The 144,179-nt window shown below is 37.0% G+C and overlaps 2 protein-coding genes across 3 annotated transcripts; one reads left to right on the top strand and one right to left on the bottom strand.

Annotated features, from left to right (window-relative positions):
• The first annotated feature begins 16,372 nt into the window (after positions 1-16,372).
• Positions 16,373-16,795, top strand: LOC131155864 (uncharacterized). The gene has a single exon (XM_058109314.1). The coding sequence runs from the start codon at positions 16,373-16,375 to the stop codon at positions 16,793-16,795; it is 423 nt and encodes a 140-aa protein (XP_057965297.1).
• A 10,938-nt stretch (positions 16,796-27,733) lies between these two features.
• On the bottom strand, positions 27,734-85,546 carry LOC131156544 (probable receptor-like protein kinase At1g49730). 2 transcript variants are annotated; one of them, XM_058110315.1, is made up of 9 exons: positions 85,342-85,546; positions 58,058-58,609; positions 33,226-33,516; positions 32,833-33,091; positions 32,229-32,281; positions 29,513-29,580; positions 29,292-29,381; positions 28,850-28,934; positions 27,734-28,766 (listed from the first exon to the last, which is right to left on the bottom strand). In XM_058110315.1, exons 1-9 carry the CDS (start codon positions 85,415-85,417, stop codon positions 28,222-28,224), a joined length of 2,019 nt encoding a protein of 672 aa, XP_057966298.1. In that variant the 5' UTR covers positions 85,418-85,546; the 3' UTR covers positions 27,734-28,221. The 2 variants fall into 2 exon arrangements, with proteins under 2 accessions (XP_057966298.1, XP_057966299.1); XM_058110316.1 differs by lacking the exon at positions 85,342-85,546 and adding an exon at positions 78,069-78,113.
• Positions 85,547-144,179: the final 58,633 nt, after the last annotated feature.

Consider the following 144,179-nt stretch of genomic DNA (forward strand, 5'->3'; position numbering starts at 1 on the left):
TACAATAATTCCTACCTCATTCTTATATATATATATTTTCAGTGTATCAAAGTTTAAATCCTGATCTTTCAATTTCTCTAGTTTTCTCGCCCACCCACTTAGTTTCTTGAAGGCAAATTAAATTAATTTTTCTTCTAATTATTGTGTCCATAATTTCCATGTTTTTGTTCATAAGTGTCCTAATATTCCAAGTTGTTAATATATTCCTAGTCTCTCGAAGTAACTTCTTTACCAGCCCATGTCCAAAATGATGCAGGAACCCTCACATATTTGACACCGTACCTAGGCGTTGATATAGCACGTCACTTTGAGACAATGACCTAGTCCACCCTTACTCACTTTTCACTACATCCTAATAAAATAAGTGTAACATGTTGCTTGCAAGGGACGCCTCAATGAATAATTGGTTAGGATTCATATCATAGTGATGGGATAAGTTTTACGCTGGTTATCAGCTACTTAATGCAACCCTCCTCCTTTACTTGGACTTGGGATTGATTGTGTGTGAAAAGATTAGTACATTAACTGCATCAAAGTAAAGTTAGAACCTAATCCATTCATTTTGAAAATTTTCCAATATGTTGCCATGATTAGAAGAATACACCTTGAGGAGTCTTAAATTTAACAAATAAATTGTTGCAATGCGGCCATATTGTTTCCATAATTGATGCTTAATGCTTATTCGAAAAAATATAATGATTAGAATGAATTTGATAGTTTATAAAAAAATTTATTAAACTATTAAAGTAAATAATAATACAATTTTTTATTAATTTATAATAAAAAAAATAGACAAAAAAATGTCTTTCTCCATTGATTATGAAAATATCTATTCCTATCATATTTTATATTGACTATAATAGCACAAACTTTGGGTGAGTTCTTTTCAAATTATTATATTCTATTTTACTGTGTTCTCATCTACATCTAATTTCTAGAAAATTGTCTTTGCAAACCAAACATGACTTAGTCTTTTTTATGTGCATGCATGGGGTATTGGTTTTTGTCCCACATTGATAGAATAGTTCCTGTAGTAACCCGATCAATATATATATATATATATATATATATATATATATATATATATATATATATATATATATATAAATATATATATATATAAAATAAATAAATAAATAAATAAATAAAGAGATATTTTGGAGGAGATATTTTGGAGAAGATATTTTGAAAGGAGATATTTTGAGATATTTATATATAAATATCTTAGAAGAGATATTTATTTTGATTATTTAAAGCTAAGTTAGGTTTTTCTTTATAAACTCTCATTCGCACTCTCTCTCTCTCTCTAGACACAAACTCCACTCTCTCTCTCTCTCTCTAAGATTTTCGGGTCGTGTGTTGCTAGAATCGCCGATCCGACGTTGCTACATGGATTAGGGAAGGAATCTCTACAGGTTCTACGGATCAGAATTTCATTTCAGAGATTTTCAAGTTTTTCTCGAGAATCAAGGTAAGGGTCGATTTTTGCTTTTGGTCTAGTAGACTTGTAGTATGCGAGATTATACTGAAGGTTGTTCTTCGAGTATTAGGTTTCGGGGTTTTCATGCCGTTGTTTTGAACCATTTAGGTTCGGGGTTCGGAAAGCTAGGGCTTGAGTTCCGGGTCATTTCGGACTCTGATTCACACGCAAGTAAGGGGTTATGTTAATATAGTGATTTATACAAAATGAATCGATTGAAATGTTGAAATAACTTTTAGATAATGAGTTACAGTGGTTTTAGGGTTTTCGGGCCTCAATTCGGTAAACCGGCTTTATTTTCAAAACCAATCAGTCAAATTCAAATGTTATACTTTTAGAATATTGTACTTGTCATTCCGGACCTTTTCACTAATTGGAAATATTGTTTTCGTTGTTTAAAACCCGTACTGTGATATTAACTGTTTATATTTACTTTCAGGTTGTTTTCGAATGTGGAAAACTGTGTGGCAGGTGTTGATATTGTGAAATACTGGAACTATTGTGAAAATGCAGGAAGTTTATTTGACGGCTATGGGCTAGATTTCACGTAATGATGTGTTTTGTGAAATGATTTCAAAAGAGTGTTTAAATTGCTTAAATTGCACGATAGGCTTTAGAAACCCTGGGGACTGATAGTGTAGGCACGGATCTGTTGCCAGTGAGGGCACCATACTTTTGATCTATATGAACCCAGGCTGTATTGAGACAGTAGGGGCAGTCAACCCCGATTGTGGGGATTTATACATGGTATAGAGTTTGAGGGCGTTTCCTATCCTGCATATCTGTACATTTATATAATTGTTGTTATAAACTATGGGGTTGTTCATATGATGAAAATGGGCTACGTATTTTACAATTACGAAAACGATGATTATATATGTTTATGTTTTTGTTAAACACTTAAAGCATGTTGGTCACACACTGTTATTAGCTTAATCGTCCCTTACTAAGAGGTATCTCACCCTATCATACAAACTATATTTTTAGGTCCTTATCGAGGTTGATATTAGAAAGGACTGGGGCAGGGTAGCGATCTGTTTTTGAGTGAGCGTCTCCACGAGCTCGATTTTTTAGGTTATGTTATAGGTTTTTAGAACTTGTAAAATGTTGTAAGACTCGAGGATGCGTCAAGTATCATACAGTATTGTATATGGATGTTGGAATAGCTGTATGTATCTATCAGGCAGTTAGAACTCTGGTAATAGTTTGATGGATGTTTATGTTTTCCGCTATGTATATATTTGTTGAGAAGTATATTAGGTACACATACGTCACTATAGTAACACCCGGGCCGTAAGTTGGGAATAGGGTGTTACAAATGGTATCAGAGCCTAGGTTTGCTAAGTTCCAGACTTTGACGGTCAATGAGTGAATTACCAGAGTATTGGCTATAATGAGATAGAGTTAGAGAGTTAGTTGGGTTTTAGTCTGGAGTCTCGGAGGGGGGAGTTCCTTCGACGGTCTTCTGTGCTTTTCCGGGAATGACGATTTCAGGAAAACCATGGTAAATCCATCGATGGTTTCGTTTCTAGGTTAAGAGACTTGACTCGGATGTCGAGATGAGAGGTTAGACGGTCTAGTGTGTATGGGCTGTCGGTGTCTCGAATACGTGTTGTTTAATCTTCTTCTTCCATATTTTCATTTATTGTGTTAAATGTGGAATGATTAAGTCCGCTTTTATCTATGTACAAGATGGAGCCCAGAGGAAAGGGGATTATGGTAGGAGGCGATAATCACCTAGATGCCTCCAGTGAGGATAAGACTAAGGCTCCTGTGTTCCTCCGCGATATAGCGAGGCAGGCCTAGAAGGAACCCAAGAGGGGTTCAAGGGAGCAGGATCAGATGGTTGCAAATAAAGGCTACACGTACCAGCAGTTCTCCAAAACGAATCTGTCGGCATTTTTGGGAGAGCCGAACCCGATTGCGACGAAGGACTGGTTACAAGAGATGGAGGATTTGCTGGAGGTGTTTGAGTGCACAGAGGAACAGAAGGTTAAATACGCCGCCCTCAAGCTGGTGGGGGAGGCTAAGAGATGGTGGTGGTCAACTAGGTTGTTCGAGGAGCAGCGCCCAGGGTACGTGTTGACTACCTAGAGTAGCTTCAAGGAGGTGTTCTTCGCACAATACTTCCCCTTCGCCACCTGTGAGGCGAAGTCCGAGGGGTTTCTCCACTTGACTCAGGGATCGATGCCGATGCAGCAGTATGTGGCTAGGTTCATGGAGTTATCTCGATTTGCGCCTCACATGGTTTCGGATGAGCCAAATAAGGCTCGTATGTTTGAGAGGGATATGAAGCAGGCTATATGCACGCAGGTGGTAGCGTTGATGGTCCAGGGCTTTTACAAGCTTGTGGATAGAGCCATGGCGACTGAAGCCGGCATCTAGGAGGGGGAGAGAGGCGAATCAGAAGAAGTGGCCTTTTCCCCAGAATTCGCAATCAGGCTCCGGCAAGAGTTATTGGAAGAAGTCTGGTGGTTCTTCAGGCTAATAGTAGCAGCAATTGAGATCTCAGGCTTCCTAGGGGAGTTCGGAGAGGACAATGTGTCCCAAGTGCCAGAAGCAGCATTGGGGCGAGTGCAAGTCTCGATTCATGAGCTTCTATAGGTGCAGGGAGTCAGGGCATCTGATATGAGACTGTCGGGCGACAGTAACTCTCCCTTCAATATAGGCTTAAAATCGAGGTGGCAACTAGGCACTTTGAGGTGGTCACCAGGGAGGCACTGCTCAAGTTAGGGTGTACTCAATGACGCCAGGCGATGCAGAGAATGTCGGCAATGTGGTTACAGGTACCATTTACGACTTATCATATAATGTTGTAGTTTTTTTTGATTCGTGTGCAACCCACTCCTTTATATCTCAATAATTTGTTGAACGGTGTGAAGTGGAGGCTCAACCATTGGAGGTCGAGTTAGTTGTGGATATGCCATCAAGGTTAGTGATGGTATGCAGTAGAGTGGCCAGGGATTACCCAATAGAGAGTTAGGGGAGGAGGCTGCCTGCTAGTCTAATCGTGTTTGAAATGCATAGGTTTGATGTAATCCTAGGAATGGATTGGCTGGCATCCAGTTTTGCAAGCATTGACTGCCATAGGAAGTAGTGTTCAGGCCTCTCGTCGAGCAGGAATTTCTATTTGTTGGGTCGTGTGTGCGTTTTGCACCATGGATCCTCTCGGCGATGCAAGTGAGACAGCTGCTTCTAGAGGGTTGTCAGGAATACTTGGCGAGTGTGAAAGAGTCACCTAAGGAGGGATTGAAGTTGGAGGATATCCTGGTGATAAAGGAGTTCCCCGATGTCTTTTGTGAGGACTTTCCAGGGATGCTTCTAGATAGAGAAGTGGAGTTTGCTATTGAGTTAGCACTGAGGATGACACCAATCTCCAAGGTGCCTTATAGGATGGCTCCAGCTGAGTTGAAAGAGTTAAAGGAGCAATTGCAAAAACTTTTGGACAAGGGGTTCATCAGGCCAAGCATTTCACCCTGAGGTGCGCCTATGTTGTTTGTGAAAAAGAAGGACGGGTCGATGAGGATGTGCATCGATTACCGGGAGATCAATAAGGTGACACGTAAGAATAGATATTTGTTGCCTCTGATTGACGACTTGTTTGACCAGTTGCAGGGCACTCAGGTCTTTTCAAAAATCGTTTTGAGGTCTGTGTATCACCAATTGAAGATGAAAGCAGAGGATGTATCGAAGACTGCTTTCCAGACCCGGTATAGCCATTACGAGTTTTTGGTTATACCGTTTGGTTTGACGAATGCATCTGCTACATTCGTGGACTTGATGAACAGGGTGTTCCACGAGTACCTAGATCAATTCATGGTGGTGTTCATCAACGACATCAAAGTGTATTCGAAGAGTCTAGCAGAGTATGATGCTCATCTTAGAGTAGTCCTTTGGGTACTTAGAGAAAAGGAACTATTTGCTAAATTCAAGAAATGTGAATTCTGACTTGAGCAGGTTGCATTTCTAGGGCACGTGGTGTCCAAGGAGGGGATTTCATGTGGCGACCTCAATTTCTAAATAAGAAATATAACATAATAAATGGAAAAGTCAACTCGAACCTGTGGGTAACGGGGACACCTGTCAATCACAACGGACACCTAAGCAGCAGTAAAATAAAATCTCAATCATTCAACCATGAAACATAATACCAGAGTTATTTACATTCCCAAAATATTGTATTTATTTACAATTTTCCAAAAATTCAAAATAACACTAGGATCGTACAACAAAAATCTCCTAATCCTAGTTCAACGCTTACCCTTCTAGTAGGGAAGCTAAACCCACTTAACGGCGGCACTGACCCGCCGGTCCCTCTGGGTTTCCTGAAAATCATTTAATATTCGGGGGTGAGACATTTCTTAGTAAGGAAAAATAAACTAAATACAATTGTGTGGAAACATGAATATATAAGGCACTTATACGTATACAGTACATTTCATAACTCTGTAAACATTCATCATATCATACTAGATAATCATATAATTTCATATTTGCTAATAAATCATAACATACATAAAACATCTGCTAAAACTGTAATATTGAAAATATACCCAGGATGAATAGCTAACTGGTATCATGTATTATCCCCCATGACAGGTTGTGCAGCCCGAAGGCGGGACCTGACAATGGCTGGCCGACCATTGCCAAGTCAAATATGTCTGTAAGTATGATGAGCCCGCCACGCCCTAGTCCGGACTGCCAGGTGAACGTAGACACTCTACTGAAAGCCACATCGACTATCCATCTCCCATCCCCTCGTGGGATGGTTAGTACTAATCTGAACGTAGATATCTGATCTACATATAGCTACGGTACCGAGCTCCTAGAACTGAACTAAACTAATATCGGGGTTCTGATAACATATAATACATGATATAATAGCAGCCTCGTGCCGATCATTTCCATAAGTACGGCCTCGCGCCGAAATCATAAATATGGCCTCGCACCAAAACATAAATATAGCCTCGTGCTGATAACATAAGTATGGCCTCGCGCTAGAATCATTTCAGGTATATACATTCTGAAAATAAATCATTTATCTTATATTCGTCAAAATCATCACAACATAATTCATCTTTCCATAATACCTAAAAACATGCTTTGCTCGTAAAATCTTTCATATCATAATACATTTCACGTAAAATAATAATCATGCCACACATGTGCTGTTAAAAGTCATACTTTATATTCTAAAATCGTGATTTTCTGGCATCTCATACATACATATACATTTTAATCATCATAGCAGTATTTTCCCAATCATACATTTCTTTCATAATAAACAAATATAACATATGCTTTTCTGAAAATAGATTTACTCATAATTAATAATTTACATGAAAAATAATTGCTTTAGTTTATTCCCTTACCTGGCTACTAAGAAAGCCCCTAAATATCCTAGCCTAAATATCCTAGCCTGACCCCCGTAAGATTTCCTAGTCAATACCTTGAAACTTAAAATTCCCAGTATTAAACTTCAGTATTTCCATGTATACATCATTTCTTACAACTATCATAAGATCAAATTTGGCTTTAAAAGCCTTACCTCAACTCAAGGATGATTTCCAACTTGCTTTCACCAACAATCCACTCCGGAAGATTTAGAGAGAACTTCCCCAGGAGCATCGTGGTGACTTTGGTTTGTCGATTCGGCATAAAATTGGCCCAAAAAAAAAAAGAGATAAAGAGAGATCCGAAAGGGAGAGAGAGAGGGCGAAGTTAGCTTAACAATGAAGTTAAAAATCTGATTTTTCCATATTTATAGAACTAAATTCGTCGACGAGCCACGTCCTTCGTGGACACATTCTTTATTAATTTCATTGACGAAATTCAGTCTTCGTCAACGAAATTCAGTCGGATGAAAACGCCTCTCGGTATTTCCTCGTCGACGAAGCCCTGTGTTCGTCGACGAAATCCTTAAAGCCTTCGTCGACGAAACCCTGTGTTCATCGACGAAGCTTGACAGCTTTCCTTTTGTTCCTGTTTTCATTTTTCTTCCCTCTTTAATATCTAAATTCCACCTTTTATTCGGGTCGTTACATTCTCTCCTCTTTATAAAATTTCGTCCTCAAAATTTACTATTCACATGGTTTATCATCCCTTAGGAAAAATGGTCTACTTATTTTATTACTTACTCTCACTTGTGGCGGAGGAATCCTGTGGTTACATTCCGAGTCCTAGGAGATTACATATACAAAAGAAAACTTCTCCGAAAACTAAAATACTACACTAATTAAACCATTACATATACCTGCAAAAGAAAACTACCTAACCACTTGCATTTTATCCAATCAAACTTCTTGGAATAGATGTGGATACCTTTTCCTCATCTGCTCCTTGGATTCCCAAGAAAGCCTCTTCAACCGCATGATTCTTTCACAAAACTTTTACTAGAGGAATTTTATTACTACGTAATTCCCGTTCCTTTCTATCCAGAATCTGCACTGGTACCTCCTCATACCCCAGTGAATCACTAAATTCCAACTCATCATAACTGATGATAAGAGAAGGATCTGGAACGTATTTCCTCAACAAAGCAACATGAAATACATCGTGGATCTTGGATAACACAGGGGGTAAAGCTAGCCTGTAGGCTACCGGTCCCACTTTATCTAAAATATTAAATGGACCGATAAACCCAGGACTAAGTTTACCATTCTTTCCAAATCGCATAACCCCTTTCATCAGAGCTATCTTCAGAAACACATGATTACCCACATCAAATTCTAGATTCTTGCGGCGATTATTAGCGTAACTTTTTTTTCGGCTCTGAGCTGCACTGATTCTCTCCCTGATAAGCCGAACCTTATCGTACGCCTGATGTACCATCTCTGGACCCACAACTCGCCGCTCACCTACCTCATTCCAATACAAAGGAGATCAACATCTACTACCGTATAGTGCCTCAAACAGTGCCATGCCAATACTAGACTGGTAGCTGTTATTATATGCGAATTCTTCTAGTGGCATGAACTGAGTCTAGCTACCCCCAAAATCTTAAACACATGCTCGGAGTATATCTTCTAGTATCTGTATCGTCCTCTTTGTCTGCCCGTCTGATTGAGGATGGAATGTCATACTAAATGATAACTGAGACCCCGGAGCCTCTTGCAAGCTCCTCCAAATTTGTGATGTGAATCGCGGGTCTTGATATGACACAATAGATACAGGCACCCCATGAGAACGAACTATCTCCTGAACATAAATCTCCGCTAAACAGCTGACGGAATAGCTGATCTTGATAGGAAGAAAATGGTCGGACTTGGTCAATCGATCTACTATCACCCAAACCGCATTTTGACCATGCGATATCGATGGCAGCCCTAAGACAAAGTCCATGGATATATGATCCCACTTCCACTCTGGAATAAATAGCGGCTGTAACTGGCCTGCTGGCCTCTGGTGCTCAGCTTTTACCTACTGACATGTCAAGCACTGGACTACATACTCGGCAATTTCTCTTTTCATTCCACTCCACCAGTAAAACTCCTACAGATCCCAGTACATTTTCGTACTACCAGGATGAACTGTATACAAGGATCTGTGAACCTCATCTAAAATAGTCCTTTTAATGTCAGCATCAACAGGAACACATAATCTAGAACGGAATCGTAAAGCTCCGTCATCTGTAATGCAGAATTCTTCTCCCTGGCCACTCTGCACTCTATTCATCACCTCTACTAATTCTAGATCTTCTTTCTGGGTGTCTTTAATTCTTTGTTACATAGTAGGTTGTACTACTAAGCTGGAAATACACACTCGAAGATCACTCTTCACCAATTCTATGCTGAGTCTCTCCAGATCCATCATGATCGGATGCTGGATCTCCATAGCTGCCAACACTGGTTCTTTGGATTTCCTGCTCAACGCATCAGCGACCACGTTTGCTTTCCCCGGGTGATAACTGATGGTATAATCAAAATCCTTAATCACCTCCAACCACCTTCTCTGCCTCATATTCAGTTCCTTCTGCGTGAATAAATACTTTAAGCTCTTGTGGTCGGAGAAAATCTCACACTGCTCATCGTACAGGTAATGCCTCCAAATTTTCAATGCGTGTACCACTGCAGCCAACTCAAGATCGTGGGTAGGGTAGTTCTTTTCATATTCCTTCAATTGTATAGATGCATATGCCACTACCCTACCATGCTGCATCAATAAACAGCCAAGTCCCTTTAAGGACGCATCACTGTAAATGGTATAACCCTCACCCCCAGACGAGATTATCAGTACTGGTGCTGTGACTAGCCTATGCTTCAGCTCCTGAAAGCTCTGCTCACAGCTGTCGTCCCACTCAAATCTGGAATTCTTTCTAGTTAGTCGTGTCAGAGGCCCTGATAAAGCTGAGAACCCTTCGACGAAACGACGGTGATAACCGGCTAACCCCAAGAAACTCCTGATCTCCTGGACATTCCTCGGTCTAGCCCAATTTACTACCGCCTCAATCTTACTGGGATCTACAGAAATTTCATATCCTGAGATAACATGTCCCAAAAACACAACTTTCTCGAGCCAGAACTCACATTTACTGAATTATACATACAGCTTCTTCTCCCTGAGCATCTGTAAAACCCGCCTCAAATGTATCTCATGCTCCTCATAGCTCCTCGAATAGACCAGTACATCATCAATAAAAACAACCACGAATTGGTCTAGGTATTGGTGGAAGACTCTATTCATCAAGTCCATAAATGTCGTAGGAGCATTCGTCAGATCAAATGGCATAACAAGAAACTCATAATGCCCATACCTGGTCCTGAAAGCCTTCTTCGATACATCTTCTGCTCTCACTTTCACCTGATGGTAACCTGATCTGAGATCGATCTTCGAATACACCCGTGTACCCTGGAGCTGATCAAACAAGTCATCTATACGGGGTAGAGGATACTTGTTCTTGATGGTCACTTTATTAATCTCCCGATAGTCGATACACATCCTCATAGTCTCGTCCTTCTTTTTCACAAATAGCACTGGGGCTCCCCACGACGATGCACTAGGTCATATAAAGCCTTTATCTAGAAAATCCTGCAACTGATCTTTTAGTTTGGCCAAGTCTGCTGGCGTCATTCGGTACGGTGCTCTAAAGATCGGCGTTGTACCTAAAAATAAATCAATGGAAAAATCTACTTCACGATCAACCGGCAAACTGGGTAATTCATTTGGGAATACATCTATAAATTCTTTCACCACAGACGTATTGATAAGCTTCAATTCATTTTCCAACATTTCCTTCACAAAAGCCACGAATCCCAGACAGCCATTCTGAAGCCGTCTCCTCACCTGAACAGCTGAGACCATCTGAGGTAAGGATTGCACTCGTGACCCTGTAAATCTAAATTATGGTTTCCTTGGAGGTCTGAATATCACTTCTCCAGCACGACAGTCTATAATAGCAGAATTAGCCGCTAGCTAATCCATGCCAAAAATAATGTCAAACCCGTGCATATCTAATACTACCAAATCAGTAGATAAAATCTTCCCCTGAACATCAACTGGACAACCACAGAGTACCCTACTACATCTCACCGCTGACCCGGTTGGTGTAGCCACTAATAGCTCGACATCTAATGATTGCGTTTCTGCCCCACATAATTTTACACACTCCAAGGATACAAACGAATGTGTTGCACCAAAATCAAAAAGTGCAATAACTTTAAATGAAAATATACTAAGAGTACCTGTCACCACGTCGTCAGCCGCCTCAACGTCACCCGACATCAAAGCAAAAACTCTGGCTGGGGCCATATTCCTCTGCTAGCCTCCTTGTGGTGCCTGGTAACCTCCTTGTGCAGGTCTAGGAGCAGGAGTAGTACCAGTCTGTGTCGGACACTCCCTCATCATATGCCCTGGCTCTCCACACCTATAACAGACACCTCGCCCGACACGACACTCCCCCAGGTGTATCTTCCCACGAGATGGGCAAGCTAGAGGTGGCTGCACACCCTAGAAACCGCAATGACCGGTCTCCTGTCTCTGATCTCTATAATAGCCACCTCTCTTCCATGTAGCACGACCGACTTCCTATTGGGAACCAGAAGGTGTAGACCTATTCTTCTGCCTCTGCTCCTTAGCCTCTAACCGCTCTCCAATCTCTGCTATAGTGGCTCTATCCACTAACTCAGCAAAATCCTACAACTTCATAATCGATACCTACTTATAAATTTCTCTCCTCAAGCCTCTTTCGAACTATCGTACCTTCTTTGCCTCATCGAGAATGATGTACGGGGTGAAGCAAGAAAGCTCGATGAAACTTGCCGCGTACTACTGCATCGACAGCTGTCCCTGCTTTAGATTCATGAACTCCTCAATCTTAGCCTCCCTAGACGAGGCTGGAAAATACCTGTAGAATAAAATTTCTTTAAACCGTTCCCACATCATCTCCACATGTACAATCCTCTGCTGCTCTAATAATCTCACCGCCGATCACCATCTCTCGGCCTCTCCAGTCAATTTATATGTGGCAAATAGTACCATCTGTTCCTCAGAACACTGCATCACTGCAAATATCTTCTCCATCTCCTACACCCAATTTTCAGCGATTGCAGGATCTATACCTCTTGAGAAAGCTGGAGGACTCATCTTAATAAACTTCTCAATCAAACTACCGTGGCCTTCCGGTGGACCACCTTGTTCCTTCGAACTCCTGGCAATCTCTGCCATAACTTACTGTGCTATGCTGCATAAAATGGCATCTGAATCACTACCTGCAGTGCCTGAGGGTCCAACACCCTCACTCCCACAGGCATGGGCACTATTGCCACCAAGGTCCATCCTGAAAAACACGATAACTTAACTCAAAACCCCTTCACTATACATGTCACTTAACTCATATAGTATATTCTCCTAATTAAATCATCTCTCTTAATCCTAATTCAAGGTTTAATCTTGCAACCTAGATACCCAACTCGACGATAGTTTACAATGAATTTCCTGAAATCGTCACCCTAGGAAAATCACACAAACCACCACGGAAGTCCTACATCTAGACTACAAAACCAGACCTCAAATTCCCTTATCCTATACTCTGGTATTATTACTGCCGCACTCTATAGTTTACAAAACCTAGTATCCTAGGCTCTGATACCAAATGTAGCGACCTCAATTTCTAAATAAGAAATATAACATAATAAATGGAAAAGTCAACCCGAACCCATGGGTAACGGGGACACCTGTCAATCACAGCGGAAACCTAAGCAGCAGTAAAATAAAATATCAATCATTCAACCATGAAACATAATACCAGAGTTATTTACATTCCCAAAATACTGTATTTATTTACAATTTTCCAAAAGGCAAAATAACACTAGGATCGTACAAAAAAAACTCCCTGATCCTAGTTCAACGCTTACCCTTCTAGTAGGGAAGCTAAACCCACTTAATGGCGGCCTTGACCCGCCGGTCCCTCTTGGTTTCCTGAAAATCATTTAATATTTGGGGGTGAGACACTTCTCAGTAAGGGAAAATAAACTAAATATAGCTGTGTGGCAACATGAATATTTAAGGCACTTACACGTATACAGTACATTTCATAACTCTGTAAACATTCATCATATCATACAAGATAATCATATAATTTCATATTTTTTAATAAATCATAACATACATAAAACATCTGCTAAAATTGTAATACTGAAAATATACTCAGGATGAATAGCTAGCTGGTGTCATGTATTACTCCCCATGACGGGTTGTTCAGTCCGAAGGCGGGACCCGACAATGGCTGGCCGACCACTTCCGAGTCAAATATCTCTGTAAGTACAATGAGCCCGCCACACCCTGGTCCGGACTTCCAGGTGGATGTCCACACTCTACTAAAAGTCACATCGACTATCCATCTTCCATCCCCTCGTGGGATGGTTAGGACTAATCTGAACGTAGATATTTGATCTACATATAGCTACGGTACCGAGCTCCTGAAACTGAACTAAACTAACATCTCGGTTCTGATAACATATAATACATGATATAGTAGTAGCCTCATGCCAATCATTTCCATAAAGACGGCCTCGTGCCGAAATCATAAATATGGCCTCACGCCAAAACATAAATATGGCCTCGTGCCGATAACATGAATACGGCCTCGTGCCGATAACATAAATACGGCCTCGTGCTGATAACATAAGTACGACCTTGCGCCAGAATCATTTCAGGTATATACATTCTAAAAATAAATCATTTATCATATATTTGTCAAAATCATCACAACATAACTCATCTTTTCATAATACTTGAAAACATGCTTTGCTCGTAAAATCTTTCATATCATAATACATTTCACGTAAAATAATACTCATGCCACATGTGCTGTTAAAAGTCATACTTCATATTCTAAAATTGTGATATTCTAGCATCTCAACATACATATACATTTTAATCATCATAGCAGTATTTTCCCAATCGTACATTTCTTTCATAATAAACAAATATAACATATTCTTTTCTAAAAATAGATTTACTTATAATTAATAATTTACATGGAAAATAATTGCTTTAGTTTATTCCCTTACCTGACTACTGAGAAAGCCCCTAAATATCCTAGCCTGACCCCCGTAAGATTTCCGTGTCAATATCCTGAAACTTAAAATTCTCAGTATTAAACTTCAGTATTTCCATGCATACATCATTTCTTACAACTATCATAAGATCAAATTTGGCTTTAAAAGCCTTACTTCAACTCAGGGATGATTTCCAACTTGCTTTCACCAACGATCCGTTCTAGCAGATTTGGAGAAAACTTTCCCAGGAGCGTCGTAGTGACTTTGGTTTGTTGATCCAGTATAAAACTGGCCCAAAAACTAAGAGAGAGAGTGAGAGAGTCGAAGGGGAGAGAGAGAGAGGGCGAAGTTAGCTTAACAATGAAGTTAAAAATCTGATTTTTCCATATTTATAGAACTGAATTCGCCGACGAGCCACGTCCTTCATCGACGAATTCTTTATTAATTTCATCGATGAAATTTAGTCGGATCAAAACGTCTCTCGGTATTTCCTCGTCGACGAAATCCTTAAAGCCTTCGTTGACGAAACCCTGTATTCGTCAACAAAGCTTGGCAGCTTTCCTTCTATTCCTATTTTCATTTTTCTTCCCTCTTTAATATCTGAATTCCACCTTTTATTTGGATCGTTACATTTCAATTGACCTAGGTAAAGTCGAGGTGGTAGTTGACTGGGTGAGACCAAGGAGCATGCATGAGGTTTGTAGTTTCTTGGGTCTGGCCAGGTATTATTTCCGGTTCATCGAGGGCTTTTCTAAGCTGTTGGGCCCTTTGACGCAGCTTACTAGGAAGGGTAGCAAGTTTGTGTGGACTGGAGACTGCAAGAAGAGTTTCCAAGAGTTGAAGCGGCACTTGGTCACGACTTTAGTGTTGACCATTCCATCAGGGGATGGTGGCTTCATGATCTACAGTGATGCGTCCCTAAAGGGACTAGGTTGTGTTTTGATGCAACAGGGTAAAGTTGTTGCCTATGCTTCTCGTCAACTCAAAGTGTACAAGAAGAATTACCCTACATATGATTTGGAGTTGGCAGCAGTTGTGTTTGCTTTAAAGATCTGGCGGCACTATCTGTATGGTGAGAAGTGCGAGATCTTTACAGATCATAAAAGTATTAAATACTTCTTCATCTAGAAGGAGTTGAATATGAGGCAACACAGGTGGCTTGAATTGATCAAAGACTATGACTGTACCATTAACTATCACCCCGAAAAAGTTAATGTGGTAGTTGATGCGCTGAGTCAGAAGTCAATGGAGGCGTCGGTTTCAATAGTTGTGGGGCAGCATCAGATCAGGATGGATCTAGAGAGATTGAGGGTAGAGTTGGTGGACGGGGATCCCCAGGCCTTCGTTGTGGGGTTGGTGGTTCAGTTAACCTTACGAGAATGAATCAAAGTTACTCAATTGAACGATGTGGAGTTGGTAAATATTGTGGAGAAACTACAGAGCGAACCACATTCAAACTTTAATGTCTCTGAGGATGGAGTTCTCAAATTCCACAATAGGCTGTGTGTACCAGACGACGCAGAGATAAAGAGGATGATTCTGGAGGAGGCTCATCGCTCTCTCTATACTGTTCATCCAGGGAGCACGAAAATGTATAGAGATCTACGAGAATCGTTCTGGTGGAGTAATATGAAGAGGGAAGTGGCTAGGTTTTTTGGGCATTGCCTGACATGTCAGTAGGTGAAGTCTAAGCATCAGAGACTAGCAAAACCACTATAACCGCTTGACATTCCCAAGTGGAAGTGAGAACACATCTCAATGGATTTTGTTTTGGGGTTGCCTTCAGCAGTGCATGGACAGAATGCTATCTGGGTGGTGGTGGATCGGTTGACGAAGACGACACACTTCATTCCAATCAGAGTCAGCTATTCTATGAATAGGCTGGCAGAGTTGTACGTACAGGAGGTAGTACGGCTCCATGGCATCTTGGTGTCTATCATTTCAGATCGAGACCCACGTTTCATGTTTCACGTTTCGGTTCTGGAAGGGGTTGCAGGATGCCTTAGGGTCACAGCTCATGTTCAGCACTACGTTTCACCCGCAAACGAATGGGTAGTCTGAAAGGACGATTCAGATTTTGGAGGATATGCTGCAAGCATGCATGTTGGATTTTAGTAATAGTTGGATCCGGTATCTACCACTCGTAGAATTTGCTTAAAACAACAGCCACTAAACTAGTATTGAGATGACACCATATGAGGCCTTGTATGGTCATCGGTGTTGAACTCTATTATACTGAGATGGGGTAGGTGAGCGGTAGATTTTGGGATAGGAGTTGGTTTAACAGACCTCTGGGAAGGTCGAGCTTATCAGAGAAAGGATTAGATTAGCTCAGAGTCGTCAGAAGAGTTATGCCGATACTTGCCGATGAGAATTGAAATTTGATATTGGAGATATGGTATTTCTGAGGGTTGCTCCTATGAAAGGAGTGATAAGGTTCAGGAGGAAGAGCAAGTTGAGTCCTTGGTACATTGGGTCATTCGAGATCTTGGAAAGGACAGATCTAGTTACTTATCGGGTAGCCTTACCCCAGACCTTATCTAGGGTGCATGATGTGTTTCACGTGTCGGTGCTGAGGAAGTACGTTCCAGATCCGTTGCATGTGATTAGTTATGAGTCCTTAGAGATCAGTGAAGCACTAGCTTATGGTGAGATATCAATTCAGATTTTGGATCAAAAGGTACGAAAGTTGCGTACCAGGGAGATACCACTGGTAAAGGTGTTATGGTGTAACCACGTGGTTGAGGAGGCTTCTTGGGAAGTAGAGGTCAAGATACGTCAGAAGTATCCTCAACTATTCAGAGATGTTCAGAGTTAGACAGGTCATGTAGATATGTGAGTGTATCCCTTTTTTGCTTATGGTAAGGGTATGTGGATTGTCTCTGTGAGAGTTTGTATATGTAATGTGAGCTTTCGAGTATATTCTATGTAACCACGGTATTCCTACACCATAAGTGAGGGTAGGTAATAAATTTGAGACGGGGTTGCTATATGGGTGGCCGCCGGCTCTTCCTAGAGACAGAGTAGTTAGAGTTCAGACAATGTGATAGGAACAATTAGCAAATTTCGAGGACGAAATTTTATAAGGAGGGGAGATTGTAGTAACCCGATCAAAATATATATATATATATATATAATAATAATAATAATAATAATAATAATAATAATAATAATAATAATAATAAATAAATAAATAAATAAATAAAGAGATATTTTGGAGGAGATATTTGAAAGGAGATATGTTGAGATATTTATATATAAATATCTTGGAGGAAATATTTATTTTGATTACTTAAAGGCTAAGTTAGGTTTTTCTTCATAAACTCTCATTCTCTCTCTCTCTCTCTCTCTCTCTCTCTCTCTCTCTCTCTCTCTCTCTCTCTCTAATATTTTCAGGTCGTGTGTTTCCAGAATCGACGATCCGACGTTGCTACGTGGATCAGTGAAGGAATCTCTATAGGTTCTACGGATCAGAATTTCATTTCGGAGATTTTTGAGTTTTTCCCAAAAATCAAGGTAAGGGTCGGTTTTTGCTTTTGGTCTAGTAGATCTGTAGTATATGAGATTATATTGAAGTGTTTTTCTTCGAGTATTAGGTTTCGGGGTTTTCGTGTTGTTGTTTTGAACCGTTTAGGTTCTGGGTTCGAAAAGCTAGGGCTTGAGTTCTAAGTCGTTTCGGACTCCGATTCACACGCAAGGGAGTTATGTTAATATAGTGATTTATACAATATGAATCGATTGAAATATTAAAATAACTTTTAGATTTCGAGTTACGGCGATTTTAGGGTTTTCGGGCTTCGATTCGATAAACTGGCTTTATTTTCAAAACCAACCAGTCAAATTCAAATGTTATATTTTTAGAATATTGTACTTGTCATTCTGGACCTTTTCACTGGTTGACAATGTTGTTTTCGTTGTTTAAAACTCGTACTGTGATTTTAACTGTTTATATTTACTTTCGGGTTATTTTCGAATGTGGAAAACTGTGTGGCAAGTGTTGATGTTGTGAAATACTGGAACTGTCGTGAAAATGCAAGAAGTTTATTTGACGTGTAAAGACCTAAAAATTTAAAAGGATTAAAATAATTAAAAAAATATAAATAAATAAAATAGCAGATAAATAAATAAAAGGAATGACGTGGGAAAAAAATAAATTAAAACTAAAGAAATTAAATTAAACTAAGATAAATTAAATAATTAGTAATTAAATTAAATATTTTTACATTGGATTTAAAAAAAAACTAATTAGAATGATATATATATATATATATAAGTAAGTTACTATAATATATATATATATATATATATATATATATATATATATATATATAAAAGTATCTAACACAAGAGATAAGAAGAGAAGAAAGAAGAAAGAAGAAGAAGGAAGAAGATATTGCAGAGCTGCACGCCCCCCCCCCCCCCCCCGAAATATTTCCTGCGCTCCGTCTCCGTCTCTCTCATTCTCTCAATTTCTCAGCGAGTTTGTGACGGATTGGGAAACGGAAGGTGCCGTTAGAATCCTGGTTCTGCTGCCGATATTTCTACTGGAGCAGATTTTTCATGGGAACGGCTTAAGCACTGCTCCTAGGGAAATGTAATTTTTCTCCATTTTCTCAATTTCTCCGTTAATATGTGGTTAAATCAACGAACGGACACCACCATGGGGTCCTAGTCATCGTCATCATCATTTTGACATAGGTAATTTTTCAATAGGGATTTTCTAGGCCCTACTCCAAAGCGAGAGTGCAATTTGAGAATTTGGTTAAATTTAAGGATATTGTTATTTATTTAGGAATTATGGCCTTAGGAAATATTTAAATAATATTTTATTCAAGAATAATTTATTGAAACTAGGAATCTAATTTCAGGGTCCGGGTGAGCGTTGTAGGTATTTTTCGGAGTCCCTGTTGGCGTAGTTCAAGAAACCAGGTAAGGGGAAAAATATATATTAAATCAGAATTTTTATGAATTTAATGAAAAAATAAATTGTGTTATATGTACGTGTATATGTTTCAGTATGGGTAAAATGCCAACTGTTTAAAGTATATTTTTTTCCGAGTTTAGGGCCGTTTATTAGATATGTATATGTGAAAATGAACTGATGAAAGTGAGAAATATTTTCAGGATAATTAAGTAAGAAATGAAAGGTATTTTCAGTATATAAACATTAATGGTTGGCTTATTTTACAGACAATGTATGAATTTTATTGCTAAATTGTGTGGCATGAGATTCTGTGCAAATATATGTTAAATGTATGAGATGCAAGTTAAGTAAGTAAAACAATGAAAATAAAATATGATATGGACAATATTGTCTGTGTATGTTAAATGCAATCATGTAAATGTAAGACAACTGAAAGACAGTCATGTTAGCAGATCTAGCACACTTCTGTGTAGACTAACTGATGATAGCTAAAAGGAGCTGTGTTAGCAAATTTAGAACGTTTCTATGTAGACTAACTGATGATGGCTAAAGACCAGCTGTAGTATGAAATGAAATGTTATGTAATGAAATGATGATGAAATGACAATGAAATGAAATGACAAAGGTAAATGATGTAAATGGGAAAGAGTCACTTAAAGTGAAACGAAATGCAAAGTTAAGTTATGAACAGGAATGAATGTGCATGAATGTATAATGACAGAAAAGAATGAGGTATTATGATATTAGAAGTATGTATGTACGTAGAACATGTTATGATTGGGCGAGGCGTACCTTTCGCCCGAGGGCTTGCTAAGTAAGGCAAGTGCACTAGTAGCTACAGATGTGGCAGTAGCCGCATAACGAATTAGGGCAGAGGGAACCTACTTGTATGGGCGGATAGATTTTCCTATCCTTAGGGCCTTTGCCGGTAAGCTATTGTTGAACAGTGTGAGTACGAGATCAATTTATCACTTGAGGGCTTACTGAGTAAAGTGAGTGCCCTGGTATGCTTTAGCTGCGACCTTTGGGTTGTCAAAAATATCAGAGCAGAGGGGTGCTACTTGTATGGGCGGGTAATCACCCCTATCCCCGGGTAATCTCGTGGGTTAAACATTTGCATGTGTTTGATTAGGATCAAGGAATGATTTCGGAAATTATGTTAAGGATTTTCAAATGTTAAATATTATGTTATATATAAACTCATGTTGGCCACACACTATTTTAATATATGGTTTCTTCCCTTACTAAGATGTGTCTCACCCGAATATGAATTTTTTTTTTTTTTAGGATTTCTTTGAGATCGAGCTTAGAGAGCTCGACGTTTTTATAGCATTATTAGGAGATATAAGAAAAAGGGTATAAATATTTTAATTATGTTTTTGTAGAAAGTAAATATTTAAGTTTTATGTCTTTATGTTTTGACGATATTGAATAAGGAATAATTGTGAAAATACTGAATTATTTTGGGAGTTATGTAGATTTATGGAAATGCAGGTGATGAATGGATAATATGGATTATAGATAGATTTTAGAAAACTCTCATATTATAATTGGAAGATTATATTTATGTTTTCCGCTGCGTATATGTTAATTATGGATTATGATTATTAGGGATATGATCAGGTATAACGCACCGAGCCCAGGTTTAAGGGTTCGGGGGGTTACATTTGGTATCAGAGCAAAGGGCTAGTTACCCCGATCCTAGGGAACTCTCGCTTATGAATGATTGTGGCGAAGTAAGACTCTTCGCCCGAGGGCTTACTAAATTGAGGGACGGCGATACATAACGCCTTAATCTCAGTGAGTGCTCTGATAGGTACCCGTTGTTGCCATGGGCGCAAGGCCCCTAAGGGAAAGTGACAACGCCCGAAAGGGGGGTCGTTACATGACGGTTTCGGGCCGGATTTAACGTAATGATTTGTTTTGTGAAATGATTTCAAAAAAGTGTTTAAATTGCTTAAATTACAAGATATGCTTTAGGAACCCTAGGGACTGATAGTGTAGGCACAGATCCGTTGCCAGTGAGGGAACCATACTTTTGATCTATACGAACCCAAGCTGTATTGAGACAGTAGGGGTGGTCTTAGTATGAGTTTGCCTCTTGATCGTGTACCCAGGTTGTATTAAGACAATAGGGGCGGTCAACCCCAATTGTGGGGATTTATACATGGTATAGAGTTTGAGGGCGTGTCCTATCCTGCATATCTGTACATTTATGTAATTGTTGTTATATACTATGTGGCTATTCATATGATGAAAATGGGCTACGTATTTTACAATTACGAAAACGAAGATTATATATGTTTATGTTTTTGTTAAACACTTAAAGCATGCTGGCCACACACTATTATTAGCTTAATCATCCTTTACTAAGAGGTGTCTCACCTTATCATACAAACTATCTTTTCAAGTCCTTATCGAGGTTGAGATTAGCAAGAACTGAGGCAGGGTAGCGATCTGTTTTTGAGTGAGCGTCTTCACGAGCTCGATTTTGTAGGTTATGTTATAGGTTTTCAGAACTTGTAAAATGTTGTAAGACTCGATGATGCGTCGAATATCATACATTATTGTATATGGATGTTGGAATAACTGTATGTATCTATCGGGCAGTTAGAACTCTGGTAATAGTTTAATGGATGTTTATGTTTTCCACTGCATATATATCTGTTGAGAAGTATATCATGTACACAGATGTCACTACAGTAACACCTGGGCCGTAAGTTGGGACCAGGGTGTTACAGTTCCACATTGGTAGAAAAAGTTGTTTTGAATTTTTTCTTTGTTTGTCCCACATTGGTGAGAAGTGTTTTTTGGACTTGAGGTTAAATCTATATAAAGAGCTCAACTCTCCATTTGTAAAATACACATCAAAGTTGTACTTGGTCAAGAAATAGTAGATTAACCGTCGGCGCCCGACATAGGTAATTTTGTACCGAATCTCGTTAAATTCTTATCTTGTTCTTTTTACTGTCTTTTATGATTAGTTTCTACATTACTTTAGTTTCTTATATATTCAATAGCATTAGTAGTTGTATTGGTGTTTGGCACAAGTGGGGTGCCCAACACAACAATTGGTATCAGAGCTAGGTTGAATAGTGTCGATACGGAGGTGTTCTTTTATTAGGATCATTGATTCCACGTTTGATGCCTAAGAAAGACCTTGTCTAAGTGAGTGCTTAGAGACCATTGTGGCTCAGTCGCTCCTAAGAGGTCGGTCTGGTCAAAGTGAAATTTCATAGGATAAAACAGAGTAGACACAGCTGGTACGTACTATTCATCCTAGGTCTTTTACTTTGTTGGTTGTTATTGAATATATGGAAGATGACATAAACTAGTGCAGCAGTAGAAGAAACTTTGTCCACACGAACTCCAACCCCTTCGGCTTCGACATCATCATCAAAGATGATAGCTAATGATCGGTTTGAGGTGGAGAAATTTGATGGTACCAATAATTTTGGTATGTGGCAATTTCAGGTGATGGATATCCTATACTAGCAAGAATTGGATATTGCTTTGGATGATCAACCAATGGATATAGGTGATAGAGATTGAGAAAAGATCAATCGACGGGAATTTGGTACAATTCGTCTGTGTCTCACTAAAAATCACAAATATTGTGTTATGAGGGAGACATCTGCAAAGAAATTGTGGAAGACATCGGAAGATACATTTATGACCAAGAGTTTGGAAAAGCGGCTCTATTTGAAAAAGAATTTTTTTCGCTTCCAGTATCCACCATGTATTTCGATTAATGACCACATAAATGCTTTCAATAAAATTTTGGCCAATTTGTTAAATTTGGATGAAAAGGTGAAAGATGAGGATAAAGTCATATTGTTACTGAATTCTCTCCCTGATGATTATGAACATCTGACCACCACTTTATTGTATGGGAAAGATAAAGTTACTTTTAATGTCATTTTTTACTGCATTGTTTAGTAATGAATGCAAAAAGAATAATCAGAGGGTCCATAAGGAAACAACAGAAGCATTAACAATAAGGGGACGTTCTCAGAGTCGTATGCTTGGAAGGAGGAGTAAATCTCGTGGGAGACCTGCTAAACATGAATGTGCCTTTTATCATGAGAAATTAAATTGGAAGAAAGATTGCCCTAAATTACAGCAAAAGAATAAGGGCAAAACACATTCTAATGTCAATATAGCCAATGATGATGGAAGTGAGTTAGATTTTTCTCTTGTTGGAACATCTTCGTCACATTATTTTGGTGAGTGGATTTTGGATTCTGGTTGTTCCTATCACATGTGTCTCAATAGGGAATGGTTTTCTAATTTTGAAGAATTAGATCGTGGGGTTATTTTTATGGGAAATGATAACACCTGTAAAACAAGTGGAATAGGATCAATACAGTTGAAATGTCAAGATGGAACTATTAAAACCTTGATTGATGTTAGGTATGTTCCAAGTCTAAAGAAAAATTTGATTTCATTGGGTGCCTTGGAATCTAAAGGGTTCACTATCACTTTGAAAGATTGAACCTTAAAGATTAAATCAGGTGCACTGGTGGTGATGAAAGGAATAAGGAAAAATAACTTGTATTATTTACAAGGTAGTACAGTTATTGGCTTAGCAGCTATTGTTTATGAGAAAAATGCAGGTTTAGATACAACCAGGTTATGACATGCAATTGGCACATGCAGAAGAAAAATCTTTGCAACAATTAGCTAAGTGAGGTTTGTTGAAGGGTGCAAAGGTGTGCAAACTTGAATTTTGTGAGCATTGTATTCTGGGAAAATAAACTAGAGTGAAATTTGGGACTGCAATCCACCAGACTGAAGGTATTTTAGACTACATCCATATAGATATATGGGGAGGGGGCACAAAAACAGCTTCATTGGGTGGTATGCATTATTTTGTCACTTTTGTTGATGATTTTTCTAAAAGAGTTTGGGTTTATTCTATGAAACATAAAAATGAAGTGTGTGACATTTTCCTTAAGTAGAAAAAATTAATTGAAACTCAAACTGGCAGAAAGATTAAACAGCTTAGATAAGATAATGGTGGTGAATACATGAGGGACCCATTTATGAAGGTATGTCAAGATGAACGTATTGCTCAACACTTCATAGTTAGAGATACGCCACAATAGAATGGGGTGGCAGAGCGCATGAATCGGACTTTGCTAGAGAGAGTTCGATGTATGTTGTCTAATGTTGGGTTAGACAAAAGGTTTTGGGCAGAGGCTGTTAGATATGCATGTCATCTTATCAACCGTCTACCATCATCTACAATAGGAGAAAAAATACCCTATGAGGTATGGTCTGGAAATCATGCTAATGATTATGATTCTTTACATATTTTTGGTACTATGGCTTATTATCATGTTAAAGAATCTAAGTTGGATCCAATAGCCAAGAAAGCAATATTCTTAGGAATTAGTGCATGAGTAAAAGGATATTGTCTTTAGTGTCTAGAGATGAAAAAAAATTATTTTAAGTAGGGATGTGACTTTTAATGAACTTGTGATGATGAAGAAAACAATACACAAGGAGTCATGAGTTGAAGAGAAGACCAGTGGTACTCAACAACAGGTGGAGGTTGAGACAATTTTGGGAAACCTAGTGAGAAATGAGACTACACCAGGTAACTCTCCAGTTACGGTGGGGAATAGCGTACAAGAAGAGGAGATTTCAATTTGAGAATTTTCATAGCAACAAGAATCAATTGTTTCTTAGAGGCCAAGACGAGAAATTTGAAAACCTATTCGGTATACTGATATGGTGACCTATGCACTTCCAGTTGTAGATGATGGTGTTCCTTGCATTTTCAAAGGAAGTAATGAGGAACTCTGAATCAGACAAGTGGAAAAGAGCGATGAATGAAGAAATGCAGTCTCTTTATCAGAATCAAACTTAGGAGCTAGCCCAGCTGCCCAAGGGTAAGAAAGCAAATGGTTGCAAATGGGTTTATGTAAAGAAAGAAGGATTTCTAGATGCAAATAATGTTCGCTTCAAATCTAGATTGGTAGCTAAGGGCTACGCACAGAAGGAAGGGATTGATTATAATGAGGTATTTTCTCCAGTTGTTAAACATTCTTCCATTTGAATTTTGTTGGCTTTGATAGCACAATTTGATCTTGAACTAGTTCAGCTCGATGTAAAAACTGCATTTTTACATGGTGATTTGGAAGAGGAAATCTATATGACTTACCTAGATGGATTTCAGGTTGCTGGAAAATAAAATTGGGTATGTAAATTGGGTAAATCGTTGTATGGTTTAAAACAGTCTCCAAGACAGTGGTACAAACGATTTCATCAGTTTATGATGGGTCACAAGTACATCAGAAATAAACATGATCATTGTGTTTATTTTTGCAGACTATAAAATGGATCTTTTATATATTTACTCTTGTATGTTGATGATATGTTGATAGCTTCAAAGAACAAGGAAGGAATCAACAAGCTGAAAAATCAGTTAAATCAAGAGGTTGAGATGAAAGATCTTGGTGAAGCAAAGAAGATACTTGGCATGGAGATTCACACAGATAGAATGAGAGGAAGAGTTAGTTTGTCTCAAAAACAGTATTTGAAGAAGGTAGTACAGAGTTTTGGCATGTATGAGCAATCAAAACCACTAAGAACTCCTCTTGCTCCTCATTTCAAACTTAGTACGACTTTATCTCCTAAATTAGATAAGGAACGTAAGTATATGTCACACGTTCCTTATGCAAGTGTCGTTGATAGTCTGATGTATGTAATGGTTTATACGAGACCTAATATTTCACAAGTTGTTAGTATGATGAGCAGGTATATGCATGATCCGGGTAAAGGACATTGACAAGCTGTGAAATGGATTTTGACATATATTATGAATACGATTGATGTTGCTATAGTATTTGAGAAAAATAATACTATTGATCAACGTGTTGTTGAATATGTGGATTATGATTTTGTAGGTGATCTGGATAAACGTCGATCAACTACTGGATATGTTTTTACATTTGCTAATGGTCCAGTGAGTTAAAGGTCTACCTTACAGTCTACCATTGCCTTGTCTGCAATAGAAGTAGAGTACATGGCAACTTCAAAGGCTGTTAAGGAAGTTATTTGGTTGCAGAATTTACTTAAAAATTTGGGAGTTGTTCAGAAACACATTGTTGTGTTCTGTGATAGCTAGAGTGATATTCATTTGGCAAAAAACCAAGTCTATCATGCACGAACGAAGCACATCGACGTTCGGTTTCATTTTATGCAGGATATTATTGATGAAGGCAAGATACTTCTTAAGAAGATTACTACAATTGAAAATCTCGCATATATGTTGACCAAGATTGTGACAATAATCAAGTTCAAACGTTGTTTGGACTTGATCAATATCCTACAAGTCTGAATATTTTTGGAAGGGGCCGATGATGTGGAATTGCAGAAAATTTTGATGACTGAAAATTTTGTTGAATTTATCGTCAAAGTGGAGATTTGTTATTTTTTGTCCCATATTGGTAGAATAGATTCACAGTGGTAGAAAAAATTATTTTGAATTTTTTCTTTGTTTGTCCCACATTTGTGAGAAGTGTTTTTTGGACTTGAGATTTAAGTTATATAAGGAGCTCAACTCTCCATTTATAAAACACACCTCAAAGTTGTACTTTGTCAAGTAGTGGATTGATCGTCGGTGCCCGAGGCCGTAAGTAATTCTGTACCGAACCTCGTTAAATTCTTGTCTTGTTCTTTTTACTGTCTTTTATTATTCGTTTCTGCATTACTTTAGTTTTTTATATATTCAATAGTATTAGTTGTAATATTAGTGTTTGACACAAGTAGGATGTCCCACACAATATAGGGCAGATAATATTTTTGTTTTTTCTTGAGACATGAACGTGCTTGAGATGGTCATTCACTCTCTTCTCATAGTTACTCATTTTGAGACACTCACCTGGAATGGGATGAGAAGAGAAATTATGTAATAAATATGTAAAATTATAAAGATTTAATTCTCTCCATTCCATTTCGTTACATTTCATTCATAAATATTCCTTACAAGTTAGATTTTAGTCGAATCATTTGAATGCACCAGTTCGCATGGAAAGTTGGTATATGCTACCATACTCAAATCACAGGTGGAGGGAAAGGAAGAAGCAGAAAATTGAGCGCAGCAGAAAATTTGAATCATGCGATCAGTAGTGTGAAGAGGGCATAGCAGCTGCAGTGTACCAGCTCCGACTGCAAAGAAGAAGAAAGTTGAGCATAATTCGAAAGCAGTACATTTGGAACTTGAAAAAATATTAGGGAAACAAAGAAAAATGTGAAAGAATTCGCTTTTTTATATTTAATTATCAAGAAAAGTGAGAAAAAAAAAATGAAATACATAACAAATTAATTAACAAAATTTTAATATCATACATAATTAGCATTTGATTTTTCTTAATTTCTATTTATATTAGATAAAAAAGTTTAATTTTTAATAGTACTTAATATAGAGAGATATGATGGAAAATGAACTATGTCCTTATTGTCCTTTTTTTTTTTCAAATAAAATTCTTGATCCAAATATATCCTGAAGTTTATGATCGCCATCTACTTAGTGATTCTGCTACAAAAAAGAGACGAGCCATCAAATGGATGGTGATGATGTGTCATGACAGCACTGAGCACACCCAAATATTTTGCAAGCTTGACTGCTGATGTAGATCGTCCCGGTTGTTCATTCTGTTAACAGTTTCTGAATGAAAATTTGCAGTTTATACAAAATACAAACAGGAATTTCTACGGAATACAAACAGAGAAGGCAACCAAAAGAAGGAAACAGTCGTCATTACAAACTTCCATGATAAGACATTCGAGGAATTTAAATGTCAAGCATAGTTACATCATTGATAAATGAAAGAAAATCAACCTCATCATTGAATTTTTTGGTGGCATTGCTGACAAAATTCTTACAGTTTCATAATGAATGTAGTCTAATATCAATTACACTAACCAAGTAAGAATGATTCATTTCTCTCAAAATCTAACCAAACAAAATGGAATAGCATTACCACTGTCACAAAATCTATTTTATCCTTTTAAGATGGCTGGTAATATTTCCAGAGGCTTTGATGTGCTCTATATAACAAAAACTTTCAATATGTAGAGATGGAAAACCTTGCATACTCATCAAACTCTGAAGTATGCAATCTCATGCTCCTCAAGAATGGCTTGTCCAATAGCCACAGCCCAAAACTTTGCAACTGCCTCAGTTGAGCAAAACTATCCAATCAGGCACTTGTCAGTTGCCAGTACTTAGTTGTACAAAACTCAACAAAAAGCATCAGTGCCTCAAGCAGATTAACAATTTGCCAACCACAGAATACAGTAGGAGGAGATCAAACAAAAAGAGTACCACGAGGAGACTGTGGAGATCCAGTTTCAAGTAAAAAGCTTCTACTACAATGTGACCTAGAAGTGCTTGAAGAAGAAGCAAGGCATCTACCCTCCCCACTATGAAAAATTACCTCACTCCTTTGTGTTTTTCCCTTGCTGGTCCTCCCCCTCCCTTCAGCCCCCTCGTACTCTTCGTCTTCCACTGCATGTACAAACCCACTATGCATCGGGTCTGAACTCTCGTACAAAAGCCTGAGGACCTGTTTAATTGAAGGCCTTGCCCGCCCTTCCTTCTGGGTGCACCATCTCACAATTGTCACCACTGTTTGAAGCTGATCTATGTCAAAAGAGTCTCTGATGCTTGGATCCACTAGCTCAGGTAGCCTTGATTCTGATGCCATGAAAATTTGGGACCATTCTATCAAATTCTTGCTGTCCTGTATAACTCGTCTTGCAGTAACTAGCTCCAACAGCAGCACCCCATAACTGTACACGTCACTTTTTTCAGTGAGCTCTTGAGTGACCACATACTCAGGATCCATATAACCTGGAAGCCATCAAACATTTAGGCTGCTTCAGCACAAATACAGCAAATTCATCTATAAGCTGTCAAATTTTTTCTACTCTGACCTGGTGTTCCCCGGATATCAGTGTTTACAGGTTCAAAGCAAATGGAACCATATTTTGAAGCATGTGCAAGGCCAAAATCAGCAAGCTGGAAGTCAAGAGAGGGAGAAATTATTTCAATAATGCATAGCATCATTACTGGATGCATGTGCAATGCCAAATTTTTTGGATTGAGGAAAGTAACTCTTTAAAATTGAGTTAGAACAAAAATGCATTGTCCTCCCAAAAATTCAGTTGAATAGCATAGAATTGAAAATCAAACTCAAGAAGGCTATTGCAAGCATTTTAAAGACCATCTGTTCCCAGAACAAAATGTTTTGATGACATAGCAACAAGCAGCGTTGGTAATTGGTACTATTTAGCAATTAATGTAAAAAAAGAGTCATTCTAACAGCATCAAAGTTGAGTTCAAACAAGTACATTTGCATCCAACTGGGGACACTACCTTTGCCACAAAAGTCCCATCCAGTAAAATATTGCTGGACTTAATGTCCCTGTGGCATAGAGGAGGATCACAATAGAAATGGAGGTACTCCTGCAAGTAGAAAAGTAGACTAGGGTAATTTATCCACTAGATAACCATTTGAATGTCAACAAATCTAAAAAAAAAGCTGAAAGTTGAAACTGGACCAATTGGTCTAGAATTAGGCATTTTAAGCAAAATACCAAAGCATTTGCCACATCAATAGCTATTTGGATTCTAGTCTGCCAACTCATAGGAGTTCTACCTGGAGCTGCACAATACAAACGAAGCAAGAAAGCGTTCTTAGAAAGAACTCAATTCATAACATAGCTCTTTTCCATAGTTTCTCAAATGCAAGAAACAAGTGTTAAAAGTGAATCAAAAACATAAGTTTGATTTGTTAGAAGATTTCGGCCACACAAACACATGTCATTAGTGACCCAACAAAAGAACAAGGACAAATACAAATTGCTAGCATACAAAGTGTTAGCGTATTTTAATATTATTATTTTATTTATTATCTTGGAAAAAAGTATGTATCTTGGAATGGGTTATGTATCTATATTTAATTAGGTTATTCATTCATGTATTTCATAAATTCATAAGATTATTTATGTGAGTGTATCTTAAAATTAGGTGTGTACCTATTTAATATATATACATTTTATTTATTAAGTGCATGGAGAATGAAAGGTAATTTTGTGCCTATAAATATACCCTTAAGGCATTGGTACTGTACACCAATCTCTTCACATCATTCTCATCATGTCATCCTTCTTTCAAGTCTAGAGAGTTTGACAAGCAAAGAAAGGTTTTTTTTTGTGGAGCTTTGGACTCCTCCATTTGTGCAGAATTGGAGAGTCATACGATTCAAATCGGGCTGTTGTATCCTAGATTCCTAGGGGAGACAAGTCTTGAGGAGTTCTGCTGCACCGATTTGTGGGCTAAGCTAAAAACCGTAGAGGACGTGAATCTCCTTAAAAAGAGCGAGATATCCGTGCCTCAACCTATTGTGAATCGTGTTTATATTTGTATTTTTATTTGTGTTTATGTTATATTATTTTTATTTTATTAAATTTCCTAAAAATTTTAAGGAGAATCAAAATGTAGAGCCTACAGCTGAGAAACCGAATGAAAATGTTGGAGATCTCAACAAGCCTTTTCGGTTTAAAAAAGCCCACTTCAAGAGATGGAAAGGCAAGGTACTTTTTACCTTAGCCTTGTCAATGTTGCTCATGTTCTCACTGAGAAGGATCCCAAAAAAAAACCGATACCGAAAAATGAAAGAAGATGAGTTGGTTGATCACAAAAAAAATTGGAACAATACGTAAAAAATGAGTATAAATAAAATCTGGAAGGCTTTACATAATAAGTATGATATCGAGGAGGCAAGAGGGCAAGATGCAATTATGCAAGAAGGTGGTAATACCAATAACAGTAATACCACAAAGGTAATTTAATTGGTTCTGAACATAATACTTTGCCCAAAGGTCTTTTTCCTAAAAACCCTAAATTAAAACCTAAGAGAAGAAATATGAAGAATAATAGTAGACCTCACAAAATGAATAGAGGAACCTAATCAAAAGAATTTGAACCAAGGATAGGGTCTGGAATACATCGAGGGGGATGGGATTAAAGCCCGTAAAATCATAAACCACATATAAGGATACCAACCCAAGGACCAGAGATCCTGAAATTGGGTTCAATGGGAAGAACGAATCATATGGTGGTCGTAAGAAATGCATTATTATTTTTAAACTCATCCCTATGGTGTAAGTGCATTTATCCTGTAACAGAGGAGGTTGAGTTTTTAAAACTCTTAATGATAATATGTATCTCTTATGAGTGGGATGTTGGAGTTACAGGAGCACCCTTGACAGATTTCACCTATGTGAGCATAAGAGTGGGGCCACTCTCTATAAGAATTGGGCTTATTCTCAAATATGCTCATGAAACTAGGATTGATACAAGGCTGAAACGTGCTAGCTGTTAAAGCTCATGTCAACACCTAAATGATTATGTGTGAGCAGTAATACTTTATTTCACTTAAACAGTCATAGTTCAAGTTTGAGACCACTACTGACTCTGGAGTAAAGGTTATTGTTCACTAAGTGAAGGTTCAATGCAGAGCACACCTTCATTATGCATAATTATTCATCTTTGATTGTTAGACTCTCAACATGCATGGTACATGCATAATATTAAAATGAGGGGGGAATTGTTAGTGTATTTTAATATTATTATTTTATTTATTATCTTGGAAAAGAGTATGTATCTTGGAATGTGTTATGTATCTACATTTAATTAGGTTATTCATTCATGTATATCAAAAATTCATAAAATTATTTATGTGAGTGTATCTTAAATTTAGGTATGTACCCATTTAATATATATATATATATATATATATATATATATACATCTTATTTATTAAGTGCATGGAGAATGAAAGGTCATTTTGTGCCTTTAAATAGACCCTTAAGGCATTAGAACTACACACAAATCTCTTCACATTATTCTCATCATGTCATCCTTCTTTCAAGTCTAGAGAGTTTGACATGCAAAGAAAGGTGTTTTTTTGTGGAGGTTTGGACTCCTCCAGTTGTGCAAAATTGGAGAGAGTCATACGATTCAAATTGAGCTATTGTATCCTGGGGGAGACAAGTCTTGGGAAGTCAGCAGCATTGGTTCGTGGGCTAAGCCAAAAACTGCAGGGGGCTTGAATTGCCTTAAAGAGAGGGAGATATCCATGCCTCAACATATTTGTGAATCGTGTTTATATTTGCATTTTTATTTGTTTTTACGTTATATTGTCTTTATTTTATTAAATTTCCTAACACAAAGCAAAAGCAAGACATATCCATAAAAAGATTGCCACCCCACCCATGAGAAGCAAACTGAAGACATGGGAAAACTTACAATGAAGATGGTCCTTTAAGCTTCCATTTTCCATATACTCATATATCAGAAACCTGCCATGAAACAAGAAAATGCCCTTGATTTTTCCAGCACATCCATTTAGGTATGCATGCAAACATATGAATTACCAATGTTACTTAGAACGTGGAATGTTCTGGTACATGGAACAGGAACAGGATCACAGTACGGGACATGCTCTAAAATGTGGAATGTTAGGGGCGTGCTTGAAAACGTATTTTGGTGAAAAAAGTGTAATGTCACATGTAAATTTTGGAGAGACTCAGGTGTTTCTAAATGCAGAAGAGATTTTCTATAGCAGAATAGATTAATAATGATAGATATACTTAATATGTGATGATTCAATGTTATTTTATGTGAAAGACACTGAACTTTGGATCGATAGATTTAGCATTCTAGAACGAAAATGTACCATGTTTGGGAACGTCTGTACCAATACATGGTACGCTAGGGTGTTAGCATTTTCTGGTAATTATGGAATTAACTCTCATGAAAACACATGATTTTCGCAGAACACATGCAGACATAGATACACATGCAAACCAGAACATGTAAATTTAGATACACAGGCAAACATATGAATTACCGCTCATGTTTTTCAATGCAAAAGCCTCTTAAAGCAACAAGATGGCGATGATGAAGTCTTGCAAGAAGCTCTATCTCTCTGCAAAACTCATCCTCACCCTGGCCCAAAACTTTATCCATCCACTTTACAGCTGCAACAAAACCATCACTGAACTGAGCTTTATATACAGTTCCAAATCCTCCCTGTCCAATGATGGTGTTGAAATTTTCCGTTGCCTTCTTTGTTTCCTTGTAGCTGAATTTTCGAAAGGTAGATGAACCTGCATAAAGTTTTAAACAGCACACCACCACCCCAAAAAAAAATAAATATACAAACAAAATATCTAGACAGAATAAAAATAGTTCCATATATGCCAGCATCAAGAAAGAAACCAGAGGGAAAGCAGAACACTACCTTCCTGAAATTTTCGTGGAGGCTGACTAGTTGGGAAGGCTTTTGAAGAGGGCATATTGGTATTAGAATTTTTTAGCTCCTTGCTTTTCCTGTGAATAAGAATTACTAGGACAACCAGCATCAGGAGGGCTACTGTTGCAACTGCAATTCCAATGCCTGGAATTAATGTGAGGTGGTAGGAACGGTGGTCTTTATTTTGGTTTATGCCAACCATGAGATCACTTGGGCTGGCAGCATTCAATGGACTTGGAGATGCCTCAGCTGTAACTGAAGATGGGGGTGACCGTGAAACTAGTGCCACCATTTGCAACAAGGTTAAAATGGTAAAATAGAATAACACTGACAATCATGTACATTATATTGAAGGTAAAATCTAGTGACAAGAAACTATAACGAAAGAAATCATAACGAATATATGATGAATCCCACATAATTTGTAAGTTAATATAACACATCAAATTGAGAGAAGTTCAGAACAAAAAAGTGACATTGAAAATAAAAAAGTATTTTAGTGTTATTCATAGCTAGTAAAAAAATTGTGAGTAGAAACAATAATGCAATTTTGATTGGCGTATAGCCCAAGAACAGCCTACTCTTGTTTTAAATAAGAATAATGAGTCCACATCACGGGCTAATTAAAATGTTCGGTGCAAAGGAAGCAAAACATAAATCAATAAAGAAACCATAAGAATTATATGATGCATCTCACATAATTTTAAGTCCATATAACACGTCAAGTTGAGAAGTTCAAAACCAAAAGAGCGACATATCAAAAATAAAAAAGTATAGTATTATTCATAGCAAATAAGAAATTTGTGAGTAGAAACAATAATGCAATTTTGATTGATGTAAAGCCCAAGAACAGCCTACTCTTATTTTAAATAAGAGTAACCATGAGTCCACACCAAAGGCTAATCAAAATGTTGGGTGCAAAGGAAGAGAAACATAAATCAATAGCCTACTCTTATTTTGACTATACATATATGATGTGATTTCCCACGGTGAAACGATTCTAGAACGTGTTGTTCAAGTATGTAGGTTGCTGGGATCTGCTTCAACGGAACACATCATTTGATGTGGAGATTTATCTCAATTGTTGTTCAATTGGTTTGGATAAGAAGCCATTACGGGGGCCATGTGGTTCCATTAACTGAACCACACAAACAAAAATTTTAAGGCCTATTTACCCAAAAAACTAACCAAACCGGATGTTTAGTCCACCAAAGACTGAACTAAAACCAACAATTTCCCTAAACTTTGTTAACGAACAATTTGGGCCATTATTAAATGATTAAACCAACCAAACCAATTAGTTTTAAAATAAATATTTTTCATGCTAAAAGTTGTGTATATTTTTTTTTTTAAAAACACAATTTTACAATATTAAAATCTAGTATTTTCTAATATATATAAAGCATCCATTTGTATACTACAACAACAACAACAAAACCAAGCCTTAGTCCCACTAAGTGGGCTCGGCTATCTGAATCCTTTTCCGTCAATTTATGCAATCATGGACCATTTCTTTTGATAGATTCAAGGATATTAAATCCTTACCATTTGTATACTAGATATTAAAAAATATTTATAAGATATCAGTTCGATTCACTTGGCAAAGTGTTTGGTTAATAGCTAATTGATTTGAAACCAAACCAAAACAATAGGTTAATCAATTTTTTTTAGCTTGGTTTGGTTTTACTTTCAGATTGGTTTTTCAGTTTTCCTTCCTACCCCTACAAGCTACTATGATGCATGTGGTTCATCTATCCAAGCATGGTCATGAAAAATCAGTAAGCATGTGATGGTAAAATATTTTCCCTATACTTTAATTGGTTGAACTTGGAAATTCTTGTGAAAGTTGAAGTAGTCAAGTGAAAAAAACAGGAAGAAGATCACATAATTTTTTTTGTGACAAATGACCAAATAGTAGAGCCCTAGGAAAAAAGGGAAAGAGAGAGAGAGACAGAAAGACAGGGTAGCACAATAATTCGATTAAGAACTTTTGTAGGGGAACTTTTTGTTATAACCGGAGAAGTCCCTAGGTGTGCTTGATACATATGGGTGGGTGAGCACCAACTTGACCCAAAAGCTTAAGCCTATTGGGTCTTGGGCTACACCATGTATATAAGTACCCATCAAATACTCACTTTTTCCAATGTGGGACAAACTTCACAAGTGAAATTCTCAACAATCTCCCCCTCACTTGTGAGTTCAAACTGTTCCCCCTTGAACGGAAGTCATCTTCTCCCTCATGGGACAAATTCTCCAACAGTTTGCTCAAGTGGGTCATCTTACATGTCTCAAATTCTATTCCAAATGGCACCTCCAAACCAATCCTACCTCCCACGTCTTGACCCAATTTGAATCCATCTTGGCAGCTTAGATGATCCTTCTTAGTCTCGGCCACACACTCCCACACCCAGAGTTATGAACCGTTGGCTCTGATACCACTTGTTAGCAAACTATTGGAGAATTTGTCCCATGAGGGAGAAGATGGCTTCCGTTCAAGGGGGAGCAGTTTGAACTCACAAGTGAGGGGCATGGTCTTAAATTTCCACGAAATTGTCGAAATTTCGGTCAAAATTTTCGATTTCCATCACCCTCGAAATTGAAATGGCAGTCGATTTCTGTCTTGCATAATTTCTGTCAAAATCTCAACAAAACATCCAAATTTTATCGAAATCTCGAAATTTTAGTGAAACTTGTCGAAATTTGAACTATGTAATGAAATTTCCTTGGAATTCAAATGAGGGATTTAGTAGTGAAATGAAATTTCTCTTTTAATTTATTTTTATTGAAACAAATGATTATAACAAGTGCTTTTGAAATTATATGAAAAAGTAAACTTACAACAACATTTTATTTAACCACTCATTTCAAAATTATCATTATTTGTATAATAAATAATATTTAAATGATTTATGAATTTCATTTGTATTAACTGATTCACTAAATAGGTTTAATGTACATTATCTTACATTTATAATTGACGCACATATTATATTACAACTTATCCACCTTATACACATCATAGATGTATTTACTCGTAATATATTAGTCCTAAAACTTACATTATTATGTCTATTAATAATTTCTAAGACTTCATAAAATAATTCCATGTTCTACTACTCGTTTCCGTTATTTTTTCAAATCGAAATTGAAATTGACATTGAAATCGAAATTTTTGTCAAAATTTCCGTACTTTTGGAGCTTCGAAATTTGAGTCGAAATCGAAATTTAAGACCTTGGTGAGGGGGAGATTGTTGAGAATTTCACTTGTGAAGTTTGTCCCACATTGGAAAAAGTGAGTCTTTGATGGGTGCTTAATAGGCTTAAGCTTTTATTTATTCAATAGCATTAATTGTAGTATTGGTGTTTGGCACAAGTGGGGTGCCCGGAACAACAATTGGTATCAGAGCAGTCAAAACCAATAAGCACTCCTTTTGCTCCTCATTTCAAACTTAGTACAGCTTTATCTCCTAAATTAGATGAGGAACGTAAGTATATGTCACAGGTTCCTTATACAAGTGTTGTTGGTAGTCTGATGTATGCAATGGTTTGTACTAGACCTGATTTTTCATAAGTTGTTAGTATGGTGAGCAGGTATATGCATGATCCGGGTAGAGGACATTGGCAAGCTATGAAATGGATTTGAGATATATTATGAATACGATTGATGTTGGTATAGTATTTGAGAAAAATAATACCATTGATCAACGTGTTGTTAGATATGTGGATTCTAATTTTGCAGGTGATCTGGATAAATGTCGATCAATTATTGGATATGTTTTTACATTATTTGCTAATGGTCTAATGAGGTGGAGGTCTACCTTACAGTCTACCATTGCCTTGTCTACAACAGAAGCAGAGTACATGGCAACTTCAGAGGCTATTAAGGAAGCTATTTGGTTGCAGGATTTACTTGAAAATTTGGGAGTTGTTCAGAAGTACATTGTTGTGTTCTGTGATAGCCAGAGTGCTATTTATTTGGCAAAGAACCAAGTCTACCATACACGAACAAAGCACATCGACTTTCGGTTTCATTTTATGTGAAATATTATTGATGGAGGCAAGATACTTTTTCAAAAAATTGCTACAGCTGAAAATCCTGCAGATATGTTGACCAAGATTATGACAACAATCAAGTTCAAACATTGTTTGGACTTGATCAATATCCTGCAAGTCTGAATATTTTTGGAAGGCACCGATGATGTGGAACTTCAGAGAATGTTGGTGACTGAAAAATTTGTTGAATTTATCGTCAAGGTGAAGATTTGTTAATTTTTTGTTTATCCCAAATTGGTGGGAAAGTTTTTTTTAAGTTTTTTTGTTTGTCCCACATTGGTGGGAAATGTTTTTTGGACTTGAGGTTGAAGCTATATAAAGAGCTCCTCACTCAATTTGTAAATCACACCAAAATCTAAAAGAGTTACAAATAGTATTTGTACTCTAGGGTATTTCTTATTACTATTGGTAATTTGAAATTTGTCCAAGTTGTAATTTTTTTGGAAGTAGTGAATTGATCGTCGGCGCCCGAGAACGTAGGTAATTTTGTACCGAACCTCGTTAAATTCTTGTCTTGTTCTTTTTATTGTCTTTTATTATTAGTTTTTGTATTGCTTTATTTTTTATATATTCAATAGCATTAGTTGTAGTATTGGTGTTTGGCACAAGTGGGGTGCCCGACACAACAATTGGTATCAAAGCCGACGATTCATAACTCTGAGAGTGGGAGTGTGTCACCGAGGCTAAGAAGGATCATCTAAGCTGCCAAGATGGATCCAAATAGGGTCAAGACGTGGAAGGTAGGATTGGTTTAAAGACCCACTTAGAATACTATCCAAGACACGTAAGACACAGTGGTAAGGCCCACTTGAGCAAACTGTTAGAGAATTAGTGGAGCTTCCGTTCAAGGGGGTGTAGTTGAAACTCGCAAGTGAGGGGGAGATTGTTGAGAATTCCACTTGAGAGTTTGTCCCACATTGTAAAAAGTGAGTGGATGATGGGTGCTTATATACATGATTGGACTCAAGACCCAATAGGCTTAAGCTTTTGGGTCAAGTTGGTGCTCACCCATGTGTGTCAAGCACACCTATGGACTCCTCCGATTTAACATTAGTTTGATCCATTTTCCTATGACCTTCCTTTAGTCTAGGCTCTTGACCCTTTAAGCTCACCTCAGGTTGAATCCCACACCTCTACTCCCTCTTTCTAACCCAAGACCTGAGACACTTGTGATCCACCTACAGACCTACCACACCCTTCCTTCAATTAACATGTGCCTGCCTAATCCCAATGACTTCGCTCCTCGTCCTCTCAAGTGAAAGACATTCCTATATCAGGACTTCTTCAAGCAAACTATGCCTCCCACTCCACTCTTTCTAGTTGAATGTCCTACCTTTGCTTGGGGCAGTTGGATCACAACTCATGGTTGACCCTAGTTTGCTTTATGTCACTCCTCTTGTGACGTGGCCATCAACCATTCCATAGCATTTTCAAGGCATGATTTCAATTGAGGAGGCATCACAATGAGACTAGGTGGTGGTACTTTTATACATGGGTGGAAGAGCAAATATTTCTTGCTTTCGGCACTCTAGGTCTCAACAATCCCTTGATATGATCTCCCCCCTGCAAAGTGACTAATCACCTTCTTATTTTCCTCGTCCTTCCATCATGGAAAATTCATCTAACTTCTCATATTTTTGTAGCTTAGCAAAAGGAAGCTTACCCCTTCTTTGAGTTAGCAGAGACTTAGGTACTCAATGAACTGCAATTCTTAGCAATACACCAAGGAGTTATCCAATACCAAGAACTTATCCATGAATCTTGTTAACACCGGAGGAGTCCATAGGTATGCTTGATATATATGGGTGAGCATCAACTTGACCCAAAAGCTTAAGCCTGTAGGGTCTTGGGCTCAACCATGTATATAAGCACCCATCATCTACTCACTTTTTCTAATGTGGGACAAACTCACAAGAGGAATTCTCAACAATCTCCCCCTCACTTGTAAGTTCCACCTGCTCCCCCATGAACGGAAGCCATCTTTTCCCTCATGGGACTAATTCTCCAACAATTTGCTCAAGTGGGCCTTACCACCGCGTCTTACGTGTCTCGCATTGTATTCCAAGTGGGCTTCCAAGCCAATCCTACCTCCCATGTCTTGACCCTATTTGGATCCATCTTGGCAGCTTAGATGATCCTTATTGGCCTCGGTCACACACTCCCACACCCAGAGTTATGAACCGTCGACTCTGATACCACTTGTCTGATTTAGAGTTCCTCATTGCTTCTTTGAAAGTATAAGGAACATTATCATCCACAACTGGAAGTACATAGGCCACCATATCAGTAAGGTTTTCGAATTTCTCGTCTTGACCTCTGAGAAACAATTGATTCTTGTTGCTGTGAAGATTCTCGAATTTAAATCTCCTCTTCTTGTACACTATTCCCCACTGTAACTGGAGAGTTACCTTGTGTAGTCTCATTTCTCACTGGGTTTCCCAAAATTGTCTCAACCCCCACCTGTTGTTGAGTACCACTGGTCTTCTCTTGAACTCATGACTCCTTGCGTATTGTTTTCTTCATCATCGCAAGTTCATCAAAAGTCACATCCCTGCTTAAAATCATTTTTTTTTTTTTTTTTTTGTCTCTAGACACCAAAGACGATATCATTTGACTCCTGCACTTATCCCCAAGAATATTTCTTTCTTGGCTCTTGGATCCAACTTAGATTCTTTAACATGATAATAAGCTATAGTACCAAATACATGTAAAGAATCATAATCACCAGCAGACTTTCCAGACCATACCTCATAGGGTCTTTTCCCCCTATTGCAGATGATGGTAGATGGTTGATGAGATGACACACATATCTAACAGCTTCAGCCCAAAACCTTTTGTCTAACACAGCATTAGACAACATACATCAAACTTTCTCCAGCAAAGGCCGATTTATGCGCTCTGCCATTCTGTTGTGTTGTATCTCTAACTGTGAAGTGTCGAGTAATACCTTCATCCTGACAAACTTTCATAAATGGATCACTCTTGTATTCACCACCATTATCTAATCTGAGCCGTTTAATCTTTCTGCCAGTTTGAGTTTCAACTAATTTTTTTTACTTAAGAAAAATATCAAACACTTCATTTTTATTCTTCATAGAATACACCCAAACTCTTCCGAAAAAATCATCAACAAAAGTGACAAAATAATGCATACCGCCCAATGAAGTCGTTTTTGTGGGCCCCCATACATCTGTATGGATGTAGTCTAAAATACCTTAGTCTGATGGATTGCAGTGCCGTCTGTTTTCCTAAAATGCAATGCTCACAAAATTCAAGTTTGCACACCTTTGCACCCTTCAACAAACCGCTTAATTAATTGTTGCAAAGATTTTTCTCCTGCATGTGCCAATCGCATATGCCATAACCTGGTTGTATTTGAACCTACATTTTTTTCAGAAACAACAGCTGTTAAGCCAATAACTGTACTACTTTGTAAATAATATAAGTTATTTTTCCTTATTCCCTTCATCACCACCAGCGCACCTGATTTAATCTTTAAGGTTCCATCTTTCAAAGTGATAGTGAACCCTTTAGATTCCAAGACACCCAATGAAATCATATTTTTCTTTAGACTTGGAACATACCTAACATCAGTCAAGGTTTTAATAGTTCCATCTTGACATTTCAACTGTATTGATCCTATTCTAGTTGTTTTACAGTTATTATCATTTCCCATAAAAACAACCCCACTATCTAATTCTTCAAAATTAAAAAACTATTCCTATTGGGACACGTGATAGGAACAACCAGAATCCAAAATCCACTCACCAAAATAATGTAACGAACATGTTCCAACAAGAGAAAAATCTGACTCACTTCCATCATCATTGGCTATATTGGCATTAGAATGTGTTTTGCCCTTACTCTTTTACTATAATTTAGGGCAATCTTTCTTCCAATGTCCTTTCTCATCACAAAAGCCACATTCATCTTTAGCACGTCTCCCACGAGATTTACTCCTCTCATAAGATTTACTCCTCCTTCCAAGCGTACGACTCTGAGAACGTCCCCTTATTGTTAGTGCTTCTACTGTTTCCTTATGGACCCTCTGATCCATCTTTCTACATTCAGTTTTAATCAATGCAGTATAAACAACATCAAAAGTAATTTTATCTTTCCCATACAATAAAGTGGTGGTCAGATGGTCATAATCTTCAGGGAGAGAATTCAATAAAAATATGGTTTTATCCTCATCTTTCACATTTTTATCCAAATTTAACAAATCAGCCAAAATTTAATTGAAAACATTTATGTGGTCATTAATCGAAATACCTGGTTGATACTGGAAGAGAAACAATTTCTTTTTCAAATAGAGCCGATTTTCCAGACTCTTGGTCATAAATGTATCTTCCAATATCTTCCACAATTTCTTTGCAGATGTCTCCCTCATAACACAATATTTCTGATTTTTAGCGATACACAAACGAATCGTACCACATGCCTGACGATTGATCTTTTCCCAATCTCTGTCACCCATATCCACTGGCTTATCATCCAAAGCAATATCTAACTCTTCCTGATACAGGATGTCCATCACCTCACATTGCCACATACCAAAATTATTGGTACCATCAAATTTCTCCACCTCAAACCGAGCATTAGCTATCGTCTTTGACAATGGTGTCGAAGCCGAAGGGGTTGGAATTCGTGTGGACAAAGTTTCTTCTATTGCTGCACTAGTTTCTACCATCTTCTATATATTCAATAGCAACCAACAAAGCAAAAGGCCTAGGATAAATAGTACGTAAGAACTGTGTCTACTCTGTTTTATCCTATGAAATTCCACTTTGACCAGACTGACCTCCAGGGAGCAACTGAGACGCAATGGTCTCTGAGCACTCGCTTAGACAAGGTCTTTCTTAGGCATCAAACGTAGAATCAAGGATCCTAACAGAGGAACACCTCCGTATCGACACTATTCAACCTAACTCTTATACCACTTGTTAACACCGGAAGAGTCCATAAGTGTACTTGCTACACATGGGTGAGCATCAACTCGATCCAAAAGCTTAAGCCTATTGGGTCTTGGGTTCAACCATGTATATAAGTACCGATCATCTACTCACTTTTTCCAATATGGGACAAACTCACAAGAAGAATTCTCAACAATCTCCCCCTCACTTGTGAGTTACAACTACTCCCCCTTGAACGGAAGTCATCTTCTCCCTTATGGGTTTAATTCTCCAACAGTTTGCTCAAGTGGGCCTTACCACTGCGTCTTACGTGTCTCGGATTGTATTCCAAGTGGGCTTCCAAGCCAATCCTACCTCCCACGTCTTGACCCTATTTGGATCCATCTTGGTAGTTTAGATGATCCTTATTGACCTCAGTCACACACTCCCACACCCAGAGTGATGAACCGTCGGCTCTAATACCAATTGTTGTGCCTGACACCCCACTTGTGTCAAACACCAATACTACAACTAATGTTATTGAATATATAAGAAACTAAAGTAATGTAGAAACTAATAATAAAAACAGTAAAAAGAACAAGACAGGAAATTAACGAGATTCGGTATAGAATTACCTACGTCCTCAAGCGCCGACGATCAATCCACTACTTCTTGACAAAGTATATTGGTGAGAAGTGTTTTTTTGGACTTGAGGTTGAAGCTATATAAAGAGCTCAACTCTCCATTTGTAAAACACACCTCAAAGTTATACTTTGTTAAGAAGTAGTGGATTGATCGTCGGTGCCCGAGGACATAGGTAATTCTATATCGAACCTCATTAATTTCTTGTCTTGTTCTTTTTACTGGTTTTATTATTAGTTTCTGCATTGCTTTAGTTTCCTATATATTCAATAGCATTAGTTGTAGTATTGGTGTTTGGCACAAGTGGGGTGCCCGGCACAACAAATCTAACCTCACCCCTTACGGACTTAGCCCTATAATCAAAGGTCTCTTGCGTTTACATGGTATACATATATTATCATTTGTGCATATGTACTAAATAGTAATTCTTACTACTGATTTCAAGGTGCAAGACCTAGTGGACTTTAACAACCTTTGCCACCTTGCTCAACTAAAGAAGAAGTGGGGAAGCCTTCTAGCAAGAAGAGGAGCTCTCCTCATTCTCTTGTTGCTGCCCCAGGGTAGGAGGCTATTCATCCCGTAATCCTTGAGGGATACACCTCCCAGCTTCCCTCAATGTATGCTCTTCACAACTCCTCCATATCCTCCGCACAAGGTAGCACACCCAGCCTCTAGTTTCAACATTAGATCTTTGATTCTTGCCACACCATGTAACAAGATCACCTCCCAAAAATGTAGAGTATCCAATTATAGGCCTTCAACCATAAGCGAGCCAGCCCAATTTGCATCAAAGTATGCCATGATCTTAAAGTTTCAATTCCATTTGTTACCAAATCTCTACTAGTAGATCCTTTGAAATACTAAATAAGTCTATAACTAGCATCCCCAATGTGGCTGTTTGGGATTTTTCATAAATTGATTCACGAGCCTCATAATGAAGGATATGTCAAGGCTAGCGACAATCAAGTAGATCAACTTGTCAACCCACTCCCTATATCGACGCTTGTCTTCAAAGTCCAGTCCAACATTCCTAGACAACTTCATGTTGAGATCTATGGAGAGTATCAACTAGTTTAGCTCCCAATATACCATCCTTATCTTCGCAAGTCCAAGGTATATTTTTGTTAAGAGAGATTCAACCCTTTCTTACATCATACAATTTCATTATCAAGGAAGTAGCACAAAGTGTCAAGTCCTTGATTTGAATTTTCTTGAAGTTATTGCTTGACATTTGCAATCCTGTTCTTTTTTTTTTTTTTTTTGGATTACGCACCAGGTATCCACGCATCCGTTTTACGGTCCATATGACTAATCCTGTGCCCCTTGAAGTTGACCCCACAACTCCAAAGGGAGGGTAAATTCAGGAGTCCAGAGGCGAAAACGAGCCCGGGAGGGTTTGAACACCTGACCTCGTGAGAGGCACTCCCGCAGCCCGCACTACCACCTGAACCACACCCTGGGGGTTTTGCAATCCTGTTCTTGCCACTATTAGTGATGGTGATACTATCAACATAAACAACTGGAAGCACCATGTATTTCTCCTTTTTGTGGACAAAGAAAATGATCAGAGTAGCACCAGATAAAACCAAAACTATACAAAATTTGTCAAACCAATTGAGGAGATTGCTTGAGACCATAAATGGCCTTATGAAACCTACATACCTAAACATCCTCCTCGTAAGCAACAAAACCAGGAGGTTTCCTCATGTATACCCCTTCTTGCAAATCTTTGTGTACAAGAAGGTGTTCTTCCCATCTATAGAAGGGCCAACTAAAATTATCTGTCACCGAGATCAATACACAAAACAAAAAATTTAGTCAACATGAGAGGACGTCCCCTTGGCAAATAATCAAGCCTTTAACCATTCAATAGAATCATCCAAAAGATATTTGCTAGTGTAGACCCAATGGCACATAACAAACTCCTAACTACAAGGAAGATCCACTACGTACAATTTCCGTCGAGTGGTCAAGGCATCCATTTATATATCAGTTGGATGCTTTCACCCAAGCATAGCATGCACTTCAACATTTGAAGAAAGGGATAAAAACAAAGCAACACAAGCAATAGGACAAGAAACTAAGGACTACAAAGTACATGATTGAGTACCTACATAAAAGTAGGAAAAACATAAATAAAATTTGAAAGAAGGCAAAACCAATTCATGCTAGGATGGATCTCTAGAACCAAAATTTGAAACAATAAAGGGAAAAAAATGTGGTTGACTGGCAATAGTGATGTCTTTGCCTACTCCGTCATTCATAAACCCTCAATAATTTATCTGGGTTGGTAAATGATGGATTCAGAAAAAAAACAGAAGATTTTTCCATGGGGATAAGGGTACAGGAGGATTAACACATAAGAGGGAACTAGAAATCATTGAAGGGCTCAATATATATTCACCGAGGACAAGAAACTAGAAAAATAAGACGTGCCCTTTAAAAAGGTAACATCTACCCTAATATATTTCCTAGAAGTGTGGGGATCATAAAATCTATATCCTTCCCAATTCTTAATTACCTAACAAAAACACGTTAAATAACACGAGGAGAGAACTTGTCTTGACCAGTACGAGGAATATGAACAAAACATGCGTGCCAAAGACACAAGGCACAACAAAGAACATGGATGTTTTCAGGTACATGATAGAAAAGGGAATTTGTCACCCTAGAACATGAGGGGGCATCCTGTTAAGCATAAAACAAGTTGTGCAAAGAGCACCAGTCCAAATGATTTTAGGAACATGCATTTGAAATAGTAGAGACCATGCTATGTCAAGTAAAAATCTATTTCTACATTCAACTACTCCATATAAAGTACACATGATGTTTGATGAATAATCCCTTAGGCCAAGCAATAAAATTGAAGCTTGTTTTGAACAAATTCAAGTGCATTATTACATCAAAAAAATTGAATTATAATGCCAAACTGATTTTTATTTCTCAATAGAATTGACTAAATACATTAAGAAATTCAAACCAATTTTTAAAAGGTGTATCCAAATCCAAGTCATACAAAAAATCATCCATAAAAGACAAAATGTGGGTAACTAATAGGGGTGTAATTGGTTCGGTTTTCGCTGAAACTGATGACCGAACCGAACTAAACAGTTTTCAATTTTTACAAATCAATCCCGAACCACAAGCCAACCGTTCATCTACAAAATAAACATGTAAATATGTTGATTTGGTTTAGTCAACTTATCAATTTACCAAATTTAAAATGTTAAACTGCTATTCAACAAGAATCATCATTGTTCAAAGATCAACAGTTGAAAGGCTCTCAAACTCCTGTCGTACACATAAGCTTGGTTAAGCCCACGTGGATGTGTGTCATAGTGGCCTAGCAAGTTTTAATAAAGGAGAGAGGGTTCCCCCATCAGTCGAGCAAACAATGTGGGAAAAACCCACTCACAATGGGAATGAACGTTGCTATTGCAAAGTTGTAGCTTGCAGCAGACTAATAGTCCGACCAAGGACTTAAAATTTCGATTTCAACGGAAATTTTCATGGTCTCAATCTACAAAAATTTCAATTTTGATTTCAATTTAAATAAATTAAGGAAATTTATAGTAAATGAAGGAAATTTACAATGAAACCACGAAAAATATTAAAATAGATGATTGTGCTTAATAATACATAAAAAATGCATATATGACAAGTTTTTGGTATATAGGGTATATAAACTACATTCATGAAACAAGCTACGAAGTGAAGAACATTCAGATAATCATAAAGTTCTTGAGTTATTCATTTGATGATTTAAGCTAACAAATTTATTATTTTAAATAAGTAAATTGTCAATAATTATCATACATTTAATGATTTAATACCACATGGAGTTTCTGGGTGGCCCATAACCATCTCACCTAACCCTATCATTAGGATTGAGATGACATATATTGTTCACAATAATCACTCCATGTCATATAATTTCCTAAATATTAAGTGTATGTGCACTATTCATACTCCTCCATAGTCATTTGATTCATGGTAGTTTCTACTCGACCAAAAGATCTTCTTGTACCATGATGTCTTCTTGCAAGTTTTATTTGTTGTGTATGTCCATAGGATTACCCTACAGTTGCATACCCATTTTCTTGGCATGTTTGTCCATACCATAGGTATGTTGTTGCCAATTTCATATTGTTGTAATTGCGCATATGCCTATGGAAATGATTGGCCATATGATGATTGTAAAAACTATCCTCAGTAGACTCATAACCACTATAACTACTAGGCCATGCTCTGTTCCTACATTCACAAATTCCAAACAACGGGAAAAGGTCTCCTCTTCTATTTGATGCATCCTCTTTTTTCCCTTTTTGTGACTCTATTGCCTGTCAACTACATGCATTTCTCTTTGTATACCCTCATCTTCCAGTTGGAGAGGATGTGAATATTTCACACATTTGGTCCATTATGTTATTGCTCGAATGAAAAAACTCCATAGGGTTACACAGATATATATAGGGTAAGGAACCCTACCCTATTAGGCATGTAAAAAATCCCAATCCAAGCCCTTAATGGACTCAATCCTCATTCATTTGGAAATTCTAACACATTAAATAGAAATCCTAATTGATTTTGGAATCATAACATTATATAGAAATCCCAATTGATTTGGGAATCCTAACACATTAAATATAAATTTTATTGATTCGGGAATCATAACATTAAATAGAAATCCTAATTGATTGGGAATCCTAACACATTAATTAGAAATCCTAATTGATTTGGAAATCTTAATAATAGTACAAGAAGATCTTTTGGTGGAGCAAAAATTACCATGAATCATATGACCATAGAGGAGTATGAACAACACATGTACAAAGTTTACGTGGAGTCATTATTGTAAACAATATATGTCATCTCAAATTCCCAATGATAAGGATAGGAGAGATGATTTGAGCCTCCAAGAAACATTATGCGGTATTAAATCATTAAAATGTATGATAATTATTGACAATGTACTTATTTAAAATAATAACTTTGTTAGCTTAAATCATCAAATGAATAACTCAAAAATTTTATATTGATCTAAATGTTTTTCATTTCCTAGCTTGATTCGCACTATGTAGTTTATAAGCCCTAGTACCCTACATACTAAAAATTTTCCAAAGTTTCATTGTAAATTTCCATCATTTAATAAAAATTTGAGTAATTTCTTTAAATTGAAATCAAAATTTCTATAAATTGAGACCATCAAAATCAAAATTTAAGTCCTTATTAGCAACAGAGTCGATAACCCAAGGACTAGGGGAGAGATATCAAATGACATACAAACTACAGGATGGCCCTTTTCAGCAAAAGATGTAACATGATGAGAAGCTTGCTGGGATGTCTGATACTGCAAAAACCTTGAATACTCTTCCTCTGAAACAGTTATAGTACATTGCTCACCCGAACAAGTGACTGACAAGAGAAACACACTTTTGGGGTTTGGGGACTCCGTCCCAAAATGCACAACCTACAACAACCCGAGCAACCCACAAGCACACAATGAATGAATCACAAACACAACAAGCACCGCTCTTTCAGGCCCCAATGAACTCAATAAACATTCACAAACAATTTCGAGCATATTAACAAACAATCATTCCCAGAATGCTACACATGAGAAACTAAAAAAAGGTGAGATCTTCGGACAAAAAACATGAGAAACAACTTCATATAATGTCGTGGGGGAGGATTCAAAACATTCGGGAGGAAATCAGAGCAAAAAGGCTGCTCAATACACTCTCATGCGCAGGCACGTGAAGTTGGAGCTATAGGCTTCAGCCAGCGCATGGTGGCTCCTCTGGTTGTCAAATTTTGCAGGCTAGCAGATCAACATGTTCCGTGGCTTGTTATGTGGTTGGTTTTGCAAAATATGAAGTATTTCTTGAGGTTTTGAAGAGGATAGCAGCATCCAGGATTTTTCCAGCAACTGCAGTGTTTTTCAGCAACTCTTAAACCTGCTTCTGGTCTTTGGTGATGCTGATGATCCTTCTACAGCAGCAGGTTTGCATGGGATTACAATGTTTAAGATTTGGTTTGGCGGCAGTTATACAATTAGGGTTTAGGTCGAATCTTGCTCTAATGCCATGTTGAATAACTGGGTAAAATGGAAGACCTAATCACAGCGATAGGTCTCCCCCTCTATTTATATAATATTTGTCAAGTGCACACCAATGACCATAATACCCTTACTGACTCACGCTTACCAACATAAAAGGAACACATACTAATAATGCTAAATAACCATTAACAGAATCCACTACCACTGCCATCCTTCTTAAGCCCTCCACCAATCCTCTTCTTTGTCTTAAGATGCTGAATGAAAAGGAAAGGTCACATAAAAGTTACGGGGTTTAGCTAATTGACAAACTGAAAAGAGGTTCAAAGGAAATCTAGGCACCTATAACATAGAGGAAAGACGAACAAAAATAAATGAAAAAATATTACGACAACCAAAAATTGAGACTACATGTTATATGGGTTTCAAGAGCTGAAAAATTAGGAGTTCCTATTATATGGGAGGAGGCACTATAACTAACAAACCAGTGTAGAAGGATGAAGGCAAGAATCTTTGCCTATACTTGAATGGGCCATAGTAGCAATAGATGCAGAAAACTAAGTTTGGAGTTGTTGAACCTTGCAAGCAAGAATGTTGTGAGACTGCTTTTGAGACACTATAGATGATGTGCTCAACTCCCTAGTGGAGTGGCTGGGTGCATTTGAAGTGTCAACAAATAGAATCACCTTCAGCAAAAGACTTATTGGACAAATTTGGTTTCTTATGGAGATTCCAACAACAATTATCAATATGATTGTCCTTGCTACAATGTATACATTTACAAAAATTGCCACGGTGAACTCTTCACCCTAATACACTACCTCTGCCATAACCACCATCCAAACCTTGTATTCGTCCTCCAACACTTCCCCTTCCACGGTTAGGGGCAATGCTAACCACGGCTGAACTATCACAAGAAAAAGCTTAAGAAGAAGATTGAGAGCTATTTTGGTGATCTGCTGGATTCTAGCATATGTTCCATTCATGGATGGTATGGATCCACCAGCGCAAATCTGCTTGCAAAAGGGTTGAAGCTCAAGAGTCAAGACTCAACTAAGGCAAAAACTTGGCAGCCAAGAACTTGGCTCATTGCCATCTCAACATCAGAACAAACTCGTTGATAGATGTTTAGTTCCTCTCATATACCCTTCAGAGTCTATAATATTCACCAATGGACCTTCCTTCTTGGTCATTTTTGAAAAACTTCTCAAGGCCAAAAACACGACCTCGATTTTATCTTGTCAAAAGCTTTCACAAGAATCATCCCGTATGGCCTCAACTGTTCTATGAAACAGCACGTTCACAACAATTCATGTTTCCATGCTATTCCACAACCACATAAGAAATATGTCATTGTCTTTCATCTGATCTTCATAATCCTTGCAATTTGAAGACAGTAGAAGGCGGAAAAATTCAGATTTCCCTTTTGTGTTGATATATACACGTACTCCCTCATACCATACCAGGTAGTTGGATGACCCAACCAATTTGATGGTTGTGATCAGCAAGTAAACATTATGAGTTGAAACTCTCTAAAAAGACGCCATCTATACTGCCACCAGAGCACATCAGCATAGGGAATGAATAACACAGCAACAATGTGCAATCTGGCAGCACATGCTAGCACAGAACAACACTTTAGAACTTACATCACTTCAGAATTACAAGAGGCATCTATGACCACATAACTAAAGTTATAATATCCTAGGAGGAATTGCTTGACTGCAAATAATAGGGCAAACGACAACAAAGCACTGCAAGAACTTAATAAACAACCTAGCAGCAGGTATATGCATTATGCCCAGCGACAACTAGAAGCAAGTGCACGCAAGAAAGGAAAAAGAATTCATTAAACACCATTCAAAACCACGCAGCAACTGAGACAAGATTGGAAGCAATCAATCACAAACACAAGCAACATCATCATGGGGCAGCCAGCTTGTGGAACTGTGGAACAGCAGTAGCAGTGTACCAGAAACAGACTACAATTGACTTCAGATCAGCAAACCACCACGAACACACCCAGCATCCTACCAAGGATCCGCACAGCCTAAACGAGAGGAAGAGTGTCCCTAAACAATTCTCAAGCCAAACAGGATTAAAGATTTGGGAACAGTTTAAGTAAAGATAAAAGCCAAAATCAACAAAGATAATAAGAACTAGAGAAGATCAACACTCACATACCATGTTGTACATTAGAGATAGGGGGGAGAATAAGAGAAAGAGAAGCTGAGGAGAAGAGGAGAGGAAAAGAAGAGGAAAAAATCAGGCAGCAATTTGAGTATATGTAGCTCTAGGTCTACCTCTTATATATAAATGATAAAAAGGCAGAAAGACAAAAAATGTCCTCGCCCAAACCACATAACTACTGAAATAACATTGTATTCTAATAGCTGCCTACTATGATACATTAACACAATATATTTTTAATTATTTCTTAAACTAAGAGGAGGATTGTGGTGATATAAATTAAGTTTTGAAATGAGATACCCATTACTTTTTTCAAAATTTTTTCCTTTTTTTTTTTTTTGCGCCATTTTCTAGCCATTACTTCAAGTGGTCATTGACTTCTTTATTATACCATCAAGAAGCCATTGCCTTTACTTGTAACTAATGTAAGTGTCTATATACATGAGCTAGTCTTTGATCTTTCTAGCTACCTTTTATATAAGAAGAAAACTATATGTATGAAAAAAGGACATATCTCTTTCACATTTTCATTGAATCTAACGTACATTCTATAAATATGTAGTGTTGAGAGTATTTGGGCTAGAAAAGGTGGACTACTCTGACTACTGAACCTTGTGTGGGCCTAAGTAGTTGGTTGGGATTTTGTAGCCAAGGAAACAGCATCCAAAGTCTATCGCACCAGTTCTACACCAGCAGTCTGGCACAAAACGTCTTATAGAGAGCAAAGACTTGTCCATAACTCATCTCAGCGACATGGTTAAAATAAATAGCATTTGTCTATTTAAAAATATTCCACATCAAGGGCATTATCTCCCTTCCATATCCCCGATTTTCTTCTCTCTCTTCTATTGCCTATCAATATTGTCCTCTGTAAGCCAATCTCCAAAAAGAAATTAGTTTTTAGACTTAATTGCTTCTAGCTCAATAGAAATCTCTTGCTTCCCTTCAAAACCATACAGAAGCACACTTCTCCAAATCTGCAAAGCAATGCTCACCACATTTCAAAATGAAAGAGGTCAAGACTCGAATTGTAACTACCACACCATAAGAATACATTGGTCCAATCTAATCGCCATCAACAAACCCCCAGCAAACAAAAAAAATTCAAAAACATGCAATAGAAAGAAGAGCTGGTCCAACAAAAAAAATAAAGAGCAATAACGAAGATAACAACTTATCAGCCACCTAAAGTTCCTGTGAGAGCTTTGGTCTCGCCTTGCCAAGGTCAGTCCCATAGTATTAACCTTGTATTCATAAAATCCATTCACAACCACTTTTACTAACTTTGACATCATAAAATATGAAAAGTAAGAATTGTGAAGGGAATAATACAATAATTAAAAATATTCTCTGGATGATATAGAAATTGTTAGGGATTGGGGATGATCCAGAACACAAACACAAGCAAGTAATCACAAGGAACACCAGAGTTACGTGGTTCAACCAAAATCGGCCTACGTCTTCAGGAGAGAGAGAGTTTCACTATATCAATAGGAAATACAGTGGAGGAGAAGTAATACACTCAAACTCAACTCTCAGCTCAACCTCTCTACCTCTTAATCACAGTTTACAACACACAGCTCACTTGCTTACACCACCGATTACTCTTGTGTCTTATTTCTCTACAATACACAACCCATTTATTGAGCCAAGATTTGCAAGCTGCAAATCCTTAATTATGGAGATACAATCTTCTCATTTATTGCAACCACATGTGTGGCCCAACAAATAATCTCCTCCAAACATGTGGGGGCAACTAAGTGTCAGCTACTCTGGTGGTGCAACACTGTGTCCTCGCCCTAGTCTCTAGGCGACCGCACCCTCTTGTGGGAGTGCCCGCACCCCCTTGTTGAGGTGCTCGTGCAGTGATCATCTTCTAGATGGTTTCAGTAGATCTAGGCGACCCACTAAATCTGAGCATAGCTCTAATTTCTCTATAGTCACTATCAAGGTCTTAAATTTTGATTTCGACTCAAATTTTGAAGCTCAAAAAGTACGAAAATTTCGATTTCGATGTCAATTTCGATTTCGATTTGAAAAAATAACGGAAACGAGTAGTAGAACATGGAATTATTTTATGAAGTGTTAGAAAATATTAATAGACATAATAATGTAAGTTTTAGGACTAATATATTACAAGTAAATACATCTATGTTGTGTATGAAGTGGATAAGTTGTAATATAATATGTGCGTCAATTATAAATGTAAGATAATGTACATTAAACATGTTTAGTGAATCGGTTAATACAAATGAAATTCATAAATCATTTAAATATTATTTATTATACAAATAATGATAATTTAGAAATGAGTGGTTAAATAAAATGTTGTTGTAAGTTTACTTTTTCATATAATTTCAAAAGCATTTGTTATCATCATTTGTTTCGATAAAAATAAATTAAAAAATAAATTTCATTTCAATCCTAAATCCCTCATTTGAATTCCGAGGAAATTTCATTACATAGTTCAAATTTCGACAAGTTTCGCTAAAATTTCGAGATTTCGATAAAATTTGGATGTTTTGTTGAGATTTCGATGGAAATTACGCAAGATAGAAATTGACTGCCATTTCAATTTCGAGGGTGACGGAAATCGGAAATTTCGACAGAAATTTCGACAATTTCATGGAAATTTAAGACCATGGTCACTGTCTTTGTCAACATGTCTGCCGGGTTTTTGCTGCCAAGGATCTTCTCAACTACTAACAACCCTTCATCTAGAAGAGTTCTGATGAAGTGATAGCAGAGTCCGATGTGCTTGGTCTTTGAGTGAAATGCTGAATTCTTCACCAAGTGTATGACGCTTTGACTGTCACTATGCAAAACACTTTTCACCTACTTGAAACCCAACTCTGTCAACAAACCCTATTGCCAAATCATCTCTTTGCCAACTTATGTCATGGCTACATACTCTGCCTCTGTAGTGGATAGTGCAACGATCTTCTGTATCTGTGATACCCAACTAACGGCAGTAGCACCTACTGTGAAGACATATCCAGTAGTGCTTCTTCAGTGATCTATCTCGCTGGCAAAGTCTGCATCTATATATCCCTGCAGTGTCAGATCACTTTTGCCAAAGCATAAACATTTGTTAATTGTACCTCGGAGATATCTTAATATCCATTTGACTGCTTCCCAATGGATTTTTCCTAGATTCGACATGAATCTGCTGACGGTTCCACTGCATGACCGAGATCTAGTCGCGTGCAAACCATGCCATACATCAAACTTCCTACAGCTGAAGCATATGGGATATTGTCCATTTCTTTCTTCTCTTCCTTTGACTCTGGAGATTGAGTCGTTGATAATTTGAAATGCCGGCTAATGGTGTGTTAACTGCCTTAGCATCACTCATGTTGAACCTTCTGAGAATCCGCCTAATGTACTCGGCCTGAGACAACTGCAAGGTTCCCTTTTTTCTATCTCTAGTGATTGTTATCCCAAGCATTTGTTTTACTAGACCCAAGTCTTTCATCTCAAAATTCAATGGACAACTGCTTTTTCAGTTTTCTGATCTCGTCCATATCTGGTCTTCCAACTAGCATGTCATCAACATAAAGCAACAGAATTATGTAACTTGATTTATACCTCTTGAAATAGCAACAATGATCAGCGTTGCACTTGCAGTAGTCATTCTTTTGCATGAAGCTGCCAAATTTCTTAGACCACTGCCTTGGAGCCTATTTCAAACCATATAGACTCTTATTCAACCTGCAAACAAGTTTTTCTTTGCCTTTCTCTGCAAAACCTTTAGGTTGGTGCATGTATATCTCCTCCTCTAGATCACCATGGAGGAAAGCAGATTTTACATCTAACTACTCAAGGTGTAGATTCTCTACTGCAACAATGCTAAAAACCGACCAAATGGTCTTGTGTTTTACAACCGGTGAGAAAATTTCTGAGTAGTCAATGCCTTCTATCTATTGGAAGTCTTTGACCACGAGTCTTGCTTTGTATCTTCTCGAACCATCATGCTCTTCTTTTATGTCGTGCACCCATTTGTTCTAAAGAGCTTCTTTTTCCTTGGGTAACCTAGCTAGCTCCCAAGTCCTGTTGCCTGCGAGAGATTTCATCTCATCTTTCATAGCAAGTTCCCACATGCTAGCCTCATCCGCCTGACATGCTTCATCATAGTACTCTGGTTCACCTGCATCGGTTGGTAACAAGCAATCCAAATATCTCCTATTCGGTATATGAGATCGGGAAAACCTCCTCACTACCGGAGTCGAGGTCTGTGCTGCTTCAGTGCACCCCTCTATGATAGATTCCTTTGTTTGGGAATTATTATTAATTGTCTGTTGTGCCATGTTGCTATCAGTGGTATCATCCAACTCTACAATATCGGGATCATTTTGAGCGAGATTACTTGATGATGTTGCGTCTTTGTACATAGCCTTTTCATTGAATACAACACCTCGACTTCTGATTATTTTCTCGTTTTAGTCATCCCAAATGCGGTAACCAAACTCATCTTCAGCATATCCAATAAGCGTGCATTTATTTTTGAGATTTTGGGTCAAGCTTGCCCTTAGCATGATCACTAATATGCACATAAGCAACACAACTGAAAACTTTTAAATGTAAAAGTTTTACCTCCTTTTTGCATCATACCTCCTTTGATAACTAGAACTGCAATGGTACTGATGGACTTTAGTTGATTAGATAAGCAGCTATACTAACCGCTTCTGCCCAAAACTGCTTTGGTAAACCTTCTTGTAATCTCATGCTTCTGGCACACTCTCAGTCAAGGTTCTGTTCATTCGTTCTATCATGCCATTATCCTAGGATGTACCTGGCACGGTTCTTTCAAGTCTGATCCCATGCTTGTAGCAAAACTTCTTGAATTTTTTGTCTTCATATTCACCACCATTGTCTGATCTCAACTTTTTTATTTTCAAGCCTATTTCACTTTCCACCATGGCTTTCCATTTCCTGAAAATACCATACACTTTAGATTAATGTCTCAAGAAATAAACCCATACCTTCTTGGAATGGTCGTCAATGAAGGTGACGAAATAGGATTTCCTGCCAATGGATGAGATTGCGCTTGGTCCCCAAATGTCGGTCTGCACCAACTCCAATTTTCCTTTCTTTGGAGTTCTGTCGCTCGTCTGAAAGCTGACTCTTTTCTGTTTACCGAGGATGCAGCTCTTGCATTGGTCGATATTAGCTATCTGGAGACCTAGTATCTTTCCCTTTGAATTCATGATTTTCAAGCTTTTTTCACTCATATGACCGAGTCTCTGGTGCCATAGGTATGAATCTTATTTCCCTGCAACAACTGAAATTGACATGCAAGCATTTGTGGTCATATAAAGACTACCTGTTTTCTTACCACACAAGTATGTCATTGCGCCTTTGGAAATTTCCCAACTGTCGCCACAAAAGGTTGTAGTACACCTTCACTTGCAAGCTGTCCAATAAAGATTAAATTTTTCTTGAGATCTGGGATATATATGACGTCAGTCGAACTCCAAGTGGTAGCTGTAAAATTTATTTTTGCTTCTCCTTTTCCTGCAATTTCACAAGGTTTGTCATCACCAAGATAAACATTGCCAAGGTTACCGAGTATATACCTATCAAGCATTTCTTTATTGTCTGTCGTGTGAAATGAGGCTCTAGAGTCTAATACCCAAGACTCTCCCTTCCTTTCCAAAGAGCATAGCAATACATCTCCTTCTCCTAAAGAAGAGGCGACATTTGCTTCAGTCTTATTTTCTGGCTCGTTCTTTTGGGATTGGCCTTAATTTTTGTAGTGTCCAATCTTGTCACAATTCAAACACTCGATCTTCTTTTTGCTCTAAGAGTTGTTAAAATTTCCTGGAGCTCTTGATTTGGACAGTCTACTTCTCAATCTTTCACGGTTGTGAAGAAAATTTCTATTTTGGTTTCTGCCCTTAGTCTGTTTATTACTTTGTGGGACCAAGGCATACCCTTGGGAGTTAACGATTGGCTTTCTCAGGGTGTCAATATTTTGTTGTGAAGTCATCACTTCTTCTAATTTCAAGGTTTCCTTCCCAACAAGCAACGCCATGACAAGACTATCATAAGAAGGTGGTAAAGATGCTAGGAGAAGAAGCACTTTATCTTATTCTTCAACTTTTACACCAAGACTCATTAACTGGCAAAGGTGGGATCCGTTGCTGATGTGGCAAAGTGGGACCTGTTGCTGATGTCTTCTTCAACCTTGAGAAACTACACAACGCATAGTGGGCTATAGCGGTGGTGCGTGTGTCTTCGTTTGGGGTCTGTTTTTGACATCGTTTTCACTGTTGTGACTATCTCGACACGATCTACGCAATGATGTGATCGAATTAAAGTTTTGAGCAACTTTGTCAGAAACCCCCAACAAAGCTTTGATACCAGTTGTTAGGGATTGAGGATGGTCCAGAACACAAACACAAGCAAGCAATCACAAGGAACACCGGAGTTACGTGGTTCAGCAAAACTCGGCCTACGTCCACAAGAGAGAGGGAGTTTCACTATATCAATAGGAAATACAATGGTGGAGGAGTAACACACTCAAATTCAACTCTCAGCTCAACCTCTCTGCCTCTCAATCACAGTTTACAACACACAGCTCACTTGCTTACACCACCGATTACTCTTGTGTCTTATTTCTCTACAACACAACCCATTTTTATAGGGGGGAAGAAGAGACATGGAGATAGCGTAGCATGCATAGCATTTATTGAGCCAAGTGCATGCGTAGCATTTATTGAGCCAAGCACAAGCTGCAAATCCTTGATTGTGGAGATACAATCTTCTCATTTATTGCAAATATATGTGTGGCCCAACAGAAATTCTCATAAACACTATAGTTAGCGGTCTCTTTCAAACACACGGAAATGAAGTTACGAGTTCTTTTTTAAAAGGTAAAATGAAGTTCCAGGCAAGGAAGAAAAACCAGAAATGAAACTGACAAAAAAATTGTTATTGTAGATAATTTTCAATGCAAATAAAAAGAAAATTAAAAATTCCATACCTGGAAGTATACTAAGCCCTGAAACTCCAAAGAAGCAGCTTGCAATATCTATCGCTGATACATTATCAACTTGGCTTGCAAGGGCAGCAAAAGTTGCATCACGACATGTACTCAATGTAATGTTATCTTCTGTCCCTATCAAATGATGGAGATAAGAAATGCCAACATTAATACAGTTCCTGCAATCGCTTTCCTTTGAAAGTGGCACTCCACAATTTTTAGTTACATCTTCAAATTTTGGAGATTGCAGCATCTGTGTGACATTTGTTCGACCCTCGCACTCATAATTAACTGGAACTTTACTGCCAAATCCACAGAAAACTGTTGCATTTGGTGGAACACCATAATGTTCAAAGGTTTCGGATATGGAGCGGAGGCAGATTGCAGAGAAATCTGAATTAACACCAAGGTAACCTGTTGCATTTGCATAACGAGCAATAGAAACTGCAACAAAGGCATTAATGTAGCGGCAGCACTTCCCTCTGTCATCCCCATTGGAGCAAACATAGGATAGCAAAGTAAAATTTGACATACTCAAATCTAGAGGACAATCTGCAAAATTATAGAAGTAATCATCAGTCAAGTTGCAGCCTTTTCTTTTCGTTGAAATTCATTAATTGCCACATAGACAACTGGTTACCCATTTCATGCAGATATTTACATTCACAAAGCTCAAGCAATAATTAATCTGATTTTTACAACTAACCATAAAGATTTAAAAGATATTCAGTATTTCTACAAACCATTGTTAAAGAAGAAAATGCTCATATAACTAGGAAGCTTCACACACACACACACACACACATATGCACACACAGAGATAAATCTAAAGGGCAACATCCATAATGCACAAAATTAAGCAACCACGTAAATGGTGAGGGCTGTGCAGGCAAGTATGTCTTCTCATTAGTTTCCCAATACATGGCATCATGACAAGCTCTGGTGTATGGACGAAAATGTAAAGAAAGCTCTCTAGAAATATGAAGATGTCTTCAAGGCCTTGATGTTAGGATGATTACAAATTCCGAAAATTCAGTGGCTTCGAGGTAGGAATAAATCACAATCTTTAGGGTGATATTTGCCCTCACTAGAATGAGTTTGTTGTGGGAATTCATTGCAGATCACCTCCAAAAGATAAAACAAAACCACCAGAAAACTGTAGTCAGCAAACCTGAAGTTCATAACTTCTCTGGCAACACTGTATTTGACTAGGAAAAGAAAAGAGTAAAAAGAATAATTTTTTAGAATCTTTTATTGTTTTAACCTTTCCTTAAGTTCTCTTATTTATAGAATTCAAAGAGTTATTAGTTCAAAGAAACATGACTATTTAATTTGAACTTAAGTTAATTTCTAGTAGTTAGGTCCTAATAATCATATTATTTGAATTTTAAATAGAAATCAAAGAGTCATTAGAAACATATTTTCAAACAAACATGACTGCTTAATTTGAATTTTGGTTAATTTCTAGTAGTTTGGTCCCAATAGTTGTACTATTAGAATTTTAATCTGCACCTCTGCAGAAAATTCAAAAAGTTAAATTTCAAATATGGGTGTGCATGTGCCACATGTCCGAATGCCAAGTGATTCAATATGTGTGCGTGTGTATTAAAATTATTAGGCATACACTCATTTCTGTCCACATTGGGTTTTAACTTGCAGTGCAAGTGTTGCTGTATAAAGCTATTTGAACCTTTCAAAACATTTCATGTGGGACAAAGATTTTAGGAAGTAACTCACTCTCAGGAATACAAGTACATTACAATCTAAATCCAATTTCAACAAACCCATACTTAGACCATAATTTATAATTCAATTCAAATACTTTATAGTTAAAACACACAAGTAGGTATCTTTCCAGTTAAACCTCCTATTAGTACAAATACTTCAAAATTCTAATGAAATCAATGCGACACAAGCTTAAACCAAAATTTCTTTGTATTAGAACCAGAAATATCACATACAGGACCCTATCATACTTCAAAAGGAAGTTCACTTAAAGTTTTAGCACTGTTATGGCCTTGTGCCACCTCCTATATTTTTATGAACATTTACAAAAGTCAACTCCGACATTTTCTAGGCAGCACCACTTCTTTTTATTATAGGTGAAGTTGTTAATTATGTCTCTATTACTATAGGCACATTATAAATAATAGGTTCGGGGTATTTTACTCATCCTCTTATTAATGTAACAGTATCCTGCAATGGTTTTGAAAAGTTGCGACTTGAGACAGGTTTTGTACCCATTCCAATTGAAGTGGTTTCAACATATCTATGGCAAGACATTTATTAGTGAATAGATCCTTTCTCCTTATGTATTCATATCTCTAGCTAACATGTCCAGATTACCATTACAGACTTATTAAATGCTCGACATAGAGTTGTTTGACCATGACAATGCAAATAAATGGCTGGCATTAGTTATGGCCACAATCTGTAGGCTTTGGAATTTTGAGTACATCCTACAAAAACACTTCTCAAAGCCCTTAATATTAACTTTGTTCTTTTAGGATCTTGAATTCTATAAATGGTCAAATCCCATACTCTCAAGATATTCCATATTGGGCTTTCTTCCTCTCCATAACTCATAAAAGACAGACATTGATTTTCCTTTGCAGCAAATAAGGCAAGCACAAGGCAGGCAGCAAGTAAGGCTTCTCTCAAATATTTAAAGGCAAAATTGCATTTAAAATCTTATCATATCAATTAATGTCCTATATTTTTCTTTCTGCCAACCCATTCTATTGTGGCTTATATTGTGCACTAATTTTCTGTATAATTCCATTTTCTTCACAAAAGTAAAAAAAAAAAATAGAGGGATGCAAGAAAGACACGCCTGAATAAGGGTGACCCTCCCACCCAGAGAGAATAAAGCACCCTTCCAATCACCTAACCTCTTAGGCACCTTATAATTCCATTTTCTTCACAAAAGTAAAAAAAAAAAAATAGAGGGATGCAAGAAAGACACGTCTGAATAAGGGTGACCCTCCCACCCAGAGAGAATAAAGCACCCTTCCAATCACCTAACCTCTTAGGCACCTTCTCCACCATAGGATCTGAAACCCAAATAATCCAGGGTTACAACCCAAAGGCACTCCTATTTAAAGTTAAAGGCCAACCTCAAACACCTCACCCAGCTAACAAAGATAGCTCAGTAGATCTAGAATCACTCAAGTTAATACAAGCTAACCCACTCTGTAGGGTAAGTAATGTCCCAAGAGCTTCATCTCCTATAACTTGATTTATAGTTGAGGAAGCATCTCATAGTTAACTAATTTATCTTTGAAATATCAAGGCGCAACCATATTTACTGACTGCACTTGAATAAAATACCATCTAGGAAACAAAACTTAAAAGAATGCAGCAAGAACCAGAAGCCAATCCAATAAAGGAAACTTGCTCTTATACCCAATTTGATGCAGCATGCATGGTCGAAATGGCCAGTAGGATCTATCACATTCGAAATCTAACATAGTAGGATTAGTCCCAAAGATGTTCAGAGGGAAGAGAGAGAACTTAGTTCCAAAGTGAGATCATCTCGTGCAGAAATGCCATGGTGGAGGATATGGAAGCTGCCACTAGATGAATCGTCAACCCACACTTCCAGATCTCAGGAAAATTCTGAGGAGATCAGAAATCATGAGCAAATGGAATGGAAAGTTATGTACTACCTTCTTCATTATCTAAACTGAGATTGATGCTGGCCCAATTGGCACAAGAGAAGGATACAGGAAAATAAGAGAAACAATAGGAAAATAACTAGAAAATTGAGAGAGAGAGAGAGAGAGAGAGAGAGAGAGAGAGAGAGAGAGAGAGAGAGAGAGAGAGAGAGAGAGACTGAGAGAAAGAGAGTAAAAAGCTGAAGACTAAACCCAATTTAGGGCTTAATGCTCAATATTCCAATCTATTTCTCATGGTTACACATCAAGTCTTTACATTTCTCCTAATACTAAATAAGGTAAAATAAGTTGGGACACGAGCAAATCCTTAAACAAGAAAAACATAATTTGGAAAATCATAGAAAATTCTTGATAAAAGAACATAGGTGCACATCCATAAATGCTGGAAATTACATAGTTAAATCCAATTATCCTAAATTATGCCTACGCATATGATAAATGCAAAAATCTCCAAATTCCTTGATCTTGTTCATATCTGATTTCTTGATGTTCCTTATCAAACATATATATATATATATATATATATATATATATAAGTACATGACAGCCCAGGGCACATGCCTAGGAAAATGAATACTGAACAATTATTTTTTTACTTCACTTGAAAAACCTCAGAAATGAACAGTAGCACTAGATACATTAATGAACTTTGTAAATAATAAATTTCAACTTAGGAAATGACACGCTTCACTAGGCCAAAACAATGACACCTTGATAACAGTAATTTAATAAATAGTCAATACTATTGCAATTAACAAGGGAAAGAGTGGACTGATTACTAGAGAATATGCATGAATAAACATATGTAGATCTTCAATGACCAACCAGTAGAAGTTATGAAGTTCCTATTCCCACCTTGACATATATCAATACTAACAGTTTGGTGCTTCTTTCTACTTTAGGAAAAGGCTTCTTTGTCATTTTAACTTGGATGCATACTTCACATTTCTTTGTATAATCATGGTCACGTCGTCATTAAACTACAGTTCTAACAATTTGGTATTTCTTTCTACCTCATGCAAATGCTTCTTTGTCATTTTAACTTGGATGCATATTTCACATTTCTTTTAATCATCATGACTGCATCGCCATTAAACTATGCTTAGCCATAAACTCAACGATCTATAATTTACATGTTGTTAACACCAGGCTCGGGTGGCCTGTTTTTGTTGCCAACGTATTTGGTGACTATTTGAAAAACAAGTAGAACAACCACACTATTAGTTCTTCAACTTACCAATTTATTTTAGAAACGGAGTCATTACTTTATTTTTATTTTGAAAAGGTGAAATAAAGGCAACCGTACTTATCTTGTGTGAGTCTCCCATTTTGAGGTTTACTTTTTTAAGGAAAAGATCGAAAAAAATGGAAAATACCAAGCTGCAGCTGTGGCCGGTCAACCACCTATGGAAGTCTGTCGACCGCCTATTGTAACTTTCCCCTTCTTTGCTTGTTTTTTGAAGAAAACTTTTGGACTATTAACCTCTTTCGAAAACACTTTTGTAAAGTCTACACAAAGGATTTAACATCTTGAAAACTCCACTATTTTATGTCCTTTTAAAATGCACACAATCATGTAATAAAAGGAAAAAAATGAAGAAAAGAAATAAGAAAAAGAAGGAATCTTTTAGTTTTTTTTTTTTTGTTGTTGATATGGCTGAGTCTACAAGCGTAGAGTTGCTTACATATCCTCCATAGAGGAATCAAGCCATATGTAGTTCATCAAAACATTTTCAAAATAACTTTTAGAAAACATTTTGATGGAATCTTTGAAATCACTTGAAAACACTTGAAAACCCTTGTTTTTTTTATTAAAAAATCTATGTTTTTGTTTGAAAACCCAGACTCATCAACAATTTTTTTTGTAAAAGTAGAGATTTAAAACCAAGTTTAAGTTTGAAAAAAACATTTTTCCACCCTCAAGCCACGTCATAGGTGATTATTTTGAAAAATGGTATTTACTTGCTTAAACTCGAAAAAGTGTGGATTTTTGGTGCGAGAACCACATGCCTGCCTTGAAATCTTGTTTTTATAAACCTTGAAAATTTTGGAGGATACCCAAAAGCCACATCGTAAGTATTGACTCCAGTTTTTAAAGTAAAAAATATGCAAACACTTGAAAACCCCTTTGAAATCCTTTAGAAAATAAAATCTTAGTTTTTTATAGGAAAACCATGCAAACCCACATTCTAACTTGACCAATACACTATAGAGAGTGTCTAGACTCAAGAGCAACATGAAAAACCAAAGAAAATCTAGAAAAAATAGCCAAAAACATGGCCCCTGGATATGCCAATCGACCGCCTGCAAAGGCCAATCATCCGTCTTTTGTAGCCCAACAGCCACTTTTTTTGAAAACAAAAGGGCGATCGACCATGCCTGCAGGTCGGTTGACCATCTGCATGCCCATTTTTGCAAAAATGGGCTTTTATACTATTTCAACCAAATATTTTAATGCATTTAATCATTATTACGTTATAACATTTCAAGATAACATGATCCACTCAAGGAAATGTAAATTACATGCATGGAACAAACACCAACATCATATGTAAACATACATGCCTCACATATAAAAAACACAAAACAAACTTAAAAACAATGAAATAAGAAGGTTAGATGACTGACCTTGTGTTACTGCAACTAGGGTAGATCAAGTGGGGATACACTCACAAATGCACACACCCCAAAGAACATTCAAACAAGACCTAGAGAGATGAAATTCTCTACCCAAACCCCAAGTTAAAACTCTTTTCCTTTAACCCCAAAGAATGCACTAAATTTTCCTCTTTTTACCCCCACTTGGATGTGTCCCAAAGGATCTAGTCACAGACCTCTCACAGAATGGAGGAAAACAATATTTGAATTTGAAAAAATTCAATTCCAAACTACCAACTAATAACAACCAACTGCACTAGTCATTGCCTGACACGTAGCAACTTCTAGGACACTTGGCATGCCCAAATCCATTAGTCAATCAAATAAAAACGACTCAAATTTTTGAATTTTTCACTGGCCTATAGGCAGTCAACCGCTATCAGGTGGCGCCAAACCAAAGAAGGAAAAAAGGGGCCAGTTGACCGCCAAAAAGTGATCGGTCGACTGTCCTATACTGCAACCCTTTCCTTCGATTTTCAGCTTAATTTTTTTCATATATTCACTTAGGTCTTGTTATTTTGTTGGGTAAATAATGACTATCGACACATTTTATAAACAACCAAGCCACAAAGATAAAGAAGAATTATCAATATTATCATAAATATTAATACTTAACTAAAACATCCCATCACAAGAATACCTCTTTTCAGTAAATACTCCATTCTCATACTCTCTAATAGCTTTTATTCCCTTCTTGTAAAGTAGATTTGCGGGTATAAGGTTCTACCAATTTTTTGGAATGTGGGAACATTAATGAATATAAGTTTCTTTGTATAAGTAGACTGAAGGTCAACACTTCCGCTTCCAATAACTTTTGCAAAACTATGATATTCCATTAGCACTTCCTGTTCTTCCACAACATCTTGGTATTCTTTGAATCTAAACTTCTTGCAAAGATGGAGAGTAGCACAAAAATAATAGTCAATGCCATATGCAATTGTGTAATCATGCCTATTTGCAGTTAAGAAATCAGTGAACTAGATTGTTAGTTTCCTGTTCAACCATATTTGCTTTGTTTGCAATCTCTTTCTTCTATGTTTTCAAGAATCTGCATTTATGCCCTTTCTTACCACAATGATAGCACATTAAGCTTTTCTACATTTTGTTGTTATAGTTGGAGCTTTTGGATTCTCAATGTTCCCTTTTATTTTCACCCAGTTTTTTACGATTATTATTATTCTCAGCAATATTATTCATTTTACACCCAACAGAACAAAATTTAGGAATTTGCAAACATTTCTGAATTTGACTTATAGTCAAGTCCTCTATGGTATGCAGGAGTTTATTTGAGTAATCATTCCACTAGATAGATTTTGGAAATTATAGGCCCCACTTGCAATGATTCAAGAACATCAACTTTCAAATTCTTATGCTTTGACCATAGAATTTGCAATTCATTCATTGATAAGTAGGAGAAACATTATCAACCATAGCCAATTTCAAAGTATTTCCTGGTTAAATTTTGTTTGCAGCTTGTTTCTTTGTATCATTTGAATTCCAATGAACACCAAATTTCTCTTAGTGAGTTGATTGAGGTATACAGCTCATACTAGTTAGAGTTTTGTTGGGTCTGGTCTACAGCAAGATCATAGCCAAGGCTGATGAAAGTTGGTCAATGCCACCTGTGTGAGAGAGGCCCAGAGATTTCTTCTCTTCGAAGAGGTATGAAGGTTGGGTTGAAATGCTGGTGACATAAAGAGAAGTTAAACAAACCTCAATCACTCAATTTCATCGCAACTTGGGAGGCAAGCAGTTGAGGCCTTCTCCAGTAGGTCTTCAGAAACTATCTGATAGGATCCTGTCCTGGCGGTGGCTTAGATGTGAAGCAAACACAATGAGGCTGTTCGCGATGGAGGATTGGGGTGGTGGAACAACCTGGGGGGAGGGGGTTGGAGGGCAAGGAATAGGCTGATCCAATACCTTACATCCTCAGAGGATACATGATAAATCATAGCAACTCAAACTCAATACATAATATTCAGAGGATACTTAGAGGCATACTATGCTTAGGAATCAAGCAATAAACTAAAGAAACCCAATAAACTAATCTATATGGCCTAGTATGAATAACACTAGAAAATATCACCAACATAATTACAAAAACAACTTTGAAATGGATAATTGACTCCAAATGCCTTCATCTGCTCATTATCAACTAGAAAGCATGCATAGATAGGGGAGGTTAGAGCTTTCTATAGAACAATGACCAAACAACCAAAATGACAGACTAGTCAAAAAAATGAAACTGGAAATAGTAAACTCCGAAAACTAGACAAACATCCAAGGACATCTTAGATATGACTTGGTTAGAAACCCTTGCCATTATAGACACTGAAGAGAACTAACCAAACATGAAATAGCCCCACAAATATATCTAAAAATTATGCTTTCAATAAGCACGAAGTACAAAAATCTTGCCTTAAAAAAATGGAATTGCAGCATGAACAGAACTAGTCTATGAATTGTTGTATGACTATAAGCTGCAGCATGAACAAAATTTAACTTCAAATAATTTGTAGTGTGAATATTGTTAAGAGGTTATTTACATCTTTTAGTATAATTATTAAGTTTGTTAGTATGTTAATTAGTGAGAGTTAGTAAGGGTATTATTGTCATTAGAATGTATTTGATTTGCATAACAAATAGAGGGAGAGACCTATCTTCAAGTTAGGTCATTCATTTAATCAAAATCTCAACATGGTGTCAAAGCGTGATCCAACCTAAACCCTATCATACTCGGCCAGTCGGCCGTCGCCAGAAAACACCTTCCAGTCGCTGCCCTTCTCAGATCCACCTCCACCCTTCATTATTTCACAAAACCAGTGTTTTAAAAGGCTCAACCAAGGCTCGCCCCAAGGCAAGGCATGCTTAAAACGCCTTGAGGCTCAATCTAATATACCAAATTCCAAAAAGGCTAACGCATTACATGCTGAGGCTTACGTATTTTTACAAAAAGCACACCTTTTGCTTCTTCTTAGTTGAGGCTTACGCATTTTGGGTGTGTGATTCTCAAGTTAGAATTGGTTAGAAAATTTTAACTACATGTTTGTACAAAAGGAATGTCATAATATGAGTTTATTTTTAAAATTCTTGAACCTCAACCTTTCGAAAATAACTGGAATTGAATCTTATATCATGAAAATAGTTTGAACTTTGTAATGGTATAGCTTGAAAATAGTTTGAACTTTGTAATGGTATAGCTATCTCTTGTCATGATTTATGTCATGTATTCAAGTTAGCAATTTTTGAATGGCCAACAAGTATTTTGCGAAGTACATCTAGTTTTTCTTTTTTACACTATATTTGTGATTTTCTTAATTTTTTATTTATTTTAAATTTATATAATTTATTTAACAAATTTTTATCTTAAAAAACAAGTTCTCAAAAGGCTTACGCCCCAACGCCTTAAGACTTACGCCTTGCCTTTTGAGGGTTAAAATGCCTCACCTTACGCCTTCGCCTTTTAAAACATTGCACAAAACCAATATAGCCAAAAATAGAACCCTCTGAAGCCTACCCCAACAAAACCCCATTGCTGGCAATTGCCCCACGCACTGCCACACGCTGGCCAACTGCCAGCAGTGCTGACCCCATGCGCCGGCGTGTGAGAGAGTTTCCAGCCACCTTTTTCTGATTTTCTTTTCCTCTGCCATGTTCTGATTCCTTCTCTAGACCATATTATCAAGTTGTTGGGCATGTTTTATGCTCAAAGATCCAACCTTTTTCAACCATGCACTTTTGGTAATACATTAGTTGTTGTTCAGTGTTCATAAAGGCTTCTTTATGAGTTTCTTGGAGCAGTGGCAGTGTTCATAAGTCGAGTTGTGCGGCTGTGGCAATGCTATATCAGTTGTTTGTGAGTATTGGGAGGGAGTCTATGAATCCCATAAACATGTTTCCTTCATTGCTGCTACAAATAACAACTCAAAAGTTGGACGGAAAGAATTATGTTCCATGGTCAAAGGCTGTTCGATTTTATTTAGCAGGATTAGGAAAATCTGACCATTTGCTCCAATCTGATCCTTCTGATGAGAAGAGAAAAAAAGTGCTGATTCAAGAAGATGCCTTGATTGTTTCCCTCTTATGGAATTCAATGGAGCCACAGATTGCACAAATGTGCATGCATCTAGATACGTGCAAGGAGATTTGGGATTATGCCAAACTTCTATACTCCAGTAACATTACATGTATGTATGATTTACACCAAGAGTTCTTTCAATTACAACAAGGAGATAGGAGCATTGCAGATTATTTTGGAGAGATGAAACGTATTCATGAGGAGCTTAACGTCGTGCAACCTATAACCACCAACGTTCATGAGATGCAAAAGCAGAGGGAGTGGATGACAGTTCTTCAGGTTCTAGCGGGCTTGAGACCCAAGTTTGAGGCAATCCAATCCTAGATACTCAGTAGTGCAGAGTTGTCATCATTTGCTAACGTTTATTTTTGTGTCCTTCATGCTTTCTTTAGCACACATTCTTTGAAATCAGAATAATGAATGATTTCTGTATTTCTTGAATTAATTATGTACAATCACAACTCTATAAATAATACCGTTATTTGTGGCTCTTATACTTCTGTTTTGATAAGCAAAGGCAGGAGGAAAAACATGAAGGGGGTAACACAGCAGGATTCGTCGACGAGGAGCCTATGCTCGTCGACGAGGGAACAGCAGAGGTTCGTCAACGAAGGTTCTGAAGCTCGTCGACAAACAATTACCGAGAGCAGGAAACTTTCAAAATTCTGGCATCGTCGACGAGAGCCCTGTATTCGTCGACTAAGGATCTTCTTGGTCTTATAGATGAGGCCCTGTGTTCGTCGACGAGAGGCGCCTGGGCTGCAGCAGTGTTTTTCTGAATTTTGAATTTTTGAACGTTGGGTGGTTGGACAAACTAGGGGAAACCTCCGTGGAACTTCTATATATGTCATCTGGGCATATTTTGAGAGTAGAGATGATCATTAGAGAAGTGTATTGTGTACATTTTGATTTCCTCAGTGAAATTTGTGTGCCATTGCTTCCGTGGACGTAGGCTTTGCCGAACCACGTAAATCTTTGTGTTGATCTTGTTCTAGTTGTGTGTGTGTGTTTTACATTTATTTTTTGTTGTTTATTCTGCTGCGTATCTTCATTATACGATCCATATCACAACAAATTGGTACCAGAGCGAAGTTGTTATGGCATCGGGATCATCTTCTGCAAGATTTGACGTTGTCAAATTTGATGGAACCAGAAACTTCGGTTTATGGCAGAGGAGAGTGAAAGATATTCTAGTGCAACAAGGAATGGCTAAAGCATTGCTTGATACTCAACCGGAAGGAATGGATGAGACAAACATGGGTAGATTCGAAAGCAAAGGCAGCGTTAACAATACGCTTGTGTTTGGCCGACGAAGTTCTTTATCAGGTGATGGAGGAGGATTCTCCAGCGGCTATCTGGCGAAAGTTAGAAAGTCGGTACATGTCTAAATCCCTCAATAACAAACTTTTTCTTAAGTAGCGTTTATATTGGCTTAAGATGGTAGAAGGATCTAGTCTAGATCAACACATCAATGCGTTTAATCAAATCATAAGTGATCTTATGAGAGTTGATGTGAAGTTTGATGAGAATGATAAGGCTTTGATGCTGTTAAATTCTTTGCCCTCAACTCATACCTATGAAAATCTTGTGACCACTCTTACATGGGGAAAAGAAACACTTGATTTGGAAGAAGTAACCAGTGCCTTGTTAAATTTTCTTCAAAGGTTGAAAATATGTGATGAAGGAGAAGGACTTATGGTAAAAGGCATTAATGAGCGAGGCAAAGAAAAGTTTAAAATTGGGTCTAATAAAAAATTCCAAAATCAATCCAAGAAGAAGAAAGAAATCCGGTGTTATAAATGCGGTAAAAAGGGACATGTGAAACCAGAGTGTCCAGATTGGAAGAAGGGAAATGCTAATAAGCATGAGGGGATTTTTAAATCTGTAAATGTTGTTCAAGAAGAGGATTCAGCGGATGGCGATGTTCTATCAATTTTAGCGGAGTCGAATAATCTAACGGACTCTTGGATACATGACTCGGCATGTTCTTATCACATGACTCCAAACAAGGAGTGGTTCAGCACTTACAGGTTAGTAAATTCTGGATCAGTTCTTATTGGTAATGATGCTTCTTGCAAGATCGTTGGCATAGGAAATGTAAAGATAAAGATGTTTAATGGTGCTATAAAAACATTGTATAATGTAAGACATATACCTGAGTTGAGAAAGAGTTTGATATCTCTTGGCACTTTGGACTTGTAATTGTAATGGCTTTAATTACAAGTCCAAAGGTGAAGTCTTGACGGCATGGAAAGGTAATCTGACTGTGATGAAAGGGCGAAAGTTAGATGGGAATATTTACACGTTGCAGGGAACTACCGTTGTAGGTGGAGTTGCAGCCGTGGACATGGTTTTAAATAAAGGTCGCGACCGTTACGTAACGCCGTTACGTAAAGGTTTTTTGGGTTATCGGTACCGTTACACACCGCGAAATCGGTGGGAAGAAAAATCGCGGCCGTAGCGGCCGTTACGGACCGCGACCGTTACGTAAAAGCCGCTACAGCCGTTACGTAACCACTACAGGACTGTTACACCAAAAAAATATTTTATTTTTTACTTTTTCTTCTCACTTTTTCTCTCTCTTTCATATATCATTCTCAATATACCAAGTGGCAAGAGGGGGAAAAGATTATAATGAGGATGACAATGATACAAAATTTACTATTTCATTAAATACTCACAATAGATGCATTAATTAACAATTTCAAAATACTAACTAGTTAGGAAATTTTTTTTTTTTTAATAATATTAGTAATGTGATATTTATGTTCTTTATTTTTCAACTTCAACCTTCTTTCTTTTCTAGCTATTTTATATTTATATTATTCGTATGTCTTATGTGTCTAATAGATTAATGGAGTGTATAATGTATCTTATTTTATTAATTCATTTAGCACACATAAGAATTTATCACAGATAATAACAATGAGAAGTATAAATATGCGCACACACGTAATTTTCTATCAATGATGGTTTAAAACAAATGTAAACTTGTTGCCCTTACCAAATAACTTAGTTACTTGAACTAAAGGGTCCAAAATACACTAAAACCCTTTCTAAGAATGGCTAAAAGCTTAAAACATGCAAGTACACTAATATGCACAAGGTTGTGTGTGCTTCAAAAAAATTCACGGCCTTTACACCCACTTCCCGTTATGTAACATCCGCTACTCCTGCTTCCCGTTACCGTTACGTTACGCTACCCGCTACCGCGATTTAAAACCATGGCCGTGGATGCTAAATCAGATGAGACAATCTTGTGGCATATGCGTCTTGGGCATATGGGAGAACATGGCATGAAAGAACTACACAAGAGAAAATTGTTGAAAGGTTTAAAATCATGTCAGTTGGAATTCTGCAGAGTTTGTATTCTTGGAAAACAAAACAAGGCAAAATTCAGTTCAGCTACTCACAAGACAAAAGGAATTCTTGACTATGTACATTCAGATGTTTGGGGCCTAGTTAGAGTTGCATCAAAGGGTGGACATGTGTACTATGTAAGTTTCATTGATGATTACTCACAGAAGGTTTGGGTTTACTTCATGCGTCACAAATCTAGTACGTTTGCCAAGTTTAAGATTTGGAAGGCTGAAGTGGAAAACTTGACAGGGAAGAGAATCAAATATTTAAGGTCAGATAATGGGACCGAGTACGCTAATTCTCGGTTTATGGAGTTTTGTGCGGAGCAGGATATCAAGAGACATTTTACAGTTCGCCGGACACCTCAGCAAAATGGTGTGGCAGAACGGATGAACCAGACTCTTGCTAATAGGGCTCGGTGTCTCAGATTGAATGTAAGGCTACCGAAGAACTTCTGGGCCGAGGCAGTTAGTATGGCTTGTTTTCTGGTTAACCAATCACCAAGGGCATCACTAGCGGGTAAAGTGGCGGAAGAGGTTTGGACGAGAAATGCAGTAAACTACTCCGAATTGAAGGTATTCGGGTGTCCAACCTATGTCCACATGTCTAGTGAGGAGAGGTCTAAGCTTGACCCGAAGTCTCGTTGTTGCATCTTCTTGGGATATCCAGAGGGTGTGAAGGGGTATAAGCTGTGGGACCCAGTAACAAACAAGGTGGTGATCAGTAGAGATGTAATTTTTTATGAAAAGGTTATAGTGAAGCGTACTCAAGAGTTTGATGAATAGAAACAGGAGCCAGAAAGCCGGGACAGTGATGAACATGTTATGCAGGTGGAGTTGGAAGCTCAAGGCAACGAAAATGATCATGGTCCCGTAGTTGCAGGGAGCTCTAGCTCGGGAAACCAGCAAGTTGACGATATTCCTATATGGAGATCCGGACGCACTATCAGGCCTCCATCAAGGTATGGTTTTGATGAGTTAGTTTCTTATGCTTTCCTTACTTGTTGTAACGATCTAACTTCTTTTCAAGAGGCAGGGCATAGCCAAGAGAAAGATAGGTGGATGAGAGCGATGATTGAGGAGATGGAATCATTACATAAGAACCTAACTTCGGATTTAGTGGAACTTCCAAATGGGAAGAGACCGATAGGCTACAAATGGGTGTATAGGAAGGAGGCAATTTCAGAAAAGGAATGAGAGAAATTCAAGGCACGGTTGGTAGCAAAAGGATACTCACAAAAGAAGGGGATAGATTATGATGAAATCTTTTCTCTAGTGGTCCAAAATACTTCTATCAGAGTTGTGTTGGGGTTGGTAGCTTATTACGATATTCATTTGGAACAAATGGATGTGAAGACGGCGTTTCTTCACGGTGACTTGGAGGAACAAATCTACATGGTACAACCGGAGGGATTCATTGAACCAAGAAAAAAAAAATTTGTTTGCAGATTGAAGAAATCTCTTTATGGGCTGAAACAGTCTCCAAGGCAATGGTATAAACAGTTTGATTTGTACATGATGAAGATTGACTACAAACGGTGTAAGTATGATTGCTACGTTTATGTGAATAAACTTGAGGATGGTTCTCTTGTTTTCTTGTTATTGTAAGTCGATGACATGTTGATAGCTGCAAGAGATTTAACTGAGGTGAATCAGTTAAAGAATCTGTTGCATAAGGAATTTGACATGAAGGATCTTGGTTCAGCCAAGAAAATACTTGGGATGGAGATTCACCGAGACAGGACTGCCAATAAGATTATGGTTATCTCAGGGCGGTTATGTGCAGAAGGTGTTGGAGAGATTTAGCATGACTGTTGCAAGTTCGGATGAGGAAATCCGGGACATGTCAAAGGTCCCCTATACTAGTGTTGTGGGGAGTTTAATGTATGCCATGGTATGTACGAGGCCAGATTTGACCCATGCGGTAAGCGTGGTGAGCAAGTTCCTCTCTAATACAGGAAGGCAACATTGGGAAGTTGTCAAATGGATACTTAGATACTTGCGAGGTACATCAGGATATGGCATCATGTTCGGCAAGCAACAAGGTTGTCCTTCAATTATAGGGTTAGTTGATGTAGATTATGCTGGAGATATGGATGACAAAAGGTCTACAATGGGATATGTGTTTACCCTTGTAGGAGGACCGGTATGTTGGATATCCATGGTACAGTCTCTAGTTGCATTGTCCGCGACTGAGGCGGAGTATATGGCAGTTGCCGAAGCTGCAAAGAAAGCCTTATGGCTTACTGGTTTAGTCAAAGAGCTGGGGTTACAGCAAGATAGTGTGGTGCTGCATTGTGATAGTCAGAGTGTCATTTACTTGGCGAAGAATCAAGTATACCATGCTAGGACCAAGCACATCGATGTGAGGTTCCACAGGGTTCGGGAATTGATTGCTTCGGGTGAGCTTGTGTTGGAGAAAGTTCACACATCTGATAATGCGGCAGATATTCTGACCAAATTAGTTACTTCAGAGAAGTTCAAGCATTGCTTGGACTTACTCCATGTCTCTAAGTGATAGAAGGGAGATATACCCAACCAAACATTTTTAAAGTTCAAAGTGAAGCAATTCATGTTTTTTAGATTCTCCTAAGGGGCGTATAATCGCCAAGGTGGAGATTGTTATTTGTGGCTCTTATACTTCTGTTTTGATAAGCAAAGAAGGAAGGAGGAAAAACATGAAGAGGGCAGCACAGCAGGATTCGTCGACGAGGAGCCTATGCTTGTCGACGAGGGAACAGCAAAGGTTCGTCAACGAAGGTTTTGAAGCTCGTCGACGAACAATTATCGAGAGCAGGAAACTTTTAGATTTATGGCATCGTCGACGAGAGCCTTGTATTCGTCGACTAAGGATCTTCTTGGTCTCATCAACAAGGTCCTGTGTTCGTTGACGAGAGGCGCCTGGGCTGTGGCTGTTTTTTTCTAAATTTTGAATTTTTGAAAGTTAGGTGGTTGGGCAAACGGGGGGAAACCTCCGTGGAACTTCTATATATGTCATTTGGGCATATTTTGAGAGTAGAGATGATCATTAGAGAAGTGTATTGTGTACATTTTGATTTCCTTAGTAAAATTTGTGTGTCATTGCTTCCGTGGATGTAGGCTTTGCCGAACCACATAAATCTTTGTGTTGATCTTGTTTTGGTTGTGTGTGTGTTATTTACATTTACTTCTTGTTGTTTATTCCGCTACATATCTTCATTATACAATTCATATCACAACAAATACAAACCATATATCAACAAGGAAAGAATTGCCTAAAATAGGAGCATGAAATCTGCCCAAGTATTAGGCTAGAAATCCCTATACAATCTATAGTATCATTGACCCATTATTCTCGGGATTTCTACACTCCCCCTCAAGTTGGATCATAAATGTTGACCATATCCAACTTGTATGTGAAATCATCAAAACTTTGTCGAGGTAGTCCTTTGGTGAAGATGTCAGCTATTTGTTCTTTGGTAAGAACATAAGTCATGCAAATGGTTCCTTCTTCAACCTTTTCCTTGATAAAGTATCTATCCACTTCTACATGTTTGGCCTTGTCGTGCTAGACTGGATTGAGAGAGATGTTAATGGCTGTTTTGTTATCACAATTGAGTTTGATAGGGAACTTTACCGTGACATGCAACTCCTCCAAGAGTTTCCATAACCACAGTCTTTTACATATCCCTTTGGCCACTACTCTAAACTCTGCTTCAGCACTACTTCTAGCCACAATATTCTGTTTTTTGCTTCTCCAAGTCACCAAGTTTCCCTATACAAAGGTGCAGTACCCGGAAGTGGACCTTCTATCTTCTGCTGATCCTGCTCAATCAGCATCTGTGAAGACTTCAATTTCTTTGCTTTCACATTTTTTGAAGAATAGTCCTTTGCCCTTGGTGAATGCATCTGTTGACTCACCACACTTATTGTAAATGCGATGTCGCGTCTAGTGTGTGATAAGTAAATTAGTTTGCCAACTAATCTCTGATACCTTTCTCGTTCGACAAGTTTTCTGATGTCTTCTCTTCTTTTTCCTGCTTCAATGGGGGTATCGCTTGGTTTGCACCCAAGCATGCCGGTTTCAGTTAGGAGGTCTAGGACATACTTCCTCTGAGAGACACCGATTCCCTTCTTTGATCTAGCAACTTCCATCCCCAAAAAATACCGCATGTGTCCCAAATCTTTTACCTCAAACTTAGTGGCCAAGACTTTCTTCAACCTATCCATCTCTGCTATGTTGTCTCCAGTTAGGATGATGTCATCGACATATATAGTTAGAATTGTATTCTTCCCATCTTTAGACTGCCGGAAGCACATAGTATGGTCTGATTGTCTTTGTCGATATCCTTGGCTCCTAATCACCTTTGTAAATCTATTAAACCAGGCTCTTGGAGACTGTTTGAGTCCATACAGGGACTCTTTGAGTTTGCATACTCTGTTTTTTTCACCCCTTTTACAAAAGTCTAGTGGTATTGTCATGAAGACTTCTTCTTCTAGTTCGCCATTCAAAAAAGCATTCTTGATGTCAAGTTGCTGGAGTGGCCAATCCAAGTTGGCTGCCAAGGCTACGAGAACTCGGACAGTAATCAGTTTTGCCACGGGTGCAAAAGTCTCTGTGTAGTCAATGTCATAGGTTTGAGTAAACCCTTTTGCAACAAGGCGGGCTTTGTACTGTTCCACTGTCCCATCAGCTTTGTATTTCACAGTAAACACCCATTTGCAGCCCACTAGTTTCTACCCTCTTGGTAGATTCATCACATCCCACGTCCATTTTTTTCCAAGGCCCGCATTTCCTCCATAACTACCTCTCTCCATTCAAGGATCTCAAAGGCTTCCTAAATATTCTTTGGAATTTTTATCCTGTCAAGTTAAAGGTAAAAGCACAACACCCTATAGACAAAGTATTGTAAGACATGAATTTGGAAATGGGATGGAGAGTACATGACCGAGTTTGTTTCTTGAGAGCAATGGGTAAATTGAGATCAACTTGTGCAGGTTTATCAAAGGAGGACTCAAGATTACTTGAAAACATTACTTGATCAGGAGTGGATGAAGACTAATGGTTGCTTGGATCTATCACCGGTTCCAACTCTTTTGGTGCCTCAGGTATGAGATTCTCTATGTCCTTTAATTTTGGCTTTCTTGAGTAGACAAGCATCTCCTTGTCATATTGTTTTCCTGCACCTCCCTCTGAATTCAAGTTTTCTTCTGTATTTGGCATATTAGAAGCACTTTTCAAGACAAGCTCAGTGTTTGGGACATGCTCAGGTTCAGTAATAAAGGTATTGAAGTCCAAAACTTGAGCTTCTTTACTACTCAAAGTCTCCCCCGGAAGCGAGGGCGTTTGGAAGTGAGGAGTAGTTTCAAAGAAAGTAACATCAAGACTAAAAAATACCCTTTTTGTTGCAGGATGGATAAGAGAATAGCCAAGAAAGACACTTGAGGGCGCATGGATCTAGTTTATGTCAATGATGTATATGGACAAAAGCAGTACAACCAAACACTTTGAGAGAGAGATTTGAGCTGAGACGAGAGTTTGGAAAAAATGCCTGGAATTTTTGAAGAGATGAGGCAAAAGAGAGAACTCGACTAGGCATTCTATTAATGAGATATGTAACTGTGAGAATGGCATCACCCCAAAACATTTTTGGCATATTGGTAGTAAACAGCAATGCAAGAGCTACTTCAAGGATATGTCTGTTTTTTTGTTCGGCAACCCCATTTTGTTGGGGGGTGTCAACACAGGAACTTTGATGAATTATTCCATATTCTTGGAGATAATTTCCCAAAATACAATTAAAATACTCTGTGCCATTATCTGGACGCATAATTTGAGTTTTCGTGTGAAATTGTGTTTGAATCATGGAATGAAAATTGATAAACACAGAACGCACTTCAGTTTTGTCTTTCAACAAGTATACCCAACAAATACGAGTGTGGTCATCAATAAAAGTAACAAACCATTTTGTGTGGGTACGATTGAGAGTGTTAGACAGGCCCCATACATCACTGTGAATCATAGTAAACGTTGAGGTAGGTTTGTATTTGGACTTTAGGAAAGAAGTACGTTGGTGTTTTACAATTTCACAAATCTCACATTGAAAATCAAATGATGTTTTATTCGAACAAATGGAAGGAAATAACTGTCTCAAATTCTGGAAATTGGGATGACCCATTCTAAAATGCCATAACAAAATATCAGTATCCTTAGGAACAGATGTAGAATCACATATAGCAATTTGACGTTGTTCACTCACATTAGCCTCCTCAAAGTAGTAAAGTCCCTCACACTCCTTAGCACTGTCAATCGTCTTCCCCGATGATAGGTCCTGAAAAACACAATAAGAAGGAAGAAATTTAGCAGAACAATTGGAATTCTTAGTTAACTGGCTAACAGATAGTAAGTAGCAGGATAAATTAGGAACATGAAGAACAGACTCCAATGTGATGGAGTCAGAGAGTCGGATATTCCCTTTGCCTGCAACAGACGAGAGTGATCCATCTGCAATTTTAACTTTCAAATTTCCAACACAAGGTGAATATGATGAGAAAAGATGATAGGCATTGGTCATGTGGTCAGAGGCACCAGAATCAATAATCCAAGGAGTTTTGGATCTAGAGGTTATACTCAAGGCTTGCAAAAAATTACCTCTTTGGGCTAAAGAACCCGAAGAAATATTTGTGGAAGACTGACCCAAAGTCTGAAAGGAAGAGAACATATTGTAGAGTTGTTCCAACTGCTCAGAGTTAAATGCACCGCTTGAATTGGAACTATTACTACTTTTCTCCCCTTGAGGTCTCTCGGCTTGATTATCAACCGTGGCTTGGTAGCCCCGATTTTTGTTACCTTGCCGTGGCTTCCAATCAGTTGGTTTCCTGTGTTCTCCCAACACGTCTCCTTAGTGTGGCCAGTTTTTCAACAGTGTTCACACCAGAGGCGCCCCTTCTGTTGTCTTGAACTAGATCCTGGAAGAGTCCCTTGAGACACCAAGGCAGACATTTCTAGTCCAGTATGGTCAATAGAGACTGTCTCCTTCGGCATCACCTTATGCCTACTTTCTTCTCCTCTCACTTCTGAGAAAACTTCGCGCGTTGATAGAAAGGGACAACGACCCAAAATTCTTCCACGAACATCATCAAGGACCCAATTTAAACCAACAAGAAACTCAAACACCCGTTCATTTTCGAGGCGTTTTTTATATCGGACACTATCTCCCAAGCATTCCCACTCTTCTTCAAAACTTAGATCGAGTTCCTACCAAAGAGCAGTCATCTCTATATAGTAATCCGTAACATCCCTTTCTCCCTGCTTCATCTGCCATAGTCGTGTCTTAAGCTCAAAGATTGGGGAGGAGTTCTCGACATTGGAGTAGGTCTCTCAGAAGGCATCCCAGACTTCCTTCGCTGATGGCAGGAAGAGATAAGTCCTCCCGATCAACGGCTTCATGGAGTTCACCAGCCACGTCATGACCATGGAATTCTTCGATTTCCATTTCTGAAGGGCAGAAGCTTCGGTTGGGTCAGGTCTCCTTGTCTCGCCGGTAAGAAATCCCAACTTTCCCTTGCCATCGATCACAAGTTTGATCGATTGTGCCCATTCTCGGAATTCTTGCCATTCATCTTCTCCACCGTGAGCTGGAAGGACGAGTTGTCGAGTCCTGTAGAGCCCATGGTGGAGATAGCTTCGTTCTGACCCTCATAAGATTCAGAGGTCATCAAACCTCTGCTTTGGCCGGCAGTTTTCGCCATTGATAGCTAGGTTTAATCTCCTAGCTCTGATACCATGAAATCAGAATGAATGATTTCTATATTTCTTGAATAAATTCTGCACAATCACAACTCTCTATAAATAATACAAACCATATATCCACAAGGAAAGAATTGCCTAAAATAGGAGCATGAAATCTGCCCAAGTATTAGGCTAGAAATCCCTATACAATCTCTAGTATCATTGACCCATTATTCTTGAGATTCCTAATAATTCTCGGGATTTCTACATTCTTCTACTCTTGCATCTCGCTCTAAGAGGAGATCCTTTGCCACACGAGGTTATTCTAGTTCTCTACCAAACAATTGCAAAAGTTATCGAAGCGATTCAAGGAGTCGTGGTGGCAGAGAAGGAAGAGGTAGAGGCACTCCTCACAAGTGCACTCATTGTGAAAGAGGTAATCATACTATTTAGTAGTGTTGGAATCTCTATGGTAGACCTTCACATGTTGCCAATGCAGCCACCACTAACCTCACACCTTTGGGACCAGCCAATGTAGCCACCACTGACTCCACACCTTTGGGATTGAGTGGGGGCAACATACTATATCCATGTCGGAAGAGAATTCCAAGTTCCAGTAGTATCAAGCCTCACAACAAGCTTCTCTTCCTATTGCATCTCTTGCCCAAATAGGTAATCCCATAGTATGCCTGTCACCCAATACTTCTCATCCTAGTCATTGGGTGATAGACTCAAATGCCATTGATCATATCACAGGTATACCTAATTTCTTCCCTACTCTTCAATATCCTACAAATTTACCTTATGTTACTCTTGCTGATGGATCCATCACTGCCATCAAAGGAATTGGGACTGTAAATCCCACTTCTTCTATATCTCTTCCTTTGGTTTTGTATATTCCCAAGTTTCCTTTCAATCTTATGCCTATTAGCTACATTACTAAATCCATGAATTGTTTAGTAACATTCTTCCCTGATTCTGTGGTTATTTAGGATTTGAAGACGAGTAAGACGATTGGCAAGGGCGTGAACCTGGTGGACTTTATCACTTTGAGCTGCTATCTTCTTCTACTGCCTGCACTGTTGTTGCCACACCTCTCCAAATTCATTGTCGCCTTGGTCATCCTTCACTGAAAAAATTGAAACGTCTTGTTCTTGATTTGAGTTTTGTGTCTAGTCTTGATTGTGAGTCTTGTCAGTTGGGAAAGCACCATCATGTCCCTTTTGCTTCCCAAGTCAATAAACGTGTTGCAAGTCGTTTCATGTTTAGTCTCTTCTGATATTTCGGGTCCTAGTAGAGTTGTGTCCAAATTGGGTTTCTAATACTTTGTAACTTTGGTGGATGACTATTCAAGAATGACTTGACTATATTTAATAAAAGATTGTTCCGAGATATTTCATATATTTTGTTCCTTTTGTTATGAAATAAAGACTCAATTTGATTTGCTAGTTCGAATACTTCAAAGTAATAATGCTAAAGAGTGTTTCCGTTTACAATTCACTACTTACATGACTTAGTTTGGTATTGTCCATCAATCATCATATGCCCACACTCCTCAACAAAATGGGGTTGCAGAGAGGAAAAATAGACATATCCTTTAAATCACTCCCACCTTACTTTATCAAATGCATGTACCTAAAGTGTTTTGGAGTGATGTTGTACTTATCGCTTGTTATCTTATCAATAGGATGTCATCCTATGTTATTACTAGTAAAATTCCCTACTCCATTCTCTTTCCTAATTCACCTTTATTTTCTCTCCCTCCTCATATATTCGAATGTGTGTCCTTTGTTCATCAACTAACTCTTGGGGTGGATAAGTTGGATCCTTGTGCTATAAAATGTCTCTTTCTAGACCACTCATATACTCAAAAGGGATATCAATGTAATAATCCTGCACTGCATCGCTTTTTCGTTCTATAAATGTTACCTTCTTTGAGTCTACACCTTACTACACCCAATCCCTGAGTGCTTCTAAGCTCAATGAGTCTTTTCCTTTGCCTAATCTTCCATATTCTAGTTTATTGTCCTTGCCTAATCAACCATCTAAGTCTCCATTTAGTTCGATACCTTCTCATCATCTTGATCGTCCTAATTTGAAGATGTATTCATGATAGCGGCTCCAAGGAAGAGAGTTCACTCTAGCTTCCACTACTGCGTCTTTGGTTTCCTTGTCTGCTGATCACATTTCCCATAATGTTGATCCTCTCATTGTTCTTCAGAAAGGTAAACACGCACGTACCTAACATCCCAATTCTAGCTATGTTTGTTATGACTTCTTATCACCCTCCTATTATTGTTTTGTTACTGTTGTATCATCTACTACCCTTCTTAAATCTGTTTCAGAAGAATTAGCCCACTCTGGGTGGAGGAATGCTATGGTAGAAGAGATCAATGCTTTATAGGACAATGGGTCTTGGGTTTTGGTATCTCTTCCTTCTGACAAGTTTGTGGTTGGTTGTCGCTGGGTATACACTATGAAAGTTGACCCTGATGGTTTTGTGGCTCGTCTGAAGGTCCATCTTGTTGCTAAGGGGTATACTTAAGTGTATGGTTTAGATTATTCTGACACTTTTTCTTTGGTTGCCAAACTTACATCGGTACGTTTGTTCATCTCCTTGACTATCACTTGTCAATGGCCTTTCCATTAGTCAGATGTGAAGAATGCATTTTTGCATGGTGATCTTAAGGAGGAAGTCTATATGGAGCATCCACCTGGGTTTGTTGCTCATGGGGAATCGGGCTTAGTGTCAGCTCAAGAAGGCACTATATGATTTAAAGCAGTCTCCTAGAGCATCGTTTGGTTGTTTCAGTGATGTAGTACTTGAATTTAGTCTTTGACGGTGTGCAGCGGATCATTCTGTGTTTTATCGTCATACTTCATTGGGTAGGATCCTTCTTATTGTGTATGTGGATAATATGGTTATTATAGGTGATGATGATAAAGGTATTCAAAGTCTCAAATTTTTTCTACAAACTAAGTTTCAAACCAAAGATTTAGGACAATTGAAATACTTCTTGGGTATGGAAGCATCTAGATCTCGTATAAGAATTGTTCTGTCATAAAGGAAGTATGTTATTGATCTGTTATATGAAAAAAGATTGTTGGGACTTGGGATCCAAATCGGTTGACACACCCATGGATCTAACAGCAAGTCAGTATCAAATATGGGCGATTTGTTGCCTAATCCTAGACGATATCGGAGACTTGTTGGAAAGTTGAATTATCTTACAATCACTAGGTGGGACATATCTTTTGCAACAAGTGTTATGAGTTAATTTCTAGATTCTTCAAGGACAAGTCATTAGGACGCAGTAATTCACATCTTGAGATATCTCAAAGGTGCATCTGGGATAGGTCTTTTATATCGTGGTCAAGATCACACTTATATGCATGGATATATAGATGCAGATCAGGTTGGGTCACCTTTTGACCAAAGATCCACAACCGGGTACTATATCTTGCTTGGTGGTAATTTGGTTTATCAGAAGAGTAAGAAACAAACTATGGTGGGCAGGTCAAGTGCTGAATTAGAATATAGAACTATGGCTCCCACTATCAGTGAACTTTTCTGGTTGAAGAACATGTTAGATGAATTAGGTTTTTCACATTCTCAGCCTATGAAGTTGATGTGTGATGCTCTTCATATTTCCTCTAACCCGGTCTTTCATGAACGGATGAAACACATTGAAGTTGATTGCCATTTTGTTCAAGAGAGACTTGTGCAGAAGCTCATTACTACCTCTTTGTGTGAAGTCTGATATGCAGCTTGCTGATTTGTTTACCAAAGCTTTAGGGGGGGTGCTCATGTTAAATTTATTTGTAACAAGCAAGGAGCATATGATATTTATGCTCCAGCTTGAGGGGGGGTGTTAGATGTTTTGTCTTCTAGTGTTATAATTAAGTTTGGTAATATGTTAATTAGTGATAGTTAGTAAGGGTATTATTATCATTAGAATGTGTTTGATTTGTATTATAAATAGAGGGAGAGACCTATCTTCAAGTCAGGTTATTCATTCAATCAGAATCTCAACAAATATGAATTGCACAAACATGCAGTTATAGTTGACAAAATGCTGCAGCGCGCACTAGAACCAGCTAAATACAATAGCAACAGCAGCACTGATAATTGTCGTAGCAGCACAAGCAAAACAAAAACCACATTGAGAATTCCTCTAGAATGCAAGAGTTGCTCCCTCCACAAATGGTGTCTACAGACCACCACATGTGGTATTTGATCAATAAGATAAGCCCAAACCTATTACTCCTCTTTATACTCCCTCATTCTCACTCCCACCCCTACCTTAACCAGTTTATACCTCGTTGCATGTCCCTTTCCAGCTAAGAACTGTTTAAACCAGTCCATTAAATACTTAATTTTCCCTACATCTTTCATCCACAGTTTCCCAAACACCGTGATACTTATTCCCAACTCCACCCATTACCCCAACTCCCATATCCCTCTGCTATGTACCTTTGACCCCTTGCTCTATTACATGCAGGGACATTTAATTGCGCCCCAACTTTGTGTTCTATCTAGTAATAAGGAAGCAAAGGTGAAAGAAAGGTGAAGGAAATGTGAAAGTGAGGTAACAATTTCTAGAATTGGGATTTTGAGCACAAGAGAGCCTCATTTTATTAGGAAAAGCAAAAGGAAGTGGAATTCTGTGATAATCTTAAACAGATGAGTAATAATATCAAATATGAATTAGTATAGGTCCATGCAAAGCAGCAATAGATTTTGATCTAAATGCAGCCTTTACTCAAAAGCAGCATTTTTCCAAAATCTAAAGAACCAGCTTCTCCAAAGGTCCGTTTTCACTTTCCACTTAGCATAATGTAATTCTAGCATAGTGTTTAGGAGCAATCAAACGCAATTTTAGATTGTGTTTTAGTCTAGTCATGCATTTGTAAGATTTAGATGCAATGCCAAACAGGCACTATGGAAATAACCTTCTGGAACCAAACATACAAGCCCAAATCAAGCCACACGCACACTCACAGATCACACACAACTAATTAGAAGAAACATGACAGCTTCCAATCTGCATTTTTTGGGTTATTATATTTCCAAAAAAGAAAATTCTACATCATTCACATCTTTCTAACATTCAAAAGGTAAATATTCAAAAGAAGGGTACATGAGTAATTTAATAAATATTTCACTAAAAAAACTAGCATTTAACCACTTAAAACAAACCAATTACATTTGTAACCGCTTAAAACTACTCCTAATTACAGAATTTCTTAGAATTCTTTAAAATTTTGAGATTAAAAAATGTATAATAATTGCACACACAGAGTACCGCTAGTACATACAGAAAGAACATCCTCCAATGCATCAACCGAAAATCAAGTATATGATCAAAGCCCACGAGATCCCAAATGCAAAGCCATCATTTTCACCAGCATTCATAACACAAACTAGTATTTGAAAAAGGAGTTTAAGCTAGAATGCAAAAGCTATCAGATTATTTGAACAATGCACTGCATTCTATGCATATAACTAAGCTAAACAGTACCCACTTCCAGATTCAACTTCTAACACCAAACAAGAAGTCTTAAACCCCACCCCCTAACACTCCCCCCCCCCCCCCCACCCAACCCCCCAAAACCACAAAAGCATTCACATTTTGCATGCCAATGTAAATGAAAGCACAAGTAAGCCACAAAAGTCAAAGTCCCCCAATCAAACCCATCTCTAGAATAACCATTTGCACGCAAAAATCATTCCAACAGAGCCCCCAAAACAAGCTAGAAGTGAAAATCTAAAGGGAATGAAAATAGAAACAAGACCCAACCTGCCATTATTAGCGGGAGCTGCATTCCAAGAACAACCAGCGAAAGCAGCAGGGCGACATGGCCGTACACCACCATAGCAGTGAGAGAGAGAGAATTTTAGCACATTTGGGAAGGCCGCATATGATTGCTGAGTAAGAGCGAGGGAGTGACATGGAGCTGTCCCTAGAACCTAAAAACCTCCTTTGAATTCCTTCAATTTGATTAATTGCACCTGACAGGGGAAATTGGGGCCCAGTTTTTTTCCCCCATTTATCCTCTTTTTTTTTTAAATATATATTAAATAATACCTTTTTTAAGAAAATAATTCCTAAAATGATTCTTACGCAATCTCGCAACTTCAAATAGCGAGATTTGCCGCGTGTCATTTCGGTAATTATTTTTCTAAAAAAGAAATTTTTTAATATATTTTTTTTAAAAATAATAAATCAAAAAAAAAACTCCTACTCACTCATCATCTCCTCTCTGTCATGTTCAACAAAGATTTTTGTTATTTTATGACAGCGATGAATCTTATAACAATAATAAATAAATAATAAAATCTCCTACGTAATTTTTTTTTATCTATTGATTTACTTTTGTTTTCGTTGTCTTGTTCCAATGCCTTGTTCAGTCAAAAGTAATGACTAATGAGTAATATATTAGTTGAGACATGAAGAGAGAGAATAAACAGTGACATGAAGCAGCAATTATCCCAATCTTTTAGTTTCAGTCATGATCCCAATCTTTTAACAATCCAAATTAATGGAGGCAGATCCTCATGAGTTACCCTTCTCAAAGTTAACTAAATTTGAATGGTTTCACTGTAGTAAGAAAGAGACGGTGTAGGAGAGAGGGACAAAATCTCTGTAATAACCCGGATAATTATTGGAATTACATAATAAAGAAAAGAGGGGGGAAAGAATTTTAAAAAGGATCGCAGCAGGGTCTCGTTGACGAAAAGTCTTCTTGAGATCATCGATGTGAACGCGTGTCTCGTCAACAAGAAGTTACCGAGAGGGCGTTTTCAGGGTCTGAATCTCATCGACGAGGAGTGGGCGCTCGTTGACGAGACTACAGCTTGGACTCGTCGACGATGTGACGTGGCTCGTCGATAAGGTCACGTGGACAGCATTTTATATATAGCCCTAAATTTTTGACGAAAAATTCATTTTATAACTCTTTTCTCTCTCTCTAAAACAGTTTCTCTAACTTCTCTCTAAGATTTCGATTCCATCTCTCCCCGGTTCGACAATCAGAAGCTACCACAATGATCCTAGGGAGATTCTCTACAACCTAACTGGAGCAGAAATTCTTTTTGAGCAATTTGGAAACCATCATAAAATTTGGGTAAGTGAATTTTTAGGTATTTTCAATATTACTAGTATTATTTGGGGGCAGATTTTGTATACTATGAAAATATACTAGTGTTTTGTAGAATAAATTTTGGGTGTCATATTTTCAGGAATAAGGTGTCTTGAGCCCCTATAATCATGGGTTGAAGATCCCAGCAAGTATCTATTTGGGAATCCAAGTAATTATAGTTCAATAAATTATGAATAAGTAATCTCAGGAAATATGGGTGCATTGATTTACTGGAAAATTTGTATATGTAATTACAAGTTTTTGGGGTTAATACATCGAGGGTACGAGAGTTAAATGGAGGCCAGCCTCCCAATCAGAATGGTAAAGGAAACATGCTATGTTAGGGATTTTAGAAAGTTCACCAGAAATTATGTATATAATAGTTTATTATTCAGTTTTACCAGAATATTATTATTATATTAGGAAATGCATATTTGAGAGCATGAGAATAATTTAATTACTTAATTGTGTGGCATGAGTTCATAACAGTTTAATATAGTATTTATACAGTTTTAAAAATATCATGTTTTATAGTATACTAGCAGAAGTTATCAGTGTGCTGTTTTCAGAAAATATGTTTTATAGTATTTTTCAGAATGCCATGACTTCAGAACCATAACACTCGATTATTAAGTTATTCAGTCAAATATTCAGATTATATAGATGAGTTTAGAAATATTATGGTTATTTCAAGTTCTTGGTAAAAAAATAGTAAGATAATTATAAGTATTAGTACTAAATAGTATCAGACCCTGTGAAATTATTCACCCCGATTCAAATAGCAGAGCACGGTACCGTTGCTATTTCAAATCAGAGTGTAACCACATATCTCAGATAGTATGTGAATTCCGTCTACTGTGCCAAGAGAGATTGCAGTCTCCCTAGAGAGCTGAGTTGAGGTGGCCAGTTTGACGAGGTAGAGTAGTATCGTGCCCGGATAGACTGCAATGGGCCGGATTGTTAATTGATAGAGTTTCAGATTGACTTACCTGGTAGACCAACCAGAGTTAAGTCCCGCCTAGGGGCCGCACTACCCTGTCATGAGGGGTTAAATCATAACATTCAGTTCCTAGGGTATTATCACAGTTATTTCTATAAATTACAGATTTATAGTACAACAACAGATTTATTATAATATAAGAATTATGTGTAACTAGAAAACTCAGATATACAGTTGTATTTTAAACTATAATAAATGTAATATGTACGGTATATTAGACTATCAGTTTTACAATTTCAGTATTATATCAGTATATTAAATGTGTAACTCAGTTGCCACACACTAGTGATAGCATATCTTATCTTATGGAGCGTTGTCTCATTCTAGTGACTTAACATTTTTCAAGTGATCCAATTAGGCGATCAAATCAAGCTCGCAGGTAGAGAGGTTCTTACGCAACCTTTTTGGAAGGGTGAGTGTTTTCCTGGGTGTTGGTTGTTTGGGGTAGATCCCAGGGTTTTTAATTGATGTCACTGAGTATTTTGGGATGTATATTTTGGGATTTTTTAGATTTCTAGTATTGTAAATACAGTTTACAGTTTTATGTTTACCGCTGCCTAAAAATATAGTGTGAACGAAGTTTCCTCGGCACTCCCTTGGGGCCTGAGATGTTTTTAGAAAGTAATAGAGAGAGAATTGCTATATATGTTTAAGTGGGAAAAAAATTTGCATGAAAAATAAGGTCGTGACAATCTCAATTACACAAAAATCCACAAAAAAAAAAAAAAAACTCTAGAGGATTCGTTGATATATGCTTTGGGTGGTTGCCGAGATTACTAATTTTGCAACAAAAATTGATTAATATTTTAATAAATGGGTTTTTCTTTGCAGGTTTTGAAATCCGGGAAAATTAGAAACTTTACTTCGGTATTTTACATACGAAAATAATCAAGATTTTATCCTCTACTCTTCATTGTTTCAATTTTCTCTACAATTTAAAAAAAAACGATTAATCCTTAACAAAAGAAAATCGAAACACCCATATAAGCAAAATAAAAATGACATTAGAATTTATAGGGAAAATGGTGGAACAGAAAAAGAGAGAGAGAGAGAGAGAGAGAGAGAGAGAGAGAGAGAGAGAGAGAGAGAGAGAGAGAGAGAGAGAGAGAGAGAGGATAATATGTAACGCCCTGACCCTTAACACAGCCCCAAAGTGCTACTATATATACCTATCCCGTACAAATTCTGATAACATACATAACTACCTGCCCTAAACAGGGACATGCAGGTATTTCATAATGATCTGTACTCACATATATTGCGGAAAACATAAACATTCATATGGATTCTAATAGACATACCAGAGTATCTAAATGTTTCTTCTATATATCAACCGTACGTAAAATATAAACTGAATTACATTCCAAAAACCAACTAGGCTAACAACTCAGTACTCGTACAAAAACTAACGCTAACTAACAGGACCCTACCCTCCACAGCCTCTCTAGACGACTAGGATCGATTTCCTGTAGCTCCTGAAAACAAGGTTGTAAGATTGAAATGAGACACTTCTCAACAAGAAGGAAGATATTACATCAGTGTGTGATTGTACAGTTATATTCTTGTTTGAAAACAGTTACACAAATTACACATTCTCAATACTATAATATATATATATATATATATATATATATATTTCTGATAATAGATAACTCAGCATCATTACAAGTGAGAGTTTCCGAGGTTAGGGTAGGGTACAGGCCCATACACTGTATAATTCCTCCGCCCGGTACTCAGACTCGTGACTTTGCTTAGTAAAGCTTTTAAATCTATATGCATATTTAGAACACCGTCCAGCTTGAAACTATCATAACTATGCCAGTAACTCCCCGTGGCAAGGGTTGTGTGATAAGAAAACACTGATCGAGCCCTATACATACAGACATCGTCAGACATCATAACATACTACAGTCCAACTTGGCCATCACCACCCTCATCCCTTTTGACCAGTGACCCTTCTTACCAAGCCTACTACTAGGTACCCACACTGAACAATAACTACGTGTGGTTGTACTGTACCTTTATTTTGGCAATGGTACCGAACCTACATAATATAAGCTTTTTAAGGCTTCATATACTATTGAGACAAGTTGCGGTCTCAATATCATATATACAATTTACATTAAAACATAATACCTGTGCAATTCCAGTATTTTCACAATCTCATTCATGCATACTTTCATTCATACTATGGTAAAAATCGGCTCATAACCTCTCGGTTTACCCTTTTCTCATACTCGGCATGGTATCTAACCGACACATGTTTTTCTGCATTTTCTGATAATCACTTGGAACCTTAGTCCCCATAGTTCATGTGCATACATCTCAAATCAGTATAAATTCAATTCATATCCTATGTCACACTTATATCATATATATACATTTCATATAAACTGGTTCGTAAAATATAATTTCTGCTGCTATTAAGAGTTTCAAGCATCTCCCACTTTAGTTTTAGTGCAAATAATGTAGTTTAAGAAATTTGGAGATCATATCCCAAAAACCTTACTTTTACCAAAACCGTAAAATCGTGAAAACCATAAGAATTGACATTTATACCAGGTAAAATTTTGTAAATAAGCAGTCAATAAGTACATATAAACATAAGCTACATATCCTGTGGTTTCGTTTTCTAAAAAAATACTGATGTAAACAAATCCCCTTACCTTTATCCCAAAAACTGAAACACGAGTATATTGATATAAAATTACGACATGAGATCCTTAAAACCTAAAAACCGAAGAACAATACTTCAGTATTATTCAATCTACTATAGATCTACCGAAACGAAAACGAATTCAGATCCTTACCTCGATTTTAGGGAAAAACCCGAAAATCTTCAAAATGATGATCTGATCCGCTAAAACTGAAGAGATTCTCCTTTTGATCCATGCAAAAACTTCCGATTGTCGAAACGAACGACTAACGGCGAAGAATCATAGAGAGAGAAAGAACTCACTAGTTCTAGAGAGAGAGAGAGAGCTTTTGGGTTTTCTTACCCCTTAAGCAACCAAAAATGATATTTATATAGCCTTTGACCGAGTTAAATTCATCGACAATGTGGCGCCTTCGTCGATGAACCAGCCACTCAGTTTGTGGACGAAGCTCTACCTTCATCGACGAACCCCATTCGGATATTTTCTTGGTTCGCTCGGTATTTCTTCGTCAACGACACTTTGAATTTCAGCGACAAAGAACTGAAGGGACTTTGTCGACGAATATACTGGCTTAGTCGACGAACCCTGCTGAAATTCTCTTTTTACCATTTTCTTATTTATTTTCCTTATTTACGGGTTTGGGTCTCTACATAATAAACGAAAAAACCCAAAATAGGAAATTCCATAAATGCGAAAATTAAAATCCTACCTCCATCAAAGGGAACAGGATCACTAAAACCCATTGTCATAGAAAAACAAATGAATAATGGTAAAAGAAAACATGCATGGCGCTAAATCAGAACGGAAAGAGAACCAAAAGAGAATAAAAGAAGCTTTATGCTTCTATAAAAAATAGTCAAACTTGACAACGTCAACAGCAGCAGCAGCAACTTCTGGGCTACAGAATTAGATTCATCGCTGCCATAAAACAACAAAAAACTTTGCTGAACACGACAGAGAGGAGAGGGCGAGTGAGTAGGAGTTTTTTCTCGGTTTATCATTTTTTTAAAAATATATTAAATAATATATTTTTAGAGAAAATAATTACAGTATTGACACGTGGCAAGTCTCGCTACTTCAAGTAGCGAGATTACGTTAGAGTCATTCCATGTAAGAACCTAAAATATGAAAAATGGGTTTAAATATTAAGAGAGGGGCAAAATTGGAAATTGCCAGGTCTAAGGGCTATAAAAGGAAATTTCCTTTGCTTCCTCATTAAGAAATCTCAAATATCTCTCTCTCTCTCTCTCTCTAAACCTCTCCCTACTCCTTCTCTTTAGAATTCTTTGACGAAATTGGAAAACAGAAGCTACCACGAGGATCGTGGAAGGATTCTCTACAACTTCTACGGATCGGAATCTCATTTTGGAGATTTTGGGGTTTCGGCGTAAAATCGAGGTAAGGCTCGGTTTTCAATTCTGATCCTGTAGGTTTGTAAGTAACTGTCTTGTGAACATATTCTATATTATGATTTGTAGGTTTTGGAACTCGGTTCGCTATTTAGGGACCTTTGAGTTTGGGATTTGCTTACGGGGATAAGGTAAGGGGAACTATGTTTATATTGGTTATTTTTGAAATTGGACTCGGTGGAACCTTGGTCCACGGTCCTGTGTGTGTTTTGGCTACTCATTTGGGGGGATCTTACACGAAAAACTATGGGTTTTCCATTATTACAGTTTTGGGAAAAAGGGGGCGACGGGCTGAATCCTGGGTTTTGTTGAAAATCGAGTATATGTGTGATTTATACTGTGATATTGGGATGGTCATGCCTTCACTTTATTTAAACTGTATTTGTTTGGAAAACCATGATTTAGATTACCAAATGAGTGCGGTTTGTTTGGTTATATGAGCATGCATGTGTGTGTGATATATTGAAATGCTAGTAGGAATGCGGTTCCGAAATTGTCCCAAGTACTGTGAGTGTCCGGCTCTATATCCGAGGGCGTGTTATCGCCTGCCATGTAGGCAAGAGTGTTCGGCTCTATATCCGAGGGCGTGAGCCTATTCCGGTAAATCAGGCCGAAGGGTGTGGATCCACGAGTTTAGCGTCGGTACGATGTCATAGGAGTCGGGGACTAGCCATGTGTCGGTGGTGTCATGTTCACGGGTTGGCTACGGGCCAATGCCGTATGTCGCGGGCCGGCTTCGGGCCAAAGAGTGTAACGACACTGAGGATTACTGATCATGTGTATGTATTGTGACGGGGCTGCGTATAAATGGCCGTCGTATGTGTGCGTGTATGCACTGTGTAAATTAGTACTGGAATGCATTTAACTGCGTGTATGTTGTATCATGATAACACTCAAATGCCACACACCGATATAACCTGTGTTCTTCCTTACTGAGAGGTGTCTCACCCCTACTGTACGTATATTTTTACAGGTCCTTTGAGTAACCGGAACTAGCGTCCTGGTGTAGGGAGCGTAGTGGCCGGTGTACTGCGTTAGCGCTTGGGTAAGTGCTAGGACTGTAGTTTTGTTGGGTTGCCATTTTGAGTTGTATTTGGGCACCCAGTTTGTATGTTTTGTTAGAGCCATGTTCTGCTCTTGTATAAACTCTGGTATGGTACTCCATATGTTGATATAGAATGACTTTTTTCGCTGCGTATATGATTATAATTAGATGTGTTTAAGGTGTCTGGGAACCCCACGAGGTCGGACCCTCATCTTTTGTACTGTATCTGTGATGATTTGTATGATACAGGGACAGGTTAGATTATATTTTCACCCTTAGGTCCCATTTCCGGGTTCGGGGCGTGACATTCTAGGAATTATTTTTTCAAAAAAGGTATTATTTAATATACTTAAAAATAAATAAATCAAGAAAAAACTCCCTAATGCCATGTCTCAGTGGGGATCCCCCCTGTACCTTGTTTGTTGATATTGCTATACCGAAAAAAAAAATTCTTAAAAATATAATATAATATAATATAATAAATTATTTTGTATGATAATTTTTTTTTTTTAAAACGATAGTGTTCGGAACTCTTTGCACGCTAGACTATTTCACTGAAATAATGAACATGCTTCTCTATCCTTCTTCATTTAAATACTAGCATGTTATTTTAAATGAAAAATTATATCTTTCAAGAGTCGAATATAATATTTTTAAGTTAGAAAGTCTTGACCAAAAAAAAAACTAACAGGAAATTAATAATATGATTAAGAAAAATACTAAAGGATATGAGCAATGCTTAACTTCTTTATTTGGCAAACAAAAAAGTATTATAAATAATTAAGATTAATTTTTACTTGAATTAAATGAATTATTGCCACTTCATTAATGGTTTGCCTACACTCATATTTAATACTCAAAAATTATTATAAAATTACATAAAATATTAATTTTTGATTGTGTTTGTTCTTTCTTCAATGCTTGAGGGACTTCTTTTAAGCTAGGCTTGATATCGATTAGTTGTCTTACATGCGTTTTCTCTTATTTAAAGGAGCTATTCTATTGTAGTTTTTCTTAGAAAAAAATATAATTATACTATAATTTTAAAAATAATTTTACCTTTGGTTATATTTGTGGATGGTTTAGAGAGACGCAAATCCAAAAACCAACAAATTCTTTTAAAAAATTTTCTTTCGTATGGTCATCAATAATATAAAAAAATCCCACGCAAAAAAAAAAATTTATTTGAAATTTTCACTTTTTGGCAATATTGTAACATTTGATTTGATTTTAAATCCAAACATTTTATTATTAGAATAGAACAAGCAAAACTCATAACTGTTCTTCAACTTATAAGCCCCCTTATGATGATAGAAATTTCTAATCGTAATATTTATAGTCTGAGATATGAGAAACTTTCTTCATTACTATACCAACTTTTTGTCCCATTTACATAAAAAACCAAGTAGAATTGTAAGAGCGGTCTTTTAAATAATTAAATAAATAAATCATACCACAGAATTCAAATATAAACCCCACCAAAAAATAAAATAGAATGATTCTCAATAATAAACTATCTAAACAGAATCCATAGAGAATATGAATCAAACTTGTCATACATATTATATCATCCAAATTAACATAACCCACATTAAAACCAGCCACCTCTGTTAAACTAAAATGATTCTTGGTAATAATTAAATTAAACTACGTGAAGAGAATCCACATGGGTAGTTCCATAACCTAACGACGGCCACGAGAATCCATGGGTGATTCATTGGGTGCTGGCCTAGACTAGAAGCCCTAATAGTATGAGACAGCTCAGACAGGCTGTACGACAATGGACACTAGTGGACGCTAAGGGTACCCCAGTAGGGGGAATGGGAATGCATGTATGTGTGGGACACATACCCTAGGGAAGGGCAGCGGGGTTGTCGCTGCCCTTGAGAAAGCCACAACGGCCAAAAGAAGAAGAGCCCTGCATGGCCCTCTCTGCACGAGGAACAGAGTCCCCTCTGCTTTTTCGTGTTTTGGGGTTTTTCTAGTGGATCGATATGAGGAACATAAATCCCGACGTGTGATTTTCTAGTCTGGGGGTAGGGCTCGACGACTCGGTGAGTGAGCCAACTGAGCTGTGAGTTGAGAAGCCCGTGGGGGGGCCGGGTCCAGTGGGGTTGGACCAAAATGGGCAACCGCACAACGAGAAGGAAAGCATTGGTTCCACCGTGATTGAATGATTGATCGTCTTTTCGGATGGTTCACGCTACATCGAAATGATTCGCACTGGAAAATGACACTTCAATTTTCATCCCGTTAGGCCAAAGCATGATTAATGAATTTGCAAGCAAAATGATTACGACTCTCCTGAGATGATTTGCATCTGGTTTAATAATGTTTTAGTGTAGTGAAATTAGAAGTGTGTATTTGTATGCCCACATTTATAAGATGATTAAGTAAAACATGGGGTGATTTTTTTTTTTTTTTTATTCTTGTGGGAACTCCTACCACCGATGAGCCCTTCGGACCCCCCGGTACAGCATGAACCCATGGGGTGGAGACCTTCCTCCCTAATGCACCTCCTATGTTAATTCAGATGCGGTCACGATTTCCAGGCACCGATTGGACGTTCGTCAAATCTGAGCATAGAACCCATGTTAGGTTACATGTTACAGGATCCGGTCAAATCAGGTCAATTGTTGGTTCTATTTGTGCTGAGTGCGTCTACTAGGACTCGAACACAAGATGCTCTGTTCTTACGTGTCAACGCCTTTCTACCGCGCCATACCCGTGGAGGCATTGGGTGATTTATTTAATTATGTATATGGTTGGATTTGAGAGTTGACAGTTTAGATGTTTGATTAAGTTGTTACTCGCTCATGTATATCATGTGCACGTAAAATTTTTCTAATTTGAACAAGTTTTATCTGTTGAGGATCACACAAATCATTCCATCAAGGCTTCCTAAATATAACTGCATTGACCCCCATGATTGTAGATAATTTCATTCATTCTAGAATATTAGTTTCCATTATACATACTTCCTCATTTAATTGTAATTATTATTTGTAATTATAAATATAGTATCCACACCCACATTAATGTGTGGTGGTTTCTCATTACGTTCTCATGGTATCAGCCTAATCCCGATCCTTCTTTCCTTCTTCCTTTCAGCGCATAATTTTTTTTTTTTCTCCTTTACCTAGTTGGGTCTCTCGTCAACCTGCGATCCTCCCCATCAACGATCCCTGATCCATATTCCTCCGCTGCCCTCCTTCCATGCATATTATTTTTGGGGTCGTTACACAAAATATTTTATAAGTTCTTAATAAGGAATAGATAAATAATAACTATTTACAAATTTCACCATATAAATGTATGTTTCTTTTTAAAAAAAAGTTAAATCAAATAATAAGAGATATACAAAAATATATATTATCTATATTTTAAAATTTCTTATTATATTTCATCTTATTCCAAAGAATACTTATCTACAAATCAAATGTAATCTTCGTAGGGGCATGACACGATGGAAAGATATCAGCAAGTAAGAAAGAACATCGGGAGTTCAATTCTAAGTAGATACACTCATGAAGCTAGCGGTACCTATAGATAGTGAGAGTTTACTCTGTGAGCCAGCGGAGATAGTGGATGGTGAGAGTTCGTTCTGTGAGCCAGCGGAAACTGTGGATGGTGAGAGTTCTTTGTGAACTAGCAGGGACCGTGGATGGTAATGGAGATGTGTCCCGGGGGTTGGGTTGGCCGAACGTCCAACTGTTGCACAGAAGTCGTGTCCGCATTCCTGACTTTGCCCTGATCAGCGAGACCTGGGGACGGAGGATGCTGATCCGTAGGTTTGGTGCCGCACCAGGGGGTCCGAAGGGCTTGTTGGTGGCTGAAGTTCCTATGTAATAAAAAAAAAAAAAAATGTAATCTTCGTAGTTTCAGTATTTCATAATTCTTAGAGGTTAACAAAAGCAAAACCCTATAATTTCTTTTAATGGCTTTCCAGAGTTCATACTTACGTATTTGGTGATTGCAAAAAGTTATCATAATTGCCGCATGTTTCACAACAAGTGAAAAGGAAATTAAAAAAAAAATACACCAAATTTTATGAACAAAATTTTGATTATACTCATCATTAATATTTAATTTTTCATATTTTTAATTATTTTAAAATAAACTTTCATTTTTAATAATATTTAATATAGAAAGAAAATACAATGAAAAATGAATTTCTTCCTCCTTTTTCTTTCCTTTTCATCTTCCAAGTAAAATTTTTCTTACAAACAGACTCATAATTAAATAAGAATAGAAAAAAAAAGTAAATTTTCTTTGTGTACACATTTTTTTATTTATTCTATCACCAAAGACGGCGAAAACATAATTACAGTTAAATTGATTTAACTTCCAATCAATGCTAAATTATATCTAGATTGTCAATCATAATAGTGAGACCCTTATATTTCAAGGAAGAGATCTCAAGTTAAAATCCTCCAATCATACTAGCGTCAAGGAATCATCCTGTAAGGTGCAATGTCAAACTCAAAAAAGGGTGGGATTATTAAAATCATTTAAGGAAGTTTCAATCCAAATTTCCAACCAATTTCCTGAAAATATTAAGATCATGCTTACTTATGAAAAATAATAATAATTTTTTATTTTTAGTTTTTAAATAATTATAAAACTATCACCTTATTTTTTTTTTTAACTTTCCCAAATTTATGTAAAAAATATTTTCACTATTTTGTAGGATTCCTATTTAAATTTGATATTTTTATAATTATCTAAAATTCTAAAAATGAAGAATAAAAATTATTCCCATAATTATACATAAAAATTATTAAAAACAACATAATATTTTTTATAATTATTTAAAATTCTAAAAATATAAAACAGATTTTATTTTTCATAACTAGACATGCCTTAACTATTCCGAACATATATATCTCAAGTCACATCTTATACAAGCAAAAAATGGACTCCAACCCTCTTGTGGATTCTAGGCGTAGAATCGATTTCCTATTTGTTCAAAGTACAACCCGAAAAACACATCCGAAACACGCGACCTAACCCAAATATAATTATCTAAAATCTAATAAGTGCAACATTGAATTCTCCATGGGAGGGAATTTAAAACACCAACTTAAGTTGGTAAGTTGTCATATCAAAGGAACACAAAATTAAATTTTCTAGTACATTGAAGCACCTAACAGCTACTCAAATTTAGGCCAAGGGGGCAGAGGGTGGATGGTAGCTGCAGGCAGCTGGGAACCAAGCAGGGACTTGGGTAAGGCCAGGGCACCAAGTAGCAACAAATGGAAGATGAAGGCGGTGTGTCATGTGGGTGTGTGTGAGGAAATGTACTCCAAGACAAGTCACATTCATTAACAAAACCCATAAAGCTCAACCCTTCACCAAAAATAATGCTATTCCATTAATAAGATGAACCCCAATAATGCCATATCCATGGCCAAATGCTTCCAAAAATCCATCTCTCTCTCTCTCTCTCTCTCTCTCTCTCTCTCTCACACACACACACACACAATTGGGTAGTTTTAATTTATTCCTACTCTTGCCTAGTAAAAAGAATCGTCATTAGATCAAAAGACAATATCATGAATTAGTCAAGCTAATGGACAAAAAAATTTCAAAAAGTGTTATGACATTGACTACCTTCGTACACATCTAATTTTGCTTAAGCACTCCATATATAAGCCCTCAAGTAGGTTCTTAATTAATTTTATTTTCTATTTTTGACCTAATGTTAGAAATTTCAAGATATATAAAATGTATGCATGCTCTCTCTCTCTCTCTCTCTCTCACACACACACACACACACACTCTTTATTTTAGGCAAAAGACACTAACTTTTTTGGAAGTTTGTAGAAAAACACAAACCTTACTCAAGATTTCAAAAATTCTCAAAACTTCGTTTGATGTTTGGCCAAAAAAAAAAAAAACCTCCATTAATAATTTCTTCCCCTAAAATTTGACCCAAAAGAAATGCAACTTTTTCTTAAGATTTGGCAAAAAGGCCAGATTGATGAGGAATATAAGTGTCAAAAATTAACTCATTTATCACTTGAACATAATGACATTTAATAGTTGGAATTGAATGTGTAAAAATGAATGATGCCCCAAATTAGGGCAACCTACTCGAGAGTGAGACTTGAACATTGCATCCCTTTCAAATATGGAAAGATGCAATTAGTCATATGGTAGTTAGTCCCATAAAATGGTGTGCCCAATCAACTTTTGACCTTTCGATATTTGAAATTTCTAAAGGCAAGGTCATGAAGATCTTAATGCTCTCACCCTTGACTTAAAGAGGTCAACAATGAGAGTGTAGGGCATTTGATAATTTAAAAAATAATAAGTTTAGCCAACAACCTAGAAAGTTGGTCATAGAGGCTGCAAATGAGTTGACCACATAGAACTTAACTTGACAATGACTTGTAAGTTTGAATCTATATTTGAAGCTCACTAACTAAAGAAGTCGAGCTCATGATTAATCATGTTTGACTCATTAAGCTCTAACTCTTTTAATATCTCGTTTAACTTGCTCATGAGTTGACTCATTAATTGCTCTTAATTGTAGCTAGGCTCATTTAGTAGGCTTGTGACTAACTTATCAAATAAATCCGTGTTGTAGCTAGAGCCAGGAGACGTTGAGCTAGAGACGCGTGAGGAGCTGGAAATGCGTTGCAAGCTAGAGCAATTATCCAACATTTATCCACCATTTAATTTAAATGGATGAAACTTTTCTTTTTTGATTTATTATATTTAATTTTAATTAATTCCAAGCCCTATAAATAGAGGTGGAGTTGTGAGAAGTACAAGAGAAGCACGGAGAGCAGAGAGAAGAAAGAGAGGAGGAAAAGAGTGAGAGGAAGAAGAGAGTTGTATTTTTCCGGCGATTTTAGTGAATTTGTGGTGTGCTCGGTGGATGTAGGTCGATCTTGACCGAACCACATAAATTTCTAGTGTTCATAATTTTCTAGTTGCTCACAGGGTCCTAACAAGTGGTATCAGAGTCCGGTTGGAGCAGAAAGGCCAGATCGAAATTGTACACTGAAAATAGAACTTCGTTCAGTGGCTTGAAATTATTTTTTAAGGTCACCATCACCTTCACCTCACTGAGATGAAGCCAACCATGTAAGTCGGAGTTCGAAAGGAGCTCAAACGAAGCTACACGTGCAACCACGCGCCTCATCGGAGCAGGATGCCTCGCCACGCGCTGAACATGCATCGATGACCTGCCGCTCATGCGCCACATGTGCACCCACGTGTCTTCCTCACCCGAATCGTCTCAGCTCGACCCAAAAACCCGATACCGATCTGGAAACCCGACCTGGACCTATATCCGACCCGCCGCCTCAGGACCCAGCCACATCAATAGCGCTGAGTCAGCGCCACGTGAGCAAGTGGGCCCCAGTTTCACGGCAGCAGGTGGGTCCCAACGCCAAGTCAGCACTGTCACGTCAGCGTTGACCAATTTGACCTAAACTTTGACCAAGTTTTTTGGAGTCGTTTTGGGTCCATTTTTTTAATGACTTGAACCATTTCTAAGATTTTCGACCATTTTGGATCCAATCGTGTTATTCATTTGAGCTAATTTCATCTCTAGATCAGCGAATTGAGATGTTGAATGAAAAGAGCTCAAAAATTGAAATGTCAATGGCAACAATTTTGGTTTCTGGAAGATGCAGATAGAAGATTATTTGTTTAGGAAGGAATTGTACTTACCATTGAAGGGTAAGCCATCATCTATGAACAAGGATGAGTGGGAGTTGCTTGATCAAAAAGCTCTCGGAGTCATCAGAATGACGTTGTCAAAGTCTGTGACATTCAATATCAAGCATTTATCATCCACTAAGTCTCTGATGGATGTGCTTTCTAATATGTATGAGCAGCAGTCAGCCGCTAACAAGGTACATCTTATGAAAAGATTATTTACTATAAGCATGTTAGTAGGTGAAAGTTTTAGCAGACATTTGAATAATTTCAACGAGTTGTTGGATCAACTCGCCTCAGTCGGGATAACATTTGATAATGAGATTCGTGCCCTACTGATTCTCAGTCATTTGCTCGAAAGTTGGAATGGTGTTGTTACTTCCATCAGTAGCTTTGTAGGAAAATCAAAGCTTGTATACGATGAGGTCGTCAACATGATTTTGATGGAGGAAATCATAATGCAGTCACACCATGGCTCCACTTCGAAGCCTTAAACATAGAAAGTCGAGGCAGAGGAAACAGGCATGGATGATCAAACAACCGTGGCAGATCTAGGCCCAGGAGGTTTAAATCCAAAAATCCCAAAGGTTCTTAAGACACGGGTTCCCAGAGCACAAAAATTATTGAGTGCTAGAACTGAGGAAAAACTAGTCATTAGAAGAACCAGTGTAGAAGTATGAAGAAAGAATATGAGACGAGGGTAAAGACAGAAGCCAATGTTGCTTTAGAAAATGATGATTTGTTGATATGCTCTTTGGAGAGCAAAAATGAGTCTTGGGTGTTAGACTCTGAAACTTCATTCCATGCCATTTGCAGCAGAGATTGCGTAGAGGAGTATACATCAGGTAATTTCGGTAAAGTATATTTGGGCAATGATCAACCTTGCGACATTGCTGATAAGGGGACAGTGAAGATCAAAATGAATGGGTCAGTATGGAAACTGAGAAATGTCAAGTATATTCCAAACCTGAGAAAGAATTTGATCTCAGTCGGTCAACTAGTAGATGAAGGATATAACACATCTTTTATTGGTGATGAATGGAAGATTTCGAAGGGTGCATTTACAATTGCTCAAGGTAAGAAAAGTGGTACTCATTATGTAACTCCTGATGCATGCATGTCTATTACAGTTGCTATGGGAAATGATGATAGCAACTTATGGCATCAACGACTTGGACACCTGAGTGAGAAGGGACTCAGGGTGATGAACTCAAAAGGTAAGTTGAGTGATTTACAGTCGGTGAAGATTGACACATGTGAGGATTGCATATTTGGGAAATAGAAGAGAGTTATTTTCCAGACAAACATCAGTACCCCAAAGAAGGAGAGACTTGAGATAGTCCATGCAGATGTATGGGGACCAACAACCATTTCATCCATAGGTGGGAAGCATTACTTCCTCCCATTTATCGATGATCATTCACGGAACGTATGAGTTTACTTCTTGAAGTATAAATATGATGTTTTGATGCTTTTAAAATTTGGAAAGCAATGGTAGAAAACGAAATTGGTTTGAAAATCAAGAAGATGAGAACAGATAACGGTGGTGAGTATGTTGACACCGAGTTCAAAAAATTCTACTATGAGCATGGTATCAGAATGGAAAGAACTGTGCCAAGTATGCCTCAATACAATGGCGTAGCCGAGCGGATGAACAAAACGTTAACAGAAAAAGCTAGAAGCATGTGTATGCAGTCAGGCTTGCCAAAGATGTTTTAGGCAGAAGCAGTCAACACAGCAGCTTATTTGATTAACAGGAGTCCATTAGTACCATTGGACTATAGTCTACTAGAAGAAGTTTGGAGTAACAAAGAGGTAAGACTTTCACATTTGAAAGTTTTTGGTTATGTTGCATATGTACATATTAATGATCATGTCAAGAATAAGCTAGATCTGAAATCTGGAAAATGTACTTTAATCGGTTATGGTGGAGATGAATATGGATATAGCATTTGGGATAACGAAAACAAAAAGGTGATCAAAAGCAGAGATGTGATTTTTGATGAAAAGGTAATGTACAAATATAAACACACAACAGAGTCTATAGAGTCTGAAACACCTTTATAGATGTGGATGATGTTTTAGAAGGTGCAAGGACACGTTAGTAGAACACCGAGAATCCTCAACAGAATACCGAGATTCCTCAGGTAGAGGAACATGTGGAGTAGATTGTTGCACCACCACCTACTACTCCACCACCAGAGCTTATGAGATCTTTTCGGTAACATGTACCCAACAGAAGGTATGTGAACCATTTATTTCTTACAAATGGAGGAGAACCTGAATGCTATGTTGAAGCATGTCAGGCAGGAGGTTTGAGCAAGTGGGAGCTTGCAATGAAAGAAGAAATAAAGTCTTTTAACTCCAACAAAACATGGGAACTAGCTAAGTTGCCCAATGGTAAGAAGGCTCTTCACAACAAATGGGTTTATAGGATCAAAGAAGTGCATGATGAATCCAAAAGGTATAAAGCTCGGTTAGTAGTCAAAGATTTCGAACAGAAGGACGGAATTGACTACACTGATATTTTTGCACTAGTTGTCAAGTTGATAACCATCAGATCTATTTTTAGTATTGTTGCCTCAAAGGGTTTACATTTTCAGCAGTTTGACGTGAAGACGACATTTCTTCACGGTGATCTTGATGAGGAAATTTATATGCAACAGTCAGAAGGTTTCTCAGTAAAAGGTAAAGAGAATCTTGTATGCAAATTGAAGAAGAGTTTGTATGGTCTCAAACAAGCTCCTAGACAGTGGTATGTAGAGGAACAATTTTCAGAAGTGCAATGCCGACCACTGTTGCTACTTCAAAAGGTATTATGCTAGCTATATTATTCTATTGATATGAAAGACTTGGGTCTTGCATAGCAGATTCTTGGGATGTGGATCTCTAGAGATAAGTAACAAGACACTTTGCAGTTATCTCAGTCAAAGTATATCAGTCGTGTTTTACAAAGGTTCAACACGAGCAGCATGGTCATTTCTGTCTCTCAAAGGATCAGTCTCCCCAGACAGATGAAGAAAAAGACTTCATGGCTAAGGTACCATATGCCTCAGCCGTTGGAAGTCTAATGTATGTTATGGTTGTACCAGACCAAATATTGGCCAAGCAGTGGGAGCTGTCAGTAGGTATATGTCAAATCCAGGGAAGACACACTAGTAAGCAGTGAAGTGGATTTTGAGATATTTACGTGGCACTATTGATAAGTGCCTATGTTTCGACAAAAGCGGTTTGAAAATCCAAGGATTTGTAAATGCTGATTTTGCAGGTGAAATTGATCATCGTAGAAGCACCATTGGGTATATATTCACTGTTGGCACAATAGCTATTAGTTGGATGTCACAGATACAGAAGATTGTTGTTTTATCCACTACAGAAGCTGAGTATGTAGCAGTGACAGAAGTTAGTAAAGAGATGATTTGGCTTCAGGGTTTGTTAACAGAGCTTGGATTAAAACAGGAGAGGAATGTTTTGTACAGTGACAGTCAGAGTGCGATACATCTGGCAAAGAACTCCGCATTTCATTCCAGAACTAAACATATTGGATTGCGTTATCACTTCGTCAGATCTTTGATAGAAGACGGCGTGTTGACACTTGAAAAAATCCAAGGTGGTAAAAATCCAATAGATATGTTAATTAAGGTGGTGACTACAAAAAAACTGAAGTTGTATTCAACTTCAGTTTGTCTTCATGTTTGAAGACATATTTTGAGCACATCATTTATTCATGATACTGGTTGAGGAGGCATCTCAGTCTCCAAGTGGGAGATTGTTGTAGCTGGAGTCAGGAGACGCTGAGCTGGAGACGCATGAGGAGCTGGAAACGTGTTGCAAGCTGGAGTAGTTATCCAACATTTATCCACCATTTAATTTAAATGGATGAAACTTCTCTTTTTTTGATTTATTATATTTAATTGTAATTAATTCCAAGCCCTATAAATAGAGGAGTTGTGGAGTTGTGCGAAGTACAAAAGAGGCACAGAGAGCAGAGAGAAGAAAGAGAGGAAGAAGAGAGTGAGAGGAAGAAGAGAGTTATATTTTTTCAGCGGTTTTAGTGAATTTGTGGTGTGCTCCGTGGACGTAGGTCGATCTTGATCGAACCACGTAAATTTCTGGTGTTCATAATTTTTTGGTTGCTCATAGGGTCCTAACAATCCGTGACCAAACTTGTACATATGATATTTTTTTGAAAATCCAAGGATTTGTAGATGCTGATTTTGTAGGTGAAATTGATCATCGTAGAAGCACCATTGGGTATATATTCACTGTTGGCATAATAGCTATTAGTTGGATGTCACAGATACAGAAGATTGTTGTTTTATCTTCTATAGAAGCTGAGTATGTGGCAGTTACAGAAGCTAGTAAAGAGATGATTTGGTTTCAGGGTTTGTTAACAGAGCTTGGATTAAAACAGGAGAGGAATGTTTTGTACAGTGACAGTCAGAGTGCGATATATCTGGCAAAGAACTCCGCATTTTATTCTAGAACTAAACATATTGATTGCGTTATCACTTCGTTAGATCTTTGATAGAAGACGGCGTGTTGATACTTGAAAAAATCCAAGGTGGTAGAAATCTAGCAAATATGTTAATTAAAGTAGTGACTACAAAGAAGCTGAAGTTGTATTCAACTTCAGTTGGTCTTCATGTCTGAAGCAATATTTTGAGCACATCATTTATTCATGATACTGGTTGAGGAGGCATCTCAGTCTCCAAGTGGGAGATTGTTGTAGCTAGAGCCAGGAGATGCTGAGTTGGGGATGCGTGAGGAGCTGGAAACGCGTTGCAAGCTGGAGCAATTATCCAACATTTATCCACCATTTAATTTAAATGGATGAAACTTCTCTTTTTTTGATTTATTATATTTAATTGTAATTAATTCCAAGCCCTATAAATAGAGGAGCTGTGGAGTTGTTAGAAGTACAAGAGAGGCACAGAGAGCAGAGAGAAGAAAGAGAGGAGGAAGAGAGTGAGAGGAAGAAGATAGTTGTATTTTTTCAGCGGTTTTAGTAAATTTGTGGTGCGCTCCGTGGACGTAGGTCAATTTTGATCGAACCACGTAAATTTCTGGTGTTCATAATTTTTTGGTTGCTCATAGGGTCCTAACAATCCGTGACCAAACTTGTACATATGATATTTTTTTGACTCATTCTTTGGGATTATTTAAAGGTCCTTTTAAAAAAGCAACTAATTAATACTCATTAAATTGACACCCAATTACATACTTAATTTTAAGGTTTTGAAACTTATATGTATACTTTCCTATACCATTTGTTAAAACCTCCAAGTAAGTCATATTTAGTTTTAAAAGTTTGAAATACATTTCACTCAAATTAATGTTTGTTAGAAACTTGAAGTGATGAGTTAAGTACGAGTTCTTTAGCTCAAAATGAGTGTTTGAGCTATACTCAATCTCAATTAATTTATTAATATGAAATGAACTCTAATAAAGTAGTTATTTAGACACTAAATAAGCATCGAATTTAAATAGTACCTTTTAAGTTCAATTAGAGTTCGAGTTTCTTTCGAAACAACTGAGCCGAGATTGAGTTGGAAAATACTCAAACAGCTCCTCAACTCATTTGCAGGAGTAGTTAGTTTGAACCAAGTTGTTTAACGTTGTGACTATCTGTTAGCGAGTGACTATCTGTTGTAAACAACGTTGTTTAACGTCCTAACAATCAGTGCCTATTAACGAGTGGTAATGGACCATGGTTGGCAGCTTGGGCTGGGCCAGTGGTTTCTGAACCCAGTGGGCATGCAAAAGAGAGTTGACTCAAAAAGAGATGGCAGCTCGGACCAGCAAGAGATTGAGGAGACCCACTGGGCCACACCGATTGCTTTAATTCCTTCGGGTTTTTTTTTCAGCTTGAATGGGCCGGAGACTTGGTGTCAAGAACAGTTTCATATGGACCTACATTACAGTAACTGTCTCTTCTTACGAATCCCAACAAGCAGGCCCAAACACAAGATGGGCTTATAATAAATAATCAGTGAATCGGACGGTCTGAGACCAGCCACGCGTTGCGGGCGATTAGGGTGGGACCCAGAGGGTTGCTTTTTCCCTAAGGAGGCAAGAAAACGACGTCGTCAGAAAACGTGAACGTCTCTTTCGCGTTTTGCATTAAAAAGGTTCAGGGGACCTTCGTGGTTTCTGACTTCATGCCATATAAGCCATGTGAGGTAAGTTAGTAGTTAGCATAGCTTGAAAGAAACGAAGAGAAAACACGTCGTTTTGTCAATTAATTAAGACCCCCAAAAATGGCATATATGGAAAATCAGTTTACGGAATATATATATATATATATATATAGTTTGTCAAAATTCTGAAATGTGTATTTGATTGTTGTCTCAAATAGATATAGACTTTGAGGGCGCCTATATATAGGGTCTATTATTTTCTATTATTTGTCGAGAAAAAATAGTCAAGATATTATATTTTAATTATTTTCTTAAGTAAAATGTGTACTTAATTAATTGTTCATCTGCCTCTTCCTTTCTCACTTTTTCTCTTTTTGAAAAGGTCAATTATAGAAAAGTTAATTTTTGTAGTATGTTAAAATGGGAGTAAAATGAAATGAAAAATTACATAATAAATATGCAACATTATAAAAATCGAGTCTGTTCAATTTCGTTACATTTTTGTGTACTGAACAAATCACAGGTTCGTATAAAATTTTAAACTTTATTACTTATAGGGTTGTATTTGTAAGTATAAATTTCAACCTTTTAACTCACATATATATATATATGAATTTGTGTTGAGAAACGTGTAACAATTATGATGAATAGTACGGAAAAATAAAGAGAAAAAAATAAAAACATATGGATTTAAAGTGGTTTGACAGTATGCCTACATCCACAAGAGTGAGCGGCGGTTGAATTTCACTATTATAGAAAGTAGGGTTACATTATATATATTTATACTAACCTTAGCCGTACATAGGTATTAGAAAAATTCCTCAAATACCGATGTACTGTATCGCAGGACTGTTGCCCCCGCACCTCCAACTCATTAATCGTCCCAACTAATAAAATAATAAATTTCAAACCCAAAAGGCAGATGCCGAACAAAATCGTTAACGGTTTTATCAAACCGTGGATGGTTTTCTTCAAGTCCACTTCCTAGTTAGCTTCTAGAAGAAATTGTTGATGTACCTACAAAACCATCGACTGTTTTCTTCAAGCCAGCTTCTTAGTTTTCTTCAACCTGCTTTTTTTGCACATGTATTCCACCTGATATGAGCCACATACTATAACAATTTAGATAAAATTTAGTAAAATTTTATACTTTATTTCATCCAAACCCACATAAATCCAAATATAAAATACAAAATTTAAGCTCACTCTAAAGTTTTCAATCCAAATTAAGATTAAAATTTGACAAAGACACATGAACAACAGAGGCATTCTCTGAAGTGAGGTGCAATTAATGAAATTCCCTTAGAAATGTAATTTATGTTTTCAGAAATTGTGTATTCACATTTCACCTACTCTATATCCTTAGCTTATATATAAATTAATTATACCCACTTTAGCTAATTACTTTTTCTAATTACCCCTTGTTTTCATTGGTGGTTTGAATGCTTATAAAAATTATTATATGGTTTCTATAGACTTATTTCAATTAAAATGTCAATTTTATCATTTTCTTTGCATTTAACAATAAACTTAATCACAATTTTTCATATAAATTAAATCGTGGATATATACATGCATGCGTATTTATATAGTGCGGCTTTGAACATTTGCAATATCTATATATACATGTATTACACCCAAGTATTAACAAGTTTGAGTTAAATTCACATATTTTTGTATTAAACTTAAATTTTAGATGGGTTAAAATTAAGATCAAATCGAGCAATTAATTTCGGAATTAGCATACTTTGTCCAAAAGCGACCCTTTTATTTATAGATGTCTAAAATTACTAAACATTAAATTTGCACATGCATATGCAAACTTTATATATATATATATATATATATATATATATATATATATATATAATGTATGTGCACACTAGATATGAGCATGTTCTAAAAATGAGCGAAACTTATCAAGTGCACAAGCCTCTAAATGGAACCTCTACGAACGCTCCTTTCAACAAGCTTCTTTGGGCTTCCTTAGAGTTTCAACCTTCGCACAATAATGTTTGGAATAGAAAGAAAGACTCAAAGAGAGAGAGAGAGAGAGAGAGGTTTAGAACTGAATAGACTTCTATTAATATATCTTAATTTTCCCTCCCCGAACACAAGGATCGGAGCTCCGTTATATAGGCAAGCAACTACTAATGGATAAGCACAACTTGCTTTCTCAAAAGTAGATGCCAAACTGATGCCAACAAAAAGAAAAAGTAAAAGCTATTTTAAATAAAGCAAAAGAACAGCACATCAAATCTTGCTGACTGTTTTTACAAAACAACAAAATATTGACAACTTTTAATAAAACAACTTTTAATTAAAGCATAAGAATACAAATACAAAAGTAATTAATATGACTAGACAAATTTTCCTTTCGGCTAGGCCTGGGATATGACATGGTTCTGGACAAATGTTTGATATGAATCTTTTGAGTAGTCCACTCAGTCTGGCCTAGGATATAATGACTCCTGAACTATCATCTGAATTGTACATCTGACAAAGATCTCGTCCTTCTTTCAGAGATATTTCAAAGGTCTAATGATTTTTTCATCGTGCTCTTTTCTTACTAATTCTGTAAGTACAATTTGTAGATCACTCTTCATGGCATGGGTTGAAGGAAGATGATGCTCCCAATTTTTAATTTGATTTATTGTTTTTTTGGCTCCAATTGCAAATTCTGCTAAATTTGCTTCTTCAAATTTCTGGAGGTACTTTCCTTCAATAGCAATTAAAGTTTTATGATCTGCGAAGAATATGCAATCTAAAGCCATCCTTGCTTCAAAAAGATTAATTCCCCACAAATTCTGAACCAATTCATAGAATTTTCTATGTTTCTAGAAATCCTCTCAGTTTGGTTTTTCTTCATGAAATTCTGAAATTGCTCCGTCTTTCCAATCTTCTGGAAAAAGATTCCAAAACAAAACTCTTCCTGATTTCAGCTCAATTGGTTCAATGTATCTAATCCACCATAACCGTCTTGGATTAGTGAAATTTAACACATGTCTTACCATTGATGGTAAGAAATCAAAAGCTTGTCCTATTTTGCTGAATTAAAAAAACTGGACTTCTCTTGATCTTAAGGCCTTTTGTACTACAATTAACATTTCAGGATTTATATTTCTAGGAATGTGTAATTTCAGAATACACAAACCACTTTTCATCCAAAACTATTTTAATTCTAGATACTCCAAAATACTCACTATCGCTCTGATAGTGAAGTTGTATTTCTTAAGCTGGATATCCATTTCAACTTTAAGCTTAATCTGTTGATGAATGAGTTTTGTTGTACTTTCCTTGTTTACAGTCCTGAAATTTTCTAAAATAATGACTTCAAATTCTTCCAATATTTCAACTACTTCTTTTAGGCAACCTGAAAAGGATATATTTGATGGATCGCTGGATTATTAACTATCCTTTCTAGCAAGTTTCTTTTTTCCTTTGAGATTTCTAGAGTCCTTCCCAGAAAGTCTTTGATGACCAAATCAACTTCGACTGTTTCTTTATCCTTACTGGATTGTAAAACATTCTTGTTGATAGCCACTGAGTCATTTTTCTGTATGTCTTCTCCTCTAACCCTCCTGGTTCTAGGATTCTGGATACACTGGGTGTTGTAATGTCCATATTCGCTGCAAATGAAACACTGAATATGACTTTTGTCACTGTGTTTTTCATCTTTCCTAGATGAGCCTCCCTTCTTCATTTGGTTTTGTTCCAGAACTAGAACTGAATGCTCTCTCTTCTGAGAAACACTTCTTCTTTCTTTGCTACTTCCTCTCCCTTTTTAGAGTTGAAAATTATCTGTCTTTGTTTGTTAACAAATATGGCAACTGGACAATATGCCACCTTATGCCTTTCTTGACAAATTGGACATTTGTAATGGCTGCTACTGCTACTACTACTGCTTGCCATTATATTTGCAAGAATTCAAATATCTGGTTAGAGTATTAGCAATAATATTATCTCTACCCTTAATATGTTCTACATTAAAGGAGTAATATTGTAACTCATTTCTCCATCTAATCAATCTTGCTTGAATGCATCGTTTTAACTTGAAAGATACAAAGAGAAAACACGTCGTTTTGTCAATTAATTAAGACCCCCAAAAATGGCATATATGGAAAATCAGTTTACGGAATATATATATAGCTTGTCAAAATTCTGGAATGTGTATTTGATTGTTGTCTCAAATAGATATAGACTTTGAGGGCGCCTATATATAGGGTCTATTATTTTCTATTATTTGTCGAGAAAAAATAGTCAAGATATTATATTTTAATTATTTTCTTAAGTAAAATGTGTACTTAATTAATTGTTCATCTGCCTCTTCCTTTCTCACTTTTTCTCTTTTTGAAAAGGTCAATTATATAGAAGTTAAGTTTTGTAGTATGTTAAAATGGGAGTAAAATGAAATGAAAAATTACATAATAAATATGCAACATTATAAAAATCGAGTCCATTCAATTTCGTTACATTTTTGTGTATCGAACAAATCACAGGTTCGTATAAAATTTTAAACTTTATTACTTATAGGGTTGTATTTGTAAGTATAAATTTCAACCTTTTAACTCACATATATATGCATTTGTGTTGAGAAACATGTGACAATTATGATGAATAGTACGAAAAAATAAAGAGAAAAAAATAAAAACACACGGATTTAACGTGGTTTGACAGTATGCCTACATCCATAGGAGTGAGCGGCGGTTGAATTTCATTATTATAGAAAGTAGGGTTACATTATATGTATTTATACTAACCCTATCCGTACATAGGTATTAGAAAAATTCCTCAAATACCGATGTACTGTATCGTAGGATTGTTGCCCCCGCACCCCCAACCCATTAATTGTCCCAGCTAATAAAATAATAAATTTTAAACCCAAAAGGCAGATGCCGAACAAAATCGTTGACGGTTTTATCAAATCGTGGATGGTTTTCTTCAAGTCCGCTTCTTAGTTAGCTTCTGGAAGAAATTGTTGATGTACCTACCTATGGAAAACCGTCGACGGTCTTCTTCAAGCCAACTTCCTAGTTTTCTTCAACCTGTTTTTTCTGTACATGTATTCCACCTGGTATGAGCCACATACTATAACAATTTGGATTAAATTTAGTAAAATTTTATACTTTATTTCATCCAAACCCACATAAATTCAAATATAAAATACAAAATTTAAGCTCACTCTAAAGTTTTCAATCCAAGATTAAAATTTGACAACAGACACATGAACAATAGAGGCATTCTCTGAAGTGACGTGCAATTAATGAAATTCCCTTAGAAATGTAATTTATGTTTTCAGAAATTGAAGGTTTAATTTTGTTAGTTATTTAACTATATATATATATTATTGGAATTAATGGTAATTACAACTGAGCTGAGGTAACTGCGTATTCACATTTCACCTACTCTATATCCATCATGCATGCCTTCATTAGTTAATTAAGCTTAGCTTATATATAAATTAATTATACCCACTTTAGCTAATTTCTTTTTCTAATTACCCCTTGTTTTCATTGGTGGTTTGAATGCTTATAAAAATTATTATATGGTTTCTATAGACTTATTCCAATTAAAATGTCAATTTTATCATTTTCTTTGCATTTAATAATAAACTTTATCACTGTTTTTCATATAAATTAAATCGTGGATATATACATGCATGCGTATTTATATAGTACGACTTTGAACATTTGCAATATCTATATATACATGTATTACACCCAAGTATTAACAAGTTTGAGTTAAATTCACATATTTTTGTATTAAACTTAAACTTTAGATGAGTTAAAATTAATTTCGGAATTAGCATACTTTGTCCAAAAGCGACCCTTTTATTTATAGATGTCTAAAATTACTAAACATTAAATTTGCACATGCAAATGCAAACTTATTATATATATATATATATATATTGTATGTGCACACTAGATCTGAGCATGTTCTAAAAATGGGTGAAACTTATCAAGTGCACAAGCCTTTAAATGGAACCTCTACGAACGCTCATTCCAACAAGCTTCTTTGAGCTTCCTTAGAGTTTCGACCTTCACACAATAATGTTTGGAATAGAAAGAAAGACTCAAAAGAGAGAGAGAGATAGAGAGAGAGAGAGAGAGAGAGAGAGAGAGAGAGAGAGAGAGAGAGAGAGAGAGAGAGAGAGAGGTTTATAACTGAATAGACTTCTATTAATGTATCTTAATTTTCCCTCCTCGAACACAAGGATCAGAGCTCCTTTATAAAGGCAAGCAACTACTAATGGATAAGCACAACTTGCTTTCTCAAAAGTAGATGCCAAACTGATGTCAACATAAAGAAAAAGTAAAAGCTACTTTAAATAAAGCAAAAAGACAGCACATCAAATCCTGCTAACTCTTTTTACAAAACAACAAAATATCGACAACTTTTAATAAAACAAATTTTGATTAAAGCATAAGAATACAAATACAAAAGCAATTAATATGACCCGACAAATTTTCCTTTCGGCTATGCCTGGGATATGACATAGTTCTGGACAAATGTCTGATATGAACCTTTTGAGTAGTCCGCTTAGTCCGGCCTAGGATATGATGACTCCTGAATTATCATCTGAATTGTACATCTGACAAAGATCTCATCCTTCTTTCAGAGATCTTTCAAAGGTCTAATGATTTTTTCATCGTGCTCTTTTCTTACTAATTCTGTAAGTACAATTTGTAGATCACTCTTCATGGCATGGGTTGAAGGAAGATGATGCTCCCAATTTTTAATTTGATTTATTATTTTTTTGGCTCCAATTGCAAATTCTGCTAAATTTGCTTCTTCAAATTTCTGGAGGTACTTTCCTTCAATAGCAATTAAAGTTTTATGCGAAGAATATACAATCTAAAGCCATCCTTGCTTCAAGAAGATAAATTCCCGACAAATTCTGAACCAATTCATAGAACTTTCTATGTTTCTGGAAATCCTCTTAGTCTGGTTTTTCTTCATGAAATTATGAAACTGCTCCATCTTTCCAATCTTTTGGAAAAAGATTCCAAAACAAAACTCTTCCTAATTTCAGCTCAATTGGTTTAATGTATCCAATCCATCATAACCATCTTGGATTAGTGAAATTTAACACATGTCTTACCATTGATGGTAGGAAATCAAAAGCTTGTCCTGTTTTGCTGAATTAAAAAAACTGGACTTCTCTTGATCTTAAGGCCTTTTGTACTGCAATTAACAATTCAAGGTTTATATTTCTGGGAATGTGTAATTTCGGAATACACAAACCACTCCTCATCCAAAACTATTTTAATTCTAGATACTCCAAAATACTCACTATCGCTCTGGTAGTGAAGTTGTATTTCTTAAACTGGATATCCATTTCAACTTTAAACTTAATCTGTTGATGAATAAGTTCTGTTGTACTTTCCCTGTTTACAGTCTTGAAGTTTTTTGAAATAATGACTTCAAATTCTTCCAATATTTCAACTACTTCTTTTAGGCAACCTGAAAAGGATATATTTGATGGAATCGCTGGATTATTAACTATCCTTTCTAGCAAGTTTCTCTTTTCCTTTGAGATTTCTGGAGTCCTTCCCAGAAAGTCTTTGATGACCAAATCAACTTCGACTGTTTCTCTATCCTTACTAGATTCTAAAACATTCTTGTTGATAGCCACTGAGTCATTTTTCTGTATGTCTTCTCTTCTTACCCTCCTGGTTCTAGGATTCTAGACACACTGGGTGTTGTAATGTCTATATTGGCTGCAAATGAAACATTGAATATGACTTTTGTCACTGGGTCTTTCATCTTTCCTAGATGAGCTTTCCTTCTTCATTTGGCTTTGTTCCAGAACTAGAACTGAATGCTCTCTCTTCTGAGAAACGCTTCTTTTTTCTTTGTTACTTCCTCTCCCTTTCTAGAGTTGAAAATTATCTGTCTTTGTTTGTCAACAAATCTGGAAACTCGACAATCTGCCACCTTATGCCTTTCCTGACAAATTGGACATTTATAATGCCTGCTACTGCTACTACTACTGCTTGCCATTAGATCTGTAAGAATTCAAATATTTGGTTAGAGTATTAGCAATAATATTATCTCTAATCTTAATATGTTCTACATCAAAGAAGTAATATTGTAACTCATTTCTCCATCTAATCAATCTTGCTTGAATACATCGTTTTAACTTAATTCTCATAAAGTGCTTTACATAGGAACTATCTGTTCTAACGATGAATGGTTTTCCCAAGAAAAGTTCATTAGCCCTAATTCCTTTAAGGAGTGCCAACAACTCCTTTTCATGAATTGGGTAATTAAGTTCTGCTCCATTAAAACATCCACTCCAATATCTACTGAGGTGTTCTGTTTTATCAATCTTTTTTCCTTTTAAAACACATCCCCATACTATATCTGAAGCATCGATTTCCAGAATTATACCTAATTCTGTACCATCTGGATATTCTAACTTTGGCAAATTCTGAGCTTCTTTCTTTAAGGCTTTTACTACTTCAATATCCTCTGAAATCTAATTCCAAGGATTCTTTATTGAAACCTTTCTCTAAATTGGTGCTGCCTTTTTTGTCAAATTTTTAATAAATTTTCTAATGTAATTCAAGACTCCTAGAAAGCATTGACACAACCTTCTGTCTTTGAATTCATTAGGAAATTCACATAGCCTTTCTACTATATGTGGCCGAAGTTCCTTTTCGCTTCCTCGAATTTGTAAACCTAAAAATTCAATTTGAGGTTGCATCCATATGGTTTTTCTTTCTGAAAGACCCTTTCCTTCTTTTCTGAACACTTGTGCCACCTGCCTCAAATGTTCTAAGTGGTCCTTAGTATTTTTATTAAATATCAAAACATCATCAATGTATACAACAACAAATCCAGTCATTCCTTCAAAAGCCTTATCCATCCTTCTCTGGAAAATTCCTGGGGCATTTTTCAATCCAAATGGCATATCTAGCCACTTGAAAAGCCCAATAGGCGTCGTGAAGACTATAAGAGCTATCGCTCTTTCTTTGTCCTTTATCTGCCAATATCTTGATTTGAAATCGAATTTAGAATGAACTGAGAGTTGCTCCCTTCTTATTCTATTTTTAAAAGACTCTTGATTAGGAAAATTATACCCATCATCTCTTGTTTCTTTATTCAAATCTTTATAATCAATTACCATCCTGGCTTTTCCACGTACTTGTTCGGCATGATTTGTTACCATAAATGCAGCACTTCTGTGCTCACTTTTACTGTGCCTAATAAGTCCCAAATTTAATAATTTTTAAATTTGTTTCTCAAATTCGCTTATCATTTCATTTGGATAACTAATCCCTTTGCTTCTGATAATTGTATCGAGATTTTTTAGCACAATATCAGCTTCTGACATGACTTTCTGCCATAATGTCTTTGGATTCTCCGACCAGTTTTCTGAAAGTAGCTTCTTGATTTCTTCAAGATTACTTTCTTCTTCTGACTGATTTTCCTTTAGGATACTTCTTGATAGCAGTTCCTTCCAATCATCAAGTTTATCCTGATAATTAGATCTTCCTTCCTCGATTATCATATAATTCTTTATAATAGTACTTGAGGACTTTGGAATGAAATAGTTATCTAGGATTATTCCTTCTGAAAATATTGTAAATGGTTGATATTTCTTAAGGAATTTATTTCCCAAAAGAAAATCATTTGGTAATTTTGGAATTAAGTAAAGAATTTGCTTCTCAAAGTCTTTGACATTTATCGATATTCTTACATTTCTTGCAATTTTTCCTATCTAAAGAATTGCACTATTTCCCATTGTTACCTGAAGATTAGCCTGTTTCCAAGTCTCTTCTGGAAAACGAATCTTCGTACAAGACCACGTACATCCTGTGTGTATTAGAGCAATGCAGTCTATCCTACTGATAGAAATATTGATGAGTGTTGCCCATCCTTCTAATTTAGCACTAAGGATTGTGTTCCCATATATGTTATATGAGTCTGATCTTGTAGAGACCTGAATAATTATAGTATTAACTAATAAAAGAAAAGAGAGAAACGGGAAAATTTTTAAAGGAAATTTACAAGGTCTTGTTGATGAACATAGGACACTCGTCGACGAGCATCCTTCTTGGGTTCGTCGACACGGACATTCATATTTTCGATGAAAAGTTACCAAGAGGGTGTTTTCAGGGCCTGAATCTCATCGACGAGGAGTAGGCGCTCGTCGATGAGACCACAACTTGGACTCGTCGACGAGGTGACGTGGCTCGTTAACGAGGCCATGTGGACAACATTTTATATATAACCCTAAAATAGATTTTTGATGGGAAATTCATTTTATAATTCTTCTCTCTCTCTCTCTCTCTCTCTAAAATGGTTTCTATGACTTCTCTCTAAGATTTCGACTCCGTCTCTCCTCGGGTTGACGATTAGAAGCTACCACAGTGATCCTAGGAGATTCTCTATAGTATAGTCGGAGTGAATGTTGATTTGAGAAGTTTGGGAACCATCCCAAAGCCAGGGTAAGTAGATTATGTGAGTATTTTCAGTATAACTAGTATTATTTGGGGTCAGATTTTGTATTCTATGAGAATATACTAGTGTTTTGTGGAATAAATTTGGGGTGCCATATTTTTAGGAATAGGGTGTTTTAGGCCCCTATAGTCATGGGTTGAGGACCCTAGCAAGTATCTGTTCGAGAGTTCAGGTAAATTATAGTTCAAGAAATTATGAATAAGCAATCTCAAGAAATATGGGTGTACTGATTTACTGGAGAATTTGTATATGTAAATGTAGGTTTTTGGGGTTGGTACACTGAGGGTGCGAGATTTGAGTGGAGTCCAGTCTTCCAATCAAATAGGTAAGAGAAATATGCTATGCTAGAAATTTTAGAAAGTTTACCAAAAAATTATGTATATATATCAGTTTAATATTCAGTTTTTCCAGAATATTATTATTATAGCAGGAAACGCAGATTTTAGAGGATGAGAATCTAATTACTTAATCGTGTGGTATGAGTTCACAACAGTTTAGTATAGTATTTATATAATTTTACAAATACCATATTTTACAGTATATTAGCAGAAAATATCGATATGTAGTTTTCAAAAAATGTGATTTATAATATTTTTCAGAATGCCATGACTATAGAACCATAATACTCAGTTATTCAGTTATACAATCAGATATTCAGATTATATAGATCAGTTTAAAAATGTTATGGTTATTTCAAAATCATGGTAAAAACAGTAAGATGATTATAAGTATCCGTACTAAATAGTATCATACTTTGAAGAAATATTCAGTCAGAATCAGACAGTAGAGTACGGTGTCGTTGCTATTTTTAGATTTAAGTGCAACCACATATTTCAGATAGTATGTAGGTTCCGTCAACAGTGTCTATGAAGAGATTGCAGTCTCTATAGTATTCTAGGTTGAGAAGGCCGGTTTGACGAGGTAGAGATTAGTTATCGAGCCCGGAGAGATTGTAGTGGGCCGGATTGGCGGTTGGTAGAGTTTCAAATTGACTTACCTGGTGGGCCAATCAGAGTTAAGTCCCGCATACGAGTCGCACTACGCTGTCATGAGGGGTTAAATCATGACATTCAGTTCTCAGTGTATTATCACAGTTGTTTCTCTATACACAGATTTACATTATAGTAGCATATTTATTATAATACTAGAATTATGTGTAACTAGAAAACTCAGATATACATATGTATTTTAAACTGTAAGAAATGTAATCTGTACGGTATACTAGACTAATAGTTTTACAATTCCAGTATTATAACAATATATTAAATGTGTAACTCAGTTGTCATATACTAGTGATAACATATTTCCTCTTACTGAGCGTTGTCTCATCCCAGTGACTTAACATTTCTTCGGTGATCCAGTTGGGCGAGCAGATCAGGCTTATAGGTAGAGAGGTTCTTGCGCTGCCCTTTTTGAAGGGTGAGTGTTTCCTAGGTGTTGGTTGTTTGTGTGATGACCCAAAAATATATATATGATTAAAGCATAATAATAATAATAATAATAATAATAATAATAATAATAATAATAATAATAATAATAATAATAATAATAAAATAGTAAAAATGGTCATTAAGTTAATACAGAAGTATATTTTTGTAGGATCATTGATTCCATATTTGATGCCTAAAAAAGACCTTACCTTAGCGAGTGCTCTGAGACCATTGCAACTTAGTCGCTCTTTGAAGGTTGGCCTGGTCAAAATGGAATTTCATAGGATAAATAGTATAAACACTGTTTGTACACGTAAATAAATACATATACATAACATAGTGTTTTGACAGACATAATTTGTAAAAATACATGATAAAATAATAATAATAATATAGGCATCCTATGTGGAGCCTACATGAGTCCCGAAGTCGTGTGGGGTCTACATGAGTCCCAAAGTTATGTAGGACTCATAAAATCGTGTGAGAACTAATGGAGTTACGTAGGACCCATTTGGGTCTCAAAATTGTGCGGGGCCCACCTACATGAGTTTTCGAAATTCGAATTTAATTCTTTAAAAAAAAAAAAAAACTAAAACGTAGCTTAAAAATAATAATAATGATAATAATAATAATAATAACAACGATTTTTTAAAAAAATAAAAAAATTAATTAATTAATTAATTAAGTAATTAATTAAAAATTAATTAAATGGGAGTGGTGGCAAACACTCCCACATGACCTCCATCCCTATCCCACACCTAACCCATCCCATGCCCATTCTTTAATTTTAAAAAAGTTATAATTTCACCCATCTCCTTACACTTTTACAAATTCAATTTTCTTCTCCAAATTTTTCCTCTAAATAGGAAGCTCTCAACATTCATTTTTCACAAAAAAATTCCCAAAGGAAGAGAAAGATTAGCGAGTAAAAGAATTAGTGGTGGAGGGAGCATTTTTGCTATAATTAAAATTCTCACTCACCCACTCTTTCTGGTCTCATTTTTTTAAAAGATATTCATTGTGATCGTAACACAAGATTAAGTAAGAGGTAAGTAAATTTAATTATGTTAGACTTTTATTAAAATTCATATCCCAGTTTATTTGTAAGTAAATTTGATTATGTTAGATTTTTATTTAAAATTTATACCCAAATTTATTTATAAGTGAATTTCGATTATGTTAGTTAGTTTCATAAAATTCTTTTGAGTTTATTTTTACACATATTTAATTATACTAATTTTATCTTTAATATATTTGCATTTATTTTTGAGTTACGAAATGTTCTAAACCCCTCGAGTATTTTACATCATTAATATCTAATTAAGAAAATATCTTTAACATAAAAATTGTGTGACATGAATTTATTTATACGTTTCATATTTCACAAAAATATGAGTAAAGATTACATGAGTTGATTTTTTTTTTTTATGTTGTGTATTTCATGAAAATATGAGTAAAAATGAGATTTTCATGATATTATTTTAATTGTAGAAATTATATAATAGAAATATTTTTAAAACCCCTTATGGTTCAGATGATATAGAAAAATTACGAATGCTCAGTACTGCAACTTAAAGTTTAAACGGATCAGAGTACACTTACACTGTTTACAGAGTGATTTTATATGATAGTGAATTTCTCCTGAGTGTACACTTGGGTCAGACCAGGGTTTAATAGGGAAAATCTCACTTAATGATGATGTACGTTGATTTAGTTTAACTAGCCAGTCAGCTAAGTACAGTCTTCGGACTGCACAACCCAGTCATGGGGGTAAACATGACTTACGATTAACAGGCCTAAGAGTGGTTTTTTTACAGTACGTGTATATACATATTTAATTACGTATATAGAACTATTGATGAATTGATGGAAAAGTATATGTTTATGTGAACGGGGGCATTTTTGTGCCTAGATAATGATTTAATAATGAAAAGTATATATACATGATTGAGTATTATAGTTATAGTTTTAAAAGTTAAAAAATTCAGTTTTAACAGTTATAATATATGATTATAAAATTTTACTACTATATATGATAGTAAAAGTTTTATACAGGAATTTTTAAATTTATATTTATTTTAAAAACAATTTGAAAGTTATAGTATTAAATATTATTTTAAGAAATTAAAAAATTATAAAAACTCATTTTGGCTACACACTAATAATAATCTTATTTACTTACTGAACGTCGTCTCACCCCAATCATTATTTTACATTTCAGATTATTTTGAAGAGTGCTAGAAATTTGGTGTAACAAGTGCATGAGTGGGAATAGAAAGAGCATAATAGAATAAAAAAATTAGCATAATACAATTTAGAATATGTTTGTGTATTTTAGAATTTTAGAAATTTTCATTTTAATAGTTGAGACATATATTTGTAATAAAACTAATTAGTTCTCTCGTAATAAAAATAATTTAGATTTATTTGCGTTTACTGAAAAATTTATATGTAGGAACCCACTCGGATTCAGGTCCTTATAGTTTGGGTAGATTCTAGGGTTTTGATGGATGTCACTGGGAGTTTTGTAATATATATTTTGGGACTTTTAAATTTCTGGTATTGTAAATATAGTTTACAGTTTTATGTTTACCGCTGCTTAAGAATGTAATGTGTATAGAGTTTCGTCAGTGCTCCCCTGGGGCCTAAGATGTTTTAGCAGATAATACAGAGAGATTTGCTATATATTAAGTGAAAAAAAAATGGCATGAAAAAGTAGGTCGTTACAATTTGGTATCAGAGCCTAGGTTGTTAGGTTCTGTAGACCCTAGAGTCTAATGAAAAATAATACTAGAATATAGGAAAAGGATTTGAGGTTTTGTTCCATGGTCTGGGTACATAATTTTCGTGGTGGTTTCTGTGTCTTTTCTAGGGCGACGATTTCAGAAAAGCCATAGTAAATTATTGACGAGTCGTGTGTCTAGGTTGCAGGATTGGATTTTGAGTTAGGACTAGAGAGGGTAGTTAATAGTGAATATGAGATTTCAATTAGATGAAATAAATTAGATCGGTATGGGTGATAATGTCCTTATATTATGTTTTTTATCTTTTCATGATGGACCCAGGGAGGAGTGATACAAATGCTAGAGATGTTAGAGCAGGACCCTCTAGTATGGGAGGTGGAGATACAAATGCAGTGTTGCGCAGTGTCACCTAGCAGGTGATGGCTGAGATGGTTAGGAGCTTGGGGGAGTGTGGTTGCACGATCAAGTAGTTTACGCGGATAAAACCCCCATCTTTTGCTCGAGGAGCTGACCCGATTGTAGCTGAAAATTAGGTTCAAAACATTAAGGAGATATTGGCGGTGCTTTCATGTACATACGAACAGAAGGTGTTATTTGTGTCATTTAAACTGACTACAGAGGCAAAACGCTGGTGGAGATCAACGCGATTGATTGAAGAACAGAGACCTGATCCCGTGCCAGTAACGTGGAGTCGATTCAAGGAGCTATTCTTTGAGCGATATTTCCCTGCTATCATTCGGAGCTCGAATGCAGCAGAATTCTTGCATTTAGCTCATCAGTTGGGTCGTGTGTGCGCTCTGCACCATAGATCCTTTCACTAATTCAAGCAAAGAGGTTGCTTCAAGATAACTGTCAGGGGTATCTTGCATTTGTCAAAGAAGCACTGAAGGAGGAACTTAAGCTGGAGGATATCCCAGTGATAAGAGAGTTCTCAGAAATTTTTCTAGAGGACTTATCGGGATTGCCTCTTGATCGCGAGGTGGAGTTTGCCATCGAGTTAAATTCAGGGACAACACCGATTTCTAAGGCTCCATATAGAATGATTCCAGCTAAAATAAAGGAGTTCAAGGAGAAGCTACAGGAACTTCTGGATAAGGGTTTTATTAGGTCGAGCATATCACCTTGGGGAGCGCCAGTATTGTTTGTAAAGAAGAAAGATGGGTCGATGAGGATGTGCATCGACTAGAGGAAATTGATAAGGTGACAGTGAAGAACAAGTACCCGTTACCCCGTATAGACGATCTATTCAACCAGTTACAGGGCACACAAGTCTTTTCCAAGATCGATCTGCGATCCGGGTATCATCAGGTGAAGTTTAGGGCGGAAGATGTTTTGAAGACTGCATCAAAAACTCGGTATGACTATTATGAATTTCTAATTATGATGTTTGGATTGACAAATGTTCCTGCAGTGTTCATAGATCTGATGAATAAGGTCTTCTACCAGTATTTGGACCAATTTGTGGTAGTGTTTATTGACGATATACTGGTATATTCAAAGCGCCTGGAGGAACACAAGGAACATCTCAGGATAGTGCTTCAGGTGCTGAGAGAAGGAAAGTTATTTGCTAAATTTAAAAAATGTGAGTTCTGGCTGAAATAAGTTGCATTTCTGGGATATGTTGTGTCCAAAGAGGTAATTTCAGTGGACCCAGGTAAAGTGGAGGCGGTAGTTGATTAGGTGAGATCGAATAACGTGCACTAGGTTAGAAGTTTCTTGGGTCTGGTAGGATACAATCGTTGGTTCTGTAATAACCCAAAAAAAAAAAAGTACAATTATAATAATGGTCATTTGGTTAGTATCAAAACAAAAGTGTTTCTCTGTTAGGATTGTTGATTCCATGTTTGATGCCTAAAAAAAACCTTGTCTAAGCGAGTGCTCAAAGACCATTGCGGCTCAGTCACTCCCTAGAGGTCGGCTTGGTCAAAATGGAATTTCATAAGATAAAACAGGGTAGACATTGTTTGTATATGTAAATAAGTACATAAAATAATGTTTTGACTGATATAATTCGTAAAAATATATGATAAAATAATAATAATATAGGTATCCTATGCGGGGCCCACAAGACTGTGTGGGGCCCACATGAGTTCCGAAGCCGTGTGGGGGTCCACATGAGTCTAGAAGCTATGTAGGGCTCATAAAATCATATGAGGACTATTGGAGTTATGTAGGACCTACTTGGGTCTCAAAGTTGTGTGGGACCCACAAGATCATGTGGAGCCAACATGGGTTTTCGAAATTCAATCTTAATTCTTTAAAAAAAAAAAACTAAAATATAGCTTAAAAATAATAACAATAATAATAATAATGATTTAAAAAAATTTAAAATAAATTAATTAAATAAATAAATTAATTAGAAATTAATTAAATGGGAATGTTAGCAAGCACTCCCATTTCCCCCACATGATCCCCATTCCCATCTAATACTCAATCCATACCTAACCCATCCCATGACCATTCTTTAATTTTAAAAAAAATTATAATTTCACCAATCTCCCTACACTTTTACAAATTCCATTTCTTCCCCAAAATTTTCCTATAAATAAGAAACTCTCAACCTTCATTTTTCACAAAAAATTTCCAAGGAAAAGAATGATTAGTGAGTAAAAGAATTAGTGGTGAAGGGAGAATTTTGGTTATAATTAAATTCTCACTCACCCACTCTTTCCGATCTCATTTCTTAGAGATAGTCATTGTGTTCGTAGCACAAGGTAAAAGAAGAGATAAATAAATTTGATTATGTTATATTTTCATTTAAAATTTATACCCGAGTTTATTTGTAAGTAAATTTCGATTATGTTACTTAGTTTCATAAAATTCTCCTGAATTTATTTTTACGCATATTTAATTATACCAATTTTAATCTTTAATATCTTGCATTTATTTTTGGGTTAAGAAATTTCTAATTCACTCGGGTAATTTTCAGCATTTCTTTCTATTCAAATATATATATATATATATATATATATATATATATATATTTTAACACAAAAATTGTGTAGCATGAGTTTATTTCTACGTTGCATGTTTCATGAAAATATGAGTAAAAATGAGATTTTCACGAGATTATTTTAAATTGCATAAATTATAATAAGATGATTTTAAAACCCCTTATAACAAAGGAAGTTCAAAACTACAGATGCTCGGTACCATAGCTTAAAATTTAAACGGATCAGAGTGCACCTACACCGTTTATAGAGTGGTTTTATATGTTAGTAGATTTCTCCTGAGTGCATACCTGGTTTCGGATCAGGACTTAATAAGGGAAATCTCACTTAATAATTATATACGTTGATTTAGTTTGGTCGGCCAGTCAGTTAAGTCCAGTCTTTGGATTGCACAACCCAATCATGGGAGTAAACATGACTTACGACTAGCAGACCTAAGGTTGATTTTTACAATATATGTTTATACATATTTAATTACGTGTACATAGTTATTGATGATTTGAAGGACAAGTATATGTTTATATGAAAAGGGTCATTCTTGTGCCTAAATGATGATCTAAAGGAAACGTATAAGGAAAAATATATATATGTATATAATTAAATATTTTTACAGTTGTAAAGTTAAAAGTTTAATTTAACAGTCACAGTATATGATTATTAAATTTTACTATTATAATTGATGATAAAAGTTTTATGCATAAATTTTTAAATTTACATTTATTTTAGAAGCAATTTTGAAGTTATGGTATTAAATATTGTTTTACAAAAATTTTAAAAGCTCATTTTGGCCACACATTAATAATAATCTTATTTACTTACTGAGCGTCGTCTCACCCCAATCATATTTTACATTTCAGATGACTCTAAAGGGCATATCGGAAATCAGACATAGCAAGCATGCGAGTGAGGATAGAAAAATAAGGATTTATTAGTAATATTATTATGATGCCAGATGATTATCTATTGTGTAATTTTTCTTTTTTTGAAAATAAATTATTGTAATGCAGTTAATTAGCGCTCTGGTTTCATAATAATTGAGTTTATTTACTTCCGCTGTAAATCAACAGTAAAAAGTAAATATCTCAGATCCTTTGGGGTTGGGGTGTTACATTTAGTATCAGAGCAATAGGTTATAAGTTCTATAGACTTTAAGAAATAATTTTATCAGAGCATAGGCATAAACCATGATGTAGGTAAGATTGGGTAAACTAGGATGTTTTTTTTTTTGCCTATAACTTTGATTAAACTTTAAAGATAAGTTCATGATTTTAAAATAACTCTAGTCCTTTCCCTCAGAATGGACCCGAGGAACAACAACGTGAGTGTTGAAAGAAACGAGAATAATATGGGGACTTGCAATGGAGAAGACATCAATGCTACTACAGTGTTGCATGATATGACACAAGTCATGGCGGAATTTTTGCGGAACTCCAAGGAATGGAATGGTCCACCAACCCATGAAGGTTGTACGGTTGAATAGTTCAATCGAATGCACCCTCTAACTTTTGAGGGAAAAGCTGATCCAATTGCTACAGAAGATTGGATGCAATCAATGGAAGAAATACTACGAGTCCTTCATTGCACGGACGCACAAAAGGTGTTATATGCTGCCTATAAAATGACCAGTGAGGCCAAACGCTGGTGGAACTCAAAAAAGTTACTCCTAGAGGAAGGACCAAATCCAACAATCCTTTCCTGTGAGCGTTTTAAGGAAGTCTTCTTTGAATGATTTTTCCCCAAAACCACCAGAGATGCTAAGGTGAGGGAGTTTTTGGAGTTAAAATAGGGAAATATGGACGTACAACAATATGCAGCAAAATTCATTGATTAATCCCGGTTTGCATCATATTTGGTTCCGAATGATTCAAAGAAAACCCGAAAATTTGAAGAAGGCTTGAACTAAAGGATTTATGAAATGGTAACAGTATTCGAGCTTGAAGACTTCTCCCAATTGGTCAACAAAGCAACGAAGACAGAAGAAAGTCTACAGAGTGCAAAAATATTCGACCAGAGAAAGAGGCCCATGCCACAAGGGTTTCACTCTAGTAGAAATCAAGGACCTTGGAAAAGGAGCAACAACAACAACAACAACAACAAAAACAATAATGTGGGGCAAGGGCAAGCAGCGAGAAATCCAAATAATGCACAAAGCACCCCTTGTTCAAAATGCAACAAAATGCATGGGGGTGAGTGTCGGTCTGGATTAGGGGTCTGTTATCGGTGCGGTAAACCTGGTCACATGCAATGAGAATGCCCACAAAACAAATCCTACAACCTAAATCAACAAAGAGGAGGCAACCAGGCACCTTGAAACAACAATCAACAAAACACCGCTCAGGCGCGTGTCTATGCCCTCACTCTAGGAGATGCAGAAAATACTAATGATGTGGTGACAAGTATTAGTCCCATATTCTCCAAGAAAGTAGTAATATTATTTGATTCTGGAGCCACACACTCCTTTATATCTACAACTTATGTTAAAATATGTGGGGTAGAGACTCAACCATTAGAAACTAAGTTATCTGTGGCTACACCAACGGGAACCTCGATAGTATGTAGAAAAATACTTAAAGGTTACCCAATTTGTGTTGAGGAAAGAATACTACCGACTAACTTGATAGTATTTAGTATGCACAAGTTTGAGGTAATTCTTGGGATGGACTGGCTAGCTTCTAGCTATGCTAGTATAAATTGTTATAATAAGGAGGTGGTGTTTAGATCTTCTGGAGAGCAAGAATACAAGTTCAATGGAACTCGTGTATGCCCTTCACCACAAATATTGTCGGCCATCTAGGCAAATAGATTACTCTTGAATGGATGTCAGGGGTACCTAGCATGTGTGGTGGAGGCACCAAGGGAAGAATTAAAGCTTGAGGATATCCCAATAGTAAGGGAATTCTCGGATGTATTCCATGAGGATTTACCTGGGCTACCTCCTGACTGCAAAATCGAGTTTATTATCGACCTACTACCAGGAATGACACCGATATCCAAAGCTCCATATAGAATGACATCGGTAGAATTGAAAGAACTGAAGGAACAATTACAAGAGTTGCTGGACAAAAGATTCATCAGACCCAGCGTGTCACCATAGGGAGCACCGGTACTACTTGTTAAAAAAAAAGACGGATCGATGAGAATGTGTATTGATTATTGGGAAATAAATAAAGTGACAATTAAGAGCAAGTACTCAATACCTCGCATAAATTACTTGTTTGATCAACTCCAAGGAAAACAAGTCTTCTCTAAAATTGACCTCCGATCAGGGTACCATCAAGTGAAAATCAAATCAGAAGATGTTCCAAAGACTGCATTCCAAACGAGATATGGTCACTATGAACTCTTAGTTATGCCATTTGGACTGACCAATGTTCCTATTGCATTTATGGACCTTATGAACAGGGTCTTTCGTGAATATTTAGATCAATTTGTGGTCGTCTTCATTGATGATATTTTGATTTATTCAAAAAGCCCACAGAAACATGAGAACCATTTGAGGCTAGTACTCAAAGTATTAAGAGAAAAGAAACTCTATGCCAAACTTAAGAAATGTGAGTTCTGGCTAGAAAGAGTTACATTCTTAGGGCACGTGATATCTAAGGATGATATTTCTGTGGACCCAAGTAAAATATAGGCAATAGTGGATTGGGCAAGACCGAAGAATATTCATGATATTAGGAGTTTCTTAGGTCTGGGAGGATATTATCGTTGATTTGTGGAAGGGTTTTCTAAAATATCTGGTCCTCTGACGAGGTTTACAAGAAAGAATGTGAAGTATGAGTGGACTGATGAATGTGAGCAAAGCTTTTAAGAATTATCACGTGCCTCGGTGCTGACAATTCCATCAGGAGAAGATGATTTTGTGATTTACAATGATGCACTTAGAAAGGGCTCGGGTGTGTATTAATGCAACAGAGGAAGGTCATTGCATATGCTTCTCGACAACTCAAGGAGTACGAGAAGAATTATCCAACACATGATTTGGAACTGGCAGCTATGGTATTCACACTAAAGATCTGGAGACACTATCTGTATAGTGAAAGGTGTGAGATTTTTACAGACCACAAAAGTCTCAAATACTTTTTCACGCAAAAGGAATTAAACATGAGACAGAGAAGATGGTTAGAATTAATCAAAGATTATGATTGCACCATCAACTATCACCCGGGGAAAGCCAACGTGGTAGCAGATGCATTAAGTTGAAAGTCAATGAATGCGTCAGTCTCGACAATGGTGACCCAACATCAAATCATGATGGACCTGGAAAGATTTGGTGTGGAAATAGTGGAAGGAAATTGTAGCGACCCTAATTTTCTTTAACATAAAATGTCACATAATAAATAAAAATGGTCAACCCAAACCAGTGGGTAGCGGGGACACCTGTCAATCACAACGGAAAACCTAGCAGCAGTAACATAAAATTTAAATCATCCATCCATAAAACATAATATCAGAGTTTACTACATCATCAATATATGTTTATATGTACAATCTCTAAAAATAAAAAACAACACTAGGACCATACAACAAAAAAATCTCCTAGTCCTAGTTCATCGCTTACCCTTCTAGTAGGGAAGCTCCACTCACTCAATGGCGGCCTTGACCCGTCGGTTTCTCTGGGTTTCCTGAAAAATATGTTAATGTTGGGGGTGAGACACTTCTCAGTAAGGGAAAATAAACTAAATACAGCCGTGTGACAACATGAACATTTAAAGTGCTTATACATATACAGTACATTTCATAACTCTGGAAATAATCATAATATCATACTGGATAATCATGTACTTTCATATTTGTTAATAAATCATAACATACATAAGCATCCGTTATAACTGTAATATTGAAAATATACCCAGGATGAATAGCTAGTTAATGTCATGTATTACCCCCCATGACGGGTTGTGCAGCCCGAAGGCGGGACCCAACCACTGTCGAATCAAATATGTCTGTAAGTACGATGGGCCCGCCACACCCTGGTCCAGACTGCTAGGTGGATGTCCACACTCTACTGAAAGCCACATCGACTATCCATCTCCTATCCCCTCGTGGAATGGTTAGCATTAATCTGACGTAGATATCTGATCTACAATATAGCTACGGTACCGAGCCCTGAACTGAACTAAACTAACATCCTGGTTATAATAACATATAGTACATGAACATACATAACATCATCACGGCCTCGTGCCGAAAACATAGATACGGCCTCGTGCCGAAATCATAAATACATGGCCTCGTGCCAAAATCGTAAATATGGCCTCGTGCCGATAATATAAATACATGGCCTCGCGCCAAAACATAAATACGGCCTCGTGCCGATAACATAAAATACATGGCCTCGTGCCAACATCGTTTCAGGTATATACATTCTGAAAATAATTCATTTATCATACATTCGTCAAAATGATCGTAACATAACATATCTTTTCATAATACCTGAAATCATACTTTGTTCATAAAATCTTTCATATCATAATATGTTCACATAACATAATATTCATGCCACACGTACACTGTATAAAATCATACTTCTTGTTCTAAAATCATAATTCTCTGGCATCTCATACATACATATATGTTTCATCATAATAGCAGTATTTCCCAAACGTACATTTCATCTATAATATACAGGTATAACATTTGCTTTTTTGAAAATAAATTTACTCATAAATAATAATAAATTGTATGAAAAATAACTGTTTTAGTTTATTCCCTTACCTGGCTACTGAGAAAGCCCTAAAAATATCCTAGCCTGACCCCCGTATGACTTCCTGATCAATACCTTGAAACTCAAAACTCCCAGTATCAAACATCAGTATTTTCATGTATACATCAATTTCTATAACTACCATAAAGTCTAATTTGGCTTAAAAAGCCTTACCTCAACCCAGGGATGATTTCCAACTTTGTTTTCCCAACGATCCGCTCCGGAAAACTCGTAGTGAACTTCGCCAGGAACGTCGTGGTAGCCTCAAATTTTTGATCCGGCGACTCGTGGGGCCAAAATTGAAGAGAGAGAGTGAGAGGGCCGAAGAGGAGAGAGAGAGAGTGAAGAGGAAGCTTGTAAATGAATAAAAATCAGATTTTTCATATATATATATAAATAGCAGGATTCGTCGACCAGCCCGACCTTCGTCGACGAGTCCTTCACAAATTTCGTCGACAAAATCCACTCCTCATCGATGAAATTCAGTTAGCTCAGAAACCCCTCTCGGCATTTTCTCGTCAACGAAGCCTTGTGTTCGTCGATGAAATCTTCAAAGCCTTCGTCGATGAAACCCTGTGTTCGTCGACGAAGCTTGGCAGCTTCCCTTATTTTCCTTTTCCAATTTTCCTTTCTTTGTTATTTAAATTTCATTTAAAATTCGGGTCGTTATAGAAATCATCAAGCTCTTATTGCTAATATGGTAATTCAACATACCTTATCGGAAAAGATTACGGTTGCACAGATGGAAGATGCAGAGCTAGTGAAGATTATGGGTAAGGTACAGAGTGGATTGAAGGGAGATTTTAGCATCTCTGATGATGGAGTTTTGAGATTCCAAACTAGATTGTGTATGCCCAATGACAAAGATATCAAAAGAAAAATCTTGGAAGAAGCTCATTGATCTCTTTATACAGTGCATTCGAGAAGCACGAAGATGTATCAAGACTTGAGAGAGTCTTTTTGGTAGAATAACATGAAGAGGGAGATTGCATAATTTGTGGAACAGTGTCTTACTTGTCAGCAAGTAAAAGTTGAACATCAGAGACTAGCAGGACCACTGCAACCACTCCACATTCCCAAGTGGAAATGGGAGCACATCTCCATGGATTTTGTAATTGGGCTGCCTACAACACTTCATGGACAGAATGCCATCTGGGTGGTTGTTAATCGTCTAACGAAAACTGCTAACTTTACTTCGATCAAAGTTAACTACTCTATGACCAAGCTTGCAGAGTTGTATGATCAAGAGATAGTTAGACTTCATGGCGTGCCCGCGTCTATCATATCTGATCGAGATCCACAATTCACATCACAATTCTGGAAGAGTTTGCAAAGTGCCTTGGGATCATGACTTACTTTCAGCACGACATTTCATCCTCAAACTGATGGACAATCGGAGAGAACCATTCAGATATTGGAGGATATGTTGAGAGCTTGTGTACTGGATTTCAAAGAAGTTGGATTCAGTATTTGCCGTTAGTTGAGTTCGTCTATAACAACAGTTATCAGTCCAGCATAGAGATGGCACCGTATGAAGCGTTATATGGTCGAAAGTGCCGATCCCCATTATATTGGGATGAGGTTGGCGAACGACAAATTTTAGGTCCCGAGATTATACAAAGGACCTTTGAGAAAATTAAGCTCATCCGGGACAAAATAAAAACCGCTCAAAGTCGGCAAAGGAGCTATGCGAATGCTCGTCGGCGTGAGTTGGAGTTTGAAGTGGGGGATAATATATTTTTAGAAGTCGCTCCTTGAAAAGAATCATGAGGTTTGGGAAGAAGGGCAAACTAAGCCGTAGGTATATTGGACCATTCGAGGTATTGGAGAAGATTGGTCAAGTTGCTTACAGAATTGCCCTACCTCCTGCACTATTGAGAATTCATGATGTATTCCATGTCTCAATGTTAAAGAAGTACGTTCCAGACCCTTCTCATGTGATAAGTTATGAGTCATTAAAAGTTAGTGACACTCTATCATATGAAGAAGTACCAACCCAGATTTTAGACAAGAAGGATCAGGAGTTACGCACGAAGAATATTTCATTGGTAAAAATGCTCTGGCACAACCATGACATTGAGGAAGCATCATGGGAACTAGAAGCAGAAATACGCCAAAAATGCCCACATCTTTTCGACGATAGCAGGATCGGATAAAAGTACAACATTATACAAGGTACTCATTTTAATTTTAGTAAATTTCGAGGACGGAATTTTTATAAGGAGGGGAAGATGTAATAACCAAAAAAAAAAAAATATAGATTTATAATAATGATCATTTGGTTAGTATCAAAACAAAAATGTTTCTCTATTAGGCAGAGAAGATGACTTGAGTTTATTAAAGACTACAACTCTACCATTAGTTACCATCTAGGAAAGGCTAATGTGGTAGCTGATGCTTTGAGTTGGGAATCGGTGGGTGCATTAGTTTCAACTATTGTTGTACAACATCAGTTCAAGATGAACCTAGAGAGGTTGGGTGTAGAGTTAGTGGACATCGATCCACAAGAAGATCATGGCCAGTTTGATCATTCATCCAACTTTATAGGTGAAAATTAAAGTCGCTCAGATGAGAGACGCGGAGTTGATGGAAATTATGGAGAAAGTGCGGAGTGAGCAGCAACCAGACTTTAATGTTTTTGAGGATGGAGTTCTTAGATTTCACACTAGGTTGTGTGTGCCTAACGACACGGGGATTAAAAAGAAAATTCTGGAGAAGGCTCATCGCTTTCCCTATACTGTTCATCCGAGAAGCACAAGATGTATAAAGATCTGCGAGAATCCTTCTAGTGGAGCAACATGAAGAGGGAGATTTCCAGATTCATAGAATAGTGTCTGACATGTCAGCAGGTAAAGGCTGAGCACCAGAGGCCAGCAGGGCCATCACAACCACTTCATATTCCAGAATGGAAATGTGAGCATATCTTCATGGATTTTGTTACAGTGTTGCCATTGGCACTGCATGGGCAAAACACCACATGGGTGATCGTGGACCGTTTGACGAAAATTGCCCATTTTCTTCCAGTCAGGGCTAACTACTCCATGAGTAGATTAACAAAAATATATATCTAGGAAATAGTTATACTTCACGGAGTACCAGTGTCCATCGTTTTAGATCGAAACCCACGATTCAAATCTCAGTTTTGGAAGGGCTTATAGAGAGCTTTAGGGTCCCAGTTGACTTTTAGCACGACTTTTCACCCCTAAACTGATGGACAAACAGAGAGGACTATCCAAATATTAGAAGATATGTTTCAAACTTGTGTGTTAGATTTTGGAGGTAGCTGGATTCACTACTTGCCACTGGTGGAGTTTGCTTATAATAATAGCCTACCAAGCTAGTATTGAAATGACATTGGATGAAGCATTATATGCTGGAGGTAGCATAGTTATTTAACGAGGGTCCACACTAGTTAGGTAACTGTGGCATTTTAGTCGGTTGTTTGGTTAGTCTATCTATATATATATAGATATATATATATAGACTTGCTTATTGTTAATTAGCAAATTTTGAGGATAAAATTTTTTATAAGGAGGGGAGAATGTAACGCCCCAAAAAATAATATGCAAGGAAATGTAAAAAAAAAAATAATTAAAAAAATTAAAATTAAAATTAAAATTAAAATTAATAAATTAAATAATAAATATTAATTAAACAATATAATATATATTAATTTAATATTATATATATATATATATATATATAAAGTAACTTCCTGAGGAAGTTTTGAAATCAAACAGACCCCCACCAATTTTGTCATCTCTCTCTCTCTCTCTCTCTCTCTCTCTCTCTCTCTCTCTCTCTCTCTCTTCAATTTCTCCTTAAATTTTTAGCCAAACCGACGATCAGAAACCACTATGATGTTCTATGAGCGTTTCTCTACAAGTCTAGCGGAGTAAATTTTTGAACTGGGCTTTTCAGGTACCACTTCAAGCGAGAGTAAGGTTTAGGGAATTACGCAAATTTATTTTTTTTGGGAATTTAATTATTTATTTGGAGTTTATAGGTTAAGGAAATGTTAAAATAGTTATTGGGAATTTTGTGAGCTTAGGAATATTAAGGAAATTATAATTTTGGGGTTGAGTTGATGGAACTGGGAAAATGTGGTTTTAGAGTTTTTGAGCTTCGTGGCACCATGGGTTTGGTTTAGGGTCTTCATAGGAAATATCTTAGTAAACAAGTAAGGGGATTAAGTTAAATCAGGATTTTTATTAAATATGAACTGATTAAAATGTTATATATTTATTTATTTATGAGTTCAAAGATTATTTTGAAAACCAACCGTTCAACAAGGATTTTACAAACCTAAAATATATGGTACGGTATTTTGAATAATACGAATGGTGGAAAATTTGATTTATCTTATGAACTAAAAATATAGTGTTTTCTTGGTTGTCTCCTAGATTGTGTTTGAATATTGAAATTATGTGGCAAGTGAATAAATTTATATGATTATCGTGTAACCAAATTTGGAAATGATTGTGAAATATATTGGAACTATTGGTGAAACATACTGGAATTGATTGTGCATAATACAGAGATTTGATATGATGATCGTGAATTGGGTTTTATATGATGGTCGGGGGCCAAGTTTTATTTGACGGCTATGAGCTGGGTTTTATATGATGGCTGGGGGCCATGTTTTATTTGACGTTGTGAGCCGGGTTTATTTGACGGTTGGGGGCCAAGTTTTTATTTAATGGCAGTTTGAAATGAAATAATTTAAACTATAGTTTTTAATTACTTAAATTGCATGATATGCTTTAGTAACCCTGGGGACCAGTTGTTTTGAGAGTACGGTACCGTTGCTAGTTATTGATTATTAGACCATGTGCGCCCACACTGTTCTTGATAGAAGTGTAGGGTGACCTCAGTTGATAGCTTGCGTGAGGATGAAGTAAGGGCATTGAGCCTACAACTTGGCTGTGGATGCCTATAGACAAACTTGCAGAGGGATATTTTGATTTTGTTTTGGGCTGATCACCTAGACCTGGTCCAGCCTTTGGGCTACACAACCCGTACCATGGGGGAAGTAAATGGTGTTAGTCACAGGGAGTATCTTTTATGCATATTTGTTGATTTATGTAAATGATGTTAAATATTTATTGAACTGGCTTATACCGTGGGAGGGAAAAAAGGCATTTTTTTTAATGGTGTATAATGAATATATATTTACATACTATTTTCAGTTAAATGGAAAAGTGGTTATTTTATGTATACACTAAAATTCATGCTGGCCACACACTAATTTTAACTTAGTTTTCCTTATTGAGAAGTGTAAGAACCCGAACCGTGATAAATGAGTTAAATAAATAAGAGAGGGGCAAAATTGGGAATTTGGCAGATTTCGTCAACGAAGCCTTTGTTCTTCTCATCGACGAAATTCAGAGACTCATCGACGAGGAGAAGCCGAGGAGTCTCGAAAAAACCGGAGATGCCAGATTCGTCGACGAGGCCACCGATTCGTCGACGAAGTCAGTGAAAGATTCGTCGACGAAGGCACCATTTCGTCGACGAAATTGGGCCGGGTCAAAGGGCTATAAAAGGAAATTTCCATTACTTCTTCATTAAGAAACTTCAAATCTCTCTCTCTCTCTCTCTCTCTCTAGATTTCTTCGCCGATAGTTGATGGAATCGAAAATCTGAAGTTACCACGAGGATTGTGGAAGGATTCACTGCAACTTCTATGGATCAGAATCTCGTTTCGGAGGTTTTTGGGTTTTGGCAAAAAATCGAGGTAAGGCTCGATTTTTAATTTTGATCCGGTAGTTTTGTAGGTAACTGTCTTGTGAGCATATTCTGTACTGTAATTTGTAGGTTTTGGAACTCGATTCGCTTTTTAGGGGCCTTGGAGTTCAGGATTTGTGATTCGGGGAAAAGTTAAGGGGAACTATGTTTATATTGGTTATTTTTGAAATCGGACTCGATGTAACTGTGATTCATGGTCCTGTGTGTGTTTTGACTACTAATTTGGGGGGATCTAACGGGGAAAACTATGAGTTTTTCATTATTACAGTTTTGGGAAAAAGGGGGCGACGGGCTGCATCCCTGGTTTTGTTGAAAAACGTGGGTATATGTTGATTTATACTGTGATATTAGGATGATCGTGCCTTGACTTGTTTAAACTGTATTTGTTTGGAAAACCATGATTTAGATTACCAAATGGGTGTGGTTTGTTTGGTTATATGAGCATGCATGTGTGTGTGATATGTTAAATGGCTAGTAGGAAAAGGGTTCCAAATTGTATGGGTACTGAGAGTGTCCGACTCTATATCTGAGGGCGTGTTTATCGCCTGCCACGTAAGCAAGAGTGTTCAGCTCTATATCCAAGGGTGTGAGCCTATACCGGCAGATCAGGCCGAAGGGTGTGGATCCCCCAGTTAGTGCCGGTACGATGCCATGGGAGTCAGGGACTAGCCATGTGCCGGTGGTGTCGTGCTTCGCGGGTCGGCTGGGCCAATGCCGGATTGTCGTGGACCGGCTTCGGGCCGAAAGGTGTGATGACACCGAGATTGCTGATCATGTGCATGTGTATGTGTGCGTGTATGCACTGTGGAAATTAGTACTGGAATGCATTTAACTGCGTGTATGTTGTATCATGATAGCACTCAAATGCCACACACCGATATAACCTGCATTCTTCCTTACTGAGAGGTGTATCACCCCTGCTATACGTACATTTTTACAGGTCCTTCGTGTAACCGGAATTAGAGTCCTAGTGTAGGGTGTGTAGTGGCTGGTGTACTGCGTTTAGCGCTGGGTAAGTGCTAGGACTGTAATTTTGGTGGGTTGCCATTTTGGGATGTATTAGGCACCCGTTTGTACATTTTGATAGAGCATTGTTTCTACTCTTGTATAGACTATGGTATGGTACTGAATATGTATGTATGGTTGTTTCGTTGCATGTATGATTGTGTTTGGATGTGTTTAGGGTGCCTGGGAACCCCACGGGGTCAGACCCTCATCCTTTGTACTGTATCTGTGATGATTTATATGATACAGGGACAGGTTAGGTTACATTCTCACCCCTGGGTCCCATTTCGGGGTTTGGGGAGTGACAAGAAGTGTCTCACCCCAATATACAAATTATCTTTTTAGGAAACACCAGGGATCGTGTTTAGCAGGGCTAGAGGGGCCGAGCTAGTTGTAAAGTCTGTATATGTAGTGTGTATGGACTAAGTTTTCTTTTTGTACAGTATTATGGGTTGTAATATGGATATTTGGAGACATTTATGTATAATAGTAATTAGAACTCTAGTAATGTGTTGGGAGAATGTATCACTTATTTCCGTTGCATTAATATTGAATATGGTATCAGGAACACAGATGTCACTTATTTCCGTTGCACCCCAGGCCCCACGTTGCGTGTCAGGGCGTTACACTTGGGATCTCAGCTGAATTTTAGTACAACGTTTCACCCCCAGACTAATGGATAGTCAGAGAGGACGATTCAGATATTAGAGGATATGTTGGGTGTAACGACCTCAAAATTTATACCATTTTTTTTCCATAAATATACAATAAACATTCCTACGCAGCGGAAACATAAATTATAAAACCATTTATACATAAACTGTACAATACCAGAATCCATAATATACAGACCATACAAAAATATCCCTCCCAGTGTCATCTATCCAAAAACATACACCACTCTGACAAAAACTCACCCTATAACCAGGGTGATCTGAGCTACACTCTATTCGCGAGCCTAATCTGCTCGCCTCACTGGCTCACCTGAAAAATGTTAGAGTAATGGGGTGAGTCGACGCTCAGTAAGTGGAAATATGCTATTACTAGTGTGTGGCAACTAAGTTAAAAATACTTAAAAATAGCAACTGAACTGTAATGCAATAAATAATCTATAAAACATATCTTTCTTGCTCAATTTAAAAATGTACTGTATCGTCTGTATTTTCTACTTTTCATACTGTTAATATCATACTATATTCATCATATACTGTAAAACTGTATACATATAGATATAACTGTACTTAGTCCCTGGGACTCTGTACGTCATGATTTGACCCTTCATGACAGGGTTGTGCGGCCCGTAGGCGGGACTCTATCTGGTTGGCCCTCCAGATAAGTCAATATACTCTACACTACCTCAGCCCGGTCAAACTGCATCCTCTCCTAGGCACGGGACTGATTGCTACCTCGTTTAACCAGCCCCCTCTAACTAGCGTACTGAGGAGCTGCATCCTCTCCGAGCACGGTTAGACGGTACCCACACACTATCTGAAATGTGTGGTTGCACTCTATCTGAATATAGCAACGGTACTGTGCTCTGTAAACTGTCTCTATAATGTGTCTGTCTAAAACCTTTCCACAGGGATCTAATACTACACACACACACACACACACACACACACACACACACAGATATATATATATATATATATATATATTCTTTTATTGTTTTCGCCATGTTCCAAAATTACCATAATGCTATCTTTATGTACTGTATATATATTGTAAAATTGTATACTGCATCCGTAGCATCTTGATGCTACCTTTGTATCTCTATCTGTATATTCTGTCTATATACTCTGTCTGTATACTCTGTATGTTATGGTAATAGGAACATGGCATACTAAAACTCTGTGTGTACTGTTCTGTATAAAGCTGTAATATAAATACTGATCTGAATAAAACTGTATGCGTGTATACATATATATATGTATCTATCTGTTTCATGAAATTGTTCATAAGAATACTGAAAAGAACCATATAAATTGTACATACTGTCTACTTCCATGCATTCCGTATAGTATGATATATATCATAAGAGCTATATAGATTACTTCATCCCATGAAAATCACTTAGGCCACACAATCATTTAAGCTCATATTTGATAAAACTTGTATAATAAACTGGCATAAATATACATCTATAAAATCGCTATTAACTTTATTAAAACTCTTAGCATAGCATATTTCCCTTACCCTAACTTTGAAAAGCCCCTATAAAATTCTAGCTCTATACCCATAGGGTTCCTAATCCAACTTCTTGAAAACGCAATCCCCCAGAACAAAACATCAGTATTTCTTAGTCTACATCATTTCTTATAACTGTTAGGAAGTCAAAAACTGAATAAAAGACCTTACCCTGAATTTGGGATGAAATCCAACTTCGTTTTCCTAACAATCTGCTCTGGCAGACTTGTAGAGAATTTCGCCAGGAGCGTCGTGGTAGCTTTAGATTGTTGATCCGGTGACTGGTGGGGCCGAAATCGAAGAGAGAAGGGAGAGGATTCGTAGAGAGAGAGAGAGGAGAGAGAGAGAGGGGCGCTGGTAAATGGATAAAAATCCTGATTTTCAAAGATTTATACTGCCAGATTCGTTGACGAGACACGTCACCTCGTCGATGAGTCCTTCATTAATTTCGTCGATGAAGCCCTGTATTCTTTAATGAAATTTAGGCTGCCTTAGAACTCCTCTCGGTATTTTCTCGTCGACGAGACGTAGCTTTGTTGACGAATTCTCTTCTGTACTCATCGACGATGCCCTGTATTCGTCGACGAGTTTCCTTATGTACTTGTCGACGAAGCGCTATATTCGTCGACGAAGTCTACTGCCTCCTTTTGTTCCTGTTTCCATTTTTCCCCTCTCTTTAATATTTGAATATCAATATTTTCTGGGTCGTTACATTGTGGGCTTGTGTGTTGGATTTCGGAGGTAATTGGATTCAATATCTGCCACTAGTTGAGTTTGCCTACAACAACAGCTATCAGGCTAGTATCGAAATGGCACCGTATGAAGCATTATATGGTTGGAGGTGCTGATCTCCACTGTATTGGGATGAAGTTGGTGAATGGAAAATTTTGGGACTAGAAATTATATAGTAGACTTTAGAGAAAATCAGACTCATCCGGGAAAGAATTAAAACAACTTAGAGTCGACAGAAGAGTTATGCCGATACTCACCGTCGAGAGCTAGAGTTTGAGTTAGGAGATAAGATATTTTTGAGGATTGCTCCGATGAAGGGAGTTATGAGATTTGGAAAGAAGGGTAAACTAAGTCCTAGGTATATTGGGCCATTCTAGATACTGGAGAGGGTTGGTCCGGTTGCTTACAGGATAACGTTACCCCCGACATTATCTAGGATCCATGACATGTTTCTTGTGTCTATGTTGAAAAAGTACGTCTCGGATCCTTCACACGTGATAATTTATGAGTCTTTGAAAGTTAGAAACACGTTATCATATGATGAAGTGGCAGTTCAGATTCTTGACCGTAAGGAACAATAACTATGTACCAAAAAGATTCTGTTAGTGAAAGTACTTTGGCGTAATCATGTAGTTAAGAAAGTTTCATGGGAATTAGAGGAGGAAATACGTCAGAAGTACCCGCACTTATTCAACCAGGCCCAGCGTTAGTTGGATAAATGTGACGGTTCGGATAAATACTTAATTTTTTTGGTTATTGATTTGGTTAGTGTATAGTTGTATAATTAGTATGTTTAGTGATAATCTGTCTGTTTTGGTTTTAAATTGTAAGTGGTTTTGGGAGAGTTTTAATATTAACTACTTATAATCTCCCACAAACCTTTGTTGTAACCATGGTATTCCTCCCCCAAAAGTGATGGTAATTAATAAATTTGGGATGGGACCGCTATGTGGATGGCTGCCGGCTCTTCTGTAGTGTGGAATTATCATTTAAAGGAATTCCAGAGTTGGGTTGAATATTGGTTAGCAAATTTCTAGGACGAAATTTTTATAAAGAGGGGAGGATATAGAGACCTGGATAATAATAATAATAATAATAATAATAATAATAATAATAATAATAAGCCTATAAATAGGACCTTAGCTCATTTTTTTGGGGAAAATTTCTCTCTTTTTAGAGTTGCTGTTTCTCTCTCTCTCTCTCTCTCTCTCTTTAATTTTCCCTCCGAATCTCAACCAAATTGAAAAGCAAACACCATTTCTGGGTCCTATCTCTGATCCTTAACATTTTAACCAGAGTGGATTCGTTGATTGGACATCATAGGCACCACTTCAGGGATCAGGTAAGGGGAATAGATTATGTTAGTTATTTTGAAATATGAACTAATTAAATTGGTGTATATGTATACGGAAATGTTATATATGATTTTCTAAATGAATCAGGCATATAAAAATGAATATTTTTGGTTATTATATACATATTTGGGGAAAATTAAAGTGAGTAAGGGTAATCATCTCATTTTTCCTATAAAACCTATAATATGAGTTAAATAAAATTATGGAGATGATCATACCTATGTTTTCAGCAAAATATATTTTCTCGGGGCAATTAATTAAATTATGAATTATCACTCAAATCGTGTAGTATGAGAATGACTATTATTGCAGAACTAAATCTGTTGGTTTTTATGGTATTGTATAGACAAAGATATGGTTTTATTTAGAGTTATGATATGACAATTTTATACAAAGTTATAGTATGAAAGTTTTCTACAGAGTTATAGTATGACAATTTTATACCGATTTATCAATATGACATGTGCATATTGATTTGTGGATATGATGGTTTTATACCGAATTGTGAAAATAAGATCATGTTACTGTATTACTTTATAAATTGCATTATATAGTTTTAAAACCCTGATGGACTAGAGATGTAAAGGAAGTTCAGTACCGCAGTCATAGAGATATGTCAGTGCAACTACACTATTCTGAGAGTATTGGTAATTGGATAATCGATTTGGCCAGAGAAGAGTAGAGTACCCCCTGGAGTCTTGACCAGTTGGGTTGGAAAATCATACTTAAGAGCATAGTATGTTTTACTTAGCTTGGTGGTAGGCTAGTCATGACTAAGTCCAGTATTCGGACCGCACAACCTGATCATGTGGGGTTAATACATGATGTTATATGATTATCCAGTTAGGGAGGTTCTTTTATGCATATATGTAGATTTATGTAAAAAAAAAAATTTATTGAGATAAAGCATGTTTTGAGAAGAAAATGAACATTTTGAATTGTATAGGCATGAGTTACAATATATAAATGCTTTTTCATTTGAGTTAAATTAAAAGAATATATTTTCTTACACTAAAACTCATGTTAGCCACACACTAATAATAATCTATTTCGTTTTATTGAGAAGTGTCTTACCCCAATAATTTTAACCTTTCAGGAAATCCTGGGAGTCAAGCTTAGGGGCTCCAGGGTGGGACTAGATAGTTTTTGTTTAAAGTAAGTGTTTGTGTGACACTGATATATATACTTTTATTTATATAGAATGTAATATTGTCTTTGGGAAATACTGATGTAATGGTGATGGTTTAAAACTCTGGTATAGTTTTTGAGGTTTGATGTATTTCCGCTGCATGTTACCCCCTTCAGATTTGGGTTGTCATAATCATGGTATCAGTGATGTATGCATGGAGAATAGTAGTCTGGGGCCCACTGGGTTCGGGGCACTACATTCTCCCTTTTCTTTTCGCTTACTAGGCCTCTTGTTCAATAAAAATCTTCTAAATCTTCTTGTAAGAAGAGCCACTTCATCGTCATTGTCACTCTTTTCTTCTTCCACTATTTCTTTCCGACTTGCTAATTTTAAGACAATGTCCAGTGTCTCTTTGGGCTTTTCTACTTCAAGTGTTGAATTTTTATTTTTGACCTCATACGTCATGAGAGATTCGATCAGCTCATCAAGGGTAACCTTTGAGAGATCCTTCGCTTCTTCAATGGCTGTTGATTTTGCATGTCATGATTCTAGTAATCATTGAAGAACTTTCTTCATGTTATCTTCCATGGAACAATCTCTATCATCAAGTGCTTTTAAACCATTTGTTATATGTGTAAACTGAGTAAACATAGAAGTGATTGATTCTCCATCTTCCATTTTAAACATTTCATATTCTTTTACCAACATATAAATATTAGATTTCTTAACTTGAGACGTACCTTCATACGTTACTTGGAGCTTATCCCAAATTTCCTTTGCGGTATTGCACCCGCAAATCTGGTTGTACTCTTCATCACTCACAGCACAATAAGAAAGTTCTTAGTCTTGAAATTTAGTTGAACTAACCTAAATTCGTTGTCTGGAAACTCCTCAGTTTGTTTAGGTTCACCTTTGTCATATTTGAATATATAATCTCCTTTTACGATAACTCGCCATATTTTAAGATCGTGAGATTGGATGAAAATGGTCATTCGGTTTTTCCATACTGGGTAGTTACCCTTGCAGAATTTAGGTGGTCGATCAACAGATTGTCCTTGGGTGAGTGGTGCCTCAATTGTATCCACCATTTGGTCTTTGTGCTATAGAAATTACTTCGTAAGTCAAGTGACTAGCTCTGATACCACTTAACACTTATTCCATTTGAAAACATATTTGTTATGCCCCAAACCCGAAAAATGGGTCCCAGTGTGTGATTTAGTAACCTAACCTGTTCTTATATCATACAACCATCCATGACAATACACAATATAAGGGTCCGACTTCGTAGGGTTCACGTATACCCTATACACCATCACATACACAATCATACGCAGCGGAATAATTCAACCTAAAACATCATAAAACCATACCATCATAACATATCAAAGTCTATACGACATCAGGATCTAGTCCCATAATACAAAACATAATCCCTAGGTATCTACATAACCCAACATGACACCCCGGCCATGGTTCAGTACTCACACCAGTACCTAAACAGTGATAACCAACACCCACGCTGAATGCTAAAATGCTAGGTTCGGCTACTCGAAGGACTTGAAAAACATTTGTATGATAGGGGTGAGACACCTCTCAGTAAGGAGAAACATGTTATGTCAGTGTGTGGATACATGAGTGTTATTTCAACAGTAAAACATAAACATTTCACAATTCTAGTATTTTCACAATACAGTTCCAGTATACATACGATACAAAGCAATACGATCTAATGTATTCACACTCTTCAGCCTAAGCCGACTTTGGTGGTATTTCACACCCTTTGGCAAAAGCTGGTGCCCCTGGTAACCTGACATAGCATAAGCCCCCACAGCGTTGAACCGGCGCAGATTTGGTGTTCTCACACCCTTCGGTATAAACCGGCCTGTCTAGGGTATTGCACACTCTTCGAAAAAAGCGGGACATCTGAGCCTATGGTATTATTCCGACTTAGTTCAATATCTCAGCCTACGACATTTTAATCCAGCCCGCTTTGATATATCCTCTATGGTATTATCCCGACTTGACATTTTCATAAAACCTGGAACAATTTGAAACTCAATTTCCTATATTTCATTTCAATAACTCACAGCCTATGCTAGTTAATCGACAC

This window comes from Malania oleifera, chromosome 5 (genome assembly GCF_029873635.1).
Source record: "Malania oleifera isolate guangnan ecotype guangnan chromosome 5, ASM2987363v1, whole genome shotgun sequence".
Classification (NCBI taxonomy): Eukaryota; Viridiplantae; Streptophyta; class Magnoliopsida; order Santalales; family Ximeniaceae; genus Malania; species Malania oleifera.

Bases quoted from the DNA above. Each gene is read 5' to 3' on its own strand.
- LOC131155864 (XM_058109314.1), top strand. From the start codon at position 16,373: ATGGTATTTCTGAGGGTTGCTCCTATGAAAGGAGTGATAAGGTTCAGG.
- LOC131156544 (XM_058110315.1), bottom strand. From the start codon at position 85,417: ATGGTGGTGTACGGCCATGTCGCCCTGCTGCTTTCGCTGGTTGTTCTT. The intron at 58,610-85,341 runs GTTGGGTCTTGT...ATAATTTTGCAG, and splicing joins GCTCCCGCTAATAATGGCAG to ATTGTCCTCTAGATTTGAGT. The intron at 28,935-29,291 runs GTAGTGTCCCCA...CTTGACTTCCAG, and splicing joins ATGGGACTTTTGTGGCAAAG to CTTGCTGATTTTGGCCTTGC.